Source organism: Microtus pennsylvanicus, chromosome 19 (assembly GCF_037038515.1).
Source record: "Microtus pennsylvanicus isolate mMicPen1 chromosome 19, mMicPen1.hap1, whole genome shotgun sequence".
Classification (NCBI taxonomy): domain Eukaryota; kingdom Metazoa; phylum Chordata; class Mammalia; order Rodentia; family Cricetidae; genus Microtus; species Microtus pennsylvanicus.
This window is the reverse complement of record NC_134597.1, coordinates 35,668,825-35,810,297: the sequence shown is the minus strand read 5'-3', so window position 1 is coordinate 35,810,297 and position 141,473 is coordinate 35,668,825. Positions and strand designations below refer to the sequence as shown.

The 141,473-nt window shown below is 46.0% G+C and overlaps 6 protein-coding genes, 1 long non-coding RNA gene and 2 pseudogenes across 16 annotated transcripts; 4 read left to right on the top strand and 5 right to left on the bottom strand.

Annotated features, from left to right (window-relative positions):
* Window positions 1–14,953: 14,953 nt before the first annotated feature.
* Tas2r60 (taste 2 receptor member 60) lies at window positions 14,954–15,916 on the bottom strand. The gene has a single exon (XM_075953548.1). The coding sequence runs from the start codon at window positions 15,914–15,916 to the stop codon at window positions 14,954–14,956; it is 963 nt and encodes a 320-aa protein (XP_075809663.1).
* A 4,682-nt stretch (window positions 15,917–20,598) lies between these two features.
* On the bottom strand, window positions 20,599–21,507 carry LOC142838266 (taste receptor type 2 member 143-like). Its single transcript, XM_075953618.1, has one exon. The coding sequence runs from the start codon at window positions 21,505–21,507 to the stop codon at window positions 20,599–20,601; it is 909 nt and encodes a 302-aa protein (XP_075809733.1).
* A 25,610-nt stretch (window positions 21,508–47,117) lies between these two features.
* Epha1 (EPH receptor A1) lies at window positions 47,118–64,013 on the top strand. The gene is made up of 18 exons (XM_075953509.1): window positions 47,118–47,246; window positions 48,167–48,234; window positions 52,594–52,875; window positions 56,617–57,019; window positions 57,227–57,382; window positions 57,696–58,040; window positions 58,163–58,290; window positions 58,405–58,555; window positions 58,807–58,903; window positions 59,106–59,164; window positions 59,893–60,018; window positions 60,723–60,908; window positions 61,043–61,104; window positions 61,207–61,413; window positions 61,528–61,677; window positions 61,893–62,086; window positions 63,504–63,659; window positions 63,750–64,013. Exons 1-18 carry the CDS (start codon window positions 47,165–47,167, stop codon window positions 63,826–63,828), a joined length of 2,931 nt encoding a protein of 976 aa, XP_075809624.1. The 5' UTR covers window positions 47,118–47,164; the 3' UTR covers window positions 63,829–64,013.
* Window positions 49,951–50,044, bottom strand: LOC142838540 (U6 spliceosomal RNA; annotated as a pseudogene).
* A 192-nt stretch (window positions 64,014–64,205) lies between the features above and the next one.
* Zyx (zyxin) lies at window positions 64,206–73,553 on the bottom strand. 6 transcript variants are annotated; one of them, XM_075953514.1, is made up of 10 exons: window positions 73,039–73,553; window positions 72,271–72,490; window positions 71,607–71,809; window positions 71,371–71,463; window positions 70,765–71,259; window positions 66,630–66,750; window positions 66,334–66,503; window positions 66,065–66,243; window positions 65,160–65,280; window positions 64,206–64,727 (listed from the first exon to the last, which is right to left on the bottom strand). In XM_075953514.1, the coding sequence occupies exons 2-10, from the start codon at window positions 72,476–72,478 to the stop codon at window positions 64,623–64,625; spliced, it is 1,695 nt and encodes a 564-aa protein (XP_075809629.1). In that variant the 5' UTR covers window positions 72,479–72,490; window positions 73,039–73,553; the 3' UTR covers window positions 64,206–64,622. The 6 variants fall into 6 exon arrangements, with proteins under 6 accessions (XP_075809629.1, XP_075809627.1, XP_075809628.1 ...); XM_075953512.1 differs by having other exon boundaries at window positions 70,765–71,263; window positions 71,372–71,463; window positions 73,039–73,057; XM_075953513.1 differs by lacking the exon at window positions 73,039–73,553 and adding an exon at window positions 72,626–72,935.
* A 7,299-nt stretch (window positions 73,554–80,852) lies between these two features.
* Window positions 80,853–95,802, top strand: LOC142838171 (uncharacterized). The gene is made up of 6 exons (XR_012908519.1): window positions 80,853–80,906; window positions 86,979–87,070; window positions 92,795–93,016; window positions 93,209–93,388; window positions 93,499–93,650; window positions 94,172–95,802. It is a non-coding gene; the product is annotated as an uncharacterized LOC142838171 (long non-coding RNA).
* On the top strand, window positions 82,371–83,883 carry LOC142838483 (large ribosomal subunit protein eL15-like; annotated as a pseudogene).
* A 2,347-nt stretch (window positions 95,803–98,149) lies between the features above and the next one.
* On the top strand, window positions 98,150–107,574 carry Fam131b (family with sequence similarity 131 member B). 4 transcript variants are annotated; one of them, XM_075953518.1, is made up of 7 exons: window positions 98,152–98,322; window positions 100,797–100,906; window positions 101,231–101,266; window positions 101,542–101,635; window positions 101,896–102,093; window positions 103,904–104,047; window positions 104,266–107,574. In XM_075953518.1, the coding sequence occupies exons 2-7, from the start codon at window positions 100,853–100,855 to the stop codon at window positions 104,736–104,738; spliced, it is 999 nt and encodes a 332-aa protein (XP_075809633.1). In that variant the 5' UTR covers window positions 98,152–98,322; window positions 100,797–100,852; the 3' UTR covers window positions 104,739–107,574. The 4 variants fall into 4 exon arrangements, with proteins under 4 accessions (XP_075809632.1, XP_075809634.1, XP_075809633.1 ...); XM_075953516.1 differs by having other exon boundaries at window positions 98,152–98,382; XM_075953517.1 differs by lacking the exon at window positions 101,231–101,266 and having other exon boundaries at window positions 98,150–98,382.
* On the bottom strand, window positions 107,133–137,613 carry Clcn1 (chloride voltage-gated channel 1). 2 transcript variants are annotated; one of them, XM_075953507.1, is made up of 23 exons: window positions 137,310–137,613; window positions 134,186–134,303; window positions 133,645–133,776; window positions 132,946–133,074; window positions 132,613–132,746; window positions 131,344–131,421; window positions 130,267–130,345; window positions 124,999–125,124; window positions 124,616–124,700; window positions 124,312–124,413; window positions 123,774–123,858; window positions 123,386–123,535; window positions 118,400–118,469; window positions 118,117–118,227; window positions 115,634–115,847; window positions 115,272–115,405; window positions 112,719–112,951; window positions 112,165–112,282; window positions 111,816–111,895; window positions 111,546–111,584; window positions 109,682–109,786; window positions 109,519–109,605; window positions 107,133–109,006 (listed from the first exon to the last, which is right to left on the bottom strand). In XM_075953507.1, exons 1-23 carry the CDS (start codon window positions 137,493–137,495, stop codon window positions 108,635–108,637), a joined length of 2,967 nt encoding a protein of 988 aa, XP_075809622.1. In that variant the 5' UTR covers window positions 137,496–137,613; the 3' UTR covers window positions 107,133–108,634. The 2 variants fall into 2 exon arrangements, with proteins under 2 accessions (XP_075809622.1, XP_075809623.1); XM_075953508.1 differs by having other exon boundaries at window positions 115,634–115,811.
* Between the last annotated feature and the right edge of the window lie 3,860 nt (window positions 137,614–141,473).

Genomic DNA, 141,473 nt, shown 5'->3' with positions numbered 1-141,473 from the left:
ACTTCTAGAATCATTTCATTCACAGGATGAGAAATAAAAATTAAAATACTCAGAAACAATTCGCTCTCCAATCACAATCCTTGCATCTTTAGACTTGATTCCATCATTATCAAAAAGAGTAAGTCTTATTTATAGTTGAAAGTTGTGTCAGTCAGCTCAGCTTACTGAAGTTCAAAATGCATTCAAACCACTCACTGCTAGAACCCACCGTCAAATCTTTCATCTGATTTCACCCAGGCCATTAAAATTTTGCTTCATTGCAAGTCGTGTAACAGAAGCCAACCCCAGGAGAAGTTGCAGAAGACACACCCTGCTCACTGTCTGCCTCATGCACCTGCTCTGACTTCAAGTGTTTATCTCCCCTCCCTCTTAGGGGCTGTTCACATGGCTTTCTACATCTGCAGAATGCCCATTTTCATCTGAGTGATTCCCACAAGAGGAGCCAGTGAGGCGAACCATTAGCATTAAGGCAGAAAATGTCAAGTCAGATAAAATGTCATAAGAAGGGATGGAAATTCTTCGATATACAGTATCTGAACAAACAAAATTAGCAGCAATGTGCTATAAATAGATCATGCCAGACAATGGCTGTACCCGAATAGTTTTCATTTTAGAGTTCTCCGAGTACTAAATGCAATTAGAACTTAACTTATGGTCACTTTAGTTCTTCGTTGTCTTGCATTCCTCTATCTAGTTCTTACATACAGGAAGCAAAAAAACCATTCCATACAGAATGGAAAGTTTCTTGAGTGTTTGCACCCTGCTTCCACCCTGCTCTCAGGAGACAGATGTATGTCTAGATCATCATATCTTTATGTTTGATACATTCTTTTAAAATTAATTTGACTGGGATTTTTTTGAAAGGGTCTCACATATCTCATCATCACCTCAAACTTACTCTAGAGCCCAGGGTAATCTTGATCTTCTGGACCTCCTGCGTCTGCACATACCTCCTGAGTGTGAGAGTTACAGACACATAGCGCCACAACGTTTATGCAGTGCTAAGGATTAAGCACAGCACTTTGCACACACACAAGTACTTTATCAACTGAGCTATTTCCCAAGCCCCAATAAATTCTTGTTTAAAAAGTGAGAGGAGCCAGGCAATGGTGGTGAATGCCTTTAATCCCAGTAGTTGGGAGGCAGAAGTAGGCAGATCTGTACGAGTTCAAAGCCAGCCTGGTCTACAAAGTGAGTTCCAAGACAGCCAGGGCTGTGCTGTTATATATAGAAATTTTGACTCACAAAACCAACATCTCCCCCACCCCATTAATTCCAGAGGCAAGTGGGTGAGATGGTCCTGTGGTCATAAGAGTGGAGAGCTGTTCTTGACCCCCACCAGCTGCAGCACTCAGGAGAGCAGGCCCTGCACCTCACCAGGGCAGCACAATAGAGCCAACCCTGCTAGAGCAGGTGTGGGGGAGTCAGTCCCAAAATTGTGAGCTTGGAAGAGCTGTCCCCATCACCCGCCTGTTCTGTGGTGGCATGGATGCAGGGGAGCTACCTTTGCCAGCCCCCATCAACACCTGGGGTAGGTGGAAGAGCTGGCCTTGGGTCATAAGAGCTGGAGCTCTGACCCCCAGCAACTGCAACTCTCAGGAGAGCCGGCCCTGTACCTCGCCAGCATGGCACAATAGAGCCAACCCTGTTAGCACAAGCTTGGGTGAGACAGGCCGGAATATGTGAGCATGGGAGAGCTGCTACCATTTCTTTCAGTCTTGTCGCAGCATGGATGGGGGAAGGAAGCCTTCCCCTCTCCCACTGCCCCCGCCCACCAATGCCTGGAACAGGTGGAAGAGCTGGCTCTGTACTCACACAAATGAGACACTATCCCTGATCCCCACCAACTGCAACCCTTGGGAGAGCAAGCCCTGCACCCTGTCAGGGCAGCACACCAGAGCCAGCTCTGTTAGCGGAGATGTGGGTGAGCCAGTTCCGAAATCGTGACTATACAACAGCTGTCCCTATTTCCCATCTGGTAGACTGACCCTACAGCTGCCCAGGCCCAGACCCAGGGTTCTGACTTGCTCTGCCCCAACATCCACCCAATCTATAATCACTGGAGCACGTGAAGGGACCTGACCCACAGACCCAAAGCTTCAGGATCTGCACAAGGATCTCCACACAGGACGTCAGACCGGGGTCCAGAAAGAGTCCTAGGTGGGGTCGAACATCGAACATGTAGTGTGGGCCAAGGGCCTCGAACCAGATCCATGACTCTTTGCAATGAATGTTTGCAAGTAGAGATGTATGGACCAAGAGGTATACGGCATGACTTGGGTTGCACTGCTTGCTACTTCAACGACGAGATTGTGAATTCCTTCCTCTTTTTAAAATTATTTTTTCATTTTATTTTTTCCTGTTTTTTCTCTTAATTTTGTTTTATTTGGTTGAGGGTGGTTTGCAGGGTGTCATTCCTCTGAATGGGATCAAGATATGAAAAACACATAAAATAAAAAAAAATTTATTTTGAAAGAAGTGAAAGAAATGTAATGATGTTCATCTCTGTTTATCAAGGAACCATCAAAACTCACTCACATTTCTGAATATATAAGATAACGTGGCCAGGCAGTGGTGGTGCATGCCTTTAATCCCAGAAGTCAGGAGGCAGAGACCGGTGGATCTCTGTGAGTTTGAGGTCCACAGAGCTAGTTCCAGGACAGCTAGGGCAAGACAGAGAAACCCTGTCTTGAAAAACCAAAGAAAAAGAAAAAAGAAAAAGATAATGTCAGCTGATGATCTAGCTACCAATGATCATTCTCACTGATGTAGGAAGAAAAATTCTGTGTGAATAAAATTAGTCTCATTTATTATAATATTAATAAATGCAGTCAAATAATATGTATTGAGTGCCTACCATGTGCCAGTAGGGAACGGGACAGGCACAAATCTCCAAAGTTTTGGAGCTTGTATTGTAGTGAAAGAACTAAACTGTAGATGATAAAAATAAATACATTAGATATTAGTAACTGCAGGAAAAAGCAGGATAGGCAGTGTTTCGGTCTGTGGTTTAGATGAGCAACATGGGAAAGGCCTGGAAGAGGTAAAGGAGTAAACCGGGACACTATCTAGAGAAGTCCAATTACCAAGAGCAAGGATCGGAGAAAGATGCCTGAATCCCTCAAGGACCATTAAGGAAGCCAAACAGACTAGAGGGATACGAGTAGGATTTGGGTTCGGTATAATCGGGCCATTGTACGCAGGCATGACACTGCCAAGGAAAAACTTCAAATTATTGTTCTCTTCCAAAGCTGAGAGGAGGATTCAATGCACGCACGCAGATGACTTCAGATTTGAAGCATTTCCTCTCACCCTCAGACTTGAGCTCCACTCTCCAGGTGGAAAGCAAACAGAGTTACGAAAGTTTGTCTTCCTGATGGATCCTACTGACTGCTGTGCTGAAAACAGACTAAAGGTAAAAGGACGGTAGAAGCCGCAGAACCAGTTTGGAGGCGATTGTAATAATACAGCCGTATGATAACAGTGGCTTGCACCAGACCAGAGCCGTGGAGGTGGTGCCGGACAGCAGAATTAGAGATTCTCCTGGAAGCGGGACAGCTGCAATTCTGTCCCTTCTGTTTTCAAACCTTTGTGCCACAATCTGACCTCCAATAGAAGCAAAGAGCAACTTTGCCTCCTATGAAACCACAACCCAGAAGCACGTCATCTACAAATGCCTTAGCTCTATGTTAAATGATGTGGCAGCCCAGTTGCTGAGTTTCAGACATTGACTGCCAAAGATGTTGACCAAAGCAACTGGGAGATGAAGATGACACATACAGACACAAAGTCAACAGACAGAAAACAGCGAGATAATTGTGTTAGAATGAGACTCACAGGACAGCAAGAGTTCGGTTTTGATACAGGTTTGAAAAGGACAATCACATGCATACGTAAAGAACGAATATGCATGTGTAGATCAGAAGAGACATTCCTCATGAAAGCTACATGACTCTGCTCCATTTTTTGTTTTGTTTTGGTTTGGTTTGGTTTGGTTTTTCGAGACAGGGTTTCTCTGTAGCTTTGGAGCCTGTCCTGGAACTCCCAGGCTGGCCTCTAACTCACAGAGATCCGCCTGCCTCTGCCTCCCGAGTGCTGGGATTAAAAGCGTGCGCCACCACGGCCCGGCTTACTCTGCTCCATTTTTAAGATAGACTGAGGTGGAGACACTTGAACACCTGATATTTGGAGAAGCTACTTTCAGGTGGAACCCACAGGAAAGTAGGAAACCTGGGAGAGAGCAATGGACACCTACACAATACACAAGGTGATTGCATAGTATCCTTTCTCTCTGATCCTGTTTGCTACAGACTGAACTACAGGGCCTGTCTCATGCAAAAATATGGAAACTGTACTGTCTTCATCCTACACCAGACAGCCATTACCACAGATCCTCACAAGGAAGGTTGTGGGAAAAGCTGCTAGAAGACTCCTTCAGGTAAAGCAGTTCCAACAAACCAAAGACAAATCACCTCAGCAGTGAGGCGATGGTAGTGATGAGTCCATCAACTTGTGCAGAGAGCTGGGAAAGGGAGAGGATGCTTGAAGGGTAGCCTACCCCTTAAACCATCCAATTTTGCCTGGCCCTCTCAGTGGGTCCACTCCATTTCCTCACAGCTTCCCCATGACTCAGGGTGGTTGAAATTTCTGAGGAAATTTGCAAAGAGTTTTAATGAAGCCAACTATGGGTGTCTTCCACTCTGAAGTTACATGTAAGTATAAACCATTCTCAGTTCTTCATCTCTCAGGGGTCCAAGACTATTTCTAGTCTCTTATAAGTAATATCAATTGTACTTTCCCAGGCACAGTAGATACTGTAGTGATATTTTGTTTGTAATCTAACAAATAAAGCTTGGCTGAAGATCAGAATGCCGAGTTAAGACACTAACTAGTTAGCCATAGAGCCCAGGCAACGGTGGCACACACCTTTAATCCCAGCACTCAGGAGACAGAGGCAGACAGATCTCTGTGAGTTCAGGTCCATCCTGGGCCACACGAGATTGAATCTGTCTAAAAGAGAAACAGAACTCATCACATGCCTTTAACCCAAGCACTAGGGAGGTGAGGACGGGAGCAATATGGTTGGTGGACAGAGGAATTTTAGGCAGGAGGAGACAGGAGCTTGGATTCAGTTTGAGGATTCAGTCTGAGCATGCAGTCTGAGGTTTCATAGAAACAGCATTCAGTCTGAGGATTCAGATAGACAGGATTGCCCCTTTGGTCTGAGTATTGGTAGAGGTAAAAACTCTCTAGTATTTGGCCGCTCTGCCTCTCTGATCTTCCAGCCTTAATTCCTATATCTGACTCTGGGTTTTTATTGTAAAGCCAATCAGAATTTGTGCTACAAGATACAGCTTCAAAAGTCCCAGGGGTTAACTCAATGGTCCCAAGAATGTGGCACATATTTCTCATAGCTCCTTTTCCACATGATAATCATGGTCAAATATTCATATCAAAAGGAAAATTTTCCCTTGCTGCCTGATCTTCTGAGACCAGGAACAGAAAATAACTAGGTGGAAGCCATAGAAGTTTTAGGACTCTTGTGTCGCTTTTTGGTAGTGTCCTTGAGCCTGCAAAGCAAGACTTCCAAGCCCACAAACTCTAATCCTATGTGGATGGGAAGCGTAGATTCTCAGAGTGGGTCTCTTGGAAATATTGTCAGCAAAAAATCATTCTCAAAAACTTCCTGACTCCTGAGTATTTTATTTGCTAAAGATAGTGTGCAAATTAATGGCCATTACTTTAGGGTATATTCCCCCATTTTAAGGGAAGCAGCCTTCACGCCCCCCCCCCCCAGTCACCTCAAGGCTAGCACATCTGCAGCATCTGCATTCTTGTGCTCTCTGGGTAGACAGCTCCCAGATGGCAAGGCTGTGACTGTGCTGGAGAATGTGGCAAAAAGAAAACCATGAGTATAGGACTTGGAAAGTCCAACACAAGATCCAGGTAAAGGGCCAGGAAGCTCCTATGCCTGTCACATTAAATAACAACAACAACAACAATAATAATAATAATAATAATCTCTTTTCACATGTGATTGTAAAGCCTGAAATTTCTGAGAAACAAAGCAGGAGGGCACACAGTGAGTGATTAAGATGTGGTAAAATGTTAATTCTCTGAAAAACTTAGGGCACCAATCTGGGCATAGCAGGACCCAGAAAAATGAGATGGAGACACATGGGTATATTCCAATAAAGGCAGCAATATAGACTCTTACATTCTGCCGGGTCTTCCTAAGCAACAGAGACAGCTCTTCCTGCCAATGCTGTATAGCAGACCACTCTTTCTCTGCAGATCCTGCAATAGACTCCTTACAAAACACCGGCAGGCCTGCTCACGGCCAGGCTCCTCCCCTTTCGTTGCTGATTCGAGTAGCAGCAGGTCTAAGAGGGCGAGGTACAAACTGCAGCCCATGAAGAGGCGTGCTCCACACCAGACTCTCAAGGAGGATTGCTGAATCAGAAGGTGCAATTTTATATTGCCAAATTACCCTCTGTATGTATTGTACCAGTTTATACTCTCATCAGCAATGTACGGAGAGCAATGTTTCCTTGACAATTTAGCAACAGAATATTTGGTGAATGTTTAGAAAGTTTGACAAATGGGTACCTATTAAGTGTTAGGACTACAGTCAGTCTTCTTAAGTGTATATTTCCCCAAATATAAATCATATTTAAATATATTTCTTTTGTTTCTTGCCCTTTCTCTGAATTTCATGCTCAGATTCTTAAGGGTTTTTTCTTATTTTTGTTCATTTTTCTTTTATTTGTAGTATCTATCTATAAATTGAAATTAAAGCTTTTTATGATACAGATGGAAGAGATTCTCCCAACTTTATATTTTGTAATATTCTTATACATTTCCGCCATACAGATATTTTCACTGTAATGACTCCATTTTTTCTTTCACAAACTTAAGAAACTTGCCATACTTTAAGGTGTTCAAGGATGTTTACCCTCCCATTTTCATCTGGCAATCATGGTGGTTCTGACAGTAAAGTCTCTGATATGTTTGGAGTTTATCCTGCTTATGATTTGAGATGTGGCAACATGTTTTTTATTTTTTGTTTTGTTTTTGTTGTTTTTCCAGATAGCTATCATGTTTTCTAAATATCAGCGACTGAATTTTCCTCTGATTTGAAATTGTCATTTCAACTACACTGAATTTATACTAAAGTATTATATTATATAAACTTGTTGTCCTGGACTGTCCAGTCTATGGGTATATATTTATGCATAATTTTATTTTTTTAAGATTTATTTATTTATTATGTATACAACATTCTCCCTCCATGTATGCCCACACACCAGAGGAGGACGCCAGATCTCATTACAGATGGTTGTGAGCCACCATGTGGTTGCTGAGAATTGAACTCAGGACCCCTGGAAGAGCAGCCAGTGCTCTTAACCACTGAGCCATCTCTCCAGCCCCCTATGCATAGTTTTAGATGGTGAGGCTATTCTAGAGTTTTAAATTAGGAGAGACCCTGTTTAGTTTCACGGTCTTCTTCATAATAATCTTTGACTTTGTCCATATTTCTTATACAGATTTAATTTGATATTTCTGTAATCTTATGTTAAATGAACAAGTTCCTCAGGACAATTAGCATGCTTATAGTGTCAAATATTCTTACAGAAGCAAGAACATAGGATTCCATTAGTTCTTATTTTACTGAGTGTTTTAAGTTTTGTTTCTTATACATAGTGTACATTTCACGTAGGTTTTATTTCTAGGCATTTGTTATAGCAAAAACAATCCTTTCTTTCATTGTGTATTCTAGCTGGTAACTATTTGTGTATCAGAACTTATTTCCATGTGTTAACTTTGTACCTCAACACCTTACTAAAAATTTTTTGTTCTATGGTAGTTTTTAATATTTTGTTACATTTTTATTTATTTGTGGAGGGGACATATGAGTGTCAAGAGCCAACATGGGAAAGCCAGAGGGAGTGCAGAAATTAGTCAGTTCTCTTCTTCCACCATGTGGATCTTGGAGAGTAAACTAGAGACATCAGGTCTGGTAGTAGGCTGCTCTACCCACTGCCCCTATGTTCTATGGCAATTTTAATGTTGACTTGGGTCATCTGAAATTACCTCTTAATGTAATATGATATAAATACACACATATATATAGCATACAAACTTTTTTTCTGGGCTGGATAGATGGCTTATCAGTTAAGAGGACCTGGTTTCAGTTCCCCATACCTACATGGTGATTTACAACCATCCTTATCTCCTCTTCAGGAAATTTGATGATCCCCTGAGGTCTCAGACAACAGGCATGAATGTGGCAGACTTACATATATGCAGGCAAAACACTCACATACATTGAATAAATAAATAAATAAATAAATAAATAAATAAATAAATAAATAAATAAATTTTTTTACATCTTTTTTCTCTCAAGTGGACCTTGCATCTCGCCTGGGCAGGACAATAGAGTCAACCTTGTTGGCAGAGAAGGGGGTGAGTCAGCTCCGAAGTCGTGAACTTGGAAGAGCTGTCTTTGTAACTTGTAACTGCTTAGACTGCGAAGAGATAGCCTCTCACCCCAACCTTCTCACCCACTCTCACCTGCCCTTCAATGCCGGAGGCAAATGATAGAGCTGACCCTGACATCGTAATAGCCGGAGACCTGTCCCTGCCTCCCACCGGCTGCAGCACTCAGGAGGGCAGACCCTGCATCTCACTCAGAAGCACGATAGAGGTGAGGGTGAGCCAGTCCCGAAGTTGTGAACACCGGAGAGGGGTCCCCACTAATCATCTGTCATGTGGTGGTGTGAATGAGGGATAGATGCACCCTTTAACGCTCACTCCTCATTGCCGGCGACTGATAAGCGAGCTGAACCTCCCCCTTGGCAGATGCAGCACTCAAGATCAACGTGGACCCTGAACTTCTCCTAGGCAGCACAGTAGAACTGACCCTGACACGGGCGAGGCAGACCGGAACTTGTGAGAACTGGCAGGCTGACCAACCCTGCAAGTACCCAGGGCCAGCATCAAGGTTATGTGTTGGCCCACCCCCAACATCCACCCCATCTATGATCTGCTAGAACACGAGGGGGGGGTGGTTGGGTGTGGGATCGGCCCTGTGGATCCAAGGCTACAGGATTTCCATGATGCAGTGCAGCAACGGGATGTCCAGAGGAAGAGTCCCAGTGAGGGTCTAGCATCCATGGTGTAGCAGAGACCAGAGGCCTTGAAGCAGACCAATGATTCTGCGTGGTGAACTCCTGCAGGTAAAAATGCACGGACAAAGGGGTTTACTGCGTGCGTGACTCACTGTGATACGATTTTTCCCTCCCCTCTCTGCCCCTCTTATTCCCTGTTTTTCTCATAAATTTTATTTTTGTTTTATTCTGATGTGGGGTGGAGATGGGTGGGATCGGGAGGTATGATGTGAAAAACACAAAAAATAAATAAAAAGAAAGTTTAAAAATAACACTAGGATAGACACCCATTAGGTCTGTGTGTCTCTGGAATAAAGAACACAGAAAGCAGCTATCGGCTGAGATCCTGGGGTACCAGATCACATGACAATGATCGCTATAAAGAATGAGAGAAGATTAATTCTGGTATGCAGTAGTGGTTTCAATACCTCTGCCTTTCCCTCTCCCTTTCCCCCTCCAGTAAATAAAGTTACCTTGTTATATATTTATAACATAAAAATAAATGTCCTCATCTTTCTGTTGCCTTTAACCTAATTGCCTTCTCTAACTTAGGAATTTTTACTAAAATGAAAACGGTGGCAGTCATAATCATCCCCAATTTTTTTTTAACTTTGTAAGACTGCCTCTAGATTCAATAAATATGTTGTAAGTTTTCAGATAATGTAAATGTTATATTACTAAATGTATTATGAGTGTTTATCAAAAATTAGTATTAAAACATTTTCAGTGGTGTTCCAGGATGTTTAGAGATGATCTCACAAATTTTTTTAGGATGTATTAATATAGAAAACTGTATTGATAACTATCCTGAAATTATTATATTATTTAAATACTTAAGAAAGCGGAATTTCACCAGACCGTGGTGGCACAAGCCTTTAATCCCAGCCCTCAGGAGGCAAAGGCAGGTGGATCTCTGTGAGTTTGAGGTTAGTGTTGTCTGTAAAGTGAGTTCTAGGATAGCCAGGGCTGTTACACAGGGAAACCTTGTCTCAAAACACCAAAAAAAAAAAAAGGAAGAAAGAAACAAATAAACAAACAAACAAACAGGGTTTCTCTGTTTAAGATAATTGAAAAATATATGCATACCTTATAACAACATCAAAGAGATAAGGAATGTATAAAAACATTTCCTTAAATTATTCATTTCTTTATTTGTGTATTCATTTATTGGTTTTTTTATTTACAATCAGTATCTTACTCTAGCCAAACCGACCTGGAACTCACTCTGTAGCCTAGGCTGGCCTTGAGCAAACAGTAATCCTGCTGCCTCAGGCTCCTGAGGATTACAGGTCACATTCGACTCCTTAAAATTTAGAGCTAGTATTTTACAAGATAAAATATAGGGAACAAATTACATCATTTGTAAGAAATAAACAGAGCTTTAAGATGTAGAGCTAGTTCCAGGACAGGCTCCAAAGCTACAGAGAAACCCTGTCTCAAAAAACCAAAAAAAAAAAAAATGTAGGTAACATATTAAATATCATCTACTTGGAAATTATAATGAAGTGGCCTCATCTTTTTCTTCCAGGTTAGAGTGTGAATGTGCTGGAGCACTGCTAAATCATCTTTTCTACCTGGGGTTTACAGTGCTTTGCCTCTCATACATAGCTTTTCACCCACTACTTCATCTTTGTTTTGTTTTCGCAGTACTGAAAATCTGAACTCAAGGCCTTGTGCTTAGCAGGCAAGTACTCAAGCTCTGAGCCCCATCCCCAGCCTGCGCTGTTTTAAGGATGATATCCCATTTCTACCACTTACTAACACAGCACAAATAAACCTAGGTCACAATTTCCTTTTTGCTATGGTATTTAGAAGTCATGCATATAGGGACTGGAGAGATGGCTCAGATTTAGCACGCTTGATGCTCTTGAAGGGGACCTGGGTTACATTGTCAACACCCACACGATAGCTCACAATTGTCTATAACTCTAGTTCCAAGAGATCTGATGCCTTCTTCTGGCCTTGGCATATATTCAGGTAAAAACATTCATATAAAAAATACATAGTCAAGCATAGAAGTTAATGTTCTAGCCCTGTGCTTTATACAAACTAAAAACTCAGTAAATAAGCATTACTAATGTCACCATTGTAATACATGCAGAAATTGGCCAGTGAACAAAGGTAACAATAATAGCAAATTATCATTAAATATTCTTAAATGCAGCAAACTTTGCTTCTTATCTTTTGCTGTGAGCTCAAGCTCCAAATGAACTTGTCTCTGTGGATAGGCCATTCAGATTCTAGGCTTCTCTTAGCTAATGATGTGAAACCCAAAAGGAACAAAGAAAAGCGTATATAGGGCAGCCTGGAGAGGAAGACTGGGTGAGTAACAAAGGCAAGAACTGGCTTCTTATGAGATGTGATAGGAAGTACCTAATAGCCGATGATGCACAGTTGCTTAGCAACATGCTAATGTATTTTAAAAGGATGAACAGCTATCACAAAATGGTATGTGCACTCTCACCTCTACATTTTTTTATTCCTCCATGGTACATTCTTGAGATAGAAAATTAAACAAAGACTTGGATTCTAGAAAGTTAGCCCCTGACTTAATGAAAGGGTTATCGCTTAAACCTAGCCAAAGAGTCACAGGCAGCTCACACAAACTGAGCAGGCAAATGCATGTGTGTCCTAGTTGGCTGTCAGGTGCCCTGGTCCATCTATGTAAGGCAGTAAGTGCTTATACACATTGCAGAGCACACACGGAAGAGCATCAGTTACCCATCCCTGTAAAAGTTAATATCTCCTAGGAAATACACAGCTTACAAATAATGGCACCATGAGATAGAATTCAGGTCACAACCGGAGAATACTAACTTGCATATCCTCAAAAGTGGGAAAGATCAAACCTTGGGGATCGCACAGAAAGGCTTCGGTGGGCAAGGAGCATATGGAACAACCTTTAAAAGCCAAGAAGAAAGGCAAAAAGTTGACTGGGATTCTGACAGGTACATGTGATAGAGAAATGTTTCCCAGTGGCAGGGAGCAGCTTCAGGTTCACTCACCACAGTGACGTTCCTAGTTCACTGAATTCACTAATTCCAGGATTCTCCTGGAAGATGACAGATTGTAGAGGCACTTGAGTACCATGTTCAGAGGCCTGCATTTGGTCTGATAGGCACCAAGAGCTGCTTATGTATTCTTGGAATAGATCGGAGTTTTGACTTCCAGAGATTAGCGTGGTAATGGCAGTCATCTTAGTATAGCAGTGTTACAGTAAAATACCGGAGGCTAGGCTGTTTTCTTTCATAACCGATATTTTATTGGTTGTGTTAAGATACACTGACAATTCATACATAATTATTAATACACATAATGAAGACAATCAAAAAGCCATGTATTATGCTATTTTTTTCAAACAATGTTTCTAACAACTTTCCAATATAGAAACAATTCAGCACTTGGAAGTAAAGACGGAAGATTATCCTCAGCTCCATAATGGTCCTGACTAACTGAGCTACATGAGACCTTATCTCATGTTAAGAGTACTTGCAGCCCTCGCAGAGGACCCAGGTTTGCTTCCCAGAACCTATATAGCAACTCAAAATTGTTTGTAACTCCAGTTCTCAAAAGATCTCACCCTCCTCTGGTCTCCATGGGCAACATGCACACATGGTTCACAGACATACTTTGAGAAAAACCCTCATCCACATAAAATAAAAATAAATTAATCTTTTTAGAGTATACATACATATGAAAGAAATTTTCTTGAATATAATATTTATTAACATCCTCAAATATTGATAAGCTATTATTTACGGTGACAATTTTATAATATATATATGGTGAGAGGGAGTTGGTAGAGAAACAAGGAAGGAGTGTGTGTGTGTGTGTGTGTGTGTGTGTGTGTTTGTGTGTGTGTAACCTACTACATCCTTTCAGTTCTGCTGTGCTTCAGCGATGACCTCTTGGATTTGGACAACCTATATGGAGTTTATCCCTGAAAACAACTGAGTCTCCTTCTCTTAGTAACCATCAACCACCTGTATATCTTCACCTAGGGGTGGGACAATGTAGAATTTCCCCTGTTCATATTACCTTGCCCACAGTGCTGTTCTTATGCTGGTTTTGTTTAGATACCAAGTGGGGAATGAAAACTTAGAAGTTTGAATTTACCCCCATTTAAGTGGTAGAACAATGCTGTGCCAGGACAATGGGAGGGGCTAGTAGGAACACAAGGAAAGAACACCGAAGGGCGGGGGTAGAAGGAACCTGAATTTGTTGTGTGTGAAATGCTCATGAACTGGTAGGTGATAAAATTCAGCAAGTGAGAGAAAATACAGGTTTAGAGTTTGGTAATTACCCACCTGGAGGCCGTATCTGAACAGGAAGGAGTGAGATGGGATTGGATTCTAGACAATTAAGGGCATAGATCATAGCTAACCATGTTTGCAATCTTTTTCTTAACCCTTTACAAAGATTACATAGAACTTTTGTTTAAAAAAAAAAAAACAGTTTCCTAAGAAACCATTTGCTATCAAGAGAGGTAGACACCAAAAGCTATAGGAGAATGGGAGTCAGGATAATGTAAAATGAGTAGGCGATCATATGTGTTCTCAGAGAAACATACTTCAATAGCTTGGAAGGAGGAGCAAAGGCAAGCTCAACAAGGAACTGGTTGGCAACTGGTCCCTTGGTGAGAAAATTAGGGGAGGGAATGTTTTTGTTTTTCAGAAAAGAAACTTCAGAAGAGTATTTGTTGCAGAAGAAAAGAGTAATAAAAAGAGAATGGTTGCAAAATGTAAAAGGACATTTTTGTCTTAGTTGAAGGACTAGAGAAGAGCAATGTGGCCAAGAGCACAAAGGTCAATCTGGAAAATCCAAAAGGGATTTCTCTTCTAACACAGAGGAGCTGGGAGGAGCAGCTGCAAACAGAAAGTAAAGCTGTCTGAGAGATGTTCAAGGGACCAGAAGTTGAGAGATGTCTGTTTGAAGAGCTCAAAAGATAACTAGTGTAGGGAAGCAGAAATGCAGTCTGCAGTTCCTCAGTCTTTCTGTTCTTAAGCCTAGGTTCCATCGACACAGATGATCTTGTCCATATCAAAAGCTTCAGCCCATCCCTATATCAACATAAGAGAAAGGTAAGTCTGAGCCACAACTGAAAATTTACAGAAAAGACTCAGAAATCAGACCATTGCAGAGGACTTTGATGATAAACGGATCCAAGACCCTGGGCTTTCAGAGGGATCTCAGAAGGTCATCTGAGAATATAAACATTCAAGATGGCATACACTGCTGTACCCAAGCACCAAGTATACCATGGTCTGTCTAGAGAATTTAGAGCAGGGACGACTTTGTTTTGTGTCTGATGATGGAAAGAAATCTCCGTGGCAAATGGCTCAACTGCTGAGAAGCAGGGAAAAGGAAGAGTGGTTCACAGGAGTGCCTCCAGAGGGAAAGAAGAAGACGTTATAAGCATCTTTTCCAGTCTGACTCAGCACTGGAATTATCATTTGGTGTGTGAGGGTCTCTTCACCCAGTTCCCAGGGGATAATCTTAATCTCCAAAAGATATATCACAGTGACTGTCAAAACTCTCTGGTCCTGTGATGACATCAAGCCCCACAGATAACATGATGCGTATCAGTGACTCTGTTCATTTTCAGGGTCTTGGAGGCCACCTTGAATCCTATTGCACTGAGGTTATTCATGGATCAGTATGTGTACCAAACTGGGAATAAATACCAAACCTAACATAAAAAAGAAGCTACGTCCTCTGCTTTCATGCCTTCTGACCAACTGTGCATGGTTATCATCAGCCACCATTCCGGCTGCCCCGGATCTTCAGCAGCATCTCCTCTTCACTGCTACCTTCAACCCAGGGTTGCTGAAGAGAATGACAATGGGGTGTATCACTGTGCACAGATGAATCACCACCTGCCACACCCAGTACCTGAATTCCTGAAAGAGTGTACTGCTGTCAGAACTAAGTATCAGGGTCAGAAAACAGGAGATGAAAAGGATGATGAAGGAGAGGAGGATGAGGAGAGCTTTCACGTGGGCCTGTGCTCTAACATCCCGAAGTCCCGAGGTCAAGAGAGTCTTCTTTGTGTGTTTCATCAAAGATACTAGGAGCAAAATCATGAAAATGCTAAAGATAGCAGTAGGGATTGTCCACATAATCATCTTTACGTAAAAGAAGTAGAATTTCTCTAATGAGACTCTTAAGCTATTCCCTGTGACATTCCAAGGTTGTTGGTCACTCTTTAGAAAGTTCTTATATATCAGATAATTGCCTATGAAACACAGGATACTAGTTAGGCTCGACATGCCCACAGCACTGAGTAGCATCCATGGTACCCACCCAGGCACCTTGAACTTTAACCAGACAAAGACAGGGTGGGTTAAGGTTGAAATCTTCACACAATAGAAGAAGCCTAGCAAGGAGCAGAACCAGATGGTTACAGCAGTCAGGAAGTCCCACATTATATTTAGGAGCTGAATTACAACGTTGTATGGGAAGATGGTTGGATTCAGGAAAACATAAATATTCTTACCTATCACCACCCATTGCAGACAGAAGCGACCAGCTGCTAGACTGATCAGCAACATATTATGAGCTGACAGTGTTCTCCGGAGCAACCATTTCATGCCCAGGGCTATAATGATAGATCCATTGCCTACCACTGCCACCAGGCACAGCAGAATTAAAGTGATAAATAAAGTGGTGACTGTCTTATCAACAGTCTGACATTCCAGAACTGTGTGACCTCTGCTCATTTCTCCTGTGGACGTGATGGGTCTCATGAAGGGCTACTTGTTGGTCTAAGAAGTATCTCCAATATGTTTGTCTCTCCACATGCCTTAAGTGTAGACGTGAAGCCAGAGGTGAGGATGCAGCCTCTCTGAGGAGGATGAAAAGGTTTCTTCTCTTCTGAACAGATGCAAATATTGCCAAGGCTGAGTTTCCAAAGTCTACCTGCCTGCTTGTGAATTTGCCTGCTCTCTTGCCTATCCCCTACCCATTGTCAACATCAGTGTGAATAATGTATCAGGCCCTTGCAAATGGTGTCTCTTACATAGGCAGCTGCACTTCTCTAAGCTGATACCTAACACCACACACCTGGAGCTACTTGGTAATAAGATCTACAGAACATGAATCCTACTGAATAGCAGAGCTCATGTTCATGATGGGGGGGGGGGGGTGATTGTTAGGTTCTCAACATTGTTCTAGATGCCCCCCCAAGTGTTTAGTTCTGACAGCAACCCTATGAAAGAGGTGCAGTAAGAATATCCCTTTAGGCTTGGTGGTGGTGGTGGCACACGCCTTTAATCCCAGCACTCAGGAGGCAAAGGCAGGCAGATCTCTCTGAGTTCAAGGTCACCCTGATCTACAAGAACTAGTTCCAGGACAGGTAGAGCTGTTACACAGAGAAACCCTGTCTTGAAAAAAAAAAGAAAGAAAGAAGGAAGGAAGGAATAAAGGAAGGAAGGAAGGAAGGAAGGAAGGAAGGAAGGAAGGAAGGAAGGAAGGAAGGAAGGAAGGGAAAGAAAAGAAAAGAAAAAATAATCCTTTTACATAGAGTCAGAAACTGATTCAAACTTCTCTCCTGAGAGAGCTTACTTAGCTGTAATCAGCTGAGGATTCAGCATCCCAGAATAGAGCAGGAGAGACAGTACACAGAATGAAGAGGAAATTTCTCAAAAAAAAAATAGATAATGTTCTCTCAGCAGTGACTTTCACAATGGCGTCTCAACAAGAGAGCTGTAAACCAATGGAACAGGCAGTGAGCAGCCTGCTCAGAGGCAGACTTCAACCCAAGTCCCACTTCTCACTGTGAGTGTCTGATTATGCCAGGGAGCCCCTGTTTCTTTATGCCCCTCTCTAGCATGTGAAAAGTACTTGTTCTAATATACAGACTTTCCTTGCTGGATATGGCTACGTAAAGACATCAAGGGTGATTCCATAGACAAAAGAAGTGAAGCCTCAAGTAATACTGTTTCTAGGACCAGCGCCTCTCACCACAGTTAGCAACATTACTCACCTCTCCAACTTCTTCTACCTTAGCAACTATGGATTCTATTTAGATCCGCATTCTTTTGCCCATTAAAGCTTTAAGAGAGTAGAGTGGCTCAAGGTAACTGCTTGCCAACAAGCCTGGAGACCTGAGTTCCTTCCCTGGAAACCACACAAAGGTGAAAGGAGAGAACCAGCTCCACGAAGCTGTCTTCTGGTCTCCACATAGGACACCTTGCTGAGAGCGTGGGTGCACACATATACACAAACAAATAAAAACATTAAATTAAAAAAAAAGATTACCAGGACTGGGGAAATGGCTCAGGAAGTGCTTGCCACACGAGTATGAAGATCTGAACTTTCTCCCCAGCAACCATGGAAAACTCTAAGATTTAATGAGAACCTGCAATCTGCCTGCTGGGTATGGGAGACACAAGGAATTCTGGGATTGGTCACCAGCCTAGTCGGGGATGGGTTGAACTCCTTGTTCAGGAAGAGATCCTATCTCAAGGGTAAAGGAAGGAAGGCACACAAAATTAGCACAGTGATTCTATCTTCCTGTGAAAATGCCACTTCCCAGGGAACAGCGTTCCAAACTTTCTTCTGTGTCTGGTTTCCTTGGCTGACTCTTGACTGTTTTCTACTGGAACCTGGAAAAATGAGGCAGACTGGGTCTTTGAACTCTGAAGTGTGTGCAGCCACAAACCGTATAGGGTGGGAAAACTCCTATCTCTTCCTTCTTCCTCCTACACAGTGGATGGCTCATAAGATTAAGGATGTACAATTAACCTCCATTGCCTTAACAGGTATTTGTAAGCATCTCCTATAAAGGTATGAAGAGCACCGGGCTACAACAGAGAATTAGCTGCCATCAGAGTGATTTCATGCACAAATCACAAACCACAAACATTTACTGTGCGTATATTATATGCAAATTAAATTCATTCAAAAAGCTGAGGAGTCTTTTCTATTTAAATACATAATGCATTTTATGGTGTGCTCCTAACATTTACTTACTATATTTTTTTGTGTAGGAGTGTTTTTGCATAAATGTATGAACATGCACCATGTGTATGCCTGGTGTCCGTAAGAGCTTATCAGATCTCTTAGAACTGGAGTTACAGATGGCTGGGAGCTACCATGTGGGTGCTAGGAGCTGAATCTGGATCCTCTGCAAGAGCAGTATGTGCTCTTACCACTAAGTCATCTCTGCAGCCTCATATTCTACAGTGATTTTCATCATTTCTGCTTTCTCTTATTTAGATTTGGCTTTTAGGTAGACACAAAGTCTGATAATTTTGAGTTTTTCATAGTCTTTTTTTTTTTTCTTTCATCAAGACAGGGTTTCTCTGTGTAGCAGCTCTTGGCTGTCCTGAGAAACTCACTCTGTAGACCAGGCTGGCCTTGAACTCACAGAAATCCGCCTGCCTCTACCTCCCAAGTGCTTGGATTAAAGATATGCACCACCACCATTGGTTCATAGCCTGTATAAGAGTAAATATGAAAGTAGTTTGATAAGAATCTAGAATGATGTCCTGGATAGAGATTTTTAACTCAGTGTTCTGCATTAGAAAGATTAAAAGAGAAAACAGCTGTCTTTTAAATGCTATGTATCTTTCTACTCATTCCCAAGAACTCTTAAAGGGTTCAGCAGGGCTGGTTACATGATTTACCATGTAAAGGCACTTGCTACCAAGCCTAACAAGCTGAGTTCGATCCCCAAGACCCGCATGGTGGAATGAGAAACGCTATTTCTCAAAGCCATCCTCTGGCTTCCACAGCCTACCATATCACGTGCCCCCCATTCTCAACACATACGCACCATAAATAAGTGTTGAAAATATTGTGGAGATGAATAAAATGCTGTGCTGTATGTCAGAAGAGTAAGGCAAAGGTAAAGGCAGTAGAAACACAAGGATGTAGCCTGGAAAGATAGCTTTATGGTTAAGGAGTGCTTAGTGCTTGCTGCTCTTTCAGGGGGACCCAAAAACTGGTTCCTAGCACCCATGTCAGCAGGCTCACACAGCCCATAACTGGAGCCTCCTGGCCTTGGTGGGCATTCACACATGCACACACACACACACCACGTAGTAATTTCAAAAGAAATGCACATATATTAAGTACTATGCTTGAGTTCCACCAGGAATTCACTTGAGGCCATGATGGTGTCTCTGGAAGAAATGGTGGACTAATAAAATGATCCCAGACTCCTCTCTGCCGCATTAGTGTGCAGATAGATGTTTGCAATCAGGAAGGAGGATGTCATCAGAAACCAGCCATGCTGGCACACCACATTTCAGACTCTAGCACTGTAAGAAATAGTCATGCAGTCTATGATTCCTTGATGCAGAGCCTAAACCAAGCAAGACACAACTATATGCATATTTATTATTATAACCACATTCACTTCACTGTTGTACTGTGTGAATTGTAAAACATGCCCCAAAGGATGGGAACTTAAAATAAAAGTAAATGAAAATTGAAATGGCCATATTTTTCTTTCCTCTCCCAGTATGTCACTTTCCCCAAATTCCAGTCTGTAGAACGTTAACCTGAGCAACAGCATCCAGGAAATGCCCCCTGGGCAAGAGAAGTAGAAATAAGATTATCAAAATTAACAATTGCAGCGTAGCTTGTCCGCTTGCCTATAATCAAAGCACTCAGAAGGCTGAGACAGGAGGATTGTGAGTAACCTGAGCTATGTGAGAACTGATCTCAAAAATGCCAAGGGATAAATTTATAGTTCTGTCCTTGAGTCCTTGTCTAGCACGGGCAGTGCCCAGGGCTGGATGGCCAGCACGAATGCAAAACAAAAGCTGAGAATTTCCTTTGTTTTCCTTCTGTCTTCAATAAGCCAAAGCCTAAACATCTTTCCACATCAGACAGAGCATCTTCACTGAACATGAGGTCATGGGTAGGGTCTGCAGAAGCACAGACTCTTACCGCCCTCAGTCTCCTAGGCCAATCTGAAAAGGGCCTTTTGGTGGGATCAGCCTTAGTCGGGGTACAAATGATGAGGGTGGCACAGATCAGGAAGGGACAGAAAAGAAGGAAATAAGAAGAGAAAAAGTAGAACTGATAAGAGCTGAGGGGGACAGTTGGGGTCACAAGGTGGGTGGCATGCAGGAATCTGTGCCATGGAAGCAACTGATAATGGTTACATGTCTTCCTAGAGGGAGTACAGACAGAAAGGAGGCTCAGAGAATAGGATTTGGATTGCTTTCATAGAGAGACACAGAGGAACTGAGGCCATTGGCTATTAAAAGCCTGGGTGATTTGGAACACTGGCCAGGAACTACTAGAAATGAAGGGGACGAGAGAAACACAGAGAGTTAGGGGGGAAATGTGGAGCATGGGAGTAGTTGAAAAGAAAGAAGGACCAGACCTTATGAATTCTTGCTAGACGTGAGCTCATTTGTCGCAGGACTGACACTGATCACTTGAGAGAAGAGATACCTTTGAACCAAGGCCTTCAAAGCTTAGCGCAGCACGGATGCTTTAAAATCATCTTCAGGCTCTTTCTCAGCTTGGGGTTGCTAAGCATCAGGATAATGGAGTTCAAAGAGATGCCCACGTAGATAATGACTTCTCTGGGCCAAAGCCACTGATTCGGCAAGGTTTGGGTTTTTGTAATAAAACTTATCAGGGACAGAAAAAATAATATATAGAAGATGAAGAAGAAGGTAAGGGATTTTAGAGCCATGGTATGAGCCTGAGTCTGGAGATCACCAGGCTCAGGCCGATGGTCCCTCATCTTCCCCAAGTGCCGGTGCAGTGAGAACATAAGCAAGATAAAGGACACTAGGAACAGGAAGAAAGGAGTGAACCACAAGAGAACTACATGCGACAGGTAAGTGTACCGAAAGAAATCCATTGTCGTGTGGCCAAGAGTGCAGTTCCCAAGGGAATCCTGGGAGATGATCATCTGGATAGCAATGATGTTCCCAGTGGCTGATATAATGCCTGACAGGCCCCCCATGATGAGAGAGCCCAACAGTAGCCTGGGAACTAACCGAGAGATCCTCCACTTGAGCCAAAAGAGGGTAGGGTGGGAGAAGGAGGAGATCTTCACACAGTAGAAGACGGCAAGCCAGGCAGTAAGCCACAAAATGAGAGTGTTGGTGAAGTCCCAGAGGATGCTAAGAATGTTTGCTTGGTAACAGAAACCAAAGGAGGCCAAAAGATTGGTCAGGGTGGATATCCCATGTAGGCAGAACCGGGCAGAAGCAAGAGAGGCCACAATCATGTCAGCTGCTGGCAAGGCCCGGTTCCGCATCCACTCTCTGCCCAACACAATGATTACGAAGCCATTCTGTAACATAGAAGCCAATGACATCAGGCAAAAGATGATCATGAAGATGGTTGTGGGTGTGGAGGGCATCTTGTTGAGCGAGGAGCTGTTCAGACAAGCTCCAGAGCACTGAGACACGGGCACAGGAGGAGACAAAATCTACAGCCAAACCATCGTTGGGACCAGAGACATGGAAACTCTCGCCCTGGATTCATACAAAAGCCCAACCAGCAACAAAGTCCAGTGCCCAAGACTTAAAATGATAATAATGACAGTCTCCCTAGACATGTAAATCACTTCCAGTTCAATGACACCTGCCTCAATTTGCATAACTGGTTTTTGCCCACTCTGCCATAGTCAGGTGCAGGCAAATGTTAGCAGGAAATTCTCCGGAGTACTGGGGAATACTCTCCACTTTTGGAGATTGTTTCTCTCTTTCTCTCTCTCTCTCTCTCTCTCTCTCTCTCTCTCTCTCTCTCTCTCTCTCTCTCTCTCTGTCTCTGTCTCTCTCTCTCTCTCTCTCTCTCTCTCTTCTTTACATTATTTTCATTTATTCTTTGACAATTTCATACGTGTCTCTTGATCATATATATCCCTAATTCACCCTTTCTACACACATCTTTTTCCCCACCTCTGGGTCTCCTTCTTTAGCAGCCCACTGCTTCCAGTTGCTGTTGCCTGAATATACACGAATGTAGGGCCATCCATTGGAGCACAGGCAACCCTCCCTCTCTTTCTCTCTCTCTCTCTCTCTCTCTCTCTCTCTCTCTCTCCTTCCTGTCTTTGGGATTTTTGTTTGTTTTCTTGCTTGCTTTGTATAACTGAGTCCAATGAGTGTTTCCTGTGTAGACAAAAGGTTGAGGGGACGGGGCCTCCCATTACTACATCAACAACCTACCAGTGGCCACACCCCTAAAGAAAATTGACTCTCCACTTAGCTTTAAGCCAGGGGTGTGGCCTCTTGACCCTCCTCTGTCCATGCTGGAATTTTGATTGTCTCGACCTTGGGAGGGCTTTGGGTAAGTAGCCACAGCTGCTAGGAATTCTTAAGTGTAACGGCCCTGTCACGTCCAGAAGATAGCATTTCACGGAAGTCCTCCTCATCCAGGCTATATGTTCTTTTTACCACCTCCTCCATGATGATCTCTGGGCTTTGGTTAAGGAGAGTGATACAAATGTCCAATTTAGAATTGAGTCTCAGAATCACTTATTCTCAGAACTTTAGCAGTTAGGAATTTCTGCATTAACTATAACTACTACAAAGGGGGAATTCTTTGACTATCATTGAGAGTAGCACAAATCTTGGGGTATAAATAAAGCACAGATATTTAGAAGGCAGTTTGATAATCCTTGATAGAATCTATGATTCCCCAGCTGTTGGAGAATATTATTTTAAAATGTGTGACTTTTGTTTATGTTGTACTTCAGTCTGTGAAGCTGTGACTCTTTGCCTATCTAAAACACCTGATGGTCCCAATAAAGAGCTAAATAGCCAATAGTGAGGCAGGAGCAAGGATAGGCAGGGCTGGCAGGCAGAGAGAATAAACAGGGGAAATCTTGAAAGGAGAAGAAGAAGCAACCAAGAACAAGGGGAGGAGGACGTCAGGGGCTAGCCACCCAGCCAGTCACGGAGTAAGAGGAAAAGAAAAAGAAAAGGCCCAGAGGCAAAAAGTATTTGGGGATAATGTAAGTTAAGAAAAATGGACAAGAGACAAGCCGAGCAAAGGCTGGGCATTCCTAACTAAGAACTCCTAACTAAGAGAATTCCTAACTCTGTGTGTGATTTATTTGAGAGCTGGGTGGAGGGCCCCTAAAAATACCAAAAGGGTAAGACATCAAACAACACCCAGCCAGGTACTTTTGACCAAAAATACAGTAGTAGACAAGGAATCCTTCCTATATAACAAGCCTCAAATCCAGGCAGAAAACAGTTGGTGACCCCTATAAGCGTCATGCCACTATTGCGCATCTTGCCTGGCAAACACATTGTTTCTTAAATATACCATTTCTTCCAGCATTCTTCCTAAAAGATACTGCTACTCCTATTTCCTTCTCTGAAACTGAACCTACCCCTGAACCTTCATGCCCTGAGTAAATATTTAGTTAGTGCCCTTTAGACACTATGTAAAGGCTTACCCCTAGGTCAGCGACATAGGGAGATTCCACATGTGTAAGGCTTGGAAAATCTCTTTACCCCGTGACTTTAGAGATGCCTATGAGACTCCATAGTAGGATCTCTACTAGAACATGAGCTTCCCTGACATATTACATTCTGGTCTGCTATCCATTACCATTTAGCTTTGATGTGTTTTACAAATAAAATTGATTTGTTCCTAAAATGGCACTGAGAAAACGAGTAGATACAAGGGATAGTGATGAGGAGGAAGGAATGACAGAGAAGGACAAATGTCCCAGAAAATACATCACAGTAGAAGCTGAGGGAATAAAATAAAACCACCAAGAAGAACACAGGACAAATTTGGGACCAAAAGAAGAGTCTGTCTTATGTGAAGTGAGCTTCATTCTACAACAATACCTAAGATCATAATAACTATCTTGCCAGACGACTTGCTGTTCGCTGAGTGATTTATGTCACACAGGTTGTATCTTGTCTTCCTCACCAGCCACACAAAGTTAGCAGTTCAGATCAGTCAACCCAGCTCAGGGGCAGAGGATCTCACCAACGTAAACTAGGCAAGGAAAGAGCCTGTGCACACAAAAAAAACGGGAGAAACCGAGAGGAAAAGAGCAATGAGGAAGTGAAGATGCAGCATAAACAGACGCTGGAACAAAGTCAAGCCAGGCATTCCCTCTTCCGCTGCCAGTAATCCTTGAGTCGGGGTGTCCTAGGACGGCTCACACAGAATGGCCTTACTGCTGATGCTCTAGGATCCCACTCGAGATGCCACAAGTGAGAAATCTGCGTATGAAAGACCGAAGTGAAATGAAAACAAGCATTTGCAGATTCACAATGGAAACTACAGGCTGTACAGCCACATGGGGAACAGTGATTGATTGAAAAGTTGCTTTATTTATTCACTAAATTTTCATAAGATTATCGAAGAAACAATAAGGCACATGGACTGACTGCAGGCAGCTCCAGGGTCTAGGCCGGGTGCCCTGCAGGCTTCCCTCTGGTTCTCCTCGAAGACAGCAGCAGTGAGCAGCCTCTGAGCGTTTCACAATGTTTGGCTCTGCTCAGAATTCCTCGGCCAGAGGCCAACTTCCTGATGTCATCATCGAGCAAGTTGAGGCCATGACACCCACGCCCTGTTGTAGCCATGTGTACATGGTGTGCTCACAAGCACCTTGATGTTACTTGTTCTACTACAGCAGCACACCCCTGGTCAGAACAAGGTTCTTCTTCCCCAGACTTTATCTTCTCTGCAGTTGACAGCGCCAGAGTCTCATGTCTCCATTCCCTCCCATAAAGCGCACTTCAGAACTGGGATGCAGCTGGCTTGTTAGAATGTTTGCCTTGCATGCCTAAGCTCTGAGTTCAATTTCCAGCAGCTGGAAATGGTGGTACAGGCCTGGAATCCCAGCACTCAGGGACTGGAGGCAAGAGGATCAGAAGCTCAATGTCATCCTCAAATGTGTAGTGAATTTGAGGCTAGCTTGGGCTACATGAGAGTCGGTCTCAGAAAAACAAAGAGAAAGAAGAGAAAGAAGAGGGGAAGGAGGATTCTCCCATCACCTGTCCTAGCTCGCAGTGATCCATCTGATAGGTCTCGGAGATCCCCACCCTCTTCACAGTCTACCCCAATCGCTTTGACTATTTTCAACAGTCCTGCAAATACAAAACAGTAATCAAAATATCAAATCTCTTCATGTAATTTTTGGTCTTGTTTCTCTTTCCTAAAGGTGTCTGATGCCTACAGATGAAGCTAATAGATTCTTTTCTGTGACACAATTGGCAATATTGTCTTCCAGGATGATGCCCGAGTCCCCTCAGAGAGGACTAATGTCAAATAAGTCACAGCGGGATCTTGGATTCCAGACGGAAAATTCTGCAAAGAGCTATGCACATTTCCTTCTTTTTAGCTCTCTACACCAATAAATGTTTCTGTTTGTTCGTTTCTGTTCATTAATTTTTCATCTTGTTTTTTCTTTTCCTTATTACATTGTAATGCATTGTGTCATCTTGGAGACATGTAAAAATGTGTTACAGTTGACAAGGTTTGTTAAATCTTCTGCCCACTCTCCATTGACCCTTTAGGTGCCCTGTGGTGAGTGCATAAATGCTTCCATATTTTTACATGGTTTCTGCAGGCAGCAGGGCCAGGAAAAGGTGGGTGAAGAAGGAAATAATGTCTTAATGTCTAAGCAGTAAACACATTTTAGCCAAACTATGTATAAATGTCAGAGTTATTTTTCTTAAAATGTTCTAAATACCTGTTTCTCGCCCTACAAACATCTCCTCATTCTCTTTAGGTAAATAATTTAAGATTGTAACATTGATTCTAATAAAACATCACTAGAAAATAGAATTTTATCTCTGTAAGAACAAATGTGGAAAACTACAACAGCCTCATTCATCAAAACACATATCTGAGTAAAAGGGGCTCCAGGCCTCTAACCCCAGACTCAAGAGGAAGAAGTTCAAGCGCAAAGCCAGTTTATACCATTGTGAGAGCCTATCTCAAACACAGAATGGGACCAGAGAGATGACTCAGAGGTTAAAGTCCTTCGTGCTCTTACAGAGGACCGGAGCTCAAGTCTCTGAACGTTGTGTAGCTCACAACTGCCTGAAACTCCAGCTCCAAGGATCTGACATTTTCTCCCGGCCTCTGTGGGCACCAGCACACATGTTGACACCCACATACAGAAACACATACTTAAAAATAAATCTTTAACAAATCAAAAGAAAACAGTTTTTGAAATATCAAAAAATCTTAACATAGCACAAAAAACTACTTAGAGATGGCTAATATTGTTAATATTCAAGTAAGTTTCTATACCATTTTCTTTTCCACTGAAAAGCAGGACGTTCAGGTTATTCTTACAAGTATAAGATTATCCCACAAGGAGAGTCTTCATCCACTTTTATCTTAATCATTAAAGTGGTTCCTTCTCACTTTCTTTTTTAATGTTTATTTTTACTGTTTGTAATTATGCATACATTGGGGGTGGGGAAGTACAATGCCTAAAGAGGTCAAAGGTGTGCAATCTCCTCAAACTGGGGTTACCCTACACGGGTGCTGAGAAGCAAACTCAAGTGCTCTGCGAGGGCAGTAACCAGTGAGCCATCTCTCCCGCCCTTCCTTCTCACTTTCTTACAGCATCTGAATAACCAGGAACAATACCAGAGAATGTTAAAGGAATAAATCGATGTTTCTTCATTAATGCCGTACAGTTTATTAATGTATTACATCTGTGGGAGAGATGATAGTGTTCCAAGCCACTGAGTCCGTGGTTTGAAGGCCCTGTTCCCAGGATGTCCTCATGGGCCCAAACTAAGAGGAAACAGAGAAAGAAAAACCCCCAGCTCTCATCCAGCAGAGCTGATCTATTGACAATTACTTTTTTATACTGAGTTTCCACAGGAGATTTCAAAATCAGGACTTCATTCCATTGCAAAAAAAATAAAAATCTGAAACTATTGTCCTCAACCAAAACTCAAACAAACGGCCAAGGACAGATAGGACCTGGGTTTCGTTGCTGTCTCGTTCATTTCTCAAAACTCTTCTAAAATGCCAGCAAAAGGATTTTTAAAAATTATTCTAGAGCATCAAGCCATAATAACAGAGAGAATGGAAAACAAAACTCATTTGGAAATCTGAAAAGTAGATGGACAAGCAATCAAAGACACAGTCTCTCTGTGAGAACCGAATCCTTCATGAGTGGAAGAGAGAGTCGGGAATGAGCCCAGCCTGTACTAGGGGAAAATGGCGCCAGCCGCCTCTGGAGGAAAGAGAAGAGCCAGTTTAGAATGAGGATTGCAAGAACTGGGCTCAGTGGTAGAGCTTTTGCCTGACATGCAGAAGGCCTCGGGTTTGATTCTCAATGCTACAGGAAAGGGGGAAAGGAAGAGGAGGAGTGGAGAGGAAAGGACCCAGGTTCCTGGATCATCTCCCTGTTTTGCGCCCTCCCCTCGCCCTAGGAAAAGATGTAAGCATTTTCTCTGTATAGGGTAAAGAGGCTCTCTTATCTGCATTGTCCGAGTTGAAAGAAGAGAACATACTTAAAGCAGGGAGACTGGATGAACAGCTGTGTTTCCCTTTGATGAAGGAAAATTGCATTGATCCAGACCTCTTTATCTGGGTGCTCAAATGCAAAGGTGAATTCCTCCTGATTTACAAGGTTAAGCCCATTTTTTTTCTGACATCACACCCGTGTGAACGCTATGAAAATTTGGTTGAAATCACACTTTGGGTTTTGTGTTTGAGCTTTTTCCAGGCCAGGGATACACAGTTGGGATGTTGGGAAGCTCCTAGACAACTGTGTAGTCCCAAGGGTCACATCCAATCCTCTGCAGATTGCCGGGCTGTCCAGCTGTGCTACTCAGCAGTTTAGATATATTAACTCTACTTTTGACTAACTCTGTTTTCAACTGACAATGGCTGGACTGGGATGTGGCCACATGTAGGTCAAGAAGCAACTTCACAAACTTTATAGACAGACTTCCAAAGAAAGATGTTTATTTTCCACACAGTAAATACATAAAATGCAATCACTTCGCTATAATGATAAATGAAATCAGGATGGCCTCTGGAAAAGGATGCAACTGAAGACCATTTAAGTAAAAGAGATCATCTCAGAAAGACAAGAATTGCATGTTTTCTCTTATACAAAGATTCTAGGTTCAGTGTGTGTGTGTGTGTGTGTGTGTGTGTGTGTGTGTGTGCATGTCTGTGTGCTTGTGTGTGTACACGTGCTTGTCCAAATGAACCTAAAAAGGAAACTGAGGAAGGGGTTTAAAGAGATCTTGAGGGAGCAGAGAGGGAGGGAAAAGAGAGAGAGAGAAAGATGAAGTACAAGAAAGGCAGAAAGAGGAACTATTGTAGAGAGAAATGGGGACAGGGAAGGACAGAAGAAAAGGAAGATGACGAAGAATAAAGAGTATAATGGCATATAGATTATAGATATGAAAATGCTCTGACAAAATCTATTATATTTATGATAATGCAAGAACTAAAATCAAGAAAACGTTAATTCTACATCTGCTTTTCTGGGGAGCCACTGCAGAGCATATTCTCCAATGTCAGAGGATCTGCTGGGGCAAAGGAAGGCATGGTTGTAGCTCTAAGATGTGCAGAGACTAGGGCACTACAGCGATGAGACAGAGAGAGAGGTTAGTGCAGAGGGAGGGAAGAAGGGAGGGGAAAAGGAGACAGGGAGGGAGGGGAGCGTGACAAGTTCAAGCTGGAGCAAAGCAAGAGGTTCAGGGAAGACGATCCCAGGCAAATAAAATTCTGTGTACCTGCTTATTCTAGTTTGCTTTCTGTTGCTGTGATGAAACACTCTAATCAAAAGCAACTTAAGGAAGGGAAGGTTTATTTCCGAGGAAAGTGAGGGCAGGAACCCATGGAGAAGCTCTCCATCCTGGCTTCTCCTCCTCTGGTTCATGCTGGACCCTGCACTTCTCATACAACCCAGGCCCACAGGCAGCGATGCCCACAGTGGAGTAGCACCTCCCACATCCATGCACAGCCAAGACAATTCCCAGCAGACATGGCCCCAGGCCAATCTGATCTGGGCAATGGCTCAATTGAGACTCTCTTCCAAGTGTCTCTTATTGTGTCAAGCTGACAATAAAAACTAACCAGAACCCTGGTGGACCCAAAATTGTTGAGAAAGATCTACACTAATGACCAGGGTTTAAGAGTGGAACACTAACAAATAATTTTTAGGCCAAAAGAAACAAACTGTGTACAGAAAGGGAGGAGCAGCCTTAGATTAAAACATGCTTTCAACATAGACACATTTCCACTGTCAGAGCTAAACGGTGCATGTGGATTTAACAAGCATTAGAACCACAGCAAAGGGTGGGATACCAGAAGGGTGTACCAGGACTGGAGGTGAGGAAGAACTAAAGTTTTCTTTTCCACAGTGGGAAGCATATTATAACTGAAAAGTCAAAAGTAGTATGGGTATATAATTGAGACATACACACACGCTTGTACACACATCTACATGTACGCACACACATCCACTTTTACCCACATCCACATGACATACATACACATACACATGCACACACACACACAAGCTAAAAGAAGTCAAAACAGCTTCCTTTAGAAAGGTCAAGAGCATGGGAACAAAAATCAATTTCAGAGTTTAGCTTTTTGTTGTATTTTTTTTTTTCAAAATAGATCTGGGACAGATACCTGGCTCCTTGGAAGAGACACGTGTAATTTTAACAAAATCTTGGGGGTTGGGGGGGGCGGGAGAAAGCAGCAAATGAAATGAGGGCCACACACAAAAGACAGTCAAGCATGTTCCCTTGATGTTTGCCAATGCTGGTACCTGCTAGAGACAAGGGTTCATTTTCTTCATCCAATTAAGTATCAGAATCATCTAATAATTTCATTAAAATCTTCCAAGTATGTGCTTTTCCTAATCATTTGGAGAAAGAAGGGAGTAGAGATCAGTATGAGTCACATTCGCTGAAATGGCTTAATCTCGCTTACAAATAAAAAAAAAATCCTAATCCAAAATTTCCATTTTCCAAATTGTAATTTTCTCCTGATTTCTTTTCTGCCCTCTGCCCTTGTCCTGGATCTGAATGTCCCATGCTGAAAAACCCCCACCCAACACCATCGCATCCCTTCCTGCAGGCACAAGTCTGTCTGAAAGGAGTGTTGGTGGTAGCAGGTTATGAAATGTCTTCTTGGGGTGAAGCCAAAACATGATGACCTACATACCACTGTGAGGTAGTGTTGGGACCTAGAAGATAAAAGACAGGCAGATTAAAAAGGTCCCGCTATTGCCCCCAAAGCCATGTGGAAACTCCTTCAATCTCCCTTGAAGTCAGTGGAAAAGAGATGTTAAATAAATAAATAAAATTTTTTTAAAAAAATTCCATAGTGCAACTGTCCCTGACAGAAAATCCCAGTCTCTGTGTTTATCTACATGAGATGAAAAGAGGAATTTCGGTGTGGCTAAACCGTGCAATTTAGACAGAGACTGTCAGTGTCTACACACACACTGGGTATGTTCACTATGAACCCACAGTAGACAAGCTTTTTGTTCCCAAGTAGGTGGGCAGGTGGGTGAGCTCACGTCCTCCCATCACACTGGAGAAACAAAAATAAGGGTAGAACAAAAAAAATTAATCACAAGGTATTAAGTGAGCCTAGAAAAGGAACTCAATCTCAAACTGACTAACCTGCTTTGAAAGTCTATATGGCTGGCATTTTGTTAAGCTCATTTGCAATCATCTTTTCCTTGTGTAATCTTATTTAAGAATGCCATATGTGGTCCATTTCTGCTCCTTATTATTAGATACATAGTCTATGCCTCCACCTTATTCATAGAGAAATATAAAAAAGTTTCTGCGAATTGACATTTTCTCTTAATTGAACATCCTAAAGCCATGGGGCTTCACTGTACGCCCTACTGCCTATACTGGTCAAAACAAGCAGGCTTTATCTTGCTACCATTGCTCAGCGACTATGTTTCACATTTCTGATCTAAGATTGCCATTCTGAGTCACTAACAACTGTTTTCTCACCTTCTTGCTTCTCTAGTTCTTCATAATATTTCTTATTTACCACCAGGTGGCAACGAATAAATACGCCCAAGCAGGCAAACATTAGAAGCAGTCTAAGAAAATAGCACGCCATTCCAAAGAAAGCTGCAAAATGAAGATGCTCACCTTGACAGTCTCAGAATAAAATTAACTTAGAGCTGGTTGGTGGCAAAAGAAGATGGAATTCAGATGCAGACCTGCTTTCTTTTTGGTGTCTGTTGCTTTCTCGTTCTAATCTAGGATATCCCTTCCCGAAAGTAACACAATAATAAAAACACTAGACAAGGTCATGGTCAGGCAATCAACGCATTGTGTTGGGGGATGGGGACCCAGCAATAACTCCGTTGGTAGCAAGCTTGCCTGGCCTGCATGTAGTTCTAGGATCAGTTCTCGGCACTGAATAACCTGGATGGCAGTGCACATCTGTGATCCCAGCCCTTGAGAACTGGAAACAGGAAAATCAGAAGTTCAGGATCATCCCTGGCTATATAGAAAGCTGTAGACCAGCTTAGGTGAGACCAAGACAGGAGAGGAGAGACCCAGTCTTAAATATTATAAATAGATAAAGTTTTGCACTTTGTGCATGGCTAAACTCTTTCTAGTCATTCGCAAGACAGATACAACACACACACACACACACACACACACACACACACACACAAAGACTGTGGATACAAGAAACAGAATGCTCTAGACAAGATGGTTCAGCAGGTAAAGGCTTTTACCTCCAAGCCTGAGTTCAATCCCCAAAATCCACATGGTAGAAGGAGAAAACTCCCTCCAAAAGTTGGCCTCTGACTGCACATGTGTTCACACATGCATACATGTAAAATAATTTAATGTAAAAAGAAACAAAGAGCAAGCCTAGAATGCTTTCTATGGTTTTCCTTTCTCTGAAGGGAAATTCTCCCATCACAGTCCTATGCCAATGAACTTTTAAAACTTTTAGTTAATTTTTAAAAAGGTCCAACTTATCCTAGCCCCTCTGCTCTGCTATAGCGAGATGTCTGAGACAGGTCCTTTATAAAGCCCTGGAGTGTTTGTCTAACAGTTCTGGAGGTTAGAAAATGCAGGGAAATGGTGCTGGCACCTGAAGGAGGTTTTCATACTGCATCATCCTGTGGTAGAAAGGTGAATGGGCAAGACAGGACAAAAAGAGATGGAACTCACCACTGCAGCAAATGCACTCTTACAAAAATGCAATACTGTGTTCACAAAGGCTGAGTTTTCATGACCTAGTCACCTCTCAAAAGTGCTGTCTTTCAATGCTTATGCATTGGGAATTAAGGCTCCCACACATGGGCCTTGGGCTCACATCCAAACCATAGTATTGTCTCCCCCCAAAAAAATGCCTCCAGCCATTTGCAGTCTTCAATATGTTCCATCAAGACACCTCACTCATCAAAAGCAGCCTAAAAACATTAGCTTAAGCCTATTTTGCTCCTGTTATGATCCTGACATTTATCCAAGTCATCACCTGCCCACCATAAGGTGCCCCTTGAGGATTAAACATCTCTATAGAAATTAAAATTGCAGGAGACGAGTCAGAATACTTGAGGGTACCATTCCTGGGAGAGTAAGGTAAGCTCCTAGAAATCAGGAATGTGTGCCCAAGCATGCAGAAAAAAAGTAGATTCAAAAAACTAGGGTCCTAAAGAAGGGAAGGACACCAGAGTTCCAGATTTTCCAAACAAAACCAGGTGTGGGGGGCAGACACAGAGAGGAAAGGGGGAAAGTGAAATAGAGAAAAATTCCTCTGGCAGGGCCACCTTCTTCACTGAGCATTTTCCTGACATTTAAGGATACTCCTTGAAGCTTTGTTTTAAACAAAAGTTTAAGGGCGAAGAAAACAACAAACATGATCATTAAAACATTTGTTCTAAATGAGGGCAGTATCACCTCCTTAGATTTTCATAGCAGACTTTTCTGGGTGTTTCTGATTGTCACCAGTGTGGGGGGCGGGTGCCACTGGCACTTCTTCACTCATTGTTTGGGGACAAGGTGCGTCTGTCCCACACAACAAAGAACATCCACCACCCCCAGCGATGACACCAAGTTTCCCACCAGACATCTGTGTGGGTGAAAAATATCTGAGCTAAGAAATTAACTACACTAAATATAACCTCAAAGGAATTTTTGCGCTGCTCTAAGATGTAATGATTTTTCCAGGAATAGAGCAACCAAATAAATTCAAAAGCATTGAAATTTTGTTTGGATTGAATCTCTCCCGTGAGTTCTTGATCATCTGAGAAAAGTCGAGAATTGATAACAATTCATCCACGGTGTTTAAGTTAGCAACACACACCTTCACTCTGCCTATACAAGGATCTGAACCCTACAGATAGGGGCAAGCAACTGTCTGCTCCATTACACTGCCTGCTGTATGTGCTCAGGCCAAGAGATCAAAATTCATATTTGTTTACTATAAATAGATTTCTCTATATATTTCTGATACAATTAAGACATTAGTTTGTTTTTTAATTATATTTAAGATAAACTATTATTTATTAACTTAATTTCAGTAGTGTAAAGTGGTCAGTCCCTAAGATTTTCCTAGGAAGAAGGCAGCATGACAAGTAAGGTAATATATTTGATTCAGAGAGAGAAAAAGAGGGAGAGAGAGAAGCTTAATTTAGCTCACAGACTTGGAGCTTCAAAGCCCAACATCAGGATGCCCTGACTGTTCTAAGCCCAAGAGAGCAGGACATCCTCTAAGAGAAATGCTCAAAAAAGAGAAGTGGACAGAGAACTGGGTCCTGAAATGTCTTTACAAGACACAATTGCAATTGTTGTAAAATATTAACTTAAAATGTGTTACATTTGTTTATGCTGTGGAACATTTGTTTACTGATGCAAAGATATGTTGCATTCTTTTTTTGGATTTTTGAGACTGGGTTTCTTCTTAGCTTTTGGTTCCTGTCCTGGAACTAGCTCTTGTAGACCAGGCTGGCCTTGAACTCACAGAGATCCATCTGCCTCTGCCTCCCGAGTACTGGGATTAAAGGCGTGCGCCACCACCGCCCAGCGTGTTGCATTCTTTTATGTTGCATTTGTTTAACTCTGTGAATCTGTGCTACTTTGCATGTCTAAAACACCTAATTGGTCTAATAAAGCACTGAATGATCAACAGCAAGGTAGGAGAGGGATAGGCGGGACTGACAGGCAGAAGAATAAATAGGAGAAAAAGATAACAGAGGGGAGAAAAGGAAAAGGAGAGGAGGATGCTGGGGGCTAGCCACCTAGCCACATAGGCACACATGGAATAACAAGGAAAGAAAAGATATTCAGAAATAAAGAAAGGTAAAAGCCCAGAGGCAAAAGATGGATGATATAATTGAAGCTAAGGAAAGTTGGATAGAAATAAGTCGAGCTATGGCCGGGCATTCATAAGAAAGATTAAGTCTCTGTGTGATTATTTGGGAGTGAGGTGGCAGCCCCCCCCCAAAGAGCAAAGAGTAAAAAAACCAACAACTGCATGCAATACCTTTAAAATAACCCGCCAGTGCCCAATTTCCAATGTTTCCAAACCTTCCAGTTAAGTCCCACCTCGGGGACCAAGCCCTCAACATGTGACCTTGGGGGGGAGGGCACTATCTGTATTCACACCAGAGCAGAAACTCTGGTCTAGAATTTTTGGAGATGGTTAGTTGGCCTCTGTTGATTTCAATGTCCCCATCAAATGAGCAAATGAGGGGCTGGGCAGACGGCTCAGTGGTTAAGAACACTGACTGCTATTGCAGAGGACCTGGGTTTGGTTCCCAGCAACCACATGGCAGTTCATAACCATCCAAAACGTCAGTTTCCAGGGGATCTAATGCTTTCTTCTAAACGTCTTGGGCACTGCATACATATGGTATACACATACAAATATGCAAGCCAAGCACTCATAAACACAAAATAAAATGAATAAATCTTAAAAAACACACACATAAAATTAAAGTGCATCTCCTGGGGAAGGGAAGGTGACACCAATATTAACAGTACTTACTACACTTGCAGAGGATCTAAGTTCAGTTCCCAGCACTAACATCAGGTGGCCCACAACCATCTGTTGCATCAATTCCAGGAGGTTTCAGTTGCCCTTTGACTTCCGCTTGCACATCTGTGCGTATAAAACTCACACAGGCACAGACGTACAAACATACACATAGAACTAAATGGAAAAATCTTTAGACAAAATTCAAGCGTGTCTTCTGTGGGAAAACAGGTCTCAGTGGTCATTTAAAGGATCAGCTCTCCAAAGCCGGTGGAGAGATCATCTCTCTGGTAGACGGGCCTCCTCCTTCCTGGGAGCAGAAGGAAGCTGGTGGTAAGCAGGGGCGAGGGCAGGAGGCAGCAGCTGAGATGGTCAGGAATAGCTGTAACGTACAGTTGTGGGAGAAGAAGCTTGAACAGCTGTGTGGGGGGCATGCAAGCCCACAAGGGGAGGACCCGACTAGAGACTCACACAGCAAGTTGGCAGGGTGCACAACGTCTAGTGCCTGTTATGTGTCATCTGTCCCCCAGACTGCATACAAATTGATCTTTTAAGTGTAAAGCATCTTTCAAACTAGGCCATGTAAGTGTGCTATATTTGGATAAGCTGCCTTGCCTGAGGGCGAGTCCTTGTCTTTCTGTTGTTCCTAACATTGACAAGCGCCCCATGAGCTTCTGAGGGGGATGCTTCTCGTTGCTCCATCACGTCGAGACTGCTATGATTCAGACACCTACATTTTGTGTGTGTTTTCTATAATGATAATCAAGTATATGTATGAATTTTTCTGAAATAGCTCTATTCATTCAACCACTAGTCTTATAACTTTCCCCATATTGGCATGTTAGATTATCTTAGCTAATTCCTTAACAGTGACAGAGCATTCTCTAGTAAAAATGTCCTATAACTGTTTAATGGGCTGAGATGACCATAGGTAGCTCTCTTGCTAGGCTCATCTGAACCACAATTCTCCTGAGCAATGCATATACTTTGCAGTTGGATCTCGTAGGAATTCGTTTGAGTCCCTCATTTGTTCAATCTTTTAGATTTATTTTATTTTATATGTATGAGTGTTTCACCTACATGCATCGTATATATACACATATACATACATACTATATGCATGTCCAGTGTCCAATAGGTTTAGAAGAGGGTATCAGATGCCCTGGAACTGGAGTTATGGATGGTTGTGAGCCACCATGTGGGTCCTGGAAACAGAATACATAGTATCTTCCATAGCAACAAGTACTGTTAGCTGCTGCGTCATCTTCTCCAGCCCCAGGAGACACATCTTAGTGGCCATCACACCCTGCCACAGCTTTGATGTTAAGAGTAGAGGCCCATGTTACTTAGCAACCTCATTCTCTCCCGACTGGGATGTTCATTCCCCGACATCTAATGTTCTTTAGTATTTCCTTATTTTGTGAATAGTCTCAATCCATGGATCCCCAAGAACCTGGTCACCCCTACCACGATACTCACATAAATGAGATCCCTGCTGTCCACATGGACAAGCAAGAGGCAAACTTAGATATTTCAGTTTCCTAGTTTCAGGCTATGTTTGAAGGTCCCCTTTGTGCTTACCAGATGCAGAACCTTGAGCAGGTTACCTTGGCCTTTGCTGAATTAAGTTTCATTGCCCATTGGATGAGCAAATCATGAGTTTCTATAACATCAAACTGCAATGACTGTGGAGCGTCTGGGACAATTACAGCTCACATGAGTCTGGCAGAAGAGCTATCTGTGCTCTGTCTCAGGACCTCCGAGAGATGCAGCGGGAGCGCCTTCTTTAACCTCCCCACATAGCAGTTTGTATGCTAAAGGCTGGCACAGGACCTCGTTTCTTTCTTTTGACCTTAACTCAGAATTCTTCCCCGGGACAAAGAGATTATTCTGAAATTGTTTTGGATCACCAGAGACTTAGTTTCCTGGAGCCAAGCAGATGGTAGTCTCTAATTAGTGATCTTAATGCTAAAGGGTCTTCATAGCAGACTGTGAAGTCCTATCTTAGAACTCAGGTAAGATCTTCTATTCACAGGCAGTAATGGATGAAGATCAAAGGCAAAAGGTGTAGGGCTGACCCATATATTCGGGACATTTGGTTGCTTTGTATGTAAATATCCATGGATTTTGGTATTAAACTCCCAACTCTTCAAGAACCAAAAGAAGATCTATGGTTTTTTTGTTCTTACTCTCTTTATCGGCCTGCTACAACTGGGTGCTTCATAAAGAGCTGTGACAAAAGTTAAAATAGTTAGGCTAATGACAAGGTAACTGCCATTTCCCCACAGGGGTTTTGTTGTTGTTTTGACTTGTTCTCAGTTCTCAAAATTTCACAGAGAGTGTGGGATATAGTTTAAGCTGGAAAGGTAATAAAAGAAGGTGAAATCAATCCTCATAAGAAGCTAAAAGACAAGTAAAGAACTGGGTGGACTGAAGAGCCCCATCTGCACACACATAACCTTTCGGTGCAGGCCTAGACCTGAGGTCAGTGGAGAGGCAGGCACGGAAGGAAAGAACCAGAAAAATGCAGAGAAGCTCACAGACAGTGCCCTTGACTTCCATTCCAGCCACTGCTGGATGATTCAAAGTAAAACTCAAATCACTGGGAAGAAGCACAGAGCAAAAGACAAGACTAGAAGAGCAGTCAGCAGGGCTATAACACATTGAAAAGAAGAGGGAAAAGAGTCAGAGTCTAGCTGAAGTTCCTACTTGCTCTGTCCTCAAGTAGCAAGCAGCAGAAAGCCTGCCCTTGCTGCAGGCCTTGCTCTTCTTCCTATCCTATCCAGCTAGGAGAACTAAACAACTGTGTGGGGAGACAGAAGCCCCACAGTCCATACCACCCCGAAAACCTTCACAAATGTCCCTTAAGAATCTTCCCTTTTCTTACTCTGAGACTCCATCTTAAATCTGCCAGAAGGCTAAGATCAAAACACAAGTGACAGCTCATGCTGGAGGGGATGTGAAACAAGGGGGAAACCCCTCCATTGCTGGTGGGAGTGCCAACTTGTGCGTGTTCCTCAGAAAACTGGGTATCAACCCATCAAAGGCCCAGCTATACCACTCTTGAGCACATATCCAAAGGATGCTCAATTATACCACAAAGACACTTGCTCAGCTATGTTCACAGCAGCTGTATTTAAGCAAAAGGCTTCCATGTGCAGAATTATTGCTGACTTTGACTTACCAAGAAGGAAGCTTGAGCTCCACAAGCCAGTCCCCAAGGCCAGTTCCAGGCCACGTTGTCGAGCTTGTCTCCCCTTCTCCTTGCTGACCTCAGCCTAGCCCACCACACCACACTGCCCAACAGTTCTTGGGCAGATGCCACTCTCCTAGTGTATACTTATCAACCTTTGTCTGCCCAGACATGAAGCCATGTCTGCATCCAACTGACCAGTCTCCGGTCCCAGCATGCCCCACTAACTCCAGGCTTCAGGGTTTCTCCTCTCCTGTTCTGCTGAGGCCACGGCCCCCTGCTGTGTCCTAGCGTCCAGTCTAGCCTTCAGTGGCTCTTCCCCTGACAGCAGATACAGCTCATTGTTCCCATTGTCTGTTTAAGCCTCACTCTATCTAGTCTTAGGTACTGCCTCCCACAATGCAATCCCCCTTCCACCTGTTTTAATTCTTTCCTAGTGTTAACTTTTCTAAAAAGTTACTAAGGTGATGCCAGTCCCTCACTCCTCCCAGCAGGTGAGCTGGGAGGCCAGGTGTGTAGGGGTTTCTATTTTCTTTTTTGCCACCGTGCCTCCAATGCTTAGCACAGTGTCCAGTCTATCAGAAGAGTTCAGTAAATTCTGTTGAATGAATGGGCCCAAACTGCAACTTTGAAGTCCACTGCTAGGGTGAACATAAAAAACACCTTTTCATATATATCCTGCCAAAGTTAGCTCCCTGCACTACCCCAGCCTTCTCTTTCTGCCTCTGAGTAGCCGACTTTTACATATACGAATTCAGTCGTCGGCAACAGAGGTAACAGGATCATAGAAATCTATGGAATCCATCTCAAAAGATGTTCAGACTCAGGGAGGTTAGCTCAAGGTCTTACTCTTTCCACTAATCCCAGTAGCTCTCGAAAATCTCAAAATAAACATCAAAAGCTAAGTACATTAAACACCTAGTACAGGGGGTATTGGGCTTTCCTTTTACTCAAATATATGGATAGGAATTCCGAATAAGAAAGGAAGAAAAGGAATGAAGAAGAGAAAAAGAAGGGAGGAAGGAAGAAATGGCTAAGGAAGAGAAGGAGTCCTGAGTTCAAGGGGGCATGGAGGAAGAAAAAGAAAGAACACCACACAACCACAACAACTTTTCTTCACTGGTGCCCTGCCCAGAAGATATGAAGATATTCCAACTTTAGCATGTGGATCCCTCTCTCCAGCTCAGAATGGAGTGTGCACGTGCACACACACACACACCACAGAGGTGGGGTGAGGGAGAGCGGGAGGGAGGAAGGGGGAGAGAGATGACTGTGGCTGTCCTTTTCTCTCAGCAGGCACATCCCAGACCACTTGTTCTCCGCCTTTTGTTGTATTTGAAGCAGTCCTTTGGAGAGTTAAGCCACCTCATCGCAAACTCCTCCTTTCCTTCCTGGACTGGTTGGAAGGCCTTTCTTAGTGAGATGAAGAAAATCAAGAAAGTGTTCTGCCTCAAAGCCTATCTCCATCTTTATAATCATGATACTGTGTGAAAGTCATATCACTAACACAACTCACTGAAAAGTATGAGATGTGTGATTTTCTATGATTTTTGTGAACTAATTTTATTGGCTGGCATACCTGGAATTTGAAGGAGCAAATGCAGTTTCTGACCTTGATCGCTAGGTGGCTCTCAGAGTGCATGACCTGGTTTTAGGGATGGGGGAACTCTCAGGCTCAGGGATAGATTTAGAAAGGTCGACTTTAGTTTCTGAATAGTGATTGCTATTGTCTGTATGCAAAAATGTATATGCATCAGTGTGTCTATAGAATAGTCACTTGAAAAATTTATGGAATATAAAATATATGGTATTGTAGTAGTAACTTTGTAATAGTACTTAGAATATATATACATATATATTGCATATGTAGTAGTATGTAAGATGTATATATAATACATAGTATATATAACAGTAACTAATGAAGTTAGAAGAAATTTGTGGTGATTTGAATAAAATGTCCCCCATAAGTCTCCGGCATCTGAATACTTGGTCCTCTGCGGGTGGCTGTTTCGAAGGATTAGGAGGTGCAGCATTGCTGAAGAAAGGCTTTGGAGTTTCAACAGATTCACACAATTTCTGGTTTCCTTTCTCTCTTTTCTGTTTGCTGTCCAAGACGTGAGCCCTCAGTTGCTGCCTCAGCTGCCTGTTCCCTGCTATCTGAGGTCTGTCATCAGACTCCAAGCCTCTGGAAACAGAAGCCCAAAATAAATTCTTCCTCCTACAAGTTGCCTTAGCCATATCACAGCAGAAGAAAGACACTAAGCTGATCTTAAGTTACCTGTTAGAATTCTTTAGTAAAAACTTCTTCAGTTCAAAATTGAAATAAAATCAATCTGTGCGCAAATGAGAGTTCTCATACTACCAAGTCTTTTTGTGAGGTGTGGGGGGAGTGTTTTTGAGACAGGGTCTCTCTATGTAGTCCTAGCTGTCCTGAAACTCACGCTGTAGACCAGGTTGACCACCTGCCTCTCCTTCTCAATTGCTGGGAGTACTTCTTTGACAAGACAAAACAATAAGATTTTAAAACCAAAGGAGCCCTTATCTTTTAAAATAAGCGTGGCTTCTGCCAACCTTCTTCCTGGCTCTCTGTAGAAGTGAATTCCCTAGAGATGCGGGTATAGACCGGCAAACACATTCTAGCAGTGAACTGTACAAGCCTGGAACACATAGTTGGCAGTTTACTTTATTCCTCTCCCCGCCCATGCTTGCTAAACTAAAAATCAACCTTAAACCACGACCAGTTTGCCGTTTTCTTTTCCCCTCCCAAGATCTAACCAGTAAACTCTTGACAATGACCGAGATCTCAGCGTGTTCCCGGGGGATTGCGTTTGGCACATGCCTCAGCCTGCCCTTATTAAATTTTTGGCATGCCTCAGTTCACTAAGACATGTGCGCTCTTCCTTTTCCTCCCACCCATCTACCTGCCTGGGTGTTAATAACACCACACGGTAATTCCTCGGCTTGGCATCGCTGTCTTCTCAGGCAGCCATGCAAACAAGGCAGGGAAGGCGGGGCAGGCAGGATTTCTCACAAGACACACAAACATGACCATGAGGAATCTGAACCGCAGGCTCCTCCACACGACTGACTTGTACTCTTTTTACACACCACTGCTGCAGAAATGAATTGAAATATTAAAATGGTTGTGAATCGATGTTTGTGTGTGTGTATGTATGTGTATGTGTGTGTGTTTTAATGTTTTTTTTACATTGCTATGAAATCTGATAAGAATGGAGACAAGAAGGTATTTAGGTAAATACACACTAGGATGTAATGCATAACTCCAAGCTAATTCCCACACTACCTACCCTTTCGTCTTCCATCAGCCTCCAAATCAGCTCATGCCCCTTGTGTGGCTTCTTCTATCCATTTTTAAACTCAGGGCCCTTGTGTGGCTTCTTCTAACCATTTTTTTCAAGCTGAGATTCCTCTTCCACGTAACCCAAACAAGAGAAACAACACTGGCTCACGGATTCTCCACTCCTTTTTTGGCCCTAGGAAGAAACAGAATGCTTTAGAGAACTTTAATTCCGCAGCAGTATAGAGGAAGCTTAAGGAGTATGTAAACACAGAGAGAGCCACAGTGCATCCCAGTGCCAACAGAGCGCTTAGTCCGCTAGTGCTTCTTGATGGAGGTGGATGGGTGGTGATTTCTCTTGGTTGATCTTTGATTTTTTGCTTTCTCTGGTCTCATCTTGAGAGCAGGGGTTCAGCCAAACCTCTATTTTGAGACTAATTTTAATCAATGTCTTCCTTTCTTTCAGTAGGCTTCACCATCGATTCCTCAACCTACTTAACAAATAAACCTGGACATAAATACAAAGGGTCTGCATCTCTAAGTCACATAGCGATTGCTGGACCTCCATTGCTGCGTTTCACCACGTTTGCTTTGCCTTATCTACGACCAACATCATGGCCGCCTTTCTTAGGTTTTTTTTTTTTTCTGTTTTAGTAACAAGATATCTGAGATTGAGTGGATTTATGGGGAAAAGAAGTTAGTTTAGGTTCTGAAGCTGGGAAGTCACAAGGATAAAGTGAACATCTTACCAAGAGGCATCGGGTGAGAATCTTTTGATTGCATCACAACATGAGAAGACACAACCAGGGTGCAGCTCGAGCTTCCTCCTTATGGAAAGCCACTACAGGCTTCATAAGGGGACCCACTCTCATGATGGCATCTGATCCCAGTTGCCTCCCAAAAGCCTCACCTATAAGTACCATTGCAAATGAATTTGGGAGTTAAATTCCCCACACATGAAGCTTAGTTGGGAGGGGGGACACTTTCAAACTATAACATTGCCATTCCCCTCATTTTGTACACGGGGAAGCTGAGGCAGGTGGTTTGCAGAGTATCAAACAGCTATCAAGGAAGAGTATTAAAGCCTCCCAGTAGATCTCAGAGGAACTTCAGACTGCCACTGTCTCGGAACAGACAGAACATTTGGAGCGAAGAGTCTGGCTACAGACTGCCTAGGTAGATATTAATCAATTGGTGACTGCTGAGGTTAGTAAAACCTTAATGGAAGTACCTTGCATAGGATTAAGCCTGTTTAGAAGGCACACGGACTTAGCAGGATAAACCATGGGAGTCACCCATTGCAGCAATTCAAGGGTAGAACATTTAGCCGTAGATCAAGAGGCCTTAAAACTAAGGTGTTCTTCATGCGATGAATGAGCATGAATCCCACACTTGGAGAACAAATCACCACACAGCCCTGTGAGTAAACTTCACATCTCTAATGTGAACCAAAGGTCTCAAATGCCAAAGAATACATTCCAGATGACTCCATTTTATGAAATTCAAAAATAGAAAATTCTATTTGATAGTACTTTACATTATGATACATGTTAGTTTGTATGCATGGAGGTGGGAAGAGGGAGGCCAAAATGAGGTGATCTGACATTTCATGAGTTGGGGGCACTAGCCAAAGGGTCCTACAGCACTGAATTCAACCCTGGTTCTACAGCTGAGAGACTTTAACAAGTGACTTCCACTGTCTGTGCCTTGGATTTTTCCATCTATAAAATGGACTAATAACACACTGCTCAAAGGGTTGGTGTGAGAAGAGACATAATATATGTAAAGTGCCCAGCAGCATGCGTAGGTGCTGTCATAAATGGTAACTATTATTATCCCCGCCCCTGTGCCTGATAGTAAACCAGGATCAGAGGGGAGATAGGTGAGCACACAGCTGAGAAGGGAAGGGAAGGACCAAACCAGGCTATGATCAAAGATGTGCAGAATCCACCCCAACGCTGCACAGCTAGGAGCTAGCTTTCCCTCCCACGGCCCACACACTCTCCTAAATCTTGCTTCTGCAAGTGTGGGCTGGCCCCATGGAACCAGCAAAGTTTTTCTGGTCCCATCCACATGGGTCGTTGTTAGGAGACCCGACACTGATCTGATACGTTTATTTGTACTAATGGTCTCAGCGTGGTTACTTGCAGCCTTGTGGGCCACCCTTCTAGGGATCTAAGTTGCTTTTTAACCAGAGCTTTATGGATATAGGAAGCCTTGACCTTGCTGGGGGTAATTTCACCTTATCCCGGGTCAGAGAGGAACCTGTCAGGGAGAGAAGTCGGGGACAACATAAACAAAGCAGTGTGAAGTTCAAGGCTACAGGAGCAAGTGAGAGTCCAGGGGAAGCCCCAGTTACAAAGACTGCAGCTCTCTTTCCTGACTGCTGGGTAAGGATGAAGCAGACACACGTTCTTTCTATCTAGGGAGTAACAGTCCATGTGGGAGGCCCCCAATCAGAGGTCTAGGCCGCTGGGGTGTCAGAGCAGAGGGAGAGGTCTTAGTTTTCACTTTGAATTGTTAAGTGGTGTCTTAGAACATCCACTCAGTGGGTGATGCTTAGCAACAAGTGCCAGCAGTTGACACACGTGCGACAAGGAGGGACACCCTGCACCATCCTGCTAAAGGGGGAAAACTCGGCCCCAGAGACTAGTGAAATTCTGGAGAAGGCCCTGCTTATCTATGCTGACTTGTGCCTAGGGCCAGAAGTGGGACTGTTCAGAGAGACACACGTGGGGCTCTTTCTAAGTGGTGGGAACAGTTTATGTCTGTGTTGAGGTGGCCGTAATGAGGGCCTATATGTTTGTCAGAGCCCATTGAACTGTACACGCAGAACGGGTGCAGCTTATTTTTATGTGATGCCGTGAAAAAAGGATGAGCTCCGGAGTAAGGTGAGGAGCCTGTGGGAAAATGCCACAAGTCCCAGACTCCACCGTTCTTCTAGCAAATTAGCAATTGCTCAGAATGTAGCAGATAAGGAATGACTTTCTCCCATCTGACTGTCACTCCTGATCTGTGAGATGGACATGATTAATCCCATTTTAAGACAAGGAAACCAAGGGTATTGGCGCAAGTTTTCTAACTCAGAGACCTAATGGCCTCAGAAATGATGCTGCCTCAGCAAAACTAAAGCCAAGAGAGCGTAAATGTCTTGATGCAGTCACACTGCAAGCTAAAGACAGAGTCCAAAATTAAAAATACCTCTTGTCCAAACCAATAACAGAAAGAAAAGCCACATTGAGATCACCTTGAATGAAGGTAGAAGACTCAGGTCCCATATACAAGGAGCTTGGGGAAAAGGGGATTTATTTCAGCTTACAGTTTATAGTCCATTGTGAAGGGATGTTGTCAGCCAGGAACATGGGGCAAGAACTGAAGCAGAGGCCATGCAGGAACATTGCTTCCTGGCTTGCATCCCATGGTTTTCTTGGTTTGCTTTCCTCCACACCCAGGACCACCTGCCCAGAGATGGCACCGCCCACACTGACCTGGTCTCTCCCACATCAACCATTGATCAAAGCCATACCTCCACAGGCTTGCCCACAGGCCAATCTGATGGAGACAATTCTTCAACCACGTTTTCCTGTTCCCAGATAGCTACAGCTTGGGTCAAGCTGACAAAACAACAAAACAAAACAAAAACAAATGGCACATCAGGATAGAAAATTTACCCTCAAACGAAAGCAGGATTCCTTTCCAGAGCGCAACACTCCACATTTCACGGCATGACACAGCTCCCTCATCCCCTGAAGTCCCAGGGGTCCTCTAACTTTAACGAAGTCCATGAAACAGCACACACATTACCTCACCAGGGTCTGGCTTATTTCCTAGCAGTGATTGCCCAGCGCTGCTCCTTCCCCCCTTCTGTTGGCTTTGCATCCTTCATCCATTCCTCCCTGCTGAAATCACAAGGCTCTGCTGGGAGAGAGCAGGCATGAGCCTCCTTGTTCCCCAGTGCTGAGCATCAGGAAAGAGATCCCTGGTGCAAGGTAGAGGGTGTCATCTGTCCCTCACCCGCTGCCCGCAATTTAAAAGTGTGTGTGTCTGTGTCTATGTGTGTGTGGCTGAGTAGAGGGAGAGGCACAAGGAAAGTATAAAATGGCAGGGAGCTAGGGAGAGAATTCTGAGAGGAACCACAAAAATTAGTTGGTAGTGGATAACTTGGGTCACTTTGCAGGGTGGGGGAAAGAAGTTCCATTCCACACTTAGTTTCGTTCTGTTGAACATGATTTTTCTAATGACTATTATAGATTGTTTATTTACTGATGTCAATTAAGAATAGGGTAGGCCGAGAAATGTATTTATTGATGTCAATCAGGAATAGGGTAGGCCAAGAAATTAGGGACAGCATTTAACTAGCAATACTTATATTTTTAAAAGTGGGAAATAATGAGAAGCATTAGTTCTAAAAGTCAAATAGGTATCTATAATCTATCTTCTGTACAATAACCAAAATATATAACAACTTAAATGACAGAAAAATTATGTGTGAGTCACGTTAATGGGATGAAGCCAGGAAGGAATGGAAAAGAGGTACCCAGGGAGAGGGGCATTTAGCGGCTGCATGGCTCACACTGTCAGCCCGTTCTCAACCTCTGTGAGGTTCAGTTCTGCTTTCCTTTCAGTTCAGCCCCCCTACCCCATCCCTCTTCAGACAAGTAGTTTGTTCAGCATAACGACTGTGCTACTGTCCCTGAGTTTAAAGCACATACATAGCTAAGGCGGACAGAGATCAATTAAGTAGGATAGGAGGCAGTCCCCCCCCGAAAAAAAAAGCCCAGAACTGCTACCATTAAGATAAGCATTAAGGTAAGCAGCAAACTCTTTTCTTCTCTAAAACTATATTGGAATGTTCCCCAGGTCCTCCAGTCCCCTCTGTGGGTGCATGGTAAGGTTCAAACTCCTCCGCGTGTTTACCAAGACCTTCCTGGCTCTGCTCTGCACCTGTCTTTCTGCCCTGGCTCCCAAGACAAATGCTGTACCCCAGCAGTCAAACTGGTCCATGCGCCACTCCCTGAGCACACCTTGAGGCGCCCTGCCTGCAAGCCTTTCTCAATCTCTGCCACCTAACATCCTGGTCACGCCAGCTTCCCTCTGAAGACTCCTCCAAGACTTTGCTTTGCTAAGTATTGTACCAATTTGCATGGTCGTCATCTAAGCCGAAAAGAATGAAGGAGTGTTTCCTTCTCCTAGCTTTCCCACGACAAGTCTAGAGTCTGCCAGAAGGAAAAATAAATAAATACGGAGATCTCTTTCAAGTCAAGCCGAATTAAAAGGATGAATCAAGACTTGGGTGGGTTTAGGATATTTAGACTTAAGAATGTCTAGTCAGTTCCTAGCAACTCCCACTAGGCGGCGCCCTCAGTCTCATTCCGACCAAGACGCCTCCAGGTCTTAAAGTTTATTACCTGTCTAACAAGTTTCCTTCCTGCCCTACTGTCCCTTTAAGAAGGTGAACCAGGTGAGGTCGAGGCCCCGCCCCCGTGCTGGCCCCGCCCCCACCCCCGCTTGGCCCGCTTGGCTAGCCCAGTGCCTCGCGACCTGGCCCAGCCGTCGGGGCCGAGGTCCCAGGTCCCGGCCGGCGCCATGGAGCGGCGCTGGCCCCTGGGGCTCGCGCTGCTGCTGCTGCTCTGCGCCCCGCTGCCCCCGGGGGCGCGCGCCGAGGAAGGTACAGAACCCCCCTTTCCCTCTCCCTTTCCCGGCTGGCGGGCAACAGCCTACAAGAGCCGGCATTCCTGAGGAGGCCCTCCTCTCCGCGCCCCACTCTTTCTCCCTTGGCTTCGCCCCAGTAGCGGGGAGATCGATTGGCTCGGCCAATCCCTGATCTTTAACCCCAGACTCCTGCCCATGGTATCAGTCACCCCTACCCTCTGCTGGCCAGCACTCTTTCGTGGGTGGAGAGGGAATTCCTGACCACAGCCAGGAAGCTGCATTCCTACTGCAGCATCATGGGACCCTCCATGTGCCCACTGCTGAGTTTGCAGCGTTCACAAGTCCGAGGTGGAAAGCCTCCTTTTGCCAGCCTAACCAGATCGTAGATAGGCCGACGCTGTGGAAGGATTAGGACTTCGGGGACTCCCAGGTGTAGGGGTCCAACCTTAAACTTAAAAGTTTTGCAAACCCTCTCTGACTGTGCCCCTGTCAGTTCCCAAAATCGAAGCTGAGCCTAGAGCCCCATCTCCTATACCCTCGCCTACCAGAGCAGCTACCATTGACAGCAGAAGAAAACTCCACCAGGAGCCCGCTGCCAGGGTCCCGCTCAGGACTACAAAGGCGACGTCCGCCCGTGGCATCCCTCCCGGACCCCTCTGGTGCAGTGTCTGCTGTAGCTCTTCCAACGCTCGCTGTCCTGACTCTGGTTCAATCACCAGCCCCCAACCCTTGCCCCACTCTTCCTTGCCCCCATCACACCCTGAGAAATCCTCTATAATCACTCCTCATTCCTGGCCCCCTTTGCTTCCTCTGCCTCCGGGTCTCACACTATTAGAAGATGTGGCAGCCTCGGGCTGGGGAGGCCCGGAGTACCAACTGTAGGTAGTGCAGCACCTCCTCCCTCTTGGGTGACACTCTCGTTTTCTCCCCATTCAGTCACCCTGATGGACACGAGCAAGGCCCAAGGAGAGTTGGGCTGGCTTCCGGATCCCCCGGAGGATGGGGTAAGTGTCTGAAGGACCTGGGAAAGTTCAAGACTGAAGGCCGGTGGGAAATGGGGTGGAGAGGTGGGTGGAGGAACAGAAAAGAGCAGGAAAAACTGGAAGTGTCTCCTCCGGTGGGGGAGGGGAAGCTGAGTCAGAGGCTCCTGAATGGCACTTGTAGGGGGTGTCAAACTTCACTCCCCTGGGACTAACTCCGCGGCCTCACCCTCCTAACATGGGGGGGAAGGGGGGCGGAGGTGAGCTCACATCCCCTAGTGAGAGCATGCCTCTGTTAAGGAAGGCTGTCAGCTGGATGAGGGCAGAGACACCTGGAAATCATCCCCTGTCTCAGCTCCTGTTCGTTGCACTGGAGTTATGTGGATGGGTTTCGGAACATTAGGGAGCTCCATAAAAGTTTAAATGATGTATGGATTTTTTCTTTTTTTTCCTGAAGAGGCGAGCCAAAACTTTCACCGAAGTCTTCAAAGGTCCTTTGGCTCCCTCAAACTTAAAGGCTGCCCTCCTCCAAGGCCTCTGAACACTTGGCTTGTTCTCCATCCCTCCCAAGCAGGCTCCAAAAACACCTCCAGCTCCAAGTCCCTTAGGTGTCCCTAAGTGAGCAGAGGTGGATTTTTAGTGTGTCTTTATAAAGAATGTATTCAGGCCTGAAGTCCAGAGACACCCTTGCTGCAACCCAGTAGAGCTGGTCTCGGAGCCACATGGCAATACCTGTCTGGTTGGAGGCTGACTTACTGGTCCTGGATGTAGGCTCTGGATTTCCTCCCCTTACTCCAGCACCTAAGGCATGTGCTGCTGTTTCTGGGATTAGGGATATCGCTTTCTTTCTCTCTTGGACTGGAGGTTCGAGGCTCCCCTTTGAGCTCTTCCACAGAGTGGCCTATAATTAGAGTTAATAGACTAAACCATAATGTATCCTGCAGGAGGGGCCATTTGGAAAATCCTGGATTAGGCCAACTCTAATAGGTGCCTCGTCTCATAAACGAGCTAATCACCCACAAGGAAGGCAGCAGGACCATCTGCTGGCTCCCACTGGCCCTTCCTTATGCTCCACCAGCCCCACCCAAATAACTCTTCCCTAATTGAGCCCCAGTGGAAGCAGGGCCCCTTCCATGGCCCAGCGCGAGAAGTTCTGCTCCCCTCCTGCTCTTGTTTACTCCCCTCTTTCTAAAACCAATCACATTCATAGAACTGGACTCCCAGAATACACCCGAGTTACAATCTGCAGCTACTGTGTGTCAAATGAAAGATCCTCAGTGTTGTTCTTAGATGATAGCTGTCCCCTATCCGTCCCTGCTGGAACTGGAAGAGGCATTTGCAGCTGGGAACGTCTGTTTCCCTAGGCTCTAGCTGCAGCCTTTGCAGTCTGGCTACAGATCTGTCACACATTACTATGACCACCCATCCACCTGCCTGTGCCCTATGCTTTTTCCTTGGGCTCCTCAGCAGCGCCCCACAGTACAGGCTCCAGCTACCCTTTCACCCCAGCTTTATAGCCTTTGGACACTCCTCTTGATCTTTGAACTCTGACATAATGCAAAATTGTGTGCTTCAAGATAGCCCCACCCTACCAATTCTTAATTAGTGAAACATTTTGTTTTATGTCATGAGAACCCACTCACTGGAGTGGAATAAAACCTCAGGATGAACTTTCCTAGGGCCCCAGTCTCTTCTCCATCAGATTATAGGGTGCCATCCAAAATATCAATGCGATGGTTTGTGAACTGTGTATGCTTCCTTCTTGCTTGCGCAGGCGCCATGCTAACCTTCTCTGTATCGTTCCGATTTTAGTGTATGCCCTGCCAAAGTGAGCACTGTATGCTTCTTTCTTAACTATATCTGGCCGAGGAAATATTTAAGAGAAAGAATGTTACTGATGAAGTACGATATCTGTCCCACCAGCATATAATCAGAGCATCAACAGGAATTAAAGCCCGGAGTGATGCCAAGGACCGAACAGAAAGTCCAAACACAAATCCACATGTCCATCCGATATTTCCATGTGGATGACCATGACATTCCAAGTCAATGTGGAAAGTATTGCTGGGGACAGAAATACGTCCTACCCTCCCTCTAAGTGAGCCTGTGGAAGTGACAACCGGTGATGAATGAACTGGAGAAACGCTGTTTTAATTACCTTCATTCACACAGGATGAAGTTCCAGGAAAGTTCAGAGGGTTAAATCTTGTGTGTCGTCCTGAGCTTTGGGAAGGAGTGGGGGTGGGGAGGCAGTGACAGGCCCAAGTGTGAAATGAACAAAGGAGCCCTGCTGTGTCCATTTAAAAGTCTCTGTGAGCAGCCTTCTTCCTGGTACCGGTTGCTTACAATGTAAATCCCCTCCAAAGATGTAAATGTCTTTTACAAGGGCGGCTTGTATGAGCTAATCCTGTATTTATAGTTTTTTTCCCCCCAGTAATCATGTCAATGGCCAAATAAGTATATTTTGGGATGTGCACCAATCCCCAAAAGTATTGATTTCAGTACTGACAACTGAATATCTGTAATTTTTATGACAGAATGAAAGGGAAAACACATCTCCATGTCCTCTGAGCAGATACAAAAATAAATTCTGGTGAGACCGAAGTTTAATGTGAAAAAAAAAAAACTACCAAAATTTCAAGCCAAAAGATAAGAAGAAATGTATGATCTCAGGCATAACACACAGCCCAAAACTCATGATGTTATCATGTAAAAATGGAAAATGTGTTTTCACATAAATGGTGCCATTAGCAGAAATGTGATGTGGCTGAGAATATTAGAAACACACATACCAACAAATAATTAGTATCTATAATGCATTTTTAAAAAGCTCACCCAAGTGAATAATAGCCGAGTTTAATAAAAATACTAATAGCCAATGAACAAAGGAGAAACGTGCAACCTCCCCCTTCAAAGAAAAATGTGACTGGAAAGGCTAAGTTGCTTTGACCATAGGATTGGCAAAAGATGAAAAGAACATCAGTATCCATTCTGATGAGCTTTCTAGAAAATGAACTCTCTTGCCCTGTTTGTGGAAATGTAAAACTGATAAAGCCTTTGGAGGCCAGTGTAGCAGCTTATAAAAATCGTGATCTATCTGTGGATTCAGCAATTCTATAGAAATCTTACAATCATCAGTCTGCTTCCCTAACACAAAAACAAACAAATAAGAATCTTAGAAACTAAATAATGACCCAACAATAGGTGGATGATTGAACAGTTATGGTGTACCCATATGAGGGGTGCTGTTTATATATTGCAACAATAGACAGATTTGTATGTGTTCTGTAGGTGTAATTCCACGGCATCATTTGTTAGAGTAAAGGAAGTTACAGAATAACCCTTGCATAAAAACACAGAACCCTTTAGACAGTTTCTCAGGAGGTTCTGAAATTGGTCTAGAAAGCTTGGTCTCAAGCCATTCAGAATGGCTACCTCTCAGAATAAAAGTGGAGGGGCTGGAGAGATGGCTCAGAGGTTAAGAGCATTGCCTGCTCTTCCAAAGGTCCTGAGTTCAATTCCCAGCAACCACATGGTGGCTCACAACCATATGTAATGAGGTCTGGTGCCCTCTTCTGGCCTGCCCACATACACACAGACAGAACATTGTATACATAATAAATAAATAAATAAATAAATAAATAAATAAATAAATAAATAAAAGTGGAAGGACTGGGGAGACCTCATCTTTGTTAGTCCATTCCTAACCTACTAACATAAGCAGAAATATGAAGATTAAGAGCATAAATTCTGAACCTGAAGTGCCTGGCTTCATATTACAACTCTGTCTCCTAATATCTAAGGAAGTCCCTCAGATACTGGGCAGGCTACTCCATACCGGGCCTGTATCCATGGCCTGTGGGGAGCTAGAGTGGTGCCAGCCATTATGATCACTAAACTTAAAAATTCAATGTTAAAAAAAAGACAAGGGACAGAGTATACGGTGCCTGGGAGTCCAGCTCGCTGTTGAGATGTTGGTGATGACTCCAACTAGAAGGAATATTGTAGACCGTTCCATGCTTGTCCCTGTCCTCCAATGGCAGAGGGACCTTTAACTATTTGAAAAATAAGGCTCTGAACTAACTGGCAGGTGGATTTTGAATGAGCTTTAGCTTTGCCTTTGGTGGTACCTGACAATTCTGCTGATTAAATAAGTCAAAATTCCTGCTGTACTTTCTTATTTAAAGCACATGAAATTAAGGGACCGACCAGATCTGGCTAGGATGTAAAAGGGTTTGTTACCTTATCTGACCTGAAACACTTAGGTACTCTCCTGGGGCTAAGAGGTCCAGTAAGGCAGGACAGGTCATCTTGACCTGGGAGCTCTGACTCTAACCCCCTCTTCATGAGCTCTGGTCACTGAATCTGATCCTTTTCTTGCAGTGGAGTGAGGTGCAACAGATGCTGAATGGGACACCCCTGTACATGTACCAAGACTGTCCTGTCCAGGAAAGTGGGGACACTAACCACTGGCTTCGCTCCAATTGGATCTACCGAGGCGAGGAAGCTTCACGTGTCCATGTAGAGCTGCAATTCACTGTGCGGGACTGTAAGAGTTTCCCAGGGGGAGCTGGGCCTATGGGATGCAAGGAGACCTTTAACCTTCTCTACATGGAGAGCGACCAGGATGTGGGCATTCAGCTCCGACGGCCTTTGTTCCAAAAGGTACTGCCGTTCCTTCATGTCTTCCCATCCCTTGTGTAGATCCTTACTGCGATCCTCACCATGACCCAGCTCAGCCAAGGAGAAACAGGGTGCGTGCGGATGTAGAATAAGGGAAAGAATGCAGGACAGCATACCAGAAAGGCTGAACTAGTACCACTGGCTGTGCTCTAACTTTAAGGGCATCATTTAGCTTCTCTGAACATTGGTTACCTCGTCATATAATAGCCTTGTTACTTGCATCCATTGAAATAGCATGATGCTATGGTTGAGTGGGGAAGTATACTGTGGGGGTTTTCAGACATTTTACCTCAGTGCCCATCATGTTCTTATGTAACATGCCCCCAAGAGTAGGCTGGAACTACACAGGACAGTTTCTGGCTGCCAATCACTAGTACCATGACATTCTTTCATAATATGGAAGAATGCTAGAAAGCAAAACCATCTGAGCTTATGTAGGATGTGCTCTCATTTCTTTCCAAAGAGCGAAGGTTGTAAAGTTTGTTATTGGTAATAAATTAGTTATGACACACTCTGTAACTGATCACCTCGTTGGCACCAAGCTCAGGAACACCTCCCAGCAGTGGAAAATTTTATGGTCTGTAGCATTCCACTGCCTGGAATCCAATCCTAGGTCCGTTGTGTCATGGGATCCAATCCTAGCTCCTCCGTGTCATTGTAGAAGGACTAATTTGTCATAGCTTTAATTTCTTCTTCTGTTAAGTAAGATGGTAAGACATCTTGTCTCACAGAATTATTGCATGAGCTAAACAGCATGTCTACAAAATGGTTACCCTGTGCCCTGGCACATCAAGCACTTCCATCATGGTTATGTGAATTGGGTATTGCTTATCCACAATGCTTAGGGTCTGAAGTGGAATATTTATATAGACATTAGGGATGAGACCCAATTTGTTGTAAGAAGCCATGGGGCAATGGCTGACTGGCAAAGTTTTGGCATGCCTATCTCTGGCGGCGGCTCCATGACTTCTCCTTGACTCCACTTCCTTTCTCCCAGCATTCAGTTTAGTTTTGCCCACCTAGCTCTACACTGCCCTATCATGCCGAGCCAGTTTTCTTTATTAATTAACCAATCAATCGTATTCGCAGCATACAGAGGGGAAACCCTTTTCTGTTTAAATAAAAAGAAAGGTTTTAACTTTAACATAATAAAATTACATAAAAGAGTTATCAGGCAAGAATTACAGTTACAATATTTATATCTACTTTCTACCTATTCTTCAACTCCATCAAAGACTCCCAAAGAGTATAATATTACCTAAGTAAACAGGAAATGCATTATAAGCAATTTCCAAAACTCTAGAATTGACAGGGACATCTCACTGCTTGGACAGTCACCCAGAGTTCTTCTGCACCATTGGGGCATTCATCTTCAGCCTACAGGCCCATACTATCCAGCAGACTTTTCCATGAAGCAAGAAATTTCAAAGACAGTTCCACCTATATTGACTGTTTGTCAGTCTCTTTCTTCTGAGTCTTGCAGAATGCTTAGGGGACTCTTTCTACTCTTTCATGAAGCAAGAACCCCAAAGGACTGTCTCACCTTTAGGCAAGTTCAGCAGTCATTTCTCTGTGGTCCTACATGTCCAGTTCACATAGCATATCATTAAGTAGTCCAGGCAAGAGCAGTTTCTTACCCAAATAGCTAACCAACTCCATAAAGAGCCTCTTCAGTGCCCATCATCCTCTTGAAGTAGATTGGTGCTGCCAGCAGCAGATGTGTCTCACAGTCATGAAAAGTCCTAAGTTCTTAAACATTTTAAATGCCATATTCTGTAGTCTTTGAAAGGTTTGAAGAATGTCTATCCATCTGAAATAATATCTGTACATCTAGAAAATTTAACAAACATGACTACAAGCTTGACTATTATAGATGATTATCTATTAACCTATATTTCTTAATTATACATTACATTTTTAAATGAGCTGCACAAATACAATACCTTAATCCAGAGCAGAAATATATATACACAGTTTAACAAAATTGACCTTAAATTTGTATCAATAAACCAAGATCCATACCAATGCAAATCTCTATAGCATATCCACCTTTAAATGTAAAGAAACATTTATAAACAATATTTGGGAATATGGCATAGTTCTCTACAAACTGCTTCCTGCTGTTTATTGGGCAAAGTAATTTACTGAAGGGTGTTCATGGTGACTTTTCAGGGGGTCTTGGTACATCAAACCACATCAGTCTGGAAGGATTCCACAGGTTCTCATTCTCTGTGGAAACATCTTTTCCAAATCAACATATCCTTAGTCCCAAATTTCAGAATCAAGATACCATTAAAATACATAGGTTGGTTTAGCTTAGCAGTCCATACAATGAAATGTCTCTCTGTACTTAGGTCCTTCTCAGTCAAAAAATTCAAAGAAAACACAATAGTATACATAATCTAAACTCTCTATGAATTTTCCATTTTTTATATGGCTTATTTTTCTTTACTTTTTAAAATCTTAAATGATTTACTTCTTTTCCAACTCTCTGTACTTATTCTCTCTCCCAAGTATGTACATTTATCCAACACTGTGACCCATTTAGAAGTCTTTTTTTAAATCTGGATTTGTCTTTATTATGTATCCTTTTCTGATCAGAAGTGCTTCTTAAAATGCTAAGCCTTTTTAATGAACTTAAGTGGTGGCATTGCTAGGGGAAATATGGCACTGCTTGCTTGCTCCACCCAGTCCAACATGGCAGACACATGTTCGCTGCCTCCGAGAGCCATGTACATTGTCCCATTTTAGGCACACAGTGGGTCTAAGTTGCCATTAAGCAACTTGTAGCACTCTACTCACAGAGCCCATTTAGATGCTGGCCTCCTGAAAGAGCCAGAGGTTGCATTGGCAACACGGCCCAGAAAGCTGGCATCTCAAAATAGTGTGACTTTATCTGTTACCATTGAACCAGGAAAACCTCTCTTAAAAGAGCCATGCCTCTCGCTTGCTTCTAGCAAATAGAGAACACCCAAGAAAATGCCACTACCAAACCATGCTTAACTCTGTTCTTTTGTGTCTAGGATTCCTTTTTAAGCTTTTTCAGGTTTTACATAGATTTAGTCAACCATGCTGGAGCCCCAATTTATTGTAAGAAGCTACTTGTTCATTTCTTAGCCATCCAGACTCCTAAAATAATCACATAGAAACTTTATCAATTAAATCATTGCTTGGCCCATTAGCTCTAGCTTCTTATTGGCTAGCTTTTACATATTAATTTAACCTATTTCTATTAATCTGTGTAGTGCCACGTGGTAGTGTCTTACCTGCAAAGGTTCAGCATGTCTGTCTCTGGCAGGGGCTCCATGACTTCTTGACTCCACCTCCTTTCTCCCAGCATTCAGTTTAGTTTTCCCCGCCTAGCTCTACCCTATCAGGCCAAGCCAGTTTTCTTTATTAACTGACCAATCGTAATCACAGCATACAGAGGGCAATCCCACATCACCAATTCTAATCATAAATTTCATTTACGTTTTATATATGCCTTATATGTGTATCTTGAAGTACTTTTATACAAACTATAGTATGAGTGCATTATTGTTGTGTTCCATCATTTGAGATCATATATAGACATTTCCATTTGTAGCACACTGTAGGCACTGGCAAGCTTGAAAGTACTATAGGTGGATCTGTGCATTAGAGGTAGTCAACCAATATGAAACCGCACATTGTTTGTTATGAAGGGATGAAACACAGGATTGCCATCATTCCTCTTCCCCCTAGGTGACGACAGTGGCTGCAGACCAGAGCTTCACCATCAGAGACCTGGCATCTGGCGCTGTGAAGCTGAATGTTGAGCGCTGCTCCTTGGGGCGCCTAACCCACCGTGGCCTCTACCTAGCTTTCCACAACCCAGGTTCCTGTGTGGCCCTGGTGTCTGTAAGAGTGTTCTACCAGCGCTGTGCAGAGACTGTGCACGGCTTGGCCCACTTCCCTGGCACTCTCCCTGGACCTGGAGGGTTGGTAGAAGTGGCTGGAACCTGCCTCTCCCATGCACAGATTAGCCCGGGCTCCTCCGGTACACCACGGATGCACTGCAGCCCTGACGGCGAGTGGCTGGTGCCTGTGGGCCAGTGCCACTGCGAGCCTGGCTATGAGGAAAGCAGTGGTGGCGTGGGATGCACTGGTAAGACATGGGGTGGCAGGAAGCCCCAGAGACCACCAGGGTGGGACTTCCATGTGCCAAAAAAGGGCTTCATTTCCACGATGTTAACCTGAATGACATGTCCGCTTGGGTGTTCCAGTTTCAGGGAGAGGAGTAAAGGGTGCATAGGGTTGGTTTGTCATATAAAAAACAAAACAACAGAAAACATGGTTCTGCTTCTCTTTCTAGCCTGCCCTGTTGGCTCCTACCGAAGGGACATGGAAACACTCCATTGTCTCAAGTGCCCCCAACATAGTACAGCAGTGTCTGAGGGGGCTACCATCTGTACCTGTGAGAATGGACATTACCGAGCCCCTGGGGAGGGCCCCCAAGTAGCATGCACACGTAAGTCTTGCAGCCAGGGCCTGGCAATGTGGCCACAGTTACTGGGCCCTCTTTGGGGCCAGGACTTCCCAGAGCTTACCAAGTAGTGGAAACCCACGGAATCAGTGCTGATTATGGCTCCTCCCTGCTCTCTGTTCTCTCTTTCTCTCTCGAATGCAGAGATGTGGTTACACTACTTCCTCTTTGGTAGAAGTTAAATCTGTCATGAGGGCTTTGGAGAACAGCAGTGATTGGGATGATAGACAGAAGCAGGGGTCAGCAGCTAAGGTGAGACAAAATGGATGTCTATGTAATGGTTCTTTTTCTCCCACAGGTCCTCCATCGGCTCCCCAAAATCTGAGCTTCTCTGCATCAGGGACTCAGCTCTCTCTGCGCTGGGAGCCCCCCAGAGATACAGGGGGACGCCATGATATCAGATACAGTGTGGATTGCTTGCAGTGTCGAGGCATTGCACAGGATGGGGGTCCCTGCCAACCCTGTGGCAAAGGCGTGCGCTTCACCCCAGGGGCTTCGGGACTCACCGAATCTACTGTGCAAGTTGAAGGCCTTGAGCCTTATGCCAACTACACATTTACCATCAAATCGCAAAACAGAGTGTCAGGACTGGACAGTTCCAGCCCCAGCAGCGCCTCCCTCAGCATCAACATGGGACATGCAGGTGAGGAGCCTGGAGCCAGCCCCAGACCACAGGGATGAGTGATGGGCCAGAGGCAGCGGAGACATAACTTCAATTATTTCTACTTTCCTTCCAAACTCAACCCTGTCATTCTGGGTGTCTAGAGTCACTCTCTGGCCTGTCCCTGAGGCTGGTGAAGAAAGAACCAAGGCAGCTGGAGCTGGCTTGGGCAGGGTCCCGACCCCGAAATCCTGGAGGGAATCTGAGCTATGAGCTGCATGTGCTGAACCAGGTCAGGATAAACGTCTGCAAAGGTCTTGGACCTTACTGTGGCACCCCCTTCTCCCTCCCCCATCTTACCAAGGCTGCCTCAACACAGCCTCATTAATGCAAGTCCCACCCACAGGACGAAGAGTGGCACCAGATGGTTCTGGAACCCAGGGTCTTGTTGACAAAACTACAGCCCGATACCACATACATTGTGAGAGTGCGAACGCTGACCCCACTGGGCCCTGGCCCTTTCTCTCCCGACCATGAGTTTCGGACGAGCCCACCAGGTAGGTTATCTATCTCTTGTCACACCCAAACATTTATCATCTCATGGAGGGACATCGGCTTGTATTGTTTAATGGCCCTTGCTCTTCTCTGTATATATGCACACATGTGTCCCCTCAATAATCTCTGTAAAGAGAGACAGACCCAATGCCTACTTGACAACTGACTGCGGGTATACACTCGGGACCCTACCTTTTAACCTCTATCACCCCTAAGGACTATGAGCCCCCAGACTTCTGATTCATATGCCCAGTTTCCAGGAGCCTGACTGGAGGAGAGATCGTGGCCATCATCTTTGGGGTGCTGCTTGGAATAGCTCTGCTGATTGGGATCTATGTCTTCCGTTCAAGGTGCTGGCTCTGTCCTCCCCACCCACTTTTCTGGGGTCCCACTGCCTTGTTAGAAGCCCTGCCTGTACCCCCACATGATCCTCCTGTTCCTAAAACCACAGCTCAGATGTTCCCCATGCCCAGCTCTCATGTGTGTGACAAATTTAGTCAGAGACCACTGAGATTTTCCTGGGTCTCTGAAAAATTTGTCCTACCTCCACAGGAGGGGCCAGCGGCAGAGACAGCAGAGGCAGCGTGAACGTGCCACCAATGTTGATCGAGGTGAGGCAAAAGTTTCTCTGTGTGTGTGTGAGAGAGAGAGGGGGAGAGAGAGAGAGAGAGAGATGCCCAGGTCAACTCTGGAGATGTGGGAGGGGTATATTCTCCCTAGGGCTCTTGTATTTTGCCACCTTATTAATTTTGGTTAATTAACTTTGCTGTGATACCTGTCAGCAGCTCCAGTGCAATTATCTACTAGCTCTTGGTACCAGTGCACAGCCACCTTGGGCTCTGTGGTGGCCAGGTCTATGGGCAGAGGCCAGGCAGGAAGGGGTTAAAGTCCACTGAGACAGGTGGGCTTCTTGCTTATCACCTCATTAGGTGGCTGGCAAGAGGGAGAGGCCTGCTGTCTCTCTGAGTAGCTGGCATTGAAGGGAGGCTCCATCTGGGAGTGAATGAGGTGTAAGTGACTCGGACAGCATGGGGTCAGAAGCTGGGACACAAGTCATAGGAAGATTGGGTAACTCCGGACAGAATTTACGCCAGAGTCTGAGTTCCGGCCACCACTGTAGGCCCTGAACAGTCATACAGAAGCATAGAGCATAGACCAGAAAAAGGCTGGAATATGGAGGCTTCACTGAAAGTTTTGTCTACTTGAGCTAAAGCCAGGCTCACCTCAGAGAGCAGAGAAGTATCGAGAACGGGCTTAGCTGTCTGCCCTTCTTCCTAGCCCCCATGCTCTGATTCCTGAAGTATATGCTGCAGTGGCTGAGCCCTCTCGTCCTCCCTAGAGGACAAGCTGTGGTTAAAACCCTATGTGGACCTCCAGGCCTATGAGGACCCTGCACAGGGAGCCTTAGACTTTGCCCAGGAACTGGACCCAACCTGGCTGATTGTGGACACGGTCATAGGGGAAGGTAAGTCCTGCTGTGATCCCAGCTGGTCCCCTCTGTGTGGTAGCACATGGCTGCCATCAGGTTCTTTTTTCAAGCCTGAGGTCCCAGATGAGTCCTTGTCTGCTGGATCCTGTATCCTCCTTGAACTGCTATGCCCCGGAGCAGTTTCTGCCTCCTACGCACTTTGCTCTGTGGTTATGGGGTTTCTGATAAAGAACATTAAACACATCATCTCTGCCCCTAGCGGTGTCACCATGCCAAGTGCAGGTTGTTCTCAGATGGTTCCCAAAGTAGGAGAGAGTCAGAGCCTCCCTAAGTGAGCATTCCATCCCATCAGGAGCCCAGTGTCCTCGGGCTGCCCCAATCCCCTGGGTCACCAGGGGAAATAGATCTCAACAGAAAACAAGGCTTGGCAGTGTTCTTGTCAGTGAGGTGGCTGAGCCAGCACTGTGCCCAGGGAGCTCATTCACAGGAAACAGGCAGGCCTCCTGTGACTTGGGCCCTAGCCCTGGACCAGCTTGTCCTTCATAAACACGGCTCATCCCTCTGCATTTAGTGAGGGCTTACTTAACATAAGCCGAGCATGCTAGCCATGGCAGACAGTGGTGGGTAGGTTAGGTTCTCCAGAGGGGCAACCTAAGTTCTGTCCTTCCTCAGATGGCCAGTGAGAAGAGACAGGGACTAGAGGTGTCATCAGGCCACGACCTTATTTTCATCCCACCTAGGAGAGTTTGGGGAAGTGTATCGGGGAGCCCTGAGATTCCCCAGCCAAGACTGCAAGACTGTGGCTATTAAGACCTTGAAAGATACATCCCCAGATGGCCAGTGGTGGAATTTCCTTCGAGAAGCAACTATCATGGGCCAGTTCAACCACCCACACATTCTACGCCTAGAAGGTGTCGTCACAAAAAGTATGCAGGTCATCCCCAGGAACTAGGGTAGAACGTGTGGGAAGGGGGAGAGGGGTGGGAGCAAAGGAGGGGAGTGGATGTCAAAGGAAGGAAACCTGGGCCTGGGTGTGTGTGATGCATGTGCTGTGTCTCAGGAAAGCCCATCATGATCGTCACAGAGTTTATGGAAAATGGAGCCCTGGATGCCTTTCTAAAGGTGAGACAGGCATAGTATACACTCAGGAGAGGTCACCCCATGGAGCCCCATGCCTTGTGGGAAACTGTTCATCCTCTGACGTATACATTCACCCTACTACAGGAACGGGAGGATCAGCTAGCTCCTGGCCAGCTAGTGGCTATGCTGCTGGGCATAGCATCCGGCATGAACTACCTCAGTGGCCACAATTATGTTCATAGAGACCTGGCTGCCAGAAATATCTTGGTAAATCAGAACCTATGCTGCAAGGTGTCCGATTTTGGCTTAACCCGCCTCCTGGATGACTTTGATGGCACCTACGAAACCCAGGTTAGAGCCCCATCCACACTCACATGTACAACCGATCTGATGGTGCGTGCACAAGCACGAGGCCCGACCCCCTTTCCGCATAGTTGTGTACTCATCCGTGCCATGTCTCCTTAGGGAGGAAAGATCCCCATCCGTTGGACAGCCCCAGAAGCTATTGCCCATCGGATCTTTACCACAGCCAGTGATGTGTGGAGCTTTGGGATTGTAATGTGGGAAGTGCTGAGCTTTGGTGACAAGCCTTATGGGGAGATGAACAATCAAGAGGTAAGCCTGGACTGTTCCCCGTGTCATCCCTGACACACCTCCTCACTCTTCTCAATTCTCTAACATGGTCTTTTCCTGTAATTCTTTCTTTCCAACTCCAATTTTATACTCATTACTACATCTACCCTGGTCAGATTAGAGCTCACTAATTTTTGTGTGATTTCCTAGTGGATGTAGCTTCTTGCCTCGGTATCTCTCCCTGTCTTCTGCTACAGGTGATGAAAAGCATAGAAGAAGGGTACCGGTTGCCCCCTCCTGTTGACTGTCCTGCCCCTCTATATGAACTCATGAAGAACTGCTGGGCTTATGACCGGGCCCGTCGGCCCCACTTCCTGCAGCTGCAGGCACATCTGGAACAGTTGCTTACTGACCCCCATTCCCTAAGGACCATTGCCAACTTTGACCCCAGGTAAGTATGTTCAGAAGGATGGGAGTTTGGAGCATAAATCTGGAAAAAAAAAATGGGTGTTTGATCCTATCCACCGAGTGCTGGGCCCTGGGGAGCTCTGGACAGAATCTGGCATATGAGACAGCACCCAGTCCACGCCCCTTGGGAAAGCCCAGGCTCACAGAGGTAGGATCCCGTCTATCATGAGTTTTCAACGGCATGATTTAAAAAGAGTTAGCTCTAGATTACCAACCTCATTTATGTCCCCTTGAATCTGTAGAGTCACTATTCTTTGTCACTCCCACTGTGTTCCATTGTGACTGGGACCCCACCTCTGGTGTTCCTGTGGCCATTTGAGACTTGGGATACTTTCTTTTCCCCATATATATATTCTTGCACGTGGAGGAAAAACTTACAGATCTGACAAATCTTGGAGGACCTACTGGTGCAAGCTCTTTGCTGAAGCCTGGCACCTGCTCCTGAGAGCTTAGGCAGCTAGAATGGGGTAGGGACAGGAGGCAGTCTGAGTCCATCTCTGAGGAATGACACAGATCACAGACAGTACAGAACCAGAGCCAGCAGCCCTGGGAGTGGGGAAGCAGCCGAGATCAGTACAGAGGACCAGCCCTGCTGAGAAGGTAGGACTTTATGAGAACAAGAAATGTTGACAAGTTTCCCAAAATTGTATTTTATCAAAAACATGGCCAGAATGTAGAGAATGAAGTGGAAGGAGGGGGTCGAGTCAGGGAGCCAGGCAAGGCTTTATCGGGTAAGACAGCCTGGTGTACTGGCCTCTGTATCAAACCCACCATATATAACCTTGTTTCTGGGAGAGATTGTTTTCCATGTTCCAGCTTTTGAGACTATCTTTTGGAGCACAGCTCCCTCGGACGCTGGAGACCGTGTGTGCTAATCTTTCTGGAATGCTGGATATTTTTTCCCCCAGCAGATTTACTTTGCTAATGGTTTTTGGCTCTGGCTGGCTTTCCTACAGGAACACTCATTGTATTGTGGCTATCACAGCGTAATAATAACAGTCGGGGGGTGAATGTGGCAAGTGAGGGCTACTCCTAGGTGGCCATCTTAGGAAAAGGCAAGAAAGCATCTTGCTGCAGGCCCCTTCTTCTGTTTTTTGATTTATCTCAGTCAGGATGCATTCATGTCTAAAGGACTGGGAATTCTCTTCCCTAGGGATGCCCATAGCATCCATATTCACTAGATCTATCCATGGAACAAGTCAGTCAGCCGCCTGCCCGCTGCTGTGAGCACAGCATACCAGGAAACAGGTCAGGAAGTAGGCTCAGACAGTAGCCAGTTTATGTGCAGAGCCTAGATGAGCTGTATGCAAGCGTCACATTCGGTGCTTGCTGCAGTGTGATGGCCCAGGCCAACCAGCTCCTGTACTCCAGGGGGACAAACATAACTTTGAATCCCACAGGGTGACCCTCCGCCTGCCCAGCCTGAGTGGCTCTGATGGGATCCCTTACCGAAGTGTCTCTGAGTGGCTCGAGTCCATTCGCATGAAGCGCTACATCCTGCACTTCCGCTCGGCTGGACTGGACACCATGGAGTGTGTGCTGGAGCTGACAGCTGAGTAAGGAGTCTGGGGCCAGGCAGCCGGGGCATGAGAAGGTGACTGTGGTCTGAGCCTCTAGACTCAAGGCCTCCCTTCCTTCTTCCATAGGGACCTGACGCAGATGGGAATCACACTGCCGGGCCACCAGAAACGCATTCTCTGCAGTATTCAAGGATTTAAGGACTGAGTGGCCACTGAAAAGATGCTTCTTCCCTCTACCCCCTCCATGAGCAAAGACAGGGCCACTCCCTGAGCCTTTCCTCAACCTACGAGATGTAGGTTATTGGTGCTGCTCCTGCCCAGTCAATCAAGACTCTTGCCTTTGGAGGAAGGAGCCTTTGTTTATAAAAAGGAGGTGGGAGGTACAAGTGAAGGGGATTGTGGGTGGGTGGGTGCTGGGCAAGGGTTTAATATATATACTTATATATGCATTATCTATTTTTGTAAATAAACAAGAGTTGAGTTTTCATCCCTACCCGTGATCTCTCCCCCCAACCCCCCACCCAAGTCCCTCTATTTCAACCCCAGGAGTTGAAGTGTTATCAAAGAAGCAAGTACTAGCAATTCTGGAAAATGAGGTTTTATAATTTTCGCTGTGGCCACAACCTAGCAGCACAGGGCAAGGTGGGTGTCCAGGCTGCTGGAGTTTAGGGCTTCTCCCGCCCTCAGCAAGCACATTGCATAGGCTGCTTAGGCCAGCCAAGGGCCTGGGTGCAGCAGCGAAAGCAGCGGCACTAAAGGTGACCGACCCTTGGTTTGGGGACCTCAGGAGGACTGGGCAATCCTGCAAGAGAGACAGGAGGTGGAGCCCAGGGCTGGGGCCTCAGCACCTCTAGGTCATGCTGAGGCCCTGGGTCAGGGCGCTTGAGATACTGGGGAGGGGTTTGGAATGTAGGGAGAGCAGAGGCAAGGATTGGTCTCAGTGTGGGTGGCCCACAGTGGGGAATGGACCTGTGGTCTGGAAGGAGGCCCATCCTCGACTCAGGTCTGGGCTCTAGCAGTGTGGCACTTCCGACAAAGGACATGGCCATCCAGAGGGAAACAGCCGTTGTCATCTGCCTCGATGGACAGGGGCTTCCCACAGTCCTGAAAAGGAGGAAGGGTAAGCGGGACCCTGGCCAGGAAGATTCCTTCTGCGCCACTCCACCTCCATCTGAAGTAGGAAGTCCAAGTGTTCCATAGGTTTGGGACTGACGTTCTGAGCTTGCTTACCTTCCTGACCACGCTGCCTTCCCTGCTCCTTACCAGGCCTTTCCTACCGGAAAGGTGGGACTAGGCAGTTCCCGGAACCTACCCCCTGCCATCCCACTACAGGTTTGGAGACTATCCCATCCTATCTCAACTCCATTCTGACTGATTCTCACTACTATAACCTCCTCCAACACCCCCAGCCCAGCCCACACATACACAGCGCACATCAACAGGCAAACCCACCACTCTTCCCTCCCTCCAGTCGGAAAATTTCTTAGTTTTTCCAAGGCTCAAAGTGACCTCTGCAAGACAGGAGGGACAACTGACCTCACACTTGTAACACTTCATGTGAAAGTTCTTGTCCAGAGCGACTACGCGCACGGTCTCATCGCGGCCAGGCTCAGGCATGATGGGCTCAGAGCAGACAGAGCACCTTGGGGCGTACTGCCTACAGGGTCAGAAAGCAGGCCCAGAGGGTTCAGTGGATCCAGGCACCTCGGGCTTTCAGCCCCCAGGAGGGCACAGGGTAAGGGGGCATAGGTTGCATGGCCACAGGGTCGGCTTCACATATCCAGGTGGAGCAAGTTCATAAGAAAGGCCAAAGGACCAAAAGGCGCACACAGCAGGCCCTTATCGAGAGAATTTCCTGCCTCTCCACTTACACAGTCTCTTATCTCCCACACCTCTGTCACAGGTGTTTGATTCCACACCCATGCCCCACCCATAATACAGCTTGGCAGGAACCCCAAAGGAGGACAGAAGACACCTCCTACTACATGTGCATACCTCCAGCCTGGCTCTAGAGAAAGCAGAGGGGCCAGGAATCTTAGTTACGCACACAAAATGCTGCACATGTATCTCCCAGGCATACTGTCCAGGGTGGAGACAATTTTCCCATCCTGTACTACATGTTGATACTCTGCCTTCCAGCCCAGAACTGTGATTGCTCTAGGGAGAAGTCAGTACTCCAAGCATCTAAGCTCCGAAGGAACTTTGAGAACCCAGCCTAAATGTGAACATAGCTATTCTAGGACCAACTGCTGAACTGTTGTTCAGCCCCAGAAGCCCAAGGGAGCCTAAGCTCACATAGAAGAAGCCTATGGCCACAACTGTGGCCAGCAAGCAAGATCTATGGTCTGTCGCTGACCTGAAGCCAGGTGGCAGCCTGGTTACCAAACAAAACACGGATCAACAGAGAAAAAAAAAAAGAAAAAGAAATGATAGGTTCTCACTTGTGATAGTCAGGGACACAGTGGGGCTGGTTGTTCTCGCCCACAATGAAGGAGGTACCCTCCAGGGGACAGGCACAGACCACACAGGTGAAGCATTGTGGGTGGTAGGCTTTGCCAGTGGCCCTCAGCATGCGGTCAGTGATAGGCTGCCCACAGGTGTTGCACTTCTCCAGGGTCTCCTGGGAAAGAACAGAGCAGGTTGTGAGGGAACCAGAGTCTCCAAGGCTCATCCAGCCCCACCCCAGCCAGAAGCCCCAGCCCAGACTTACGGTATAGCAGCCCTCGCAATAGGGCGCCCCTTCCAGACTATAGAACTGCCCTCCCTGCAGCTGCTGCTGGCACTGATGGCAAGTGAAGCAGGTGATGTGGAAGAGCTGTCCCAGCGCGCGAACTGCAGGCTGGGCGCGGGGCAGTGGCTGACTGCATCGGCCACAGGACTCTGGGAAGATCAAAAAATTTCACCTCGGCAAAAAGGACAGAAGATCCCAAGAGCTCTTGGAAGTTCATGCCCAGTCAACACATAGCAGCAGGGACGGTGTGCCCCAAGAGTGGGTGGCAGACTCACCATTTGCTGCCACACTCTGCCTCTGAGGGTGCTCCATGTCCTGCATCAGCTGCTGGGTCAGCTGCTCTAACTCCTCCACCTCCTTGAGGGTCAAGGGTCCTGGGCCTCCAGGAGAGCGCACCTAAAAACCCCAGTGCTTTTTTCATATTCTCTAACTCCTCTCAGCCAGCCGACCGCTTTTAGATTGAGACCTAAGCTTCAACCCCCTTCCCTCGATGCTAGGACTCAGCAAGCTCCTCTCTGCTGCCCCTATGTTTATATATGTGCCCTGACCCCTAGCACCACACATATAAATATAGGGGCAGGGCTGACCTTCACCTACATCTCCTACACCGGGGACATCTTCAGCCATGTAGCACAAACCCTTGCAACCCCAGGCATCCAGACAGACCAGAACAACTAAGCAATGGGAACCTCGCTTACAGTTGCTCAAGGCACCAAAGCACCAGACATACCAGGACACACACCAACTTCACAGAGCATGCACAGACAGCATCTCCCACACCCCAGACAAGCGCACACACACACACACACACACACCTACCCATCCAACCTGCTGCTGAGCAGCCAATCAGCATGAGGAGGCCACGAGGCTGGGAGCATAGCTTAAGCCCTCAAAAGCTATTGGAGAGCCCACCCTCAGCTCTTCAGACACCCTAGGTTCCGTCCCAATGAGAGGCTAAGTGAGGGTTTTGTAGCCTACCCGGTCCCAATCCTTGCCCTGCAAGTCTTCAGGACAGATGCAAAGGCCAGCGCCCAGGCCAGCCCATTCCTCCTATGAAGTGGATCTTGAGGGTTAAAAACTGGGGAGGGGAAGGATGTCCCTGCACAGGGACAAGGTGCTTCAGAAACCTGCGACCTTGAGCAGGGGCTTTCTGACCTGCACCACCGTGTCCCTGAGACACTCCTTCAAGAACTCTGCATGGGTGTAGTCTATTGCAGGACTAAGTCCAACCAGCACACTGTGACCCTATCACCTGCTGATTCCTTCACCCTTCCAGCCCCTGGAGCCCCTCACCATGTCCTCCTCCACCAGAACTGTACTCAAAGCTCCACCTACCATGCTGTCCCAAGGAAAGCATGAAAGTCACACTCCCCCTGACCTCGGCCACTGTCCTTAAGACTGACTCCTTTAGTCACCTATTCTTAACTAACAGGGGGTCCCTGAATGGAGGCTTCACCTTTGTCCTCTTTCAAGGCGTCCTTCCCTGCCCTCTGAGGACAGGAAAATGGAATTGGCTTCTCCTAGCTCTCTAGTAAATGCTACTATAAATGGCTGTTGCCATCTTGGGAAGGATAAACTATTCAACCGCACTCCTCCCTGTGGGTGCCTGTGTCCTTCCTGCAGGATGCTATCAGCTGCTGCCTCCTCTGCCCGCCAGCAGCAATGTCACTGATCAACTCCTGTGGCCTCAAAAGTCTCTTCTTCAGTATCTTCCACCTCAGGGTAGCTGGGACCTAGGATTTATCAGCACTTTGCTCTCAAGATCCCTTCCAACTAGTCCCACCTCTCCTTTCATCACCCACACTACTAACAGCCTAGCAGAAGGGACTGGGTGTCCCAGACTTCAACCTGACCTTGTGCCTTGCCGATCAAGTCCCTAGACTGGCTTCTCGTACTAGCCCTTTCTACAAAAGCCTCTTATACCGCACCAGGCTATCTGACCCAGTCTCTAACCCTGGGTCACAGCACTGCCTGTTTCCTGTTTCTGCCTCCACACTGCAGAAAGTAGGTGGAGACGCCAAACACTGCAGAGCTCCCAAAACACTGCAGCACCTGCCACGCCCTCCAACTCTCTGGCCCCAGCTTCTCTAGCTGGTATTTGGCTCTGCCGGATTCCCAGTTGCCTTCCCCACAGCAGCTGTTCCAAACCTTTTCCATCCCTCTGAGCCCCCAATAAACAGCTCGGCCCCCTTCATCACACTCACCGATGACCTCACCCCTTAAATGCCTGGCAGCTAGCCAGTTTAAGTTCCCTCATCCTTCTTTCTTTCCAACCAAACACTGTGTGTCACCCTGTCCTTGCTCCTTCCAGTGCCTCGGAGGTCAACTGCTGCTCTCAGGGATTCTTCCCTGCTGGCTCCTGCCTCTTGCATACCTGCATACCTGGACTCTTCTCCCCTAACTTGAAGCTCCTAACACACACACACACACACACACACACACAACACACGAGAGAGACACAGAGAGAGACTATAGTCTGACATGAACTCATTTAACAATCCTCCTGTCTCAACTTCCTATATGCTGTGACTTACAGGCCACCATAACCAGCTTCACTGCCAAACTTTCAGAACAAGCTACATTACCAAATTCCAGGTTTGCACCAACAGCTCACTCAACGTTGGCACTGCCACAGGGCACAAACAGTCCCAAGGCCATCTACGAAGTCCTAAAAGTCAAGTCTCTGCTTATCTGAGTCCTATTCCCTCAACCCACAAAGAACCCCAAGGCCACCTCATGAACCTCTAAGGACCCCATCCTGGGACTCCACTCTCTTTGCCTGACCCAAGGTTCCTGAGGCCTTTCACTTCCTACTGTGGAGTTCCTGAAGGACGTGTCAGTTACTCCTGGTATGTATGGCTATGCGCACACCTCTGGCTTGAGGCCTGCCCCCACATCACAGTCCCACAGTAGCTGAATGACAGTTGCAGCTGAAGGCAAGTACGCCTGAAGCCTGTTGCTCAACGTGCTGACAGCTGGACCCCTCCTTTTCCCGTCCAAACCATTTCCCCTTCGGCACTTCTCTATTTTGTCTGTAACACCGTCATTCCCGACGTTCCCCAGGCTCTGAGCCTCCTACCCCTGTTGCTAATCAGTGGTCTCCTTCCTCCTTTGGAACAGCTCTCATCCCTGGTTCTTATTTCTCACTGCAACTAACGCTGCTGTGGCCCAGGAGTGAACTCGCCTGGGTCACAGACCTCCCTACCTCTATTATGCATCTCGGCTGGAATTACTATAGAAAACTTCCAAAAAGCAGTGCTTCCAGCAGTCCTCCTGGCCAAGCCACACACTCAACAGTGATGCTCTAGCATGCGCAAGCTCCCTGTCGGAGATTTCTTTACCAATCTCAAGTACACCTCCAAGTTTTTCCCATAGGAACCTCCTTCTGCTTTCTGTTCTCCAGCCCTCCCGATCCCTCCTCGCCCCTCCCCATGTTCATACTCTTGAATTTTGCACAGGCTATTCCTACCTAAGTGCTATGCCTGGTCCTTTCTGATTTCTCAAGTTCTTAAATACTTGAAGGCAGACCAACCTCACAAAGCTGTTCCTAACTTGCCAGTCCCCATGTTGGTTCCTAGTTTCAAATCCCTGTAACTCTGAGATTCTGAGCTATAGGAACTCAGCAACACTTCTTCCTACGCTGTCTGAAGACACACAGGCATTTACAGTAATCGGTCAGATGACCACCAGGTCCCTTCAACTCAGAAGCTCTCTTCCCTTGAACTAACAGACAACTGTGCTGTCTATTTCTATTTCGAGCATTTATGTGCTTGACTAAGAAGATAAGCTCGCTCTTCACCACCACTGTTTGGGGTCGCTGGTTATTTCAGACAGAGTCAAAAAAGAAGAGGACTCAAAGTTCACCCAACTTGACAGCTTGTGAGAAACAGGATAGAAATTCTACTCCAGACCCATGACTTTGGAAAGCTGAACCTCGCTCCTGCCCCGGTCCCAGCTTCCTGAGTACAGAACACAGAACCTGGCAGTCAGCTGACACCGGCCCACAGGTGTGTACCGGGGCTGACTACACTTTTAATCTCTAGCTGTGCCCTCGGGCGACGAAAGGGCTCAGAAAAGTCTGGAGCGCTGGGATGAAGTCAAGGCCCAAAAATGGGAAAAACTAAAGTTGGGTTAGAGATCTCATGTTCCCCTTAACATTCTGGGGCAGAAGGTACAAGTGAATGCTGTCTCTGCTTAATTTAGGCCCCTGCTGCTCTGTCTACTGATCTAGGCCCCAGCTAGTACTAGGCGTCCTCCAGAAGAACCTTCTCTGCCCCACCAGATAACCCCACACTTCTCCCACTGCCACACCCACTCTGGTACCCCTAATCCTCTTCGCCACTCTTACCCCACCCCCCCTTCGTTCTGTGTCCCGCTCCAGCCCCTGGCCTCAGCCTGCGGTTTCCTCACCTGGTTTTGGTTTTGAGCTGGTGGAGGCACTGGGTGCTGCTTCTCTTGAACTAAGGGCTTCTCTTTCTGCTGAGCGTAGGTGAAGTTTGGGGGCTGGGGGGATCCTGTGCCCACCGAAGAGGGAGCTTCCAGGGGCACTGACTTTTGATTGAGCTGTGGCCCAGGTGCACTTGGGGCACCAGGGCTGAACTTGGATGCCACGGGTGTAAATTTGGGAGCCACTGGAACAAACTTAGGTGCTGGAGTTGGAGCCTGAGAAAGGGGACCTCGGGGTTGTGCATTAGTGGAGGACACAGGCTGGGGCTGGGCCTGGGGCTTGGCCTGAGTCTGGACGTGAAACTGGACCTGAGGCTTGGCCTGCGGCTGGGGTGGAGGCTGGGAGCTAGAAGGGGTCTTCCAAGGAGGCAAGGGTGCTGTGCCCCCAGGAACAGGCTTGGTACTAGGCTTGGGAACGAATGGGGTGGCAACTGGTGGGGGTACATATCCAGGTGACACCTGCAAAGGGAAACAGAGGGGAATGCACTTAGAGAGGGCGGTCACCCCCTCTTTATATCCCCTCCTCTCCTTCGGGGGGGCCCCAGCCTTTTCTACTATCCTGCCCCTTACCCGGGCTTTGAAGGGGTCGTTCTTGGCCATGTCATCCAGCAGTGAGGACAGAGAGTCGATCTCCAGGTCAATACTGCTCACTTTCTCCCTGGGCTGGAGGGTCAGGGGTCAGAGCAACCATCCCAGTCTTCCCTTGTCATCCCAAACCCATGGGGGGAGAGTAAATGCTCCTCTCCGCTACACAAATGTGTCCCCCACCCCACCTCACCTAAAGCTGTCCTCCAAGACCTCCCTACCTGCGATGGGACCTGGGTGGGGGCCTCAGGCCCTCCCTCCTCCACCAGTGGAGGTGGTGGGGAGGGGAAGATGTCCTCCTCCAGAGGAGCAGAGAAGAATGGTTCCTCGATCATCGGGGGAGGCGGAGGTGGGAATGCACCTCCCAGGGCACCCTCCGAGTCGTCGCTCTCCCCAATAGGGGGAGGAGGGGGCAAAGGAAAGTCTAGGTAGGAAGGAGAGAGAAGGCTATCAGTACCGGCCCTCTTTCCTCCTCTGCTCAGCACAGTTCAAACCCCCTGATCCAAAAACTCTTTTCTGCATCCCAGGGAGTGTGCGGACCATAACGAGGGGCTCAGGACGCCCTAAGAGAAGCAGGTCGAGAAAGGCCGGGGATGGGCTGAAGAACCAAGCAGCACCCGTTACACTTCAGAGAACGGATCCAAAGGGGAAGATTCCTGGCCCACATTCCCGCCTCCCACCCCCAGGCGGGAGACTTGGAACAGTCCCAAGGGTTCTGGCTTCTAGCCAGGAGTTCCAAGATGAGGTAAGAACATCTGCTCAGGACAGGGTGGCTGCGCCCAGCCCCCTTCGCAACAACCTTTCCAGACAACCTCAAAGTCCCCAAACCTCCGACCCCGACCTGGCGCTCGAGTGGGATCGGGAGTCCCAAGCCCAGCCGCATACCTTCTGGGGGCGGCGGGGGGATCTCGCCCACCCGGCCCATCTGTGCTCGCTGGGCCCCGGCTGCCACAGGAGGCTCGCTGTCCCCAGGCCGGAAAGGATTCACTTTAGGCTTCGGTGCCACGACCGGGGCGAACTTCTTCTGCGGGGCGTAAAATGCCGGGGCCGAGACGGAGACGGAGATCGCGGGAGGCGGGCGGGGGGCCGCCATGGCCAGGCCGGGCTGCTGGGGGTGGGTCGTCAGGTTACGCTGCGCCGTGCCGGGCTGACACCCCTTGGTCCGAGCTCCCTCGGTGACCCCACCCGCGCCTCCCAGAGTCCCCTTCCTGGGGCGGTGGAGCTGCTCCCCGCGCCTCACCGCGGGCAGGAGCGTGAGCGCCGCGTCTCGGATGACCGCTCGGCGCCGAGTCCACGGACTCCGCGTCCCGGTCCCAAGCAGCCTCTAGCCAGGCGGGGAGGGACGACGCGCGAGGGAAGGGAGGGAGGGGGCGGGGAGAGAGGCGCCCAGACCATACAAGGAGCGGCCCGGAGAGGGGGCGGGGAGAGGCCGGGGAGGGCGGACTGGGCAGGAAACGCCCCCAGGAAGGGGCCCGGGTCCTGCCCCGGGCTCCCGGCTCTGCTACGGTCCGCCTGCGGCCTCCCCACTCACCACCGCCCCCGCCGGGCACAGACCACCCTTCCCGAGCACAGGCCTATGATGTCATTTCCTGACCTGCCACCTACCCCCCTCCACCCCCCGCCCGACCCGCGGGTGCTCGAGATCTGACTCACCGGCCCCACTCCTGGCTGAGCGGGCAGGCGAGTATCCCAGAGGTCCCGAAACAGCTCAGTCCCACTCCCCGGGCCTGCCTGCCATTGACTGACCCCCCGCCACCCCTAGCAGCTCCAGCTCTTCGTCCCACGTGTCCTGTGGTCAGTCGGGGTTCGCAGGACTGGGATGGGGCCCTGCTCCTAAGTGGGCGGGGATGGTGAGGGGGCGTTCGTCCTGCTGGCACCCGGCCGGGCCCTGTGTAACCCACTAGTGAATGAGCGGGAGACGAAGCGCTCTTGGGGGATGCTAACTTCCAAAACTAGGCAGCCTCTTAAGGCTTCTAGGAATTCTAACAGCCGTAGACCCTGTTGCCCCAGGGGAAGAGTCCAGCGCTCAGTCTAGGAAATGAAGGTGGGAGGACTCAACCTGGGTGAGGCTGCTCTGGTAATAATGCCCTAGAAAGACCCAAGGATGTTAGTAGCCTCGGGGACTAGTCCTTGTGGGTCCTTCAGCAAACCTTCCCCAGTGGGGTGTCAGCTGCTCCCGGGGACGAAGCTCGGTGGAGCCCCCCACTGGTCCAACCGGATTCCTCAGCCTGATACTGCCGCAGGCTACGTGAAAAAGATCTGACCGAGCTAGTGCCTGCCCAGCTTACTTTCTTAGTCTCCTTCCTTCCTACCTGCCTTCCCTTCCTTCTTTTTATAAGGTTGCCTACGGAGGGAACTTCTTGCACATTCACTACGTCCTAATTATAGAGTCATGCGTTCGGACCTCTAGTTCCGTATTCATCCCTGGGTGCTTCCTTTAGTTTTACCCTGTAATCCCCGACTATTGGCGTTCCCCATCTGCTGCACCATACTGTCCAGGAACTCTGGGCTATGCTTTAGGGGAATACAAACTAGTACCATGAATTTGGGGTGAAAAAAAACGGGGGTGTTACCTGAAGAGATGACCCCAGGGGCTAATTCAAGTCAGACTTGATTAGCTTCCTTGGCAAAGAGTGAGTGCAGGGTGAGGCCTGGGAGCCCAGTTTTTTACTCGGACAAGGGACAAGTTACAAGTTTCCTCATTCATTCTGTTCCATTGCCCACATCTGTAAAAGAGGTGTTTTTTTTTTTTAACTCATTTGCCTGTTGCTTTATGTGAAGAAATAAATAACATGCCATGACTGAATTTTTTTTATATAGTTCTCAGTATTACTTACCATTGCAAGTTCCAGGCTGGCCAAGAAAGGAAATTGCCAGCCAGTTAACCTAGGCAGCTTTCGCTCACAGACTCCCTTCCAGTTTGTCAGGCAGGTCTAATGTGTCTTGGTACATTCAGTGCTCTTTCCTTCCTTCAACCTTAAGTCTTTAATCATATCTGTGACTATGCATTCATCATCTTTCCAGGCCCCGCTAGTCTCCCTTTTCTCTGTCATCTTAATGTTTCCATCACAAGATCTTGTATACCATGCATGGCCGTGGATGACACAAAGTGTGCAGGTACAGACACTCTGACATGCACAAGCTGCTCCCAGGCCTGTCCCTATGACGATCTGCTAGAAATTGGATACTAGATTTACTCTGCATGTTGGAGATTGTTTCTTGGGCTCTGGTGACCAGGAGTCATCACCGTCCTTCCAAATAGGCCCATGTGGAAAGTAGAGATTGTTTCCAGATAACTTTATAAGAGTAAAAGCCACCTACCCTCTTGAAGCCTCCTTAAGGAACGTCGAAAAATAGAGTATGTGTAATTGTTGGCAGCTGAACCTATTTATAAATCAAGAATAGGAGAGTGTGTAGGCAGGCTCAATTCCACAGACAACTAAGAGCATTCAGGATGCAGAATATTAGAGCTAAGAGTTTTAAGCTGGCCATTCAAAGTACAAAGCAGAAGTAAAACAGAATTTCCCAAAGGGTCAATGCTATTAAAATACAGGCACCGAGAAGAAATTACCCTAATCATTCCTGGGTATTTTTCTTAAGCAAGAAATTTTGTTTGATAATCTTGGGTAGTATGAGTGAGTGATGTGTAGGAAATTAGTCAATGTCTCCACTTCAAGCATGTATTAGACCAGGAAAAGAAAGCAAGAAAGTAGTCACTGACTTTGGCTACTAAGATATCCCTAAACACTTCCAAGGCTTTAGATGCACTAGGTATGAGAAAGTATTATCCCCCGCAGAAAGGTATTTAGTACAAAGTATGACATGCAAAGCATTTGTGGAAGAAACAGCATAGTGACCAAAGAAAGAATCCCAAAGCAAAGACAAAGATGCTATCAGAAGCTTTTTCTATTTGCTGGCTGCAGGCAGACCAAAGACTACCTACCTTAAGCAGCAGCATACTACTGAAACATTAACAATGACTGCAATAATTGCTCACACTCAGGGCAGGTACAACTCAATGGCACAGTGCCTGCCTAGCATGCATGACATCTTGGGCTTGATCTCCAGCAGCACACCTATGTGTGCATGCACACACACACAGAGATAATGCATTATCATTGTTGGCTGTTACACAATTCTAAGCTGTAGGAAACTTATTACCATTTAGTATTAACAATAAATCTATGAGGTTATGTTATTTTTTATCATCATTATTATTATCCCTTTTGGCAGTTAAGGAAACTAAAGCTAACTAGATGTTGGATTTTCACCTCCTAAGCTACATACTTGTTTTGGTAATACAGTGTATGGGGTAGTTTTTTGTTGTTGTTGTTTTTCAACTTGACACAGCTAAGGCCATCTGGAAAGAGTATTCTCAAATGAGGAAATGCCTCCATCAGATCCCCTCTAGGCAAATTTGTGAGACATTTTCTTGATTTGTAATTGATGTGGGGCAGGAGAACCTGGCTCAATGGGGGCAGTGTCATCCCTGGACAGAGACAAGCTAAGCTCGCCATGGGGAGCAAGCCAATAAGCAGTGTTCTATAGTCTCTGCTCCAGTTCTTATCTCCATATCTTGAACTTTTGCCCTGGCTTCCCTCAGTGATGGCCTGTGATCTGGGATGTATAGGTCAGATCAATCCTTTCCTTCCCAGTTTGCTTTTGGTCACGGTGTTATCACAGCAATAGAAAGCAAACTAAGATATACAAGTTCTTTAGTATTTTAAATATTCCTGCCTACTTCTCATTACCCTCCAGTCTCACTTACATCCTTGTGTTTCATAACTCCTCTTACACTCCAGCCCGGCCCTCCACAGACCTCCACGGGACCTCACGACACTCACTTTCCATCATTCTACACCATCAGATTCTCTCTGTCTGCCTCTGCACTGGTGTACACACACACACACACACACACACACATACACACACACACGTATTCTGCATTTGTAAGCTGTTATAATCCCATTATATAACATCATCCTGCCAAGATGTTTCTTGGGGATTGTTAGCATCAGTTGTTAGCTATTGGGACCAGAATCTGGGATGGCAAAGGCTTTTATACGGTTGTATTTCCCCACGAACATGAACTGCTTCTGTAATCTAAGAAAGAGAGGAGATGTATGAGGTCTATCATGTCCCTTTGCCTTTGCAGAGTGCTCTCCTTAAACTCAGGGCTGCGAACATGCAAGTTTCCCACTTCCAGCCTAGTGTCTTGTTTCCCGGTCCCATGGGCACTTGCTTGTCAGTACAGAAGTCTCCTGGACTTGAGAACAGTGATGGGAGTGGAGATGAAATGAAGGTGGAGCTTTTGGCCAAAGTCCTAGCCAACCAGCTTCCTGCTATGCCCAGCTGCCACTCCCTCAGTGAAGGGCGGGACAGACAACAATAATGTCATAAGGCCTCTGTGCTTCCAGGTCAGCCAAATGGCTGATGTCATAGCTTCCTCCTACATGCACTTTCCCTTCCTCGTCACCAACCTCAGGTCAATCCATATTTTTGAATAACTTCCATATTCTTGACAGCCTAGTCCTTGCTCTCAGAGGAAAAAAATAAAGTCACCTAGTTTTTGGTTTTTTAAAATCATCTACTCCATAGTGCTGTCTTAGTGAAGATAAATAGTAATAGCTGGTTGGCTTTCTCAGCTAGAACTTGTATTATGATCCCATCAGATCTGAAGTAGCAATGAGAGGACTATGGGGCCAAAGGAGACAAATCTGCAGAGGTCAGAGGAGCAGTGTCAGGCAGAGACACCACCCTTAGTGCTGGCCAGATGGGCACTCACAAGCATTGCAAGCGTCAGTTCACAAATGTGGGGGCCAGGCAAGGCAGATGGTCAAATGGCAAAGAGTCAGCACTCACAGGAGCTGTGAAGGGCAGACAGGAAAAGAGGCCCAGGGCACCCACAGCAACACAGGCAGATTGCTGGCACAGAGGCTACCGGCAGTGGGGCATCTGCCACTTCCGTCTTCCCGCACCCAGAGGAAGCCAGAATCAGAGAGAGCCTGGCCTAGAAGCTGCCGCATTTGTCACTGAAAATAGCTCTGTCATTATAGGGAGTAAACATTTCAGAGAGTCGGGGATGCATGCATATGGGGATAGCTGATAGGGCTGAAATGGAAAGTACTTACATGGAAGTGCCTGCCACTCCCACCCCCCTGCAAAGAGGTGGCTGAACATCAGGAACCCACCCAAGGGGTAGATCTGACCCAGGAAGTGACTGCTCATGAGCAAGCAGCCGAGCCTGCTTGTGCTACCGGGTTGGTTGCTGTCTACTCAGCACCCAGGGATGGGAGCTAGGTGGCAGATGACTGCTGTGTCAGAGAGAAGAGAGGAATTTACTCAGAGCAGCGGAAGCCAAGATCGTCTACTTGCTCAGGCAGACTACTCCAGGTACCTAAGTGGGAGCCATGATACTCGTGCCCCCAGAAGTCTCCCAGCTCCAGCCTCCAGCTGAGTTGCTGCAGTTGACTTGGCAGTGACCCAGCACAAAGCCTGGCACAAATCTAGGGCCTTACATACATCACTGATGGACACTGAACTTCAGCGCCACTAAAATCCCATAGTCGATACCCAGCTCTCTATTTTAAAAATGCTCCAGAATCTTCATGACTTCCCAACTCATTGATACCACAGTACTGAGAAGCTACAACGTGCAGTGCATTCTGTGGTGGGATATCGTATGAACAAAGTTGCTTCTCAGCCTTTGTTTAACATCAAGCATAGTATAATACTGAGCCTTCATAGACAGTCCACATCCTTAGAAGACCTACTAGGAAAAATGTTCATCACATAATAGCAACCAGGGGACTGGAAAGAACATAGGCTTGGGGCATGTATTACCTGGGCCCCAGAGCTCAAGAAAAGAATGTCTGCTATAAAATCAGGACGATAAACATAAACATTAACCATGAGGAGCCACTCCTACAAGACTCTGTAACAGCTGGGACATAGCCCATGCCAGGACCACAGACAGGCAAGCCCACAGGGTGTCCAAGGGGTGAGGGGCAGTGCAGGTTGAAGGAAGGCCCCTTGGAGACAGGAAGATTATCATATCGAGTTTGAGGAAGAGCTGTGGCTTTATTCTGAGAACAATGAGGAGCCCCTGCAGGGATTTAGATGCCAAAGAATGGCAGGACAGTGTTCAGAATGTTGTGAATGCTGCAGTAGGGTAAAGTGGTAATAGCAGGAACATGGGGATAGTCAAAAGGCTGTTGTAGAACAAGAGAGGCAAGGGAGACTTTGCAGATGAACCAAAGAGACAGAAAACAGTTTAGGGACCTTAAATTGTGGGCAGACACTAGTGCTGGGTTGAATGTGGGGAGGGAGAAATGAAAACATCATGGGCCTCGCTCAACTTGTGGTTTCAAATCTTCTATGTGATATGGTTTTCCCAGAGGGTCACAGCTCCGGACATACGAGCTGTTTCATTCTGGGCATGCCCAGAATAAGTCAGTGCACAGGGGCCAGTGCTCTGCCCTCATCCAGACCATAGAATTTTGCTCTGGTTTCAAATGTATGTCATCTACCTCTGAACAGAATTTAATGATATTCTTGGCTCAGAAAATCACCTATACTTAAAGGGTTTCAACGCATAGTCACCAGAACCTGTAGCCCTTGTGCCTATGAGGAGATAGGGGTAAAGAAGGCTTAGTTCATAGCAGCTGTGAAGAAAGGAGGGACCAAGGTGCCAGTAGTCCTTTTAAGGACAGACCCTATAACTAACTTTATTCTAGCAGGCCATACCCCCTAAACGTCCCAACAAGTCAAGATAGTGCCACCGGCTGGCAGCCTAGCATTTAGCATATGGGAACTTTTGTTGACATTTATTTATACTATTCAAACAATACTACAAGTATTGTTTGAGAAGACGAGAGCGTTTTGGATGGTGGGCTTTGAGGGACTCTGTCATTTTGTGGCTAGGTAGAAAAGTAGGTGTGTCCCTTCCTCAGACGTGTGACCCCCATTTCCCCAATCTCCCATGTCCTCTAGCAGAAGAGAATAAAGGATGCTCCCTCCTCTCTACCTTTGTGTACTCACAGCCTCCCCTCTGTCCTCTGCCTGGAAACCGCCAGAGTGTATCTCATTAGGTTCCCCGTGTGTGTCAATCCCGTAAGAAGCCCTGGATCTTCAATGTGCCTTACATCTTACCCGCTTGCTGAACTTCTGAACCTTCCAGGTCGATCTGGTGCTCACAGGCCATTCTTAGCTAAAAAAAGAAAAAAAAGAGAAAAAAAGGAAAGCATTCTCTCCCTCCCTGCCCTAAACTGCCAAGGACACACCTCCTCTGTAGCCCTATCAAGTGGCAGCAATGTCTTTCCACCACAGCCTTTGTGCCGCTAGTCCTGGCCATGGAACAGATGTCTCTTTGGAGCCTCACTGCCATGTCTAGACAATTCCTCTTTGTTCCTCCATAATGACTCCCAGCTTTGAACATCATGTCATCAAACTGTGAACTCCTGCATGTACTTGTACAATCCTTTATCATCCTGGGCTGTACACACTCATTTCCAGAGGATTGCTATGTTCTTGTGCACTGTCAGCCGTTCCAAAAGGACTTGGCCATGCGTTCTCTGTCATTCTAACATCCTTGTAGATGGCTCTTCACTAGCTCTTGTTCCCTTCAGAGCCTTATCCATCATCACCACTTCCTTCACAAAATGTAATAGAAATAAAATGTGAACCACACCCATAACTTTTTTAACATTAAAAAGAGACACACTACTTTTAATAATATACTTTCAAGAGTTTGTTTGTTTGGTGGTAGTTTGGTGGTTCTCATCTTTATATATGTTTGTATACCACTTACATGCCTCGTGCCTGAGAAGGCCAGAACTGGGTGTCAGATTCCTTGGAACTGGAGTTATAGTCGTTATGAACTGCCTCTGTGTATTAAAAACCAAACCCAGATCCTCTGGAAGAACAGCCAATGCTCTTAACAGCTGAGTCATCTCTCCTGCCCCATAATATACCTTTATAAACCAGTATGTTTAAAATCCTACCATTTCAATGTGTAGCTGACATTTTAAAAAATATTAGTGCAATATTTCCTCTTCATGCTAATTCTTAAGAATTCACTATGCATTTTACACTGTAGCACATCTTTTAAAAATATTATTGTATGTTCTTTGGTAATTGCATATGTGAATACAGGGTATTTAGATCATATCCATTTCTCATATCTCCTTTCTAACCCTTTTTGGTTGCCCCTACACGCTGTCAATGACTGAGCTCTTTTTGCTCTTCCCCTTCATCCTCTGTTTTGTAACCACTGAGTACAGTCAGTGCTACCCATAAGTGAAAGAGCATCACCATTCACAGGCTCATGGGCAACCTATTAGGGGCTGTTGCGGGAGGTCCTCCCGTTCCTCCAGCCTATAGCTGCTGAGATAACAGCCCATTGGGGCGTGGTCTCTCTCTCTTTAAAAAAGCAGCCACTTCCCTCTCCTCTCTCTCTTCACTTCCTGCTCCCCCGGCGACTAGACTCCCTTCTTGGTTGCGCAGAGGGCTGACGGTGATCTGTAAGTTTTTTCCCCTTTAAATAAATACCACCTTATTAATCATAATTCCAAACTGGTGTGGCATTGTTTAGACTTACTCCTTCAAGGGGCCACATTGCTAAAGAGAACTGAGTCTCTTCTCGTTAGCCATGATCTGCCAAAAGCTCCTCAGTTAGGAATAGGGTTGTGTGAGCTCCCCCTGATAGCACCTCAGTTAAGACAAGTCTCATTTTTGTGTGTTGTCGACACATTGCTAGTGGCCAGCACAACACACTGTACAGTCCCAAACAGATAGTGTGCCACTGCTTCACTCTGAAGTCCCAAGCTTCCCTCTCTCCAGCCAGTTCCTATTGTCTTCTAGCTCCCTCTCTTCGTTCACTTTAGTTCAAATAATTCCTGGATCCCAGGACCCATAATAACACTTTCCTTAACCATGTTTTCATATCAATTTACATTCCTTGGACAGCTGAAAAACTCACTCTTCCTGAGCCTGCGCCGAGTTTCCTTGTACCTCTTGCAAACCCAATCCTGGGTTAGACTACACCTATGAATTTCAGCAGGATTGGGAAGAATATACAGACATCTGTCCAGTCTCGTTTGAAAATTCATGACAATGGACTTCAAGTGGCCCTGGGCAATTCTGCTTCCTGATAAGCATCCCAGTTTTCATATCCATTTACTTTCCCAGTCTCTAGGAAGACGTGTAGACTTCATCCTTAATTTACTTATCCTTCTTCAGCCTCGTGCACAGCTGGTACCTTGCTTCTGGTTTCACTGAGGAAATCAAAGTAATGCCACACCCCCTTCCAAACATCTTCCAAAAGTATTCCTTGATCTTTTCTATTCATTGTTGCATTGCAACAACATATGCAAGATACACTCTGTGAATTTTGAATGTAATTGGCTCCCATAAGCTCAAAGGGAATGGCACTATTAGAAGAAGTGGCTTTGTTGGAGTAGGTCTGGTCTTGTTGGAGAAAGTGTGTCACTGGCGAGGCAGTCGCTGACGTTTCATATATGCTTAAGCCACACCCAGTGTCTCAGTTCACGTCCTGTTGCCTGCCAATCAGGATGTAAGGCTCTCAGCTACCTCTCCAGCACCATGTCTGTCTGCACACTGCCTTGTCTCACCATGATGATAATGGACGGGACCACTAAACTATAAGCCATCCAATTAAATGTTTTCCTTTATAAGAAAGAGTTGTGTGGTCATGGGTGTCTCTTCACAGCAATAGAAACCCTAACTACAGAACACTTCTCCCTTGGATCATTGCACTTGACATTTCTTGTGCCTAGTTTATTCTTCCACAAAGCTAGGCGTGGTAGAACATGACTGTAATCTCATATAACACAATTTTTTTCTAGGTACATCAGGATACACCCCAGGTACACCAGGTACACCCCAGATAGGCACTGACAAAGAAAAAAAAATCCATCCAAGTGCATCTTGGTGAGTCAATGAGTTTATAGGGGTTACACCGGAGCATGGATGAGAGGTTGCCAATAAGAACATGGGTCAAGTCAATTTTTATTGCCTCAAAGCCCAACCCGTGCATCAGTGATATCTCCCAAAGAGTTGTTCCTCTGAGGCCCAACCTCCAGCCAACTTCTCACACTCCTCCTCCAATACCACATTTAGAGAACAGGAGTGGGGGTGACCAGAATCTCAGAAGGGACATTTGTGACTGCTCTCACCCCATTCTTTCTGTGAGGGGTGTTTGACATCCTCTTTACCATCAACATAGACTAGCTGTCACTGTGCTGTTCTGTATCTTCTGACCATACTTGCATTCTGTAAGCTATTACCATCTACTTCATGATAACTGATGGTGATGCCACACCTCCAGGATTTAGCTTTATTACAACACTCTATTACAAAGACTCCCCCTCAAGAGCAACCCAAGTGGAACAAAGCAAAACCACGATGTTCTTCAGCTGTATTATTTTACATTGCTGCAACATAGTACCTGACAGAAGGCGGAGGATTCATTTGCCTCGGCAGGTTAGAGCCCATCTTGGTGGCGAAGACCATGCATAGGCTTAGTCTGGAGCAATAGGAATGTTTAGTCGCTTCTTGTTTCATGGTACAAACCAGGGCTACATCCAGAAATGGGGCTTGAGCTATAATGCGCAAAACCCAGCCTTGTTGACCCTCATCCTCCAGATATGCCCCAGGACCTTTAAAAGTTCCAGCTATCCCAAATAGTTCCTCCAGTTAGGGACTAAATATTTAAACATATGAGCCTGTGGGAGTATTTTATATTTAAACCATAATATATGCTCCTGTCCTCACAGGTTCATGGCCATATCAAAATGCAGAAGGCATCTAGTCTAACCTCAGAATTCCCCATGGTCTCAACAGTTTCAGCATCATTCAAAAGTTAAAAGTCTGGGTCTGGTGGCAGCCATCAAGGAGCCAAGATTGATGAATATAAATACATTCAAGATCTAGAACAGAAGAAGCAGTCAAATATGATGCACTTTTTTCTGAGGGTCTGCAGTGAGCAAGCCGCTCTCTGCCCTGCACAGGGCTCCCTACTCCACACAGCCAGATAAAGCAGGCAGGCTGGGATACAAGGCCTACTAAGGTTATGTCATGATGTATAGGATTTGTGTCCTCTATGGTAGCTACAAATGCCCAGTTCCTAAGGATGCAATTTAGGAATTCATTGATATTATCTCCATTGATCCATTCTGTAAAGCTATCAGAAGAAATCCTGACATTCAGTGGGTCACCAAACCTGTCCACAAGCACAAGGATATGTGTGTGCTGTCATCTGCAGGAGGCAGGAGCCCTGGTTTTAGAAAGGACCACAGACTCTACCACATTATTAGTGGTTCTTGCTGTGCAGGCTAGAGAAGGTGCAATACTCTCCAGCTCCACCATTTAATACACATAATGCTTGCAAAATTCATACCCACGGAACAATTTAGGGCAGTCAAAAGAAAAGCAAAAGTTCAAAGCGCTGTTGAGACTCAAAGTCTCAATCAAATTTAACATAATGAAACGGGCAAAGAGATACTTTCAAAATATAATGGCAAATAATAACCATCCTCATTCCAAACAGGAGGGAAGAATGGGGAAATAGTAAGAAAGGATTGGACCAAAGCAAGACTGAAACACAGTAGGGCAAACATCAAACCTTGTATCACTATGAGGCACTCAGGGTTTCTGGTAGCATCATTTGGGCTCCAATAGGCTTGGGTAGTCCCACCCCACAGCCCTGTCATCTGCAGCATTATATAACTTTCTTTTGGACTGGCTATACACGATGCCTGCAGCTTTCCTCCGCTGTTCTACATTCCCAGCATCTCTGACATCTTAGGGTCTCCACTGTAGCTTAAGTTTTGCACATTGACTTCTTGGGGCCTTCTAGAAAGAAATCTAATTCTGCTGCACAATATCTAGCCTCATTGATTGGTTTTTGTTTTTTCTTTCTGAAACCTTGGCTCAAGCCTTCTTGTCCCTGTTATTCTGGCATCCTGCATGTCTTCAAAACCAGCAGCAATTAAATGGTACCCAGCTCTCTTGCCAGCTCAAGATGTCCTCTTCTGGCAGTGGCTACAGGTGCTTATAGCTGACTCTGGGGACACATTTCCCTAGATAGCTTTCACTGGAGGCTCTGTCTTTCCATACTCTTTCTCTTTAGTGCATGTTTTTCAAATGAGTTTTCGGTTTAATACCCTGGAGCCTTCTATGGGTTGGGTGGTTCTTCCATATTGCAAAGTGTCTGGTTTCTTTTTAATTGTACCAATTGCCTTAACAACCATAGCTGGCTTGCCCTCACCAATCTTGTCTGAAATTTGAAACTTCCTCATGCTCCTCTGCATACCAAACTACAAAATTTTCTCGTATTTTTGCTGCTGTACTTTCTGTTCCTTGTCACTGAAAAAACTGCATAAGAGCTGTGAGCAGTAACCATATCACAGCCTGGATGGTATGCTGTCTTGCAATTTCTTGCACTGAATTAATTAGTTCATTACTTTGTAATTAAACTATTGATCCTGCTGGGTGAGAATAAGATCACTACCATAATTCTGAGTCAAGTTTGAAGCAAGCTTTAATCTAATACTGGACAGAATGACGGACCCTCGCCAGGTCCATTGCTGGGTTCTCAGAAAATGGCCACATTTTTTGAGGCTTAAAACGGCAACCCCATAAGGCCTCATATTTCTCACAGGTCTGGTCAGGGGCAGGCATACATCCTGAAGTATTTCCTGCCTACTGTACCTCCTTCCCACATGTGATCAAGCACAGCTGGTGCAGCTGGGTCAAACACACTTGCTTAGGGGAGTGAAAACATGTGGCTTGTTACCTTTGATAAACAGTAGCCTCCAGCATTTCAGGAAGTGAGTGTTCTTGGGCAAAGAAAGGACTTACAGGCTAGAGGCATTTTCATTTTATGAATTTCTTAAGCACAATGGATTAAACCTTAAAACATAATTTTGGCCCTCAAAAAAAAACCTCACTAAAATCTTGGGGTCACATGAACATCATCGCCAGATTATTTGCCAGAATATAAGAATGTCCTCTAGCCCATCTCCTGGTAAAGGTCTGGTTTCCCTGTGCAGTCTCAGGAACAGAGGTAGCCACATTTCTGTCAGCATCCTGGTCTTCTGAACTCCCACCAGAATGGTGTACCAAACTCTGCTTACAGCATCCCAGGCCTTCTGCAAACGGATGCCCCAAACTCTTCCCCACGCCCCCTGCAAACCAGTTCCAAATTAGTATGAACCATATGGCCAGGCTCATTTCTGCAACAGACCCATCCTTGGTACCAATTTCTGCCTTAATTACTTTTACTTTACAATGAACAAATGCCTGACAGAAACAACTTTTAAAGAGGGATAATTTATTTTGACCCATAGCTGAAGGTTCATCAGGGTTGGGAAGGCATGGCAGAGTGATCTGTTTGGGGTAACGGAGCGTTCAACAGCTGTTTGTTGAGTCAGGAAGCAGAGGGAATGCAGCGTGGACTAGATGAAGTCTAGAATACGACCAGTAAGACTCTTCTTACAGTGACACGTTTCCTCTAGGTGGGTCTCACCTCCTAGAGTTCCACAACGTCCCAAACATACCACCATCTAAGGAGTGAATGTTCAAATATGTAAGCCTGTAGGGCAGTGGTTCTCAACCTTCCTAATGTCGCAACCCTTTAATATAGTTCCCCTTGCTGTGGTGACCTCCCAGCTACAAAATGGTTTTCATTGCTTCTTCCTAACTGTAATTTCGCTACTGTAATGAGTTGTAATGTAAATATCTGTGTTTTCCAATGGTCTTAAGCGACCCCTGTGAAAGGATCATTTGAACCCCAAAGGGGTCGTGACCCACAGGTTGAGAACCACTGATGTAGGGGACCATTTTATATTCAAACCATGGATATCTATATGGCTTGCCATACCTCTGTTATTTCCTTTCTCAAATGCTGCATTTCCAGCAAACTACTTCATGACCACCCTGTCCAGAACTATATTTACCAACTCGGTTTATTTTCCTCCTCACCTTTATTTTACTTCAAAGCACTCGCCATCTTAAATACATCACTCAATTTTTTGCCTTAACATTAATATATACAATTATATATTATATACAATTTATATATAATATATATGTATTATATATACAATTAATATATACAAGTATATGATTCTGTGAGGTTTGTTTCCGAGGCACTGTCTCACCGTTTATTCTTGGCTGGGCTAGAACTCACCATGTAGGCCATGATGGCCTCAGGTTCACAGAAACCTGCCTGACTCTGCCTACCCTGTGCTGGGATAAAAGGCGTGCACAGCGGCACCTTACCTAGTTGTTTCTTTCTTGTTATCTCATTGTAGTCTCTTTCACTCTACTTTTGACTTGACTATAATCCCCAGGACAGCATTTGTGTTGGCCTCTAGCCGCTGGAGCAGTACCGTCACACAGGAGGTACTTTAAAAATACTTGTAACTTGGAATTAATAACTAGCAGACAAGGAAAAGGGGAAGCCATGAGAAAGAAATGGGAGGAAATGTTAGGAAGTGAGCAGTTGTATGAACTGTTCCCGATTCGTACCCAAAGCAGGCTCCAGCTGAACCAAATCTACCCCCATGCAGATATAGACTGTGTGTGATCTGCTTCAGGAGAGTGAAGATGCAGACAAGAAAGGTTGAAGACTAAATGGAAGCAAGAAAGAGGAGAAGGCCAGGTAAGTGGCAGTGGTTTTTGCAGCAACATGTCTGTGACGGAAACTAGAGAGATACAGGGAGGAAGACTGGCACAGTCCAGCTCACTCTCGCTCCAGTCTCGGTAAAAGTCGGCCATGGCTGACGAGGTGGTCAGCAGGTAGAGACCCTTGTTAAAGCTGCTCACACAAACCTGCTGCCCTGAGACTGCCCCCAGGACCTGATGTCTGTTCCTGGCACCCATAAAGGGCAGCTTACAACCTTAGCAGTTCCAGGGAATCTGACACCTTCTCCTGGCCTAGGAAAGGAACCTACACTCAGGTGCTTATAGATATAGACATACAAGCATACACATAAATAAAAATAATCTTTAAAAGTTAACTTTTACTACCACTAGCGTGCACACACACATATAATAATAGAAGATACAGAGAGTAATGATGGATTTTTGCTTTACTAGTCTGTGTTTAATTTTTTTTTACAACGAATGTATATCTTGTGTAACTTTTCATCAAGTTAAAGAGAAACACACATTACCTGAAATTAAGTTTGCAGCCTCCTTTGAATTTTCTCATGTGGGTGGAGCAACTAACAGGCAGAACAATTGACTCACCTAGTGAACAGGCTGCAAGTGGTCCCCACCCCAGAGAGCAAAGGCTAGCCCATCAGCCTATCACTATAAAACCTTAAGTACACACTGGACCTGAACACCACCCCAACATTAAACACCCATCCTTAAACACACAGAACAGAAGTTCTCTGGAAGTCTTCAGTCTCTCTCTCTCTCTCTCTCTCTCTCTCTCTCTCTCTCTCTCTCTCTCTCTCTCTCTCTCTCTCTGTCTCTCTGTCTCTCTCATACATACAAACACACACACACACAGTAAAGCATTCAGCATGGGATCTGCTCTCTTAAAACAGGTCTTTTAAACTCAACAGCAAAAGAAGATGAGGCCTGGGTTGATACAATAGTATTTAATGTTACAATGAAGAAATCATGGAAAACAATCTGACAGAACCACTAGGAAAATACAAGATGGGGAAAAAATGGCAGCGTAGGAGTGAGAGGGTCTGCATTTTGAGTCAGGCACCTTCTAGCTGGATAGCTGTAGGAGTCAGAGGTGGACTTTGTCTTTGAAAAGATAGCAAGGACATTATTTCCACTTCTAATGTTCAGCAATAAGCAGTTGACACTGTGTGTTTGTTGTGCTTTTGTTGGTTTGTTTTCTCATTATTGCATGAGCTTTTGTTTGTCTGAAACAGGGTGACCTTTCCATGAGGCCCAGGATGGTCTCAAATGCACTATGTAGCCTTGGTTGACCAAGGTTGACCTTGAATTTGGGATTCTCCAGCTTCATTTTCATTTCCCAAGGGCTGGGATTACAAGTATGCACAACTACACCCAACCATAGCTCTTCCTTTTGCTTGTTTTTCACGTGTATAGATACTTTTTGCCTACATTTATGTCTGTGTGCCATCTGAGTGCAGTGTCTGTTGAGGCTAGAGGATGGCCCAAAGATTCTCTATGATTAAAGTTGCAGATGGTGGTAAACCATCATGTGGGTACTGGGAATCAAACCTGGGTCCTCTGGAAGACCAATCAGTGTAGGAGGCCCTCTATCTATATGTTGCTTTCACTGGTTAATAAAGGAACTGCTTTGAGCCTATAGCAGAGCTATAGGGGAACAGAGCTAGGTGGGGAAAACTAAACGGAATACTGGGAAGAAGAGGCAAAGGAGATGCCATGGATATGCCAGAGATAGACACTGGGAATTTTACCTGGTAAGCCACTGCCACATGACGATGCACAAATTAATAGAAATGGGTTAAATTAATATAACAATTAGCCAATAAGAAACTAGAGCTAATGGACCAAGCAGTGACTTAATTAATATAGTTTCTGTGTAGTTATTTCAGGGCTAAGCTAGCCTGGCGACCGGGATGAACAAGCAGACCCTCCTCCTACAAACCAGTGCTATTAACTGCTAAACCATCTCTCCAGCCCTTGTTGGTTGGGTTTTTATCAAAACATGACCTTTCTGAAGAGCTCAGGCTGGCCTGGAATTGACCATATGGGTCCAAGCTGGCTTCAGATTCACCGCAATCCTTCTGACTCTGCCTCCTAAATACTAGGATTAGAGTCATGCACCAACATACTCAGCTCTCACTGTTCTTTAAATTGTCAAAAATAAAGGCCTGTGCCCCCCTTCTCTGGACACAGCAGGCTTGCTTAAAGTAGGACGTAATGGGAAGGAGCCACATGCATCCATCATGTAAGCAGGAGTGTCAGGCAGGTGGAGTTTGCAGCAGATCCTCGTCTGAACAAGCATTTAAAGGGGATCTGTCCTGAGATTATAATATACTTTTTATAAAAAAGAAAAAGAAAACTGGCATTGGCTCCCTTTGAGAGGGAAGACAGATAGTAAGTAATTCTATCCAGCAAGCTTATCAGCACCAGGCAGGGGTATCTTCCCCAGAGTAGCCCACATGAAAATGAGGGAGGGTTCTGGGGTACCCCAGAGGAACCTGTATGAAAATGAGGACTCAGGGGTCCCCCAGAGGAGGTGGCAAGACTCCAGAGCATAAAAGACTATTTGGTGCTCCCTTCCCCAACTGTACAAGAACTGAATCTGCTGTGTTGAGAAGCCAGAGTTTCAGTTCTAAGATCTATTTGTGTTCCATGGAAGATGGGGCATGGCACCGTCAGGAGGGTTCCTGAGGCTGGAATAGGCAGCTGCTCTCTGAGCTACAGACCAGCTCCTTCTTCTCTGCCCTTCTTGGGTTTATAGTAGTTGACTGCTTCCTCAGTTTCAGAAAATCCCATCTCTTGGATTTGCACATTCCTCTCCTCTGACTTCTGAATGCCTAGATGTGAGGGACCGCTTTAGCATCCTACCTGGTCTGCTACAGCTTGGGACCTGGGTACCACGATAACATCCTTACAGCCCTGTGTGAACTCTGGGATCTTACAGGAAGGAGCAAGAAGGCAGTAGACCCTTGGTGAGAGACACGAGCTCCATTCATCCCAGAGCTCTTGGGCTGGCCTTACTGGTGGGGTGGGGGGTGGGGGGGAGTGTAGATAGTGTCTTCATCTACTTTCTGTTCTAGCACAATTTGTTCTGCCCACCTGATGCTGGGTACTGTACAAGGAAATGGTTAATTTTGCTCATGACTTTAGAGAGAAATAAGCATACGTTTTGAGTAGTCCCCTCATGTTCAGCATAACTGGTACATGACAACACATAGCAAAACTTCATGTGAGCAACGAAGGGGGAAGAAAGAGGTCAAAAGTGAGTTACACTTTATAACTACCCACCCAACACCGAGTTCAGTCCTGAGAGCCCTAGCTCTCCTCATAGAAGGGCACTGAGCCCTTCTGAGGACACTTCCCTCAATGATCTAATTTCCTTCCACTAGGCTCCACCCTTTAAAGGATCCACCATCTCTCAGTACTGTTAGAGTAGGAAAGAAACTTCCAGCCCATGGGTGTTTATGGGGTCGAACTATAAGCAAGCTGGAGCAGATGGAACCTTCAAATCAGAAGTAATTCTCTGCCGAGCTTTCCCACGGATCCACTTTGATCTGAAGCACAGCCTCATGAGCATCTCCTGGAAGCATGGAGCACCAGCTTCTGCTGAACAGATTCATAGGATCCTATGTGCAGTGATTTGAAAGAAAATGGCCCCCAAAGGGAGTGGCACTATTAGGAGGACAAACTGTGTCACTGTAGGGAGGACTTTGTAGTCTTTTTCTTAAGCTTCACTCAGTGTGACAGTCAACTTCCTGCTGCCTTCTGGTCCAGATGAGGCCAGCACCACGTCTGTCTTCCTACACACCACCCCGCTCCCCCGCTCCCCGTCATGACGATAACGGACTGAACCTCTGAAACTGTAACTGATCCCCCTCAATTAAATGTTTTCATTTATAAGAGTTGCCGTGGTCATGGTATGTCTTCACAGCAGTAAAAACCCAAACTAAGACACTATGTATGTGATGTGGATTTGGTGAGGCTGACTTACCAGTGGTATCTGTTACTTTTCTCTTAGCTGAGACAAAATACCTGGAGAAATTAAAGGAAGGCTCATAATTTGAGGCCGTCCAGTCCATCATGGCAGGAAGGCCTCACTACGGAAGTCTGAGGCAGCTGACTGCACTCCTCAGGAAGCAGAGCGTGGTGGATGCCAGTGCTCTGCTTTCTCTCTTCTTCATTCAGTCCACAACCTCAGGCCATGGGACAGTACCACTCACATTCAGTGTGTATCTTCTCTTCTATCTCTGGAAACACCCTCAGGGTCACATCCAGAAGTATGTCTTCTATTCAGTTCTAAGTATAGTCACGTTCACAATGAAGATTAACCATCACACCCAGGACAGAGACCTTTTCACATAGATGTGTGGCTGGGAACAGCACCGAAGAGAATACTTGCCACCCTGAACCATGCCAGGTAGCTTCCTTCTCTGACTAGACATGGGGATGAACCTAGCTTAGAGCTGCAAACTTTTCAAAGGCTTCAAAACTGCAGAAAATTAGCAGTCTGTCTTGGCCTAAACGGTTCATTCTTCCTCACTGTCGAGAAGATCAGAGGTTGATCAGTTCAGGCCTTTCTGTCTCTAGAGCCAACAGACGACAGGAAGGTGGCCCAAGTCGTGTTATAGAGCTCACTGTCTAGAGCTGTCCTTTGTCTTGCCCAGTGTAGGACCCTCCTCCAGTACAGAGGCTGGGACTCTCATCTATTGATTGTCCTGAGGACTTAGCTGCAAGTAGAAGTGGGAGAAAGAAAGCTCCACACACCACCATGAGGGAGGAGGATTACTATAACCTCAAAGCCAGACTGAACTACACCAAAAATTTCAGACTATGCTGGGCTGTAGTGAGAGTCTGTGTATCAACCCACCTTCCCAAAAAAGCGCAAAATTTATAAAATAAATATGTCCTCATTGCCAGCTCTCAGTCTCGGTGATTTCCACTCAGACAAGGCTGTTCCACGTCATCATTCCCATCCCCAATGCCTTAAGCAAACCGCTTGCACTAAAGCTGACTCAGAAAGCAGATTTTCTGAACCTCTTCCTTGATGCCCAAGATACAAACTCTTTTCATAGATGGTAACAGGGATGTGAGTCATGAGTCCTGTACAGCAGCACCCGAGACTTCTTGCTACAAGCCTCCGTGAGGAAACGTGATTGCTTTTCTATTTCAGAGACTAGAAATCTAGGTAATTGCATCCCCTCTTAGCTTATGAGCACACCTTAATTCAAGAAAGCCAGGAGGGAGAGGATGTTTATCAACTAAAATTTCCTTAACGAAGTAACACTTTTTACTTATTTTAATTGAAAAATAAAAACTCAGTACATCCTGTTTTTCCTTTCCTCTAATTCCTCCTAGATCCTCCCCACTTCCCTACCCACTCAGTTAAACTATTTTTTTTCCTTTTTGGGGGGAGCATAATGTAGTTAACATCATTTCCCCGTCCTCCCTCCAAGCCATATACCCATCCTTGCTACCCATTCTTTCAAATTCATGAACTCTTTTTCATTAATTGTTGCTACATGCACATATGTTTAAGTATATACATGTGTGTTCTTAATATAACCTGCTCAGTCTGCAATGTTATGAGTAATACTGTTTATTCATTTATACTAATTATTTAAAAGCAAATGAAGCCACACATAACCAAAGCTCTTTCCTACAATACTAGGGTGGGTTTTCCACCTGAGATTGAGTGTGTAACCTCCGGCTTCTGTTCTTCTAGTTGTATAATCTTGGAGATAAGAAAGTCAACTGAAGGGATTGGGAAGATAGTTCAAGGAGTAAAGTATCTGCTGTGCAAATGTGAGGACCTGACTTCAGATTCCCAGCTCCCACAGAAAATGTGGGTGTGATGGTGTGCATCTGGAACCCTGGCATTGCTGGGGAAGACTCTGAGGCAGATGGAGACAGATCTGCAGAACTCTCTGCCCAGTCTACCCAATCAGTGAGTATCTCCTTTATCGAGAGACCTTGCCTTAAAGGCTAGGTTGAAGAGCAGGAGAGATGGCTCAATGATTAAGAGCATTGACTGCTCTTCCAGAAGACCTTGGTTCAATTCCAAGTACCCACATGATGTCTCATGACTGACTGCAACTCCAGTTCCAGGGGATCTGACACCCTCTTCTTGCTCCTGCAGGCAGTAGGCAATCGAAGTGCACACAGGAAAACACTCATAGCCATAAAACAAACACTGAAGAAAAGCTAAGGTGGAGAGCAACAGTGGAAGACATCCCACATTGACTCCTGTCCATGGACACACACAAATATGGCACATAGACAAAAGGGTCTCAAACGCAAGGCTGCCATTAGGGCTTTAGTAAGTATAGACTGAAAAGTCTTTTCCATCTGCCATGTGATATTTGTATATTATCTTTTCCCCTCTACCACACCCATGCCCTGATTCTCAGCTTGTCTTCTGCTTTCCAGAAAGAGATGCCATCAGATGGGAATCCCTCATCTTCCTAACCCTGAAGCCACACGACCCGCCAGCAATGGCCCATTTTCCTCTGCTGGGGTGAAGGAACATAGCAGCAGGTTCCCTGTGTCTGAGCCTCCACCCACATTGTTTATCTTCCCAGGTATCATACCTGAGAATGAATCATACCTGGGAACCGAATCATACCTGTTCTTGAACTTTGAACCCAGCTGGAACTTCTCTTAGCCCTTTGTCTTAGTCTGATGTCTCCCATTAAAAACAAAACCCTCAGATCACAGAGCTGCAAGGCACTCTCTATTCGCTGAGGAACACCACAGGGCTGGGCAGTGGGGCAGGGGAGTATGTGTGTACTGTGTATGGTGGGAACTGTTTGCTCTCCTGACGAAAGGAAGCACACACCACTGATCTCTGGAAAATCCCCGTATATTATGTGGTCATTCCATTGGTGACTTTTACCCCCCAACGAATGAGAGAATCCTCCACTGTACATTTATTTGGAGTTCAGGAGACTTGAAGTATTTTTTAAAACCCTCGATCCCTAATATAGTAACATAGATTCTTTCTTTGTTTGTTTTTAAGATAGGGTTTCTTATAGCCCAGACAACCTTGAACTTGCTCTATAGCCAAGGCTGACCTTGAGTTTCTGATCCTCTTGTCTTCCAGTGAAATGGTATTAGAGGCCTTTGCCACCATATCCAGCATCAAATACTGGGAAAGAGTGGCCTTGAAGCCTTCAAGAGCTGGAGATGAGGCGTTCCATGAAATGCTGCCTCCCATGGCTGATGGAATCATGAACACACAGCATATGGATACCCAAAGAAGACTGGCCCTTCAGCATTCCATTGCAGACAGGAAAGTGACCTGCAAGGCCCTTCCTGTGGAGCTGCTGACTGCTAATGGTTAGCAGATTGGGGGACGGGGTGCCACTTTCTTCAGTGGTAGAACCACTGGTATTCTGGGGAGAAGAAGAGGGGGTTCACAAGGAAAGGAGAGGGGTCACAGAAGGTAATGGGAGCTAAATGTAAGCATAATACGCTGCATATCTATACAAAACTCTCAAAAAATAAATATCATTGGTCTAACTAAAACAAAACTGGGGCTTCGTACATGCCAGGCAAGTGTTCTACCACTGAGTCCTATCCCTAACCTCGTTGCTTCTCAGTGAAATCATTAATACCAAGTGTAAAAGCAGAGTCGATTTTAAATATTTTTTAAAATAATTTAAGCCGGGCGATGGTGGCGAACGCCTTTAATCCCAGCACTCGGGAGGCAGAGGCAGGCGGATCTCTGTGAGTTCGAGACCAGCCTGGTCTACAGAGCTAGTTCCAGGACAGGCTCCAAAGCCACAGAGAAACCCTGTCTCGAAAAACCAAAAAAAAAAATAATAATAATAAAATAATTTAAAAGGAGTGGTGACTATAAAGAATACCATAGGAAAAAATCTCCAATGCCTGTTTTGTAATATAAGCATCTGTGATTTTGAGTGGCTATGGAGATGAACTACCTGTAACACTACTGTGGCCTGTGGCCTATATGTGAAGCTCAAGAAAATGAAGAATTCAGCTACCTGCTAGTGATGTAAATATAGTTTCTTCCCAGACAAGGTTATGGATTTTTTTTAATTCTGCACATAGATCCTAGGTCAAGAATCTGCATAATACACAGTACGGTCCCACAACTTAATTGTGTCCTTCTGCTCAAGAGCTCCCCCAGGGGACACAGCATGCACTAGTAAAGAGAAGGGAAGACATGGTTTTTCACCTTGGGATTGTGTCCCAAAGGGAACCAGTTAGGAAGTGCCATAAGGGGGCATTCTGCCAAAGGCTTGTATTTGAAGATTTTGGAAATGAATCAGTTAATGTGTTTTATTGAGAGCTAAACAGTAATCTTTGGTTAGGTTGAAGCTGTTTAAATCATGAGCTTTCCTCAGGAAATTCTATCAGAAAGACTGATCTCAGGAAGACAGGAAGGACATGGATGTATTATAAACGAGAACTAAAAATTATAATTTTACATTATAGCCTGTGTTTTAATATTATTAAAATCTGTTATGAATGATTTCCCATGAAACTAATGTAGTTATGAAACATTATTAAGGGTCATATATTATTTTATTACAGATACACACCACAATTACCTAGTTAGTCTCAGGCATAATGTAAGTTGTGCCTGATACAGGTTAAATGTTTATTCATATTGTATTTTTATTTCCTCTGAATATTTTATAAGAAGAATAACTGTATAATTTACAATAAGAACAAGGTATATGTTAAGGATTTAACGATTGTGTGTGAATGCTAGTTTTTTTCCTTCTTTTGTCAACTTGGCATAAGCTAGAGTCATCTGAGAAGAAGGAACCTCAACTGAGAAGATACCTCCCTCATACTGACCTGTAGGCAAGTCTCAGATACCCAGCACACTGTGGGTGATGCCACTTCTGGGCAGGTAGGTGGCCCCAGGTTATCTGAGAAAGCAGGCTGAGCAAGTCATAGGAGCAAATCAGTGAGCAGTATTCTTCCATGGCCTCCCCTTTAGCTCCTGCCTTGATGTTGCCTTAAGCTCCCGCCCAGACTTTCCTGGATGATGGACTACAACCTGTGAGGTGAAATAAACTCTCACGCTGGTTTCAGTCATTGTGTTTATCACAGCAATAGACAGCAAACCAGGACAGGATGCCTTCCCGGGAACTGAACCCAGCTCAAGTGCTTACTGGCCCTTCTGAATGTTCAATCTTTCTACTAGTTCTCCTGAATAACTTGTGTTAAGATATGTATGTGTGTGTGTGTGTGTGTGTGTGTGTGTAAAAGCAGATGCAATTTTAAATATGCACGCATGCATACATACATATATGATCAGAACTGTCAAATTGTCTTCCAGGAAGCTTGTTTCCATTATGAAAACTGAACATTTAAGCCCTGGCTCAAAAGATGCAGAGACTGGGAGAGGACATGTGAGAAGTCCTCACAGAGATCAGAAGGCAGCTGTCCAGAACCAACCCCCCTCTGCCCCAGCATGTTCTTCTGTTCTAAATCCACCTTCAAGATCTGCAGTTAGTGTTGGTGCCTGATAGTTTACAAGTGATCCTTCGAATCCAGGACTTGGACTTAATCCCTGAATTCATATGTTAATGGTATTTGCAGACAGGATTAGATGAGGTCACAGGGGTTGGCACTAGTGGCTTTATCAGAGAAAGAAGGTGACACTAACATATTTATCCTGTCCTCTGAGTGTTACAATTCATCAAGGCCCTGACCACACACACTTGCAGCAGTGGCCTTCCCAGCCTCCAAACTTCTAGTCTTTATAAACTTCCTGGTCTCAAGCATTTTGCTATGGCACCAGAAACTGAACAAAAGTACCCCCCCCCCCCCCCACATATTCATCCGGGATTTCATAGGATGTCACTCCTCAGTTATAATCTAAATGTCACAAACTTACATCTATAAGACTTGTCCTTTCTGCGTCAAGCCCACAATCGCACCTATCCCGTTTGTCCTCTCCCTCTCTAGACCCAGGAAGGATACACAAGCTACGGATTTGTATTCGGAATTAGCATTTGCTTCTGTTCAGTGGTACCACCCAGACCGACCTCTTGCGGTTACTGGTTTCGCTAAGACGAAAGGGTCTCCTTGTCCTTTTTTTTTTTTAATTTATTTATTTATTAAAGATTTCTGTCTCTTCCCCGCCACCGCCTCCCATTTCCCTCCCCTCCCCCAATTAAGTCCCCCCACCTCAGCCCGAAAAGCAATCAGGGTTCCCTGTCCTGTGGGAAGTCCAAGGAACCCCCATCTCCATCCAGGTATAGTCTAATGTGTCTTTTAGACTCTTTCTGCCAGTAGTAATAGTGCCCCCTTTGACTCTCTCTTCTTTCCCATAGAGTCCGTGGTGTAGTGCTGACCCTTCTCGGCAGGGGGCAGTATTCTTCCTTTGCTGCTTCTGGACATTCACATAAGGCTCAGAAAAGTTATATCTGATTTAAAACCATGTCTTGTTGCCGGTTTCGGGTACCGATATTTTCACTTCTCCATAGCGGCAATAAAATTATTTCCATTCACCTCCTATCTCCACCCAGGCCTAGAACTAGAATACCTGCTCCAGCCCCACACCCATCCCAGAACAGCTAGAGGACAGAGAAGCATCTCGCAAACATCCACTGGCAAAGACTTTACGATCTGTTTGGGTGGGCAAAGCAACGCACGTGAAACGCGGGGCAACCAGAACAGCATCCAATCCCGATTCGTGCGTCCCAGAAGCAGCCGCAGAAAGAAAACAAGTGTTTGCGGAATTTGGTACCCAACGCTATTCAGCAGGCTGTCTGTCCTCTCATCTCCGCCCCACTTTCTCTAGTGGCCTTCTCACCCCGCAGCCCTCTAAGTCCATCAAGCAGATGCTATGGGTGGGCCCTCGGTTCCTGACCTGGCTCCTGAGACCCAAGCTGGTTATTATCGACTCTCCATCAGCATCTCCGGGGAGCACACAAGCGGGGATGGGCGAGGAGCCCAGGGGTGGGGGCTGCGAAGGACAGGCGGAGGGACGCGGCGAGGGGCGTTGGGAGCATCGCCGGTCGGGGGCAGGGCGGGGAGGCGCCGCGCACAGCCAATCCCCAAGCAGCCCCCTCCACGGCCGCCGATAGCCGAGCGGGGCGGGGGAGCCAGGCGGTGGCGGCGGCGGCAGCGGCGGCGACGGAGGCTGCCGTGGGGAGGGATGGAGAGGGGAGGGGGGAGCGGAGCCGAGCGGAGACAGCCGCGGCGCTGCAGAGCGGCTGGGGCGGCGGCGCGGCTCCCGGTGCTCCCCCCGGCGCGCGCCCCGAGTCGGTGAGGGCCGGGCCCCGGCGGACCCCGGAGCCATGGGCTGCATCGGCTCGCGGACTGTGGGTGGGTACGGCTGCCGGGCGCGGGTCAGGGGCAAGCTTGCCCGGGGGCTCTCCTCCCGCCCCCTCCCCCATCCCCATCCTCGCCCCTGGGGACCTCCCTCCGGCTCTCCTGGCCCTGCCTCGCGCCTTCACTTTCCCTCCATCCGCTGTGGTCCCTCCATCCCTCTGCCCTCGCGCCTCCAAGGCTTCCATCCCTCTCGGCTCGGCTCGTTGCCTTCTCTTCATCGCCCTCCCGCAGGCGCGGTCCTTCCCCGACCGCCTCTCCACCAGCTTCCTTCTTTGCTCGCTGTTCCCTATTCCCAGTCGCCCCATCCCTCCATCCCCAGGCCATCCGCGTCTACTCCGCCGTGACCAGAACCTCCGGGGCGCCCCTCTTTCTGAAGCAGCCCCTATTCTCAGAACCTTCTCTCCAGCCTCAGCCCTGACTTTCTTCCGCGCGCCCCCTCCCATCCTCACCCTCCACCTTCCCCTCCATATGGCATGTGTGTTTTGCCCCCAACCATTTCCCTCTTGGTAGCCTTTTTCCGTCGCTCCTGCCTCCCCCGATTTGCTTTGTTCACGTGCATTTTCCCTCTGGGGCGGGGGCGGGAAGACCGTGTGCCACGGGGAGGGAACGGGTTCCACGCCCGGAGGGCTTGGGCCGGGATGCTTGGGAAGAGCAGTGGACTCGGGGAGGAGCTAGAGGTTTACCGTCCCGAGAGGGGTCGGGATTCCGTTTCCCAGAAGGGTGGGGTCCGCCAGGAGCCCCGGGACCCTCCTGCACCTGTCAGCGAGGGCAGGCAGGGCAGAGCCGGCTCTTTATTTACCTTTGACAGGGGGAGGGAAGAAAGGCGCTTCCTTAACGGTCCTCTTCCTCCAGCCTCTGCTTTACTACCGCCCCCTTACTCCCACCCCCCATGCATCCATTCCGCTTTAGGGCTGAACCCATTAGTACAGTCCTTTCCAAAACCCCCCAATTTTCCCCTTCCTAACTCCCAATTTCTCCCGCCTACACGCCCTAGTGACCTCAGGCTGAGAGAATAATTTGTATTATTATTACAAACAAACTCACTTTCCAGAAGCCTGATTTCTGAGACCCAGTTTATTTCCATGGAGACCCTCCTCTGCCTTCACCTCTTTCCCTGTTCTCCTTCCCTCCATCTCCCTCCATCTCCCTGCCACCCCCCCCTCTGACTCAGCTCCCCCTCTTTCTCAAGGCCACCTCCCTTTCCTCCCCTTGCTCACCCCTCCTCTCCCACTCCTCTCTGAGAGCTCTCTCTGCCTGCCCCATCACTGCTAGGTTCAGTGTATTCCTCTTTGACCTAGCCACAGGTCTGAGTCTCACGCACCTCATCATTTCACAAGATCCCAAGAGAGAACAGAACAACTTGGAGGGTATATGGAGAGCTCTGCCTCAAATTCCTAGGACCTCCATCCTCTTTGTTCTTTGCCACTTTCTATTGCTGCATGCTGGATGCCTCTTCATGCTGAAGACCCAGTCAGAATACCTCCAGAGAAGGGACCTATAATCCTAAACCCAAAAGGCAAAAGTTCACGTACGCAATGGCTTTAGGGCAGATGGCTCAGGCTGCCACTTGATTCTTGAATCTCTCTGTAAATTCTCAAGAAATTCGTTCCCAGGACTTCCAGAGGACACCTTGTGTTCAGGTCAGGAGTCTTCCCTAGGTTCCTCACTCGGCCACCAGTTCTCAAAGTGTCCCATCCACCTCCCCCATTGTCTCCTGTCATCTCACCTTGAACTTCTGTTCTTTTAGCTCCAAAATTACAAAGTCCTCTTGTTTCCTATTCTTATGTCTGTCTCTCCTCCTGAATTCATTTTCTGTCCCCTGAGAGAATTGGGCTCAAAGTCTCCATTGCATCTTCGAGTTGTCTGGCTCCAGGGGAAACAGTCTCAGGTTCTTACCTATCACCTGCCTTTATCCCCACCATATCTTAAGTTCCCTGACTATTAGGAAGGCCCAAGGGGGAAGCCACATTCCTCTCATCCCTCAAATATCAAAGCCAGCTGCACAGTCAAGTAGCTTCCCCTAGAAAGCTGTGTCCTTGTTTGTAGGGCAGTTAATTGGTGAGAAGTCTGGATCCAATAAAGACAGTCTCAAAGATTCCTAGGCACAGAATGGAAACAACCCAATCCCTGACCCCTCCCTCTCCATGTAAACAACACCAGAGAGGGCCAGGAAGCATTTTTTCCTAAGCATGCTGTTCCCCATTGAGCTGAAAATGAGTGTTTTGTTTCACTTATTTCTCTCACCGAAAATTTATGGATGGTAAAGACATAGAAGGAAATGGGTAGCCAGAAGGCATGGCACTGGTGGGCAGGTGTGGAAGGGCTGGACCCTAGGCTCTGTCTTTTATGGGAAGGGAGCAGAGATCCAGGGGAATGAAGGCGAGCAACTAACCTTCTGGCTGCTTCAGGGAACGAAGTGATTGCTGTGGACTGGAAAGGCCTCAAGGATGTCGATCAGATCAACATGGACAGCACCAGCTCACTGCATGGCAGCAGCCTCCATCGACCTTCCACGGAGGTAAGGATGGGTGCTTCAGAGACCCACCCTCCCGACTACAGCAACCTCGCCCAGATTCCTAGCTGCTTGACCATCTCATCATCCCATAAAGGCCCAAGGGGGAATTCTCTTCATAAGTTCTATGGCAACATCCCAAACACTCCTGTAGATGGAACAGACCACATCTTCCTGCTTCCCAAAACACACACCAAATGCTACACACTGAGATCTTTCTCAGCCTCAGGAAGGTCTACCCCTCTGTGACTCTCTGGAAGTCCCTCAGAAGAAGTCAGAATTGCACTTCTAGAGGTGCCCAGATACCATCCCCTCTCCTCTCTCCTACAGCAAACACGAACAGATTTCTCCTGGGACGGCATCAATGTGAGTGCAGCCACCCCTAGCCCTCCCCAACCTACCTTGACCCTTCTTTTCCTGCATTCATCGGGACCCTCTATAGACAGGCCGCACGAGCCCTCCCCTGTTCTGCTGACCTCCCAGCTTTCAGGGGTGTGCCTATATACATCCTTGATTTTCTTTGTCATTTGTTCCCTTGGGTATCCACCTTACTGGGAACCAAAAACTCTATTCTATATGTAGAGCAACCCCCCTCAAGCCTTCTTATTCCTCTGCCCACTCTCTTACCTTCCCTGTCCTAGCTCTCCATGGAGGACACCACTTCCATCCTTCCGAAGCTTAAGCGAAACTCTAATGCCTATGGCATTGGGGCCCTGGCCAAGTCATCATTCTCAGGTGAGACTCCAAACCTGGAAATGGGAATATTGGCAGGATCGTCTTTGTTTCCCTGCTCATCAAGATGTCTCAGAGTTTACCCGCACAACATCTGCATTTCCATCAAGTCTCTCCTGTCCTGAGACTACCCCCTCAGGATACCAAGGGATACTTTCCCAGTGGTTGGAATCCCATGGAACCTGGGTGGGGATGATGGGTGGATCTGCTATGTGTATTGTGTGATATCCTGAAGGGTGTGGGTGTATTGTCTGACTCCATAGGGATCTCGAGAAGCATGAAGGACCATGTGACAAAGCCTACAGCCATGGGGCAAGGCCGGGTGGCCCACATGATTGAGTGGCAGGGCTGGGGAAAGGCCCCAACAATTCAGCCACAACACAGCCATGAGGCTGTGCGCAGGGATACAGATGCTTACTCTGACCTCAGCGACGGCGAGAAGGAGGCACGTTTCCTAGCAGGTACTTGCATCCCAAGCGTTTTGTTTGTTTGTTTGTTTGTTTTGATGGTGAGAGGCTGACCCTCCAGTCTGCTTTCTTTTGGCAAAATGGTCTCCCTGCATGCTGATCACAGGTTCATATTTTCTAACAGCTTTGATTTCAACTTTGCTTGTTTTTGGACTGGTTAATCCTGGTAAGTTCCCTACAACATATTTTTATTACAGCCTTAGAAAATGGGGGTGCCAATGAGATTTGTGAGGCCATGTGTCCCAGATGTTTTCTTTCCTTTAATATGGTACCGTCTTTCCCCTGGCCTCTCTTAGTCTAAGGGAAAACACGGGGACCTGGGACTTCAAATGACTCTGCTTATACCTGTTTCTAAAAATGAAGGAGGCCCCGGAGATTTCTTCTAGCCATGCTCGTCAATGCTGGATTTCTTGAATTGACTTAGTGGACTCGTGAGAGTGGATGGCTAAGGGGAATGGCCCTGAAAACGGTTTCGCTCTGACGACACTGGTATAGGTCTGGTGACGCGTATGTGGTGTCCATGGGAAGATAAACTAATCCTGTTGGCAGCCCTTAGGAAGGATACCCAAGGAGAGGGGTAGGGCTGAAGAGAAGGACTTTTGTGTTGTTGGTACGGGTGGTGGAGGAAGTCTGAGTGGGGCTGGATGATAGACATGGAGGGCAGAGAGGGAGGACAAGGTAATAGCAATGGAGCTTGTTCATGGCTCTGACTAGACTAGGGACCCGCAATGCTCTCTTCCTCGCTATCACGCCCTCCCTTCATCTAGTCCCTTGACAGAGTTGCTTATGTGACTGGGGACCCGTGTTCACCTGATGCTCCCTTGGGAATTCTTCATTAATTCTGAAACCTACTATCTAGATGCCTGTATCCTAGACCATCTGAATTTAGGTTCAATTTATCTCTTTTAAAAATTGTTTTATTTATGTTCACGTGTTTTTACCTGCATATGTTTGTGTGTTCCATATGTATGTAAGAGTCCCTGGAGGCAAGGATGTTAGAACCCCCAAAGCTTGAGGTACAAGCTGTTGTGAACTGCCTGGCATGGGTACTCAGGTACTCTGCTAGAGCAGTAAGCTTTACCACTAAGGCATCTCTCTAACTCCAGGTTCAAATTCTAAAACCTCCAAAGACAAACTTCTGGAATTTCTAACTTTACTCTCTCAGGCTATTTCACCAGAGGAACCCATCTTTTCCTCTAGGGATTTGATAAGTGTGACCTTTTGAAAAATTCCCCATGGTCTAGCCTTGCTTCAGAGAAAAAGAGTAGACACTACCTACATGTGGTTATTGAGAATATGAATATGACCATCTCAATGAAGATGTGCTATAAGGAAAGTACCAACTGATTCAAAGACTTCATATGAAGAATGCAAAATACCTCACTAATGTTTATGTTGATTGTATATTGAAAGAGAATCATGTATACATTTAAATTTAAGATTTATTATTAAAACTAATTCCACTTGTTTGTTTCATTTTCTTTCTTTTTTTTAAGATTTATTTATTATGTATAGTGTTCTGCCTGTGTGTATTCCTTCAGGCCAGAAGAGGGCACCAGATCTCATTACAGATGATAGTGAGCCACCCTGTGGTTGCTGGGAATTGAACTCAGGACCTCTGGAAGAGCAGCCAGTGCTCTTACCCTCTGAGCCATCTCTCAAGCCCCCTGTTTTCTTAAGTGAGATGATACGTGGTTTATCTTGTACTTCCATTGAACCATGCTGCACCAGGATTCTCCACACCCCTTTCATGAGTCTAAGGGTTACTTGAGGACTCTTAGGATAATTTCATTTCTTCTCATAGGTGTCATGGAGCAGTTTGCTATTTCTGAGGCTACACTTATGGCCTGGTCTTCCATGGATGGTGAGGACATGAGTGTCAATTCTACCCAGGAGCCACTGGACTGCAACTACAGTGATAACTACCAGGAGCTGATGGAGAGTCAGGGTGAGAGATGCTTCTAGGGTCCAACCCTAAGCCTGAGGGGCTTCCCAGCAATTTAGACTCCCTCTGTCCTTTTCTGTTCTTTTAGGACTTTCCTGTTTGTCTCAGCTCCTTTTGTGCCCCCATACCTATGTCATAAGCATAAGACAAAAGTTCCGTGAGCTCTTCTCACTGCCTGCGATGTTCTGTGGCTCCTCCAACCTTGCTCATTCTCTTTACAGATGCATTAGCTCAAGCCCCCATGGATGGATGGCCTCACTCCTACGTGTCACAGGGGATGTACTGCCTGGGGTCATCAGATGCCTGGGAAGCGAGTGATCAGTCCCTCATTGCATCTCCAGCTACAGGATCCTATCTTGGCCCTGCATTTGATGACTCACAGCCCAGCCTGCATGACATAGGGCCTTCCCAACCTGCTTCAGGATACTCTGCTCAGGAGCCTCCACCTTTGTTGGGGGTAGACACTGACTGGGCACCAGAGGTTGGTGGGGTGGACCTGGCCAGGGGTTCTGTAGAGGAAGAGAAGAGACCACTGGCCCCTGAGGAGGAAGAGGATGCAGGATGCCGGGACCTGGAGTCACTTTCCCCACGAGAAGATCCGGAGATGTCCACTGCTCTTAGCCGGAAGGTGTCTGATGTCACATCCTCAGGTGTGCAGTCCTTTGATGAGGAGGAGGGGGACACCAACAACTAGCTTCTTCCCACCCCACTGACCTGAGGGGCATGGCTGCAACCCATACCCTCTCAAGCTCCAGCAGCACAGATGAAACCCGGGCAGAAGACAGCAGGGAACCGCGAGCTTCCAGCCCTCACCAGCCCGCTAGCACCCTGGAAAGTGAAGGACCAGCAGGGGGTTTTATCTAGGCTTGTACTCCAGAAACCATCATTCCAGGAACTGAGACCCAGGCAAAATTAGGTGGCTATGAACCTGGCATGATGGTGGGAGATGAGCCATAGCTATGGTTCTTGGGTCCATGCCCAGGTGCGCCGTGCTGAACGCCAAATCTCAGTTCTTGCACCCCTGATTTCGTCTTCCAGGAGCCTTGGCTGTGCTGTCTGAATGCCTCCTTTCTCCATTTCACTCCTGCTTTCCTGTTTCTGTTTTTTCTGGCCATGGCATCAGTGCTTCTCCGCCGTGGGAAGCAGGCCTCAGGGCTGTGGGACATGGCTTGGTGGGGACGGCAGAGTGGCCTGAACAGCCCTTCTGTGTTTAGCATAGACAGTGTGCCTGATTCAGGCATTCTTTGGCTTCTGGGATCGGGAGCCAAGGACGAGATGGACATGGCAGCTGGGAATGACAGGGGTCACAGTATGATTCTTCATCCCAAAGCCTACTCAGAGGCAAGAGGGTCGCCAATGAGACAAAGAATAAACACAGCCACTTAAATGCCCTGTGGCTGGAAGGAGGACCTTAAGGATCTGGGAGAAGGCCCCATGGGGTTGGCTACTCTAGGTTCCCTTTCTGCCTTCTTCCACCCATGCCTGAGGAGGGTGAGTGGGAACCAGTCTCAGATTGTTGACCTCGGATCGCAGTGTCCCATCAACGGGGGTACCACGAGGGCTGGGCCTCCCTCTACCTTCCCCTAATTCTCTGGAGCTGTTTACACTTTTCTCTTTGCCTTTTCTACATTTTTATAACTTCTTGGGGACTCAGGGTTGAGCAGAGTGGAGTGGGAAGTCTGGTGCTGTCACTGCCTTGGCTGGGCTGGTGGCTGAGGGCCAGGGTGGACACTGGATGCTTCTGCGTTTGTGTGGGCTGTTCTCCCGGGCTCCTCCATCCATCATTACTTACGGGACAGGTTGTGGCAAGACATAAGCTTGCCCTCCCCCACCTCCTTTGCCCCCCCCCCCGATTCGGAGTGAACCGTGGGGACAGGGAGCAGCAGCAAGTCGGTGCAGTATTGCTATGAATGGGCTGGAGCAGCCGCAGCCTCAATCTGGCCCTTGGCATAAGCAGAGATTTGATAGGAGATGCCCAAGCTTGCCACCCTCTTTTTCTTCTTCCTCCTGTCTGTTTATGGCTCCAGTTCCAAGGCTTTGTGTCCTACTATAACTGTCAGGGGTCCCGAACTACTCCCTCACCCACAGGAACAATGAGGCTCAGAGTTGGTGTGATCTTGTTCTTCCGTGACTCTGTCCTGCACCGTATTCATACACTGAAGTGTAACCGGAGTAGGTGTCCCACATCCTTCAGGGGAGGGGATGCATTGGATCCTGGGGTCGGGTCATGGAGGAAACATGGGAGTAGACCTGGAGAGCCAAGGTAGGTGACTAGTCACTCAGCTCATCTAACGCTGCCTGAATGGGAGAAGATACCTCGTGTTTGCTAGTGTTGTGGTTTAGCCTATCAGGACCTCATTTCTCGGACTAGGAAGGGCTAGCCTGCCAACTCTGGCAACTGCCCCTAACCCCTGGTCTCCTGTCCTAGCCCCCTGGGACTTGCATGTTCAAGCTAACCTACTCCAAGGGTCTCTCTGCCTTGTCTATTCTCTCTATCAACATGTGTGTCTCATCTCAGTGACCCCGCATTCTTCCCCCAGGTGAAGGTGGATATCAAGTCCAGAGAGTAGGTTCATTCACTTTGGTTCCCTTTTGCTCAGGGCCCTGGAGAGTTAGGAAGACTAAACTAAAGCAGCTTTCTTTACTCCTTCCATTCCTCAAGGAAGCCAAATGGTCCCCAATGAAAGACTACAAAAGACCTGAAGGAGCCTTGTAGGGTCTGTACCTGAGCAGGGGCTTGGTTTCCCCAGGCTGCTGGCAAACTGCCACAGAGGCAGGTGAGGCCCGCCCACTCTGGAGAGAGAAGACTCAGGAGCTGACCCAGAACCATGTTGAACTCTTTTGGAGGAAGGGACCACCTCTCTGGTGCTGGGGCAGGGTGCATGGGGGTTTGCTTCTAGCCTACTTTAAGGGGAGGGGTGGGGCATGTGCAGGAAGAGGCTGTTAGGGGTGGGTGGGAAGGGTTGCTTTTCCTTTGGGGTTAAAGGCTATGCAGCACGTGTTACAGCAGCTGGGGAGCAGGGCTGTTTTTTTTATATTCTTGTGAATGAAACTGCTCTTGCTAAATGATTTTTTAGGGGGGGTACACTTTAATTTTCAATTGACTTTATTAAATGAAAATCCAAACCTTCCATTCCTCCCCTTCCATTGCCCTCCCCAGTTCACACACCTCCTTTCTTTTTCCTTGTACTAAGGAGGGAATCTTGAAGGATGAGTTCTTACCCCTTTACATCCCACACTGTCTTCCAGGTCTGAGGCATACCCATTTCTATGGTCAGTCTTAGCATGTTTTCTTAATGTGAAACTCACCCCAGGCCCAGGAAGGATTCTATGACATATATTACAGAGAGAATTCTATATAAATATATATAAGTATTATAGATTATATACACATGGGCATGGGCTTGGATGCCCCCTGTAATTCTCCTACCTAGGCTTCAGTGTCTTTCTTGGCCTGAGGAGGTCGAAGGAACCCATGTTGGAGAAGGCCAGAGGCTGTGTTCAATGACACTAAACAGAATGTGGTGGCATCCTCTGAGTATGAGTGTCTTATTTGGGGGGACAGAGGAGACCTGGGCAAGGGAGGAGGGGCAGACAAGAGACTGTCTGAGGGCTCAGCTGCAGAGCTAAAGTATACCTCGAGGGAAGGAAAAGCCGTGAATGGAGCCGGGTGTCTACATACTCAGAACATGTGGCATCTCTTCCTGGGTGGGGCAGGCTAATGCTGTATAGTACAACTATCAAGTTCTTGGCTAACCAAGATGAGAGTCCTCTAGGTGTGGGGCAAACGAAAGCTTGCCACCCCAAGGGTACCCCCAAGTCTATGCCAGAAGATCCCAAGGAGCTACTTATAAAGGACTGGACTCTGCATGACCCACTGCTGGTGCTTGGGGAGGAACTCCAGCTAGAGAAGCTCCAAGGCAGAGATGACTGTTGGCAGGCTAAGCCAGCCATTGCAGTGGGAATATGCCTGTCCTAGGGGAACCTGGAACTAGGGAGACAGCCCTGGATACAGGAAAGCTTTCTGCTGCCGGGGTCAGACACATGCACTGGGCCATGACATCCTGCCTCTCCACATGGAGCCTTTGTCAACCTCTTTTCCAGGGAACTGCACTTGGTTCCCTGGAACCTAGGGTGGGCGGGCTTGGGGGCACGTTGTAAGGTGGTCAGTCCACAGTGCAATGTTATGGTCCCACATCCCTTCCAATGTGGCACATCAATCCATCTGGACCACCATTCTCCTATTCCATGCGGAAGCCGAAATCTAGACAGGCAGAATCAGGATGGTACCTGAACAACACTGGGGACTGTGGGAGGTGAGAGACTGATGCGGACTGGACCTGCACAGCAGGAAACACAGGGGTCTTCCAAGCATGGGTTCTTGAGCCCTGCCTGGGAATGGGGGAAGGCGTCTGATGGACCCACATTCTTCCATGCCCAAGGTCAAGTTCTCCTTAAGATCATCACCATCAACTTTCACAGTGCGGGTAAGAATAAGATGAAGTTGGGGCCTCCCCAACTTCAACACATACAAGCCCACTCTCTGGCATGGGTCCCTGGTTCTTATAAAGAAAGTTTGGAAGGGGTTGTTCACAGAATCAGCTCATCTTCATCCTCCTCATCAGTGGACCGTAGGCTGGGGCCATGCAAAATGTCAGCCAGGTCCTCCTCTGGTCCTGGGCTTCCCACCATCTCCAGCTCATCCAGCTCACCCTCCACTTTGGTTGGGGCCATGCAGTGAGGGACCTCTGGAGATGGAGGTGGTACAGGAGTCTCTGGCATGGTAGGAACTATGACTTCTGCTCCAGGAGCCTCATTTCCACCCTCAGGCAGACCCCAGCCCTCTGCAGGAGGGGGTGGCCCCCCAGGACTCTTCCGAGTTGAAGTTGTATTCCGGAAGCTGGCAAGAGGAGGGCGGAGCTGCACCCCAGATTTGGTGTGGCCCTCAATAGCTTTCTGTAGCTGGAGAGGAAGAGGAAGAGGTAAAGAGAGAGACAATGGGAAAAAGAAAGAAGATGGGGGGCAATGAAAAAAAACACTGCAAGAATCGACAAAACAGGAAGAGACGGAAATGAAGAGAGGAGCAAGCAGGGGAGAAAGCCAAGACAGACAGGGAACAATCATGGGGAAAGACAAAAAGACAAATCTATTCCTGCATATCAGGAGGAAGAGACTGCCAGTCTCCCTGAGAAAGGCCAGCGGAACCCCTTTCCACCTAGTGGTTGCTTCGTACCTCTCACATATACCCACACCCTTCCCCATAGCTCACCTAAACCCCACTCAACCAAACCAGACCACTGGGAGAAAACCACATGGGGTCCCCACTGGCTGGAGAACTATGTCCCTTAGAGGACTGTGTCCACAACATGCTTTGCAGTCTCTCCCTTGCTCTACATGTTCCCCACCATGTCCCCTTGTCCTGGGTCCGTTCCTCCTTCTTTCTCTCTGGTCAAGTGGGGCCTAGGCATCCTTACCTCTTCTAGTGCCAAGACACCTCTGAGCTTCCCCATGCTGGTCACATAGGCAAGATGGAGGCCAAGAAGTGAGAAGAGTGTATGAGTCTGATGGGGAAAGCACAGGTCAGCATGTGCCCACTTCTGCCCTCCCTAAAGCCCTGAGCAGTCAGCAAGGGCTTGCCTTGTGCAGCGTTGTCTGCTCCACCAGCTGGAAGGGAGACTGGTCGATACAGCAGCAGTCAAAGCACACAGGCTGGCTCAGCTGTTCCCGCTCCCAGGCCTCAATCTGTTGACAGAGTAGCACAGAGACCCCTTCAACTTCAGGAGCCCAGCTTTGTCCCGCGGGAACCATCACAGACACTCTTGGTTGATAGGCACACCTTTTCCTCTCAGAGGGTCACAGCTTCCTTCTCCTCTGTTGTCTGGCCTCAAGGTCCACCCTTCACCCTCAGGTACCCAGAATATGGGTCCTTCCTATAGTTTGTGTCCTCCTGGTCTTCACACACTTTTGTCCAACCTTCACTGTGTGTCATTCATATTGACAATCCCATTCAGACACATTTTTTCTGTTCAATAATTCTTATCATACCTTGATGCTTTGTGAGCCTTTGCTTTTCAGAAATGGCAGTTTATACTCAGCCTTATGTTGGCCCCTCTGCCTACTGGATACACACTCATTGGTAGAGTTAAGTGATGTCAACAGCTGGAGATGGAGGCAGCTAGCAGTCACCTCTTACGTGCAGAGCTGAGTGACTATTTTTTGACTCTGAGCAGACTCTCTGCATTGCTTGGTATTTAGTGGATTTGGACTGTTTATGCTTTGTTTGTTTTGTTTTTAATCTATTAATCAAATCATTAAGGCTCAAAGCCAGCTAGCCTCTGGACTTACACATCTACAACCCAAGATGCCAGATGAGCCACTCTTTCCAGGACTCGTCAGTCAATCTAAGATGCTCTCCTGTCCTACTGAATGATGTCACACTTCAATTTTCTTATTTTCTAAATCTGCACTCTACCTGCAGAGAGTGCCAGCAAAGGCTAGCTAGCTCCTAGTCCCAGGATTGAGTGCTGAGTCCACATTGAAGCTCCCTCCAAGGGTCATGTTCTGTTGAAATTTCTGGACACAGCTATGCATCCTGTAAACTCCCATGATCCTGGCTAAAGGGTTACAGGGAGCCTAACTGGTTCTTAGTATAAGAGGATTGTCTGAAATGTTGCAAAGAGGATGGGACTTAGATAGGACCTGCTTTCTTGGTCCTTCTGAGTTCTACCCGCTTTCCCAGTAACAACAGTAGCTACATTTCATTTGCCAAGCGCTTCATCTGTACAGGGCATAAGTCTAATTCCTATCCGTGTCTTAGCTCATCGAATCCTCTTAACAGCTCTGCCTTCATCTACATTGTGCAGATGAAGTAGTAGGGACACAGTGCTAAGTTTGACAGGGGCTCCATAGGCAGTGATTGGTAGAATCTAGCATATACCTCCAGCTTCTGTCCAAGGAGAGGAAGATGTTGCTTCTGGGTCTTAAGGAAAGTTAAACACTGGTTAGAAACTAGAGTTCTCACTATGTGAGACTTAAATCTTAGCAGGGACAGCAGGTGAATTCTTTTCACATTAACTGCTTTTTCTAATTTCTGTATTGACTCAGTATGATTTTTGTCAAAATCAACATCTTGATATATAAGGAATTTTTACTTTTGTTTGACTCTTGACCTCAGAAATGTCTTCTCAATATCTGTTTGAGGAAGATATTCATTAGAAATACATAATCAGTCTTCTTTTTGTACCTAGATGCGCTTTATTTCTAACAGGCATTAAAGGGCCATGTTCATCAACAGTCTGGTGTTGAGTCTTCATGGTACAATTAGAAATGGTGGTACACACCTTTAATCCTAGCACTTGGGAGGCAGAGGCAGATGGATATTTGAGGCCATTACAGTGAGTTCCAGGCCACCCAGGAACTGCATAGTGAGACCCTGTCTCAAAACAAAGCAAGAAAAGCAATACCTTCACTGGATGAAATAATCTGCAGTGGATTTTCTTACCTCTTCCGGTGACATGTTATCCACTAAATCCGTTGAATCCTAGGGAAGAAAGAAACAGGGCCAAGTTATTTCCCTTTTCTTCTTAAGGCTAGTCACAGTTTTCAGAGATGTAGAAACCATGTCTCCCTGGACAGATCCAGTCCAAAAAGCCACCTTTTCAAACCATTGCCACCCTTGGTGGGATCTCTGCCCTTCTAAGGACTTTGGCTTCTTGTTCCACAAGGACAGGCTCCTGATCTCCCTTCTTCCTCTAGACATACATTCTCTTACCTGGGCTATTTTCTTCTTTGTAGAGTGAGCTCTGCCCAGTAAGCATTGCAGCAGGCGCCGGAAGATGGAAGATCTTTGACCTGAAAGGAGTCGTGAGAAGATGGGGTGGGGTGTGACCAGGTGCTGCCAATGGTTTCTGACACTGTGCCACCAAAGATCCGTACTTCCCCTAGCTGTACCCCAGGGGATTCATTCCTCTTTTCTATCTCTTTCCCAACTCCCTAGGAAAGCATCATGGGATTTATCAGAGTCAGCTCTTGAAATCGCCTAGCCTCACATCTCTTTACAATAATAGCTTTTAGTAAACGTGAGTCCAAACAAAACTCCCAAAGCATGCTGAGGTCCTTACCCGCAGGCTCTGGAGCTTCAGGTGGCTGTTTGTGGTTGGGCAGTGGCCCATTAGGTTCTTCAGGGTATGATGGAGCAGTAGGAAAGAGGGGAGGTGGAGGAAGGGGAGATGGTGGAAGCTAAAAATAAAATAAAGCATTCTCAGTCTCAGAAAAGAGGCCTCATGATGCCTTCCTTGCTGCCTTTACCAGCAGGTGTCCTGGGAGATCTAACTCTACACTGCCCCTCACCTTGAATTCTTTTCTTCCTCTTTTGCACTGGATCCAGGATGATCTCTTTCTCACTTGCCAATGTTTCCCTTCCCCTTTCCTTCTCTCCAGCACTTGCCGCAGCAAAGCCCAGCCCAGCCCAGTCCAGTCCAGTTCAGTCCAGATCAGCCCATTCCAGCCCAGTCTAACTTAGTCCAGCCCAGACCAGCCTAACCCAACCCAGCCCAGTCCAGCCCAGTGCAGCCCAGCGCAGTCCAGTCTAGCCCAATCCAGGAGAGACATCACTATTGACCCCTACTGACATTTTCCCTTCTGTCACTTTCCTTTTTTCTTCTGTCTTGGTTACCTCTGACTTCCTCGAGATGTCCTCATCTTCATCCTCATCCACAAAGGCGAAGGACTCTGGTCGACCACCAGGGTGCCACTCCCCAGCCAGCTGTGCCTTGCCATCATAGGGCAGTTCCGATAACTTGCGCGCCATATCCTGGGCAGCCCTCAACCTTCGCTCTGCACACAGGTGGCGCTGGAGGAGGGACTGCAGTTCTGAGCGTTCAACTGAGCCCAGCAGGATCATTGACTCTGGGGGTACAACCATGCTTCCCTGAGGGCTTGCTCCACGACCACAATGTCTAGCAAGTCAGGTGCAGCAGGAGCTCAGAGCCTTTCCTGATTTCAGTTCTTACTTTCTCTTACTGAAAACTTCATCTTAAAACTCCTCCGGGGTGGCCTCACTTGATTCCTTTAACTTCACACACTTAGCACTTCCAGACCCAATTGGCAGCACACTAATTGGTGCTAATCTGTACTTATCTGTATGATGCCCTAATATCGTATTTGCAAATATGTAAGCTCGCTATTAAAATATGCTGATTAACCCTATCCAAAAGTAATGAAACTCAAGAGGCAGTTGTAATGGTCTGAAACTCAAACACACTCTAAAGAAGTCTATAAACAACACTAGCATCAGGTCCTCTCTCCTGGAATAAGTTCCATCCTTTAAAGCACTTAGGTCCTGAGAGGATATGAACAAGATGCTCCCTTTCCAAGAGACCTTTATGTTTATAAAAATCCTGCTACAGTGCTGAACATTTTCTGTAAGTTAACATCCATAGCACTGCATCAAGGGTACTAAGACATGCCTTACTGCTACATCTTCATCATCATGAAAACCTTGCACCCACTGGCTGTGCACCCTTGCTCTAAGGAAGATCCATGGCTTCAGGAGCTACTTGGAAGGACTCTGAGCTTATGGCAATGTCTGAACTAATGTAGTTTGAGGAATTTGGATACTCTGAATGTCTGAAGTCAAAACTAGCATTATTCCTGGTTCCAAATAGCTCCTCGTGTCTATTTTCTATTGCGCTAATTCACAGACCAGAGAAGTACATACTGAATGTCCAGTTAATACATAGAACTCTAAAAGTATAGAGATATGGTCTCTCCATTCAAAGACTACCCAGTCTAACAAGAAAGACAAACGACAGTGGCGGTGACATACAGCACAATGAGATGCCAGCGGTGGGCAGGAAGAAGGGTGAATGGAAGGGAAGGTGACATCAACATTTATGAAAGCCATTTCCTTCTCCATGAGGAACAGTTCTCAATCTTCCTTAGGCTGGCCATAAAAGCCATGACTTTACTGAGTAAAGTAGGAGAGGGACCCAAGATTTTCAGTTGACCCACACTGTTTATGAAGTCTCTCCTTCTGAAATCGCTTACCCATCATGAGTGTATCTGCAATTCTAATTCACAGACATTCGCAGAGCAACAACAAGGGGAGCTGCCTGAACCTCATGTTCCCAGCTGACGTTGAACCAACAGCACTCAGTCCTCTCAATCCAGGCCAAGCAAACAGCGCTCAGTCAGCAGTCCATCTGAGGCCACATTGTTTTTTAGAATCTTTGTGCTGTGTGAAGTGACTCTGCCATCAAAGTGTCCCCAGACGTTCTGCTCAAGTGCTGTCTACTGATTCTAAGCAGTAGAGGGAGGGCTGTGCTTTGCCTTATTGAGAAGATACGTTAGGTGAGTTTCACTTAGGTAGGATTACAGTGCTGCTGGCCACGAGTTCATGGTTTATAAATGAAAAAAATGTCTATTAAATAAGGTATCTTAAAACAGAACACAGACAACATGGCTATGTATTGATTGTGTGGCAAAAATGCTGTTACCAGAGTCGAGGGACTTAGCTCTGTATTTCCTCTTGGAACGTTGTTCTGAAAACTGTTCCAGGTGCATGAGGACTTTAAACTTCATGGCTGCATGAATAGTAAGAATTGCTTGTATTTTCTTAATTGGATTTTAACTGTCTTGTGTGTCTGTGTTATGGCTGTATTTTTTACATCCTAAAGGAAGAGCATGTTCCTCAATCAGTATAAAATGAACCTCCCTTAGTAGCTCTAAGTTTAAGTCCATCCCTGTGATGATGAATCCTGTCAGCTTACCTGAATTTTTAATCACTCAGGAGACTGGTGAGGCACACCTCTGGGTGTGTCTATGAGGACAGATCTAGAGATTACATGGGGAGGGGGCAGATCCACTCTGAATATAAGTAGCACAATCTCATGGCTTTGCATCCCAGAAAAAAAAGGGGGTAAAAGGAATTAAAGCAGCTAAGTGCCAGCTTCTTTTCCTAGGCATCGTGGCCTACCATGATGTGTGCTACCCTGTCCCACCATGCTCTCTCTATCATAAGGGACTGAACTCTCTGAAACCACAAGCTGAAATAAGCATTTCTTCCCTACATCTGTTTATATTAGGATGTTAGAAAGTAGCTAAGATGATGCTGGTGCTCTCTGCCTCTGAACAACCTTCCTTCCTTCCTTCCTTCCTTCCTTCCTTCCTTCCTTCCTTCCTTCCTTCCTTCCTTTCTTCTTTCCTTCCTTCCTTCCTTCCTTCTTACCTTTGGAATCAACCAATGGTAAAGTCTTGACTGTGGTGGTCTGGAGAAGGTTTCTCAGATCCCCATATGTGCAAGAAGCTGAAACAAACTTCACATCACGTACCATGATGTCTTCAACAAAGATTGTAAATTTGCTACGGAGGAAATAAGCATCCTGGGTTAGCCCACTACAGGTCTATGCTGGCCCTTCCTTCTTCCCACAAGGTCTGACATGCATTCTTTCACTTATAGTATTTATTAAATATGTGTAAACATGAGAATAATTTTTGAAGAAACATGCATTCCGATGTTAGCCTTGTTCTCAGCTTCAGGACCTCTCACATCCCGCCATATCTAAACTAATTCTCGCTAGTGGTCCTGACCTGAGCTGGTTCCAACCAAGGTCTGGCAAATAGGGAAGCTTCTTGACCTGGATGATGCTGTCATAGAGGGAGGGTTGCAGACTCTGAGCCACCATGTTGGCCAAGATAACAGCCACCATCATGGGCAGGATGTGGGCAATCTGACCAGTCAATTCGAAGCAGATCACAGCTGTGGAGACTGTGTGGGAGACAGCCCCAGTCAGAGCTGCTGCTCCTGGAGTGAGAGGAATATATTGACGGGTTAGAGCTGTCTTTTCTGGCGTGGGAGATGAATGAGGTACAGTGAGAATGACACAGAATGACACAGAATAGGAGACAGGACCCGGGTCAGTACCAACAATCCCAGCACTGCTACTTTTCAAGAGTAGGGGTGAGAATGCTGGCCTGTTCAAAAATTATCTGTTTGATCTAATTTATGTATAACCTTCAGTAAGTTACGAAATGTACATGCAGAACTTTTCATTTATAATATGAAGAGAATGATATCCATTCTTTGTTTTTCAAAGTTTGGATCGCTTTCAACTGAATATTTAAAAACCTAATAATAGAATCTTACTTTGAGCCTCAGGTGTTTATGCCAAGAGTTCATGAATGAATATCAAGAAAATTCAAGAACCATGCTGTGGACATAGAACCATGAGGACTCCATTGATCATGAGCCACACATCCTGATTCTGTGTCTATTATATGAACAGGCTTTACTTCCCTGAATACCATGCTCTCATCCACAGAGTGACAATGTCACTAAAGAACTTCTAAAATTATTACAGATCTAAATCATTATGATTCTATAGGCTCACCAAAGGTAGAATCAATCTTAAGTATTTTTAAGTTGTCATCTTATCAAGTTAATAGTTGCTCATACTTTAACTGTACTTCTTATTCAAATATGAGGGAAAGGCCAGCTGGTCTACATAGCGACTTCAAGGACAGCCAGGGCTGTGTAAAGTGACCCTGTGTGATGGTTTGAAAGAAAATGGCTTCCATGGGGAGTGGCACCATTAGGAGGTATGACATTGTTGGAGTAGGTGTGGCTTTGCTGGAGGAAGTGTGTCACTGTGGGGGGGGGGGTTGAGGTCTCCTATGCTCAAGCAATGGACAGCATGGCACTCAGTTCCCTTCCTGTTGCCTGTTGATCAAGATATAGATCTCTTAGCTCTTTCTCCAGCACCATGTCTGCCTGCATGCTGCCATGTCCTGCCATGATGAAAACTGACTAAGCCTCTGAAACCGTAAGCCACTCAACGAAATATTTTCCTTTATAAGAGTTTCTGTGGCCATGGTGTCTCTTCACAGTATTAGAAACCCCAACAAAGACACCCTGTCTTCAAAAAACAAAAACCTAATAAAATGATGAAAATATTCATTGGAAAAATATAGGAGAATGGTTATTTGAAAATACAACAATTAAAGGTCACAAAATTCTAATACTATGACCTGAGTATATGACCTGAGTAGGAAATGCACAGAGCATTGTTCTGAACATAACCTACACAGTATGTATATACTGGAAACTGTGCAATATGGAAGACGAGAGATACTGGAGAGACAAGAAGAGAACAGAAGACTCCTATGGATAAATGAAGCGTTTATAAATGAACTAGGATCAGGAAGTAGAATGCCATACACAGGTCTACCTCAGCAGCTATTTTAGAAGTTCCGGGCTCGTGTTTCTCAGCTCTTACTCCTGTGTTATTAGTGTTCCTATTTAGGCATCTGTACTAGCCTGACCTTAGGGTGCTGACCTGACAGGAAATGTCCAGCTGCAGCCACTAAGAGCACGTCCTGTAAACATTTGCTAAGTTCCCTGTTAAAAGCTGGGTCTTGCCCACCTCCAGTCTCTCTCTCCCTCCTCCCCCCTCCTATCACTCTTGTCCCAAGGGACCAGTCTCTGCCCCTCCTCACCCCTTTTTCTGCCCCTTCTCTCCTCTTCCAATAAACCACCTATGTGAGACTTGTTACATGGCATAACTTCTCTTGATGGCATTTTTAAATTACAAAAAATTAGTTCCCATTAACATGAACACAATTCAGTTTGGATGAACTGGGCCCATCACCTGCATTATTGGTTCCTTAATTCTTAGGAAATAAAGATCCTACTAAACATGTAAAGATAAAGCAAGGTACCACATCTTTCTTTTGTTTTCTGTTTTTTTGTTTTGTTTTTGTTTTTTGAGACAGGGTTTCTCTGTGTGTAGCCTTGGTTATCCTAGAACTCACTTTGTAAACCAGGCTGGCCTTGAACCATCCTAATTTTCTTATTTGATACCTATGATCCATTTTCCACAGGAAGGAATTAAGGCTTACAAAAAAGAAACAGTGAGAGGCAGAGCCAAGAGCTGGCTGTTCGAACAAAACTTAAATTGAATAGTGTTGTACTTAACTAAATTGCTGTACCTTGAAAGAAGATGTATTAGCAGACTTTGATTGCAGGGATTTGGGGTACTCAATGTCTGCTTATAGAAGTTAGGAATATGTCTCACCAATTACTGCATAGCCCCCAGGTAAGATCTTGTAGAGGAAGTCATCAAATAAGATACCCTCAGGGAACAACATGGCCATGATCTCTCCTACCAGCCTTCCAAATGCAGCTCCTAGAGGTAGATAAAGAAGGGTAGTAGTAAGATAAATTTTCTTTGCCTCCACGTTCTCAGCATAATCTGTGCTTAAGCACTAAGACCACAAATTCCCAGTGTGCTAGGTTTTTCCTTGTTTTCTCATCCCCACCCAGATTATAGCTATCAATATGATGTCATCAACCCTTACCTAACACAAAAACCGGCATGAAGCCTCCACAGGGTATGGGCATAGTGGTGGCCACAATGGACATCCAAAACTAGGATTTAAAAAAAAAGAAACATTAGAATACCCTTTCCAAAAGTATCTCCATGCCCCTCTCGCCTCACTGCCCGCCTCCTTCCTGCTTTCAGAGTCATAACAGAAGTGTCCTGGGATAGCTACTCCTTTTGGAAACCTTGTCTGTCACCATTCTCCAGATCCTGAAAAACTTGGCACTTTCGGGCTGAGAGCTCAACAAATACACCAGGATAAAAAGGTTCATTCAGATGGCTAACTCAAAACCTAACTCTGAGTGACTATATTTTCCTTTTGGCAATCTACAACAAGGACGTCCCAGAGGATCCCTCCTTCACTGTTCCCAAAAGACCCTCACCCAGTGAGCTCAGTCAGCCCACCCCATCCGTCTCTGTGGAGTAGTCCCAGAACAAAGCTGGAGGCTGCGTTTTCCTTCTCAGTTTATTTTTATAAAAGAGCCCCAGATCAATGTGGCAGATACTTTAAAGTCTACTGAATTTTTGTCTGGTTAATTTAGCTTTGATTTGACCATTTACAAAGCTATACAGAAGGTAAGCCTCATAGGAACCTGAAGAGAATACAGCTTTGTTTGAGCCTTTGTCTTTGATATCAAGCTACCTTAAACAAGGATCAAACTGATATCTGGATCCTGGGGACATAGTGATAGAGTATATTCTTAGAATCTGTGAGGCCCTGTGTTAAATCCCAGTACTGGAAAAAAAAATGATCTGTCTTGGCTGTACCACAGGGGCCAACTGAGAACCTGATTAGTCTTTCAATATACCAGAAAAGATATCCAAGGTCAATTTTGCAAGGCGCCATTCCAACAGAAATTGGGACAATTATAGTAAAAGCAATGTGTAGGCTCTGAGGCAAAGAATCCAAAAGAATTGAGAAATACAGCATAATAAGAATAGTGGCCGAACATTAAATATCTAAAGAAGAAATAAAAGCATGAGACGTAGTTTGGAAAATAATTCCGATGTAAGTTAATCAACCTGAGAAAAGGATTCCAAACTAATTAGGTACAAAATGAAAACAGCCAAAAGTCTGAACAAGATGTTAAGATTAAAGTATTAGCACTTGGTGGTGGTGGTGAACGCCTTTAATGCCAGCACTTGGGAGGCAGAGGCAGGAGGATCTCTGTGAGTTCAAGGCCAGCCTGGTCTACAGAGCTACTTCCAGGACAGGTTCCAAAGCTACAGAGAAACCTTGTCTCAAAAAACCAGAGGAAAAAAGATTAAAGTATTTGCAATTCCTCGAATCATGACTATGAAACACTAATGAGAACTAAATTTCTTAATTTTATGAATTTTAGAAGGCATTCTTCTGAGCCAAAGCTGAACCCAAGATGCAATTAGGAAGATCCCAAGAAAATTTTACTCTAGAAGTGTGAGATGCAGCAAAACAAAAACATCTACTTCATGTCAGAATATGATCATCGAGACGGTTGAGAACTGAGAGTTAAATGTGCAAAGCAAAGAGGGCACAGACTGACAATTTGTTGGGGAAAGAAGGTGACCCTCTCTACTTCTGCCTTCTCTTCACTGGCACAATGCTCTATAAGTGTAGGTAGGAAGCAACTAAAGAAAGACAAGTTGATGATAGAAGAATATTCATGCAAAACAGTAAAAGATTCTCAAAGCTTCATAGTCACTAAAACACTTCAAAGTAAAGTTCATCCAGGGAACGTGTTGAAAATGCAGATGAGCAGAGGCCTCTGAAGACTACCCCATTAGACAGTCTGGAGGCAGGATTCCATGCACTTGTTGCTTAAGCTCCTTGAGTTATGACATTTAACACATCAAGAAGCATTACACTCTGATGTACCATCTCTTTAGAATAAGTACATGGGAGTCACAAGGGATTCTGTGAGCTCAGGTTATCTGAAAGCTCCAATGATACAGATGATGGGTGATGGATAGGTCTAATTTCAGAGGGTAAAGTAGATTCTCTGATAAGTGTAAAAACTAGATCAAGACCAGGGGTACTGAAGTTACAACTCCCATGCCACAAAATGGGGTGACTGAGATTAGCAAACTTTTTTAGCTATTGGCAGATACAGAAAAAAAGAAACCAAGAGTGATGTTGCACACAAGCAACTTCTAAGATTTTAAAGATCCAGTTCTAAAGAACTGAGAAACTAGAAACCTGTTATCACTGACTTCATTATATTTAGACCCATCACCAGAAGGAATAATATGAAAAATCAGGCAAAAAGTCTTTCACAGAGAGCCTCAGGCTATGCTGAAACTCAACACCAGGCAATGCTGTTAGCCTTATTAAAAGGGAGCAGAGATGTTAGGATTATATTCATGTTCATGGGAAATCTCTTGATTTTCAGCACTCCACTCCATATCTCACACTCCATGAAATTGGGAAAATTGGGGAAGTAGGAGGTTCCTTTCACCAATATTAAGAAACAACTGAACCAAGCCTGGAACCTACCTCACGGATACTGCCAGGAGGCCACATGGACTAGATTTCAAATCCAAATGAAGAACAGCAATTCTAGTCCTACTTTGGATTGAACACAATTTGAATGTCTCACAGGATTCCATTTGGAAATTTCCTCTCTCCTGTGAGCTACCAAGAGGGCAAGGACCTAATCTAGCTGTGGTGCTTAGAAGTGGAGGCTTTTGAAATTTCTTAGGTAGGCAAGACACTGGGCTGAAATGCCAGGGTGGCTTCCTAGCAGCTTTCCGAGGAGCGAGAACGGAGGAGATGCACACAGACACAGGTGCTTCTTGCTGTTTACCATGGGAAGTTCTACAGAGTTTAGGATCTACTAGCAAAATCATTGTCACTGCTATGACCCTGTGACCTTGGATGTCTATAACTGTGAGCCAAAAATACTCTCTTCCTTATAAGGTAGAGCCTGCCTCAGATATTTAATTATAATAACAAAAAGAGATGAATACTTTTATATTTTAATTTGGCTACATGTTCTGTTTTTCACATTTGGAAACAAAATGAGAGCAGTGCTGTGAGCCCAATGATTAAGCAATGAAAATGTTGGGAAGTGGTGACTGGTAAAACTGAATTTGCAGCAAGGAAGTCTTTAGAAGTTAGAAATATTAAAGAATATTGTAGACCTTCTGCACACTGTTGGGCGTGAAATATAGCCCAGAATGTGTTTTTTTCCTATACACTTACAATGTGAATGCTCTCTAGGCTGTAATTCAGTGAGAAGTACAGTGACATACAGATGAGTCCTTCTATACCATCTAAGCGGGGCTCTGAAAATAAGCTGGACTTTATGAAGATACATGACTGGAAATCTGGGGCTATGGATAAGGTAAGGAGTAAGTGTTGAAAAAAATCTATTTTATTTTTAGAAAAACTTTTTAAAGTTTTGACATTTTAACCGTCTAGAGGACCCTAAGGTAATATAACATACATAATAACATAAATTCATACAGTTTTGACTAACATACAACATAGACCAATCTGTATCACTACTAGATCATAGATACTGAAATCCCATCAAAACATGGACTTGGTTACTGCAGATGTGATCACAGACTTGATAGGTAAGTTGCAGTCTATATGTTGGGGCTCATGTTAGGAATCTCAGCTTTCAGGGAGGCTAGCCTGGATTACTTTACTTTCCATGTTCCCCCAAAGCTCAACCAGTACGGAAAGTGAGAAATTATAAATTAGAGAAGATGACAATTACAAATAAAAATCTAGACATCAAACACCTAACAAGATTCTTGGAATATTTTTATGAGAAATTATCACGTATATTAAAGAAAGAAACAAAAAAGGTAAAATAAATAAAGTGTCCAAAATATGGATGCTATAGATTCAATTAGTTCACCTTTGGTGAGGTAGGGAAGAAGAAATCCACAGCAACCCTTAGGAGCCTAAGCCTGAGACCTGAGACCTGATGTGTAAAGCAATTGGAATCTTCAATAATACTATCATTGAAAAGTACGTTAACAGGCAGCAGCATAAAACAAGAAAATGCAACATTAGCCATAGTCCAATGACCAAGAGTTATGTATTTAACAATGCTGTTTCATAACATTTATTGAATAAATGAATTCATTGTATTATAAGAACAATATCGATATAGCAGTGATCCATATTCTTGTACAATCACACAAATATAAATAAGAGCAAGGAATTGAAAAGCATGAGGCTGGACAGAGACACCTATTCTTAAGTCATGCAGTTAGTACAAGAGAAGTCATCAAGAAGAAAAAAACAGACAATCGCCATCTAAAGCAGGTATCGCTCCAGGTTTGGAAATAAAAAAAAAATCTTTGTACAGGGTAGTAATATGAAGCCTCTACGTTTATAATTTGTGATGGACGGATCTGAAAAGAAAGGCTGTAAAAGGTATTATCTCTGATTTCCTTATTAGGAAATGTTAGGAAAAACTGTTCTAGTCTAGAAAAGTCCTTGTACTCTCACTGCCTAAGTAGAGAATAATTACATTTGTAAAAATTATTTAAAATCATGAATAAGGTTGATTTGGTATTTCATCACCTTCAGATCTCCAGGAAAGAAATGGGAGAGCGAGTGCAAACCACCCGAAAGGGAACAACAGCTCCGAGGAGATTAAGTATCTAATTATCTAACACGTGGGAGGAATTCGGGTAATTGGTCTGGGGTTCCTACACAGTTATCTATATTGCTAAACTCTGTCTTGTTCGAATGTACTTGGCTGCTTTGATGCCTTAAAAAGATAGCAAGTGGAACTATTAGGAGGGCTATTAGAGTTATGGCAAGCATCACTAAGTTGACATGAGTGGAGCAATTAAGCTACACCCTGGTTATTTTGATAGACAGGCAATTTATGCTGTGGTTTCCTCACAGCTTCTGTCTAGGCTGGACACAGACCAGATGAAGTTCTGCCCTTCCTGTACAAGGCCTGGACTCCTCTACTGATACCAGAAGCATAGAGAGGCTATCGTGGGGGCAGAGTACCTTCATGATGAAGAAGAGAAGGATGATGATGACCACGTTGACCTGGGGGTGAATCCACACTGCTGACTGGCCCAGGCTTTGGGGGTCACCTATGTGTTTTACCCATGTATTGTTGTCAAATAAGGTACTGATGGCTTCACGGGGCATCAGCTGTGAGGGAAAAAGCAGAGGAGCCAGGTTTTCCAGCACGTACTGTACGTCCTCTATTAGAGAACTCATCCCCGGACTCATTAGTCCAGGACTCTTTTTTGTTCTGTTCTCCTGGAGAAACTCTACCCATGGGCAAAACTTCATAAGCTCCAAGTCTGAACAGCGGCCCCACCCTTGGCTTAGAGACCCAGCCACAGACGTGACCTAACCCCTGCTCTCAGCTGCCACTAGAGCTGACCTCTCCAGCCATGAATTGACCCATTCCTGGTGGAAAGGTGAGTGAGGCGATGACAAAGGTAACGATTCCAGGATATAGCAGGCGGCTGAAAAAGAAACAGAGTTTAGCCAGCCAAAAATGCATCCACACGCAGCTTCCAAGCTGTTGCTTCCCATAGTCTTTTATTCTTTCAGCTAAGCATGTTATCTTTGCCAAAAAAAGTGATCACTTGGGAAGTGCCAGAATGGCTAGCCCCTACCAACAGTATCAGAGTTTCCCACAGCTGCCCACAGCAACTCCACCGAAAGCAATGGTTCTCAACCCTTTAATACAGTTTCTCATGTTGTGGTGACTCCCAACGATAAAATTATTTTGTTGTGACTTCATAACTGTAATTCTGCTACAGTTGTGAATTGTAATATAAAAATCTGATATGCAGGATCTCTACCCATAGGCTGAGAACCACTGACCTAAATGACCTAAAGTTCCACCTAAAGGAGGAACTGCTGGAGAAACCAGAAGGTAAGTGGGCAGGGCAAGGGGAAGGGCAATGACTCACTGCTTAGCGAGAAACTGGCTGAGAGCCTTGTGCTTTCGGACGCCGAGCATGACTTGGCGATGTAGATAAACGAAAACAGCTCCCAAGAACCCGCAGCAGATCCTGAGGGTGCAAGATACAGGCTTGAAGCTCTGAGCCGGACACTGCAGGGCAGGCAAACAAGCAGCCTCGCCCTCCCATCTCTACCTCACACTCCGTGCTTTGACTTACGCCCTCCACAGCTCATCTGGGCTCCAGTCCCTTCCAGCCCACAACCACACCCCATCCCCTGCTCCCCACACCCAGAAAGAGTGGTCCCACTGACCCAATGACAGCAAAAGCTGGAAGTTCCTTCAGGTCAAAAGGGAAATCCATTCGGAAATTAGTTCTGAACAGAGCGGTGATGGTGACTGTGGGACGAGAAGGCCAGCATTATGGTGGGAACTCAGAGAAAGCCACAGGTAGGAAGAGAGAAGTCATGTTAAAGTGCCTTCCCTTCCTTCACCCTCAACCTCTTCTCTTCATTTAATTTCCTTTTCCTACTAGCATCTCTCCATGGCCAAAGCCTCTGCGCCATCATTTAGTCCTTCCCTGGACCCCGAGCCTTGGTCTTGTCTCTCAAACACCATCCACCCCTTGCTCCAGCCATACTTTCTGCCACTTCGCCACCACCCCCGTTTCACCACCTCCACCTGGACCTCCGGTTACCAGCATCCTTGTTCCACACTGCCAAGACACGGAACACAAAGGCACTGAACGTGGCTGCAAAGAATCCTCGCCAGTAATTCCGAACGGCAAAGTAGGTAGAGGTGACCTCGATGCTGAACAGCACTCCTACGGGGCAGGAAAGCAAGTCAGGGGCAGACCCTCCTACACCTCCCACCGGATCTCTAATAGGGGTCAGGGAAGGGCCTGAGAGAAGTGATGCTTTGTTGTTGTTCCTTGCAATAAACCACATTCTTGCCTATGGAAGTTTACCCCGCTCCCAGACAAGGAATGTGAGCCAATGAGATACAGAGAAGATAGGAAATGGATAGGCTCTTAACTCCCCGAACTTCAGGCTCAAATGTCTGTGTACTACAAATAAAGGAATAAATGCAGTTGACACCTGCCAAACATCCATGGAGATTTATGGACAACTGAAACAGTTCTATGGAAATATTAAAATGGAAGAAGGTTCCAGGGCCAGGTCAGTACCGTTGCCAAAGAGAGCTCAGGATTTGCATATTCCTTGACACCCCTTTTCATGTCCCTACTGCTTCCTACACTTTAGGGTAAGTTTATGAGAAATAAGAAAAATAGGATAGGACATTATGCAGGCCTACAGGATTCAATACTCCAGGAAAAGAAAGCTGGGGTATGCTAATGATGATGATACTTACAAAATGTGACCCCCAAGGACCTAAGCCAGGAGGACAGCCAAGGGGAGAGGAAGGGAAGTGAGAGACAAGAAAAGCTTGCTAGTAGTCTCCAGTCCTTGTTCTGATGGGAGATGCTCAAGCAGAAAGTGAGGAGGGGAGTGCAGCACACACACCAGCAGTGCTGAGCCAAAGGAAGCAATGCCCATGCAGCCAGAAAAGCGCCGTTTGAAGCAAGAAAAGGACTTGCAAGATTTAGGATAAGGGAGTTGATCTTTGATTAAGTCATCAACAACACATGACCTAAAACTTGGCTAAGCCACCAGGCAGTAGTGGTAACACGCCTTTAATCCCAGCACAGTGGGATCTCTGTGAGTTCAAGGTCAGCCTGGTCTACAGAGCTAGTTCCAGGGCAGGCTCCAAACCCTGTTTTGAAAAACAAAAAAATATAAAAAACTTGGTTAAGCCTCATCCATAGCAAATAGGAGGAGAACTGAGATAGAAGGAGATGAGAACCAACCCAAGAAGAAAACAAAACAAAACAAAACATGAGCAAGGCAAACTTTGTCTTTTTCTTTTTTCCACAGTGTGAATTGTTGATCTGTTTGAGGCCAGCCATTGCCTCCCTCTTCAGACAGCAGCTCACATAATAGGAATTCTCTTCCTCCTAATCTGTGTTCAAAAGTCACATCTCTCGAATCCTTTCCGTAGGGGACAGTGATTAGTCACATCGAGTCTATGGACAAAGGAGATGGCTACTGGGTGCCACTGTCTTTTAAAGCCCAAACTGTGTTTTGGCAGAGGATTTTCCCAATGTCTCCTCTGGAAAGTCATTCCAATCTTCTTCGTCAAGCAGAGGTCATTCATTTCTCATCCTACTCTCTTGGTATGTGAGGTTATTCTATTTTCCACTTTCAGATTTAGCTATTTGTCCACACTGCTGAGTTTCCCCGGGATTGGAGGTTCCTTGGAAACTAAGTCCAGTCACAGTGGTGAGTGCTCCATTTAGGGCTCCACGCCTATACTGGGATGGGCAGGAGAGGGGAGCGTATGCTATGGAGGAGGAAAGAACACAGCAAGGGAATTTTAAAGAATGGAGCCAAGGGGGTTGGAGAGATTGCTCAGCTGTTAAGAGCACTGGTGCTCTTTCAGAGGACCCAGGTTCAATTCCCAGGACCCCATGGCAGCTCACAACTGTCTATAACTCCAACTCCAGGGATCTAACACCCTCACACAGACATACAAGTAGCAAAAGCACCAATTCACATAAAACAAAAATAAGTAAATCATGCCAGGCAGTAGTAGCACATGCCTTTAATTCCAGCACTTGGGAGGCAGAGGCAGGCAGATCTCTGTGAGTTCAAGGCCAGTCTGGTCTATAAAGTCGGTTCCAGAACAACCAGGGTTACACAGAGAAACCCTGTCTTGAATAACCAAAATTAATAATAATAATAATAATAGTAATAATGAAAGAATGGAGCTGAGTGCAGAGCTATGTCAGCCACTCTTCCTGCCCTGCTCTTCAAATCCTAAGGGGGAGAAGTCTACAGTGGGTATCAGATAGAATGGGTCTTTTTCCTTTGCTTTGCCATAAATAAAAGTAAAATCAGCTTTGCTTTGCCTGGGGGCAATTATCCAACTTAAATGTTACAACCATCTCCCCGCCTCATGATGTAGACCTGGGGGGCTTTTCTGTAGCAGTCTGTCGTGGTGTGATGAGGAGTGGGAACTAATTTTATTACCTGAGACAAGCATAAGACGCGCTGCTAAGAGAAAAGAGAGCTTTAAAAACCCTGGTGTCTTAGGTCTGGAACGCTGTTCTCTTCTTCCACTCTGGGTTCCTCCTTTAATTTCTTTCCTTGCTCCCATGCCTCTGTCCGCCTCTGTCCAATGAAGGCATTGCTCTTGGTCTCCATCTCCTGCTACTTGCGGACATAATTTCCTTCTCAATTTCACTTATGCCTGTGGCATCAGCCATGGACACAGGCTGCTGATTAGATTTAGCTCAGTTCCTGGATTGTAGACTCATCAGCCTAGCTGCCTATTTTATATTAGTGGACCATGGCATAGGAACTTTAAACTCAATATCCTCCCAGTAAAATGCGTACACTCCCTTCCAGACCCAGTTTGCTTCCGGTGTCCTCCATCCTCACCACCATCACTGTCTACTGCACTGCCAGCGTTGCGAGCAGGGGTTGGCACAGAACACCTACCTTCACATAAAAGCAGCCACCAGGCAGCATCAATTTCACTTGATACCACTTGAGTTTCTCATCCCCTTCTCAGCTTCTTTTGCTGCCCAGTTCTGTCTGTCATCATATCGCATCAGGACCATGACAATAGTCTTCTCATTAATCTTAGATCAATCTTGTTAATCCACAACCAATTCTTTCCTGCACACATGTGCCAAGGGGATTGGACGAGCAAGTCGAGCTAACCATGTCACTTCCTTGTTTTAAGTCCTTCCACGGTTTCACTTCACCCACAACAATACCTCATAAAGTAAGTCCCATGAGACGGAACAAGTTCTATGACATGACAAAGGGGCCTTGGTAGGAAATGTTGTTTGCAGCGTCCCTGGGTGTTCGCAATGCATTCCAACGCCTCAGATGTTCTGATAACCCTTTCAGTCCATTGTTTTAAAACTACTTACTTATTCCTCTTTAGTCCTGCATTTTCTAACCGACTGGAACTTGCAATGGGTTTTAACCCATTACAGCGATTAACACCAGGAAGAAGTGTGCTCTGTAAAATGTATTTGGGCAGATACTCCTCTAGAGATTAAAACCTGTATTACTCTGTGTGACTTCTGCTGACCTTCATGATTCAGCCCCACTTATCTGTTCTGAGTCACTTCCTATCATCCTTTCCCATTCTCCCTAGTACTACTCATTACCATAAGGGCAGATATTGACTTTGGATCCTGTCCATTCTCTTCAGAGTCGCCTTGCCTCCATGCAGGCTCCTACTTACTAATTACACCCATGACACACACTGTCTTCTTCATAAAGCTTCGCAGGCTTCCCCAGGCTGCCCTGAAGGTTCATTGCACTTTGCCTGAGGAATTAATGCCACAGGGTCATGAATTGCCTGTGATGATCTCTGTGTTTGCCTCCCTGAGCCCTGTGAGAGTGCGGGTCTGTAACAGGATGCTGAGTTGTATTTCTTTATCAGCATAGGAAATTAGGAGTTGCCTATGTTGTGAGTAAAATATCTCAAAGCTACATTTTTTCTTTCAGTTATTCTATATTCATAAAAAAGAATCAAGTACTGCCACCTGCAGATAGGCTTGTCATTTGCAGCGTAATGCAAACAGCCTGAGCATAGCCCCTTTGCTTGCAAGTGCTTAGCAATTTCTTGTGTCAAGAGCAATGCTTAACTGTAACTTTTCTAAGGGGAGGTTCCTGTTCTTGTCACAAGACCAGAAAGAAACTTTTGACTCCTCATAAGCTGCAGTCTCCGGAAAAGAATGCAGGTTCTCTTCACCTTAAAATGTTTCTAACAAAACCAAAACAACCACAAATACTTCTTTTATTTGGAAGGCTGCGGGGGGTGGGGGTAAATAAAGACAGCGTGTGTATAAATATAGGTGTGAACGTCTGATGTGCAGAAACTCAAACACACTAGCACTCACTGACAGGGGCTAATGACTTTAATGACTGGAGCTGACAACAGAAGTGTAAATGGGATGCCAGGGGGGTCCATGCAGCCTGGATCTGCTTACGCTGCGTGCTTCCACCATGTGAGAGCACAGCAAATGGGAGATGCCCTCACTGATTCCGATCTCTCACCCATACATTATTTCTGCGCCAAGACATTTTAGATACCTGGAAAACTCATCTATGAAAAGACTAATTGCCATTTCGTCATTGCAACAAGCCTTCTAGTGGCTGGTTGTTTAAAAGTATACACCCATCCTATAACAGTATTTCTTCAATTATCAAATGGAATTTCATTATCAATAATTTTGATAAATGAGCCATAAATCTTTGCCCCATTAACATAGCTATTTCTGATGAGGAAATAAACAGGTCTGCCTTTTGTGACTAGGTCCTGTCATTAATAACCCATGATAATACTACAATTTTCTTTATATGGATAGAAAAAGCTACATCCTCTTGTAAATTGCTGGTATATCAAGAAACAACTTTCTTTAAAGCTCCGTAAGTACTTCTCATTCTAAAGTTCACCATTAATCTATCACAGTCTACCAAAACACTAGTGTCTTTAGTAAGACACAACAAGAGGTCCTGGGAGAAGAGAGTACACAGAATCTCCTGCTACAGAACAGTATTTGTAAATCAAAGGCACCGGCAATGCAAAAAGGCTTTAGCACAACTGGAGACCAGGAGGGCTACTGTGGTTCTCATCTCTGGGTCTGTAGGTGCTTCAACATGATCCTATTCCAGTCACTGTTCTATCAACCCGCACTCACAGGATTAGGTGGGAATACATGTAAAATGGTTAGAACAAGGCGTGAGGCATATGCTACCTGGGAGTGGCAGTTCTTGTTATAATGGAAACGGTTAAATTCAAGCTCTTGGAGAAGCTGACAAGCACCAGCTGTTGAGCGAGACCAGGCAAACCGGCCCATGCACTGGGGATGGGACAGACTTGCCTCCAAGTGGTGTTCCAAAACAGCAGCCGACCCCCACGGCACAGCCCACTGTCAGGATGTCAGTGTAATAGTATGGCTGCTACTAGGGAGAGACAGACAGACGGATAGGTAGGAGAAGGACAGGGAAGAGAGATGGGGGTGGGGAGAGAGAATGAGCAGGGGTGGGAAACAAAGAAGAATGAGAGGCCCACATCACAAGAATGAACATGGTCCCATCATCCCTGTGGTTCCCAGGCCAGGAGAAACTCAATGAGTTTGGCAACCAAGAAGTGACCTTATGTGCTCAAGGCCAACAGTTGAAAACAAACCAAGGAAAATGCTAAGTAAATAGTTATCAGGCAGACAAATGAACCAATAAAGACCAAACAAAGAGGGGCCGAGAATAAGTAGCAAGAGGCAGGCAGGGACTTCACTCCAAGAGAAAAGTAGTAGTAAAGCCTGCAGGAGAGAGCGCCAGTGTCAGGAGAACACTCAGCTATTTAGCAGTCACTCCCTGGGTGCCCACCCATCAGTCCCTTCAGTGAGCAAGGCCCCTCTACCCAAAAGCTACAACAGGCACCCACCCACCCCTCCAAGTGTGGCTCAGGCAACCCAGGTAGGGAGGAAGTGAAACTTGCCTCCAACAGGGGCCGCAAAGCAGCATCCCACGCCCACTGCACAGGCTGGCACCAGGAGATCAAGCTGCCCAGGCACGGTCTGCAACAGAGAAGCACGCCGGGCAAGGCAGGTGGGACAGACAGGCAGTGTGTCAACCAGGGTGGATGGGTGTCAGGAGCTACAAAGGATGGGGACAGCACAGCAGGGAACATGGAGAGGAGCTGACACAGTTCATGTGGATAAGGAGGGGCATGGATCAGGGTGGGCTAGACACTAGGGAGACAGACAGAAGCTGGACAGAGGGGATGATAGGGCTAGGATCCGCAGGCACGGACATGGAGAACAGGAGCATGGGTTAGTGAGATGACGCCTTCAGCACCAAGGCCAGCCCAGAGCAGGCAACCCTCCCCTGCTCTCACACACAATGAGGACTTCCTTCTACCAACCAGGCCCTGCTGTGCTGTATTGCCTCACCCTTACCTCATAGACACCACAGAACATGGACATAAACTTGCTCAGGACAGCAGCACAGATGCTGGCTATGTGGACAAAGGGACCCTGGAAGAGAACAGGAGAGCCAGGGATAAGGGATGGAGGAGAAGCATGGAGACACCATTGAACCAGAATTTTTGGCCTCCAGTCCCTGGGCTGGGTGATGGAAAGAGATAAGCCAGACAAAAGTTCTGCCCCATAGGAGCCTCATCCCAGGAAGAAAGAGATGACAAACCAGTGTGTTTTCAGATAACGTTAGGGCTAGGAAGCAAACAAAGAGGCATGAGGCAAAAGAGGTGGGGCGGGGAGGAGATGATGTCCTTCCCTGGCCAGTCACCACCTGAGTTAGTGCCTTGAGTGATAATTCCATGAGTGAGTCTCGTGGGTGTTAGAGAGAGAGTGTTCCAGGCAGACGAAAGAGAAAATGCAGGGGTCCTGAGTGCGACAAGCATGGCATGTGGGAAGATGGAAAAAAAGCCTCGTCTGGAAGCACAGGGAAGCGGGTAGGCGGTGAGGCTGGAGACCCCACAGACAGGAGGTGGTGGACCGGCCTTGGGCTGGTCAGCTGTTGGGAGGAGTGTAGATCTCATAGTAAGAGATATGGGAAGCTCTTGCGATGATATTGAGTAGAAGTCGGACGAGTCCAGTTCCATTCTGAAGATGCTTTGGCTGCTGTGAAGAATTTTGATGGTAGAGGGCAAGTGTGAAGGGACGGAGTTGAAGGAGCCTGGCTGTCACCTTGAAGAAAGAAGACTCATCCTAGGTCTTAGTTTTCTCATGTGAAAATAGGAAGACCCAAGGACTGTGCTGATGTTGAGGCTAGCCTGGGCTACATACAAGTTTCAGGACCCTGAGCTAAAGAATGAGACTATCTCAAACAAGCAAACATAAAACAAAAATAAGTAATAATAAATAAGACAAGGAGACTGATTCAGATTATGGAGAGGGCAGGTGTTTTCTAGAGACATTCTGGTTGTCATGACTAGGGCCTGCTGCTGGGGTCAATGGTTAGAAGCCAGGGATAATGCTAGCATTCCACAGGACACAGAGCGACATCCCTCTTCCCAGCAGAGTTTTCCAGTCCCAAGCCGTACTCATGCCCAGGTTGTGGGCTTGCTGTAAGGTTTCCCCAACTTTAACAGTCTGTCACTAGCTCCAGGGTGAGGAACGCCCAAGGTTTCCCCTTTGTTACTGCCCTTTGGCCCTGGCTGAGTCCGCTCAGCTCTGCCAGCCTTTCCTTCAGCTATGCAGACCTACCTCTTTCCCCACAGGGATGCCACTGCCTAGCCCAGCCGTTAAGGCCACCACCTTGGCTACAAAGGCCTTGAGTGTGAGGTATTCCTTCAAGACAACACCACGAAGAATTGTCTTCATCTCGGGAATTCCAGAACCTACGAGGGTTAAACAAAAAACAACAACAACAACAAAGGACAATGTCCAGGTTCGAGCTGGAGTTTAAATAGAGGAGAAAGTAGAAATGGGGAAGGGGATCACCATGCTGAGGCCTCAAAAGAGTCCGGAGGATGGAGGGAGCTCAGGGTGGGAGGTTTGTAAGAAGCCAGACTGCATCGTCTCTTGGAAAGCACTCACCCACAGCCTGGGGAGAGATGAGTTGGCAAAAGAGGGCACTGAAGAGGATGAGGATAAGGGGGAAGGTGACCCAGGCCAGGTACTGCAGAGGAAGGCTGGGCTGCATCTGGGCATAGGTCCACTTGTAGGCTGCAGGAACACAAACACACAACCTGGGATAGAGTCTAGGAAAGGCTGACAGTGAGACCAGCTCACCAGCTCCCTCACCCCTCACATTCACACTACCAGATGGCATGCCAGCTTGTTCTCATGCCCTGGGCATCTTAGCTGCCTGGCCCCAGGGAATTCTGTACATGTAGGAATTCTGAGTGGAGCCAGGTGGCTATCTATCCAAGTCCCCTCTAGCAGAGGGGGCTGGTGGCTGTGGTGCATGTCACAGTTGAATAAGAAGCTGGAGCAGGGCTAGAGGCCAGAGGGTGATTGCTGATAAATGAATGGACTCCTGAGACTTGGAAATTTCAGTGATGAAACCGGGAGGAATCCTGGGAAAGCTGCCCAAATCAGTCACGCTGTTTGAGTGGCAGCTGGCAGGAAAGGCATGGGTGGTGATCTGGTTGTCAATAAGTTTAGCTTTATTTGGAGTCAAAGTCAAATCTGACCGCTCACACAACATGCTCGGCCCAAACAAGCCTGGACTACTATAGGTAAGATAGTTTCAATATGGAGAAGGTAGAGGGCAGCAGTCCAGGGCAGACCTACCCTGAAGGCTCTTGGCACTAACATAGTCCATGCACCAGCTGACTAGAGCCATGAGCAGGCCCAGGAGCACAAGAAAGATCCAGTCTTCCCCCAGCTTCCTTCTGACCACGCGTCCCAGGCGCTGGACACAATCTAGGAAGAAGTAAGCGTAAAGAAGGAGGAAAGCATCTCTCTAGTCATTTCTTTGGGAGCAGGCTGAGGAAAAAAGGTGGGAGTCGTCTGTATATTAGTCACGGGACATCCCTCTACATCTCTGCCGGTTGTTGGGCCTCTCCTGCCAGAAAGCACTATAACCGTACTCCCCATGAATATATGAATTTCCATATGAAACTCATTTCTTCCCATTGGGAGAAAAGAGAAACAAGGCACAGTATTAAGGAGGTGAAGGCAAGATGTCTTTCGGTTATTCAGAGGAGGGCTTTGGCGTGTGAGGGGTGTGCGTGTGTAGGTGTGTTGGGAGATACGTAATGGGACATCAAAGTTATTCTCCCAGTCCCTGTACCTCCTATTCCAGATTCCTTTAATTCTCAGTGCCCATCACCTTGACATTTAGAATAGTGGTCCTCATCCAAGTTGTTCACAGTAGAACTGGAGCCCATCTTCTTGGGCATCCCCCTGTCTTGCTCATGTGAGTATTTTTCTTTGTGATGGCCATATATCTGTATGGGTGAAGAACGGTCAGTATCTACTTTGTTGAAGAGTAAGAAAGGATACAGAAGATATTACGTAGACTTAGATTTACAGAGAAAAAGGAAAGTGTTTCGAATCTGGGCACTGAAGGCTGCTGCAGGTACTTTATAGTCATCCTGCCGCTCAAATCTCTACTGTCCACTCACACATCACTATTTCCATTCCATTTCCCATCCAACCCTGCTTCTGTTCCACCATTTCCCCAAAACCAGAAACATCTTGGTCCATGGTAGCTCTTACCAGGAAACTAACTTCTACTTGGATGTGAAGGTATGAAGAACTCTGCAGAAATCATAATCCACCTGTGTTCTGCATGTCTATATTTCCCTGGCACCCCTGCATTGACTTCTCACCTCAGGACCCCAATTTAGACAAAGAGAGCCCACACTAATCTAGCTAGCAATGGATTTTATGCTTTTACAGGGCCAGACAGTGACTGCTTGCATTTTGCCTTGATATGCTTGCCTGTCTTGAGACACTCGGCTTCCTTATTAAAGTTCTACAAAGCCCATCCAGCTCACATCCCAGAGCTTGTAGACACAAACAGGAATTGGGCTGAAAGAGGCAAATTAATCTACTTCCTGACATGAACTAACTGGGTCCTAAGAACTAGACAAGGGGTGCAGCCCTGTCCCCGTGTTAGCATTTGTGTCATAAAGGATCTCAGAGTGCTAACGACTTCATGCTGGCCCCACACACCCAACCTCAACTCATCCTCTGGGGCCAGGGTCAGGCCAGGCCATGGGACTGATTCTGGGAGAGCCTGGGTAGTAGAGATCTTATTTCACAATATGAGCAGCAGTTTGGTGTTTCGGTCCTGAGCAGGCACACACTCATTATCCTGCTTATGAAGGTAGTGATTGAGAAAAGCACGTTTCTCTTCAAACTCTACCCATCACCCAGAGATAAAAAATATTACCAGCAGGGCATGGTGGCACACACCTTCAATGCCAGCACTCAGGAAGCAGAGACTGTGAGTTTGAAGCCAACCTGACCTACATAGATAGTTCCAGGCTAACCAGGGATACAAGGTAAGATCCTGTCTCAAAAACAAATGAACACAACAAACCAGAAAATGTTTCCATTGCAGATCAGCTATTGGGGTTGCCTAAGCACTCTAAGTTGTGGGCGGGAAGGAATGAGGAAACAGTGCTGCTCTCTTCCAACACTCCGGCTGGGAAACACTCTGAGTACCGGGTGTGTTCTGCTGGTCCAGCAGTAACCATCACACTGTGGCAGGTTTGGAGGGAGTGAGAAATCAAAACCCAAATGTACAAGTGATGAAATGTCTACAAAGTGTAGAGAGTCCTCTAGTGTGTGCAGGGCTGAGGGCGGATGGGGGACAGAGCCCTCTTGACTGCTGCATCCTGGGAGCTCATTATACCATCGGAGTTTTATGTAAGTGTGGTATTTTCCCGCACAAGCATTACACAAAGAACACATTACATTCCTGTTTGCTTTCCAGGTGGGTTGGAATCTAGATGAACTCTGCTCCCAAACTAACTTGCCATTCTTTTCTACATGAAACATCAGCTCCCTTAGTCAATGTCCTCTCACCAGAAAGTGCTCTAACTAGCCAGGCGGTGCTGGCACACACCTTTAAACCCAATACTGGGGAGGCAGAAGCCGGCGAATCTGTGAATTTGAGGTCAATCTGGTCTACACTTAACATGTAGACCAGGATACACAAAGAAGCCCTATCTTTAAAAAAAATGTTCTAACTGCCCCTTTGCTCAAGTGCCTGCCTTCTCCAGATACATGGCACTTGGGTGAGAATTAGTAGGATTTGACATTTAGATCCTGCTCCTCAACACTCCTCCCTCCCCCTACGGACCTACCTCCAGCAACTGCTCAGAGAACGGATCCTCATGACCCTTGTGCTGATACCATTCACTCAGGCCACCTCCAGGTTTCCAGCCTGACTCGAAGAACCAAAGCCCTGTCATCAAAACCCTTCTAAAGTCAGATCTCTTCCCCCCAGATTCTTTCCATTCTGTCCCATTCTGCATTCTTCATTGTTAAAAGGCACACTTACTTATGTTAATAGTGACCTGCAAACTTCCCGAGACAATTCTTTCCTGTCTGTGCCTATCCCCATTTCTCTTCTCTTACTTGTCCATCTACCACTGATCCCCAAGTCCTGGATGGTAACTGCCTCTGGATAAAGCACACAGCTCCGCACTTTCCTAAGTGTCTTATGTTTCACAGAAATCTTAAATTGTTTTATAATTAGTGTGTATGTGCGCCCTGTGTGGAGGAAGTTTTTCTTTCCATCATGTGGGTCCCAGGAATTGAACTCAGGTGTAGGGGCAAGCACCTTTACTTACTGAAACATTTTGCTGGCCTTTTAACAATTATAACAACACCCCCAAAAACAAGACCCCAGGATCAAACAAGCTAGGTAAATACTCCACCAGAATTCTATTTTCAAGCCCTTAAAAACTTGACACCATTTTTGTGCTCATTTTAATGCTGGTCATTGATCACTGATAAATCATTCAGTTTCCCCTGCTTGTTCCAGTGCCTTTCTTCTGGCTTTTGTGCAAGTGTGTGTGTGTGTGTGTGTGTGTGTGTGTGTTTGTGTATACATGCATACAGGGCATTCACTGTGTGGAGAAACCCCATGCTGTCTGCATGTGGGTGATGGCAGAGGAGATCCTCATAGCATTTACAGCTCCTATGAGAACCACTCTGATTACGTAAGCACGTAAGCATGCACTCTCCACGTTAGTGTGGCTCTGCTGGTGTCCCACATGGTTCAAATATTCTTTAGTAAAGGCTATTCGAAAGTGCATGCAATTCTTAAGTCAATTTTAAAAACTTAGTTCTTTAAAAGGCTTTTATGTTTTGAACAAATTTGTCATTTAATTTTCCAAATAAATACCGTTCCCCCTTCTCACCTAACTCCCAATTTTTACCAATCCTTGGCCCCACTGACACCTGTCTGCCACTTCCCTCCCGCCCAGAGAATTTACCTGTGTTGGGTGGGCATTGTGCCTGGGACCCACATCCTTTTGGGGTCGGTGTTGAAGGCCCCCGTTCTCTGAAGGCAGTCCATAGCTGGTACAGTGTTCAAAGGGCATGTACTGGTACTGGGGGGCACTGCCCCACCAGCTCTGTTCACCCCCATGCCGCTGGGACTGGGACTGGGACCGCTCCATGTGTCCTCCCCCAAGCCCCAGCCAGGCCTTGGCCTGCTTGCTCCCACTCTCCACCCAGTAGCTCCTTAAGCCTCTGCTTTTGCCTGTCCCCAAGGCGTCTGGGGCACCATGCCCACCTCCAGCTATTTATAGTTGTCTCTCCATCACATGACACCCCCCACTGCCACATCTGATCCTCCTGGGGTCGAAGCAGGTGTGCGTGCTGTGTGGGGGTGGGGGTTAGGATGAAAACCTATGGGACAGTCCAACAGGGAATTCCCTCTGCCAGCCAGCGGCATTGTCCCTTCCCTAGGCGGTTCACAGCTCCAGGTCACTAGTCCCTCTATAAATATCATCAGGACTAGGATGAAAAATTTCCTAGTGCAATTTTTAGGCTGGGTGTAGAACTGAGTCTAGAACTTCCTTGACTGCCTCATGGGAGGTGAGGGGAGAGCGAGCTGAATGAAGGCACTAGAGTTCTGGTAACTTTAGACAGGCGGCTTACCTGGGAGAGTAGCTGACGCCTCTCCACCATCTCTCCCTGGTAGGCTCTTTTCAGCTCAGTATCTCTTACGGGTTCAGACCCTGAACTTCTTCTCTGTGGCCAGCTCTTCACATCCATCTCATTCCCAGCTTTCTCCTGCAGCTTTCTGCCCTTGAGTCTGCCTGAGGCGGCTAAAAACACCGGAGTGCCTTCCCCTTGATCCCACCCTTATCACCCACTGGGTGTGGAATGCTGTGGGAAGCAGGGGCTAATAGCCGTGGGTTCCGCAGTGTCACTTATTTCCCAGACATGTGTCAGCCCCACCAGCAGCTCGGATTAATAGGGAGGGATGGAGCCTCCATCTCCAACGTGATGCCCACGACAGCTAGCAGGGTAGGGTAGATAACAGGTGAGAAGAGGAAGTCAGCTAGAGACGTAGGGAAGGTGACAGTGGGAACCCAATAAACAAGAGATGGAGAAGTAACCTTCTCTTACCTAGTCAATAAATTAAATTTGATGAAGGACAAAGTACTGCATAGGACATTCTGTTTTTCCCATCAATTTTTCTAAGACATTCTTTTCCTATGAAGTCATTATAAAAGAAACTAAGGCAAACTGAATTTCAGGTCTCTTAAGAGGTCCTCTTAGAAGGGACTGAATGGTATGGACACCAAATCTCTGGTCTGCAATATGATTCTGACCTAAACTAAATGGAATTGCTCAAAATGGGAAGCTAGACACCATTAAAAGTACTATGTATTCCACAATTAGAAAAATTTAATTTTTACTGTCATTGTTTTTAATCACATGTCTGTATGGATGTACACATGAGTACAGGCGCCCATGAGGTCAGAAATTGTCCGACGCCCCTGCAGTTGGATGTATAGCAAATGTGAGTGGCCCCACCTGGATGCTAGTGGATCTTCTACGAGGGCTGTTAAGTCCTCTTAACCACTGAGCCATCTCTCTGCTCTCTAAAAACATCATTGTGTGTGTGTGTGTGTGTGTGTGTGTGTGTGTGTGTGTGTGTGTGCGCGTGTGATGGTCAGAGGACAACTTTTGGGAATTGATTCTCTCCTTGCACCATGTAGACTCCTAGGCTGGAACTTAGGTCATCAGGCTGCAGGTGACTTAATCATACTGAGTTAGTGTTGAATATCATTTATCAAAGGGAGATATACATGAAAACCACAGTGAGACATTACCTGTTAGAATGGCTGGCACCAAGGACAAGCGTGGCAAGTACTGGTAGGGACACAGAGAAAAGGGAACCCTTGGTACTAATAGTGGGAGAAACTGTCATGGTCCTCATGGCAAACAGTAAGCCAGAAATAGAGCTACTGTAGACTCAGCAATCCTACTTTTGTTTATATAGAGAGAAGAAAACCAACCACCGTCTCTCAGATATCTGTGTTCTTTTGTTCACTGTGGCACATTCACAACAGCCAAGACACAAAAACTACCTCCATGTCTGTCAAGAGCTGAAGGCATAAAGGAAGTCTACACATTTGACTCAGCGGCAAAACACACTTTCTTTTAGACAGTGCTAAGAAAGATGTCAGACATATTCAAATACTGTGCATGCTGTTTATATGCAGAATCACAATGCACATGGAGCCAAAGGCTATTGGCTGAGATGGAGTTGGAAGATACCGGCCAAGGGTACACTTTAGTTATTGAGCTCTGAGCTTTAGAGAGCTCACAAACATGGTGGCTACAGTTTGCAATACCTGTGTACCTGAAATCTGCTAAGGGTTGATTTCAAGTGTCCACACATATTCATATAGGTAATGAGAGGTGTTGGTTAAGAACCTGGATCCTGGGGATCATTTCACCATGCATATATACTAGTATATCAGGTTGCGTACCTTTACTATCTATACTATTTCTAATAGTCACTACATACTAGTAAAGCTGAAAATAATACCAACACCCTTTTTAAAATCAGTCCTGAGATTGCATGGTATACAATCCACACTCGAAGATTACAGAGGATGGGAGAGGGAGTAATAGGTCAGATGAAGACAACAGAAAACCAAGATCAAGGGATTCCTAATGAAGATCAGAGATTATATATTCTTGGAGGGTTTCAGAGACACTCTTCCCATTTGTGGCTCTCTGAAGGTGACCACTTTCTGTAGGAAACTTTCAGAAACAAGTGTCAGATGTGATCACTGCTTCCAAAGTATCCCTAAGCACAGTAGTACCTTAAAGCAGAGCACTGTGGTCAAGGGCTGAGATCTGAAATCAGAGACTAGCAGGGACTGCAAGGTGCTCACATCCTGCCAAGCTGAGTGGGGAGGCACTTAGTCCTCATGAAAAGTACCAACTTCAATAAGAAGATCCCGATTCTCAAAGCAGGAACATCATATATATAGGCTACTAGTCCTGGACTGCAAGAATTTAAGAGTGAGGGGCTGGGGCGATGGCTCAGTAGGTAAGAGCACTGACTGTTCTTCCAGAGGACCCGGGTTCAATTCCCAGCACCCACATGGCAGCTCACAACTGTCTGTAACTCCAGCTCCAGAGGATCTGACGCTCTCATACAGACCAACTTTCAGGCGAAACACCAATGTACATGAAATAAAGATAATTAAAAAAAAAAGAATTTAAGAGTGAAATAGCTTGTGTTCAAAATGAAGAGTAGTTAATCCTATGAGCTACCATTTTATATCCGAAATCTTATTGGGCTCAGTGCTTAGGTTCCAATTTGGAGGGCCCCCAAGTTGAGCTATGGGGTAGTCTTGCAAAGGTTCTAAATCTGGAAACAAATTCATGAGCAAGGATGTATGTGTATTCTTCTAAAGTTTTAAACCATCTCCAATGGCCCATGATACTAAGAATAAAAGCCATATACAAGATGGGGATATAAGTAGCTGTGTGTGACAACTGTCTCTTAGCATCCCTACCCCCAGATTCTCAAACAGATTTCCTTCCAGGTTATACTGGTTTTCCAGCTCCAACCTCTGCTAGTCTGACCTTCCCAGTGTATAAATACAAGCGCAACTTTGCAGTACTGGGGAATACAGTGAGGCCACGCTAGTCAAGGCTCACTGAGCCATACTCTCACTCCACACTGTGGCCAAGCGTGAAGCAGGCCATTCACTGCAGCCTAATGGAACATGTTGAAGTGTAGATTAGACAAAGGGTCTGGCGAAGGGTGGGACACAAAGCAGTCACACCCTAACCAGCACTCTTTAGGGATGTTTTCACCCATCTTTCCCTGTGTGTATGCAGGCAGTATGGAACCCATATCCAGCTACTTCCTGTAATTCCAGTAAAGCAACCTCAGTTTCTCCAAGGCACCCTGTTTGCAGCAGGATTCACTGCTCAATCCTCTTCCACTCCACAATGGGCTTCATTCTCTATCCTTTTAAGAACCCTTTGTCTTTGCCCATGCTCTGCAGATTAGGCCTTCTGGAGCAGTTAGTATACTACCAGTTTTTCATCTGTTTCTATTTTTTCCAACCTAGTATTTTCCTGGCATCACTTTTAACCCTTACAGTGATTTTTTT

Bases quoted from the DNA above. Each gene is read 5' to 3' on its own strand.
- Tas2r60 (XM_075953548.1), bottom strand. From the start codon at position 15,916: ATGAGACCCATCACGTCCACAGGAGAAATGAGCAGAGGTCACACAGTT.
- LOC142838266 (XM_075953618.1), bottom strand. From the start codon at position 21,507: ATGCCCTCCACACCCACAACCATCTTCATGATCATCTTTTGCCTGATG.
- Epha1 (XM_075953509.1), top strand. From the start codon at position 47,165: ATGGAGCGGCGCTGGCCCCTGGGGCTCGCGCTGCTGCTGCTGCTCTGC. The intron at 47,247-48,166 runs GTACAGAACCCC...CTCCCCATTCAG, and splicing joins GGGGGCGCGCGCCGAGGAAG to TCACCCTGATGGACACGAGC. The intron at 59,165-59,892 runs GTGAGGCAAAAG...CGTCCTCCCTAG, and splicing joins TGCCACCAATGTTGATCGAG to AGGACAAGCTGTGGTTAAAA.
- Zyx (XM_075953512.1), bottom strand. From the start codon at position 72,478: ATGGCGGCCCCCCGCCCGCCTCCCGCGATCTCCGTCTCCGTCTCGGCC. The intron at 71,810-72,270 runs GTATGCGGCTGG...CTTCCTACCTAG, and splicing joins CCCCCCGCCGCCCCCAGAAG to ACTTTCCTTTGCCCCCTCCT. The intron at 71,264-71,371 runs GGTAAGGGGCAG...CTGTTTCCCTTT, and splicing joins AACGACCCCTTCAAAGCCCG to GCAGGTGTCACCTGGATATG.
- Fam131b (XM_075953516.1), top strand. From the start codon at position 98,355: ATGGGCTGCATCGGCTCGCGGACTGTGG. The intron at 100,907-101,230 runs GTAAGGATGGGT...TCTCTCCTACAG, and splicing joins TCCATCGACCTTCCACGGAG to CAAACACGAACAGATTTCTC. The intron at 101,267-101,541 runs GTGAGTGCAGCC...TCCCTGTCCTAG, and splicing joins TCTCCTGGGACGGCATCAAT to CTCTCCATGGAGGACACCAC.
- Clcn1 (XM_075953507.1), bottom strand. From the start codon at position 137,495: ATGGAGCGGTCCCAGTCCCAGTCCCAGCGGCATGGGGGTGAACAGAGC. The intron at 132,747-132,945 runs GTGAGTGCTTTC...TAACCCTCGTAG, and splicing joins CATCTCTCCCCAGGCTGTGG to GTTCTGGAATTCCCGAGATG. The intron at 111,896-112,164 runs GTAAGGACCTCA...GACTCCTTTCAG, and splicing joins TGAAGCTCCAGAGCCTGCGG to GTCAAAGATCTTCCATCTTC.